The sequence below is a fragment of the Eubalaena glacialis genome, chromosome 15 (genome assembly GCF_028564815.1).
Source record: "Eubalaena glacialis isolate mEubGla1 chromosome 15, mEubGla1.1.hap2.+ XY, whole genome shotgun sequence".
Lineage (NCBI taxonomy): Eukaryota > Metazoa > Chordata > Mammalia > Artiodactyla > Balaenidae > Eubalaena > Eubalaena glacialis.
The window spans coordinates 93469920-93591815 of NC_083730.1; the positions used below are offsets into that span (position 1 = coordinate 93469920).

Sequence of the window (121896 nt, forward strand, 5' to 3'; positions counted from 1 at the left end):
CTCTATGTGCTTCAGTGTCCTCAGTGATAAAACGAGGATAAAAAAGGATTGGTCTCATTGGGTTGCTATGACAATTAAATGTCTAGGTAGAAAGATGCTACTCTGGCCATTGATGAGCACTCAGTAACTGCTAACTATTAGTGTCATTGTCATCACCCCCCTACTCACAGTGTTTGATCAAGGATCCCCACGTGAGTCCAGTCAGAGTGAACCCCGGGATTTTACTAGGACCGTCTCGCTGGGGTCACTGCCCTGGTAGAGTGTGATCAGGCAGCTTCAGTTCCGGGCCATTTTGCCCCAACCTGCACCCCAGGGTGTGAGCCTGGCCAAGAACAGGGCCAACATAGGGGACAGCAGAGCTGATGGAGAGAGACAGGGTCTTGGCAGATTATCTGAAACCGTAGGTCAAGCCGGGTCTGCCCTTTTCAACAACATGAATAAAGTCCTTTCATTCTACGTACGCCAGCTGAGTTGGGTTTAGGTTCTTCACAACAGAAGGGGCCCCAATGGATCCTTGTGAGCCTCTGCTGAGCCCTGAGGGCAGGTGGTAAGTGAAGGATGAGCCATGCAAGGTCTGAAGAGTGAGGGAAGGAGGGAGAAGAGGACCTGGCCATGGGCAGCAGCTTGAGCTTCCTCACACCATGGTGGCCAGGTTCCAGAATTGGCCCATCTCTCATTCCCCTCCAGACAAGGGTCGCCATGTACACCCACACAGGTTGTACACTGCACAACTTCAGGAGACACCAACCTTCAGCACTTAGGCTTTCCAGCCTGTATTTGGAGTGACAATTTTCAGCCCAAATCTCTAAAGGTCAGCTCAGGTCAGGTTAATCATCAATTCTCTGGAACCACCTGAAACAAGGCTTAAAGAGTAACCTGGACAAGCAGATAAGGAAATCCAGGGGCAACAGATATCTGCAGAGACAGGCGGGAACCAGATGAGCGAAGCGTATGGTAGAAGGGAATAGGGAGTGGTGAGGATTGTGGCAGGGAAGCACGGACTCTGCCTAAAGGTGTTCAAATGCCTTGACCTTCCACCTGCCAAAAAAGTGAGCCCACAGCAGAATTCAGATCAAGTTCGGAATCTTTGAAATAGAGACACTGTGCCTTAAGCAAGGATGGAGTCTTATGTGTCCCACAGAGAGCCCAGCAGAGCAGGTGCTCGGTAATAACACTGACCTGGGTTAACCTGAGACTCGAGACCTCGTGTGATCTCTGAAGGACCAGAAAATAGGGCTTCTGCGTACGAGTCCAGAGAGTTATAAGCACAACAGCTGGTGCGTATCGAGTCCTGTCTACACTCCAGGACTCGTAAACGCTGTTGGAGAGACATCTACTGCTTACAAATACCTGTGAGTTCCTCTCACTTCCCAGTCCTCTCGTGTTTTGGGGACCCATGTGGCTGCTCTGCCCTGTGTCACTTCAGGGCCACCGCACGACGAGTTGGGGCCTTCCCTCCCAGCCCCCTCTTACACGGCTCGGGCAACTGATACCGTTCCAGACGGTAGACCTTCCACCGGCCTGGGTCCCTGAATGACCACGTGGGGCAGGAATAGAACGATCCTGTGAGAAGCACTGCACTGCCAGCTCCACTCGCACCGTCAGCTAGCCTGTCACGACTAAGGCCTAGGTGTTTACAAACAGTTCAAGGCAATGGAGAGGGAAACAGCTCCAAGAGCAGCCGCCGCCCCTCGGAGCGCGCGTGGACGTGCGCCTGAGCCCCCATTCCGGTGGCTCCCGAGCACCCCCGCCCTGCCCTCCAGGGGTTATTTGCTCAACCTCCCTCCCGTGTCCTCCATACGCTCCTCCTGCCCGAGTCAGTGGAACCGGAACTTGGGTGTCTGCCATTTGCAAGAACAGCCAAAGAAAACCTGACACGTCCAACGTTGTCCTGCTCTTCTCTGGGTTCTCCATAACCGAAGGTAAGTTCTGGAGTTCCAAGGCGCTCAGGAAATGTTTGCTGGATAAACAAAGAAACCAAGCGTGGCATGAGAGCCTGAGAGCTGCCGGGGCCGGACCCCTCAGGGGCCACTTCCTGCCTGAGGAGGTGGTGGGTGGCATCAGCCCTGACTGAGGGGCAGCCAGGAGCCTGGGAGGGAGTATCAAGCTTCAAGGCACAGGGAACCAGAGAACCCGGGCCCCATTCCCTTTGCTGTGGTTTTCATGGGCTTTTGACAGGTAACGGGGTCGTTTCAGATGCACTCTTTCAGTAAGATGTGCTCGTGGCAGAAGACTCAAACTGGATTAAGCAAAAAGGGAATATACTGAATCATGTGTATGTGAAGTCCGTGCATAGAACTGGCTTCGGGTACAGCTGGATCCGAAGTTAAAAGTGTCGTCAGATCTCAGTCCCCTCAGTTTCCTTGCTCAGTTGTCCTACATGTGGGATCCAGTCTCTGGCAGGCACTCCCCTTGTGATGGCAAGACCCCAGCTGACACCTGCCTGCCCCCAAGACCTGAGGGAAAGAGGGAGCCTCCCTTCCATGGTCACCACCAAGGCCCTGGGTCATGTGCCCACCCCTGGACCAATCACTGGGCACATACATGAGATGTTCCAACTGGCAAGGCTGGAGTGACACACACCTGGAGCCAGAGATGACGTTAACACCTCCTTAATCTCATGGACTGAGTACAGGAGAGGAGGGATTCCCCAGAGGAAAATCAGGTGCCAGCACCAAAGACATCCCGCACAATGTATGATGGACGATGCTCACTGGCCAGCGAATAGCCATCCATGCGCCGCTTCCTGGCTCACAGAGCCCCATTTTGTTCCTTTAGAGGCAGGAACCCCAGGACCACAGGAAAGTCTGACCCCCAACCCCAGCCTTATGACAAATCATATTTGGTTGAAGACAGTCATTAGTAAATCCACCCCCCTTTGCCAGATTTTCACTTTCCCAGCCTCCTTTACAACAATTAATGGCCATGAGACACACTATTCTGGTGATGAGAACTCCTGGGACTTGGCACCACTGTTGCTTTCCTCTCCTCAAGGGGTGCTGGAGTGAGGACATGATGGCTGGAACTGCAGCAATCATGTCGTATCAATAAAACATCAAGTAAGATAAATAAAAGCCAATGCTGTAAGTAACGTTCTATTTCTTGATTGTTACATGGGTAACACGGAACACATAACATTTTATGAGAATGCGTTGAGCCCTGCACTTTTCCAGCTGGAGACAATTAAGAATTGCAATTAAGAATGGCAACCTGTAGGGCTTCCCTGGTGGCGCAGTGGTTTAGAATCCGCCTGCCAACGCAGGGGACACGGGTTCAAGCCCTGGTCCGGGAAGATCCCACATGCCGCGGAGCAACTAAGCCCGTGTGCCACAACTACTGAGCCTGTGCTCTAGAGCCCACGAGCCACAACTACTGAGCCCACATGCAACAAAGACTGAAGCCTGGGCACTTAGAGCCCATGCTCTGCAACAAGAGATGCCAACGCAATGAGAAGCCCGCACGCTGCAGGGAAGAGTAGCCCCCACTCGCCGCAACTAGAGAAAGCCTGCACACAGCAACGAAGACCCAATGCAGCCCAAAATAAATAAATAAAATTAAAAAAAAAAAAAAAAGAATGGCAACCTGTAATAAGAACACCTACAAAGAGTCTTGTGTTAGCTCAACTAAGAGATTAAATGAGTTAATGCAGGAAAAGGATTTGGAACCACATCTGATAGATAAGTTCTCAAAAAGCGATGGCTATCAGTGCCCTTGTCACCATCACCACTGCTGGCCACCACACGGTGCTCCCTCCATGGGGAGCTTCTCCCGGCCTTAACTTCCTCTCCAGGTACTGTCCCACACCACGTTCCCCTTCACTGTCACACTCATTGAAAGAGGCGCCTGTGCTTCCTAACCTCACACCCACAGCCAACCGGCCATGGCAGAACCTGGTAACTTCGAGTGTAATGACTTGCTAACTACCCACCTCCAGTGCTGACCGCAGGCCCCCGCGGGCCAGGTCTGTGCCCCTCGAGGTCACCACTGCCTCTGCTGCACACACAGATGTCCTGAAAGTCCCTGCAGAACCAACAGCTGGTTCCCACAGGCTGGCAGAGCAGAAAAGTTTCAGTCCCTGACCGCTGGGCTCATCACCCAGCTGTAGCTGAGGAGCTATGTGAGGTCTTTTCTGAGCCTGGCTGCACGTCCCCTCCACCCTCCTCATTCCCATCTGCCTCAGTCAGCTAGTCCACAACATGCTGAGTAACAAACAGCCCCAAGATCCCAGCTTCTTTGGACAATAAGTGTTTATGGTTCATGTGTTTGGATGTTGGCTGGACTGCTCATTTCAGCTGGACTCACTCTAGGATGGGCGTGCCCAGCACTGTAGCCAGAGCGCTCAGTCCTGGGTGTGTCTCACCCTCCCTATCCTCCTGGGTCCAGTGGGCTAGCCTGGGCACGGCCTCCTCATGGCCCTGGCAGAGGCGTAAGAGAGCAAGTGGAAACACACAGGGTCTCTTGAGTCTAGGCTCAGAATGGGCACATGGCCACTTCCATCCCTTCCTGGACCAAGGCGAGGTTGTAGGGGGCTCTAGGAGGGGGTGCTGGTAGGGGAAGCAACGCACCCCCCTCAGGGTAGCAGCCTGTCGTCATTTCTTGTGGCCACAAAATGGGCAGCTTAAAGCAACAGAAACTCACTCTCTCCGAGTTCTGGGGGCCAGAGGTCTTAGATCAAGGTGCCAGCAGAACTGTGTTCCCTCTGAAGGCTCTGAAGACTGCCTCTTTCCTGTTGACCTGAACTTAGCAGGATGAGGCTGCTGCACCCCTCACCTCCCCAGGTGAAGCCAGTCTGAGTCCAGCCCGACCTGAGGCCCAGGTGCACACCTGAAGCTCCACAGCAGAGGAAGCCAGGCTGGGTTTGGGTGTCTGTCCACTTCCAGTGGAAAAGCCCCAGGGGTCCCTGCGGCCCTGTCCTCCCTCCCACAGGCTGCCACCCCCAACCTGCTGTGCATACTGCTCAGGGCCATGTTGGGGACACAGGGACCGTGCAGACAGGACCTCCTTGCCTTGCAAACACCCTTTTCTTTCTTTCTTTTTTTTTTTTTATAAATTTATTTATTTATTTATTTTTAGCTGTGTTGGGTCTTCGTTGCTGCACGCGGGCTTTCTCTAGCTGCGGCGAGAGGGGGCTACTCTTCGTTGCAGTGTGCGTGCTTCTCATTGCAATGGCTTGTCTTGTTGTGGAGCACGGGCTCTAGGCACACGGGCTTCAGTAGTTGTGGCTCGCGGGCTCTAGAGCGCAAGCTCAGTGGTTGTGGCGCACGGGCTTAGTTGCTCTGCGGCATGTGGGATCTTCCCGGACCAGGGCTCGAACCCGTGTCCCCTGCATTGGCAGGCGGATTCTTAACCACTGCGCCACCAGAGAAGTCCCCAAACGCCCCTTTCTTGCATGAGCCTTCCACTCCTCCTCCAAGGCTGGACCTGCTGGAAGACACCCTCCAAGGAGAATCAGGAAGCCAGGACTCCTGGGGCGCCCCAGACAAAGGATACTCGGGGCCCCCTGTGTGTGCCAGCACGGAGTCAGGCCCACAGCTGCTCTTCTGGAGCTGACGCACCCACGAAGGAGAGGATACCAAGATGGTAGGAGGGAACCTGTGCCTGGAGAGACCTCGGGCCCAGGGAGGTGCACTGCCTGTGGGACTGGGCACCGAAGCCTGGCCTTCCACGATGGGCGGATAGGGGTGGCAAGGACAGCGCTACGGGGTGTTGCCTGTGTGTCTCTAGCATGGCCAGGAGGCCGGGCAGCAGCTGTCAAGATAGAGCCTGGACAAACCCGAGCTCCAGAGGGACCTCTCACAGCCGGCCCAGGGAGCCAAGCCCTTCCTCGGGGCTCCAGGAGGGGCAGGAGATGGAGGAAGCCCCCGGGGCTGCAGCCCAGAGCTGCCTGAGCCTCTCGGGGACGGGGGATGGTGGATCCTGACTCCGTGGGTGACGCTGGCAGGCCGGGCGCCTTGCAGGGCCCCCGGAGGTGAACTGACCGCTCTCGCTCTCACTTCTGCCTGCCAGAGCGCACGGACTTCTCACGTGGGCAGCCCTGACCGGCCACTGGGCGAGGGGAATTCTGAGAAATGTTCCCACTCAGCTGGGTCAACCCAGCACGAAGCGCCCAACTGCACTTCGGGGAGGAGTGACATCTGAGTTAGGCTGATGAAGAGGGAGGCTGTGGACAGGGCAGGGCAGTAGGCGGTCAGGACGGCTGGGCAGCCCCTGCGCAGCAGTGGGCTCAGAGCCCAAGCACAGAGCAGATCCTGAGGAGCAGGAATGAGTGGGAGGGGCACACTTGGATGAGCACCCCCCAAATTCCAACCCCTCGGATACCCTGCTCAAAACAGATTCTAGGGAATCCCCTGGCGGTCCAGTGGTTAGGACTCTGCACTTCCACTGCAAGGGGCACAGGTTCCATCCCTGGTGGGGGAACTAAGATCCCACAAGCCTTGCGCTGCGGCCAAACAAAAAAAGACAGAGTCTAATTTCAGGCAGAGGCCATTGGATCGGCGTAGCCTGGGCCCCTGTTGTGACAAATGGGAATATGGTCCCCAAATCTCTACTTCCTTCCTGTAGCAGGGCCACACACACATCCACCCCCAGCCATGAGAATACAGTGCCACCCTCCCCACCCACACTGGAGCGGCAGGCCTCAACTTCCTGCCCCATGGGTGGCAGTCTTGGCCGAGTGACTTGCTTTGGACGGGATGTGAGCAGACATGATGAGGCTTAAACATAGACTTTCAAAGTGCCTGTGCAGTGTGGCTTGGCTCCATGAGTTTTGCAAAGAAAATGCCTCAGGTAGCTCACCTCTTGCAGCCTGGGTCCCAGAGAGAGACCCTTGAAACAGACCTGAACTTGACCCACAGGCTGAAGCCGAGCCCCTCCAGGAACCTGCAGCCCCACAGGCAAGAAAGAAAGAGTTGATGTTCCCAGTCACAGAGATTCCAGGGGCTGTTTGTCACACAGCATTAATACGGCAGGAACTGGGACACCTGCCCATTCCTTGGCTAGGAGAGGGAGGAGCACGCAGTGAGCTGTCCGCCCCTCCCAGACTGCACCCATGGAAGCAGGCTAGGTGTCCAAGTACAGTGAGGCGCTCTTGCCAGAAGGAGGTGGAACGGATACTGGGAAGGTTGAAACCAGCATCATCTCTCACCGTGCTGGAGCAAACAGCTGTTCACAGACGGGGCAGCAGGGGCTGGCCTGTTAGCAGGACCTCATTTTCTGGCTGTCACCCTACAAGCGAAAAGTATGTTTGAACCCTAAAGGAGCAGCTGACTCTGATGATTTATAGGGCCTGAAGCGGCTCTGTGAGGGCAGACTGAATTCTGAATACAATGCCACACCAATTAACTTTGCTCAGAGCCTGACAGAAAAGCAGTGACTCTAAAGCAAAGCCAAACAGCGGAGACTGATGGGGCTGACAGGCCACCCTGGAAGCAAATAACTTTCAGCGATGCCTCTCGGAGCTGTGCTGGGGAGGGCGCTCTGCTGTGTGTGGTGACCAGGCGAGGGCCTGGCTCTGGGGATGGGACCAGGGGAAGGCTGGGCTTCTGGCCTCACAGCAATGGGCCAGCAGGCTGGGGGTGGGATGGGGGGCTTCTCTCTGGCAGCGTCCTGCCCTCGGGGAGGGTCCCCTTTCCCCTGTTGGACTGGGAGGGATGAGTCCTCAGGGATGGGATGAGGCAGGAGAGAACTGGCCTGGCTGCAGACCAGAAAGCTGAGCCCCAGGGGCCTGGAGGGAGCTCGTGGGAAGGCAGAGAAGAGGGAGGAAATCAAGGTCATCAAGAGCCAGGTCCTGAGGGGCGTATCTCTCGGGGGAAGCGGAGCAAGGGGCGAAGGAGCCCTTTCTCACGTGAACAAGAGGGGCGCACAACCTGTGGTCCCCAGACCCTCAGCCCAGCTTGTTGGAAAGGCAAATCTCCAGGACCGGATGAGTCTCTGGTACGTTAACAAGCCTCCTGCCCCTGTGTCACTCTAGGTGAAGTTCAGACCACCCACCACAGGGAGCATCGTCATCACGCCCCCACCCAGGGTTTATGGAAGGGATAGCTGATGCAGAGAAGTTAGACCATCTGCCCGCAGTCCGATGACAGAAGCTGAGGTTGGAGCCCAGGTCCTAGATCTGCCCTGCCCAGCAGAGTAGCCACCAGCCACAAGGGGCTATTTCATTTCAGATTAAAGTTAATAAATAAAATGTACAATTCAGTTCTTTAGTTGCATGAGCCACATCTCAAGGGCTCAAGAGCCTTGTATGGCTGGTGGCCACTGGACTGGACAGCATAGATCTAGAAAGTTCCCATCACTAGCATGATCTAGAAGCTATCCCTTAGCCACTGTTGGTGTCCGCACTCCAAAGCCCCCCATGTCTCTCCAGGAAGAACAGGGCAAATGTGTGTGCAAGCAAACAGGTCAAAACGAGAAGCACAGGGGCCCTGCCACCCATTACACCAGCAGGGAGTGGAGGCGTCAGTCGCTCAGCTCTGCAGGCCCGTGCAAACCCTGCGGAGCAGGTTTAGAGCCCTGGGAAGGATACCCAGTCATTCTGTTACGATGTGCATAGCTGGGAGAAAAGTGAGCATAAGGCAGGCAAGCAGGCTTCGGCCTCAGATCACCCCACCCTGCCCCTCTCCAGAGGGGAGGTTCCCTGGGCCCAGAATCCTGAGGAGATGGCGGCAGCTGGTCCCAAAGGCACTGGCCAGCCACCTGGAAATGAATCGAGGGAGGGAAACACCTGGGGGGGAGGGGGGTTGCTCCCCAGGAGAGCTAAGAAACTCAGAGAGGAGTTCCCACAGGGCATCTACAGAGACCCCATCCTTCACCCTGAACGCACATCCAAGCGTCTTCAAGAACAGATGAGCAGACACAGTCATTTCTACCCTTGAAAATTTCAACACTAGAACCTGGACCTTCCCAAGCATTGCTCTAGGAGGGTGGGGAAGGGGTGACTAGAAAGGGCCCATAGGAAGCCCCCTACAGTCCCCAAGGTCAGTTCAGCAGCCCAGGCTGCAGGTCTCTGAGGCCTCCGGAGCAGGTATGGGGCCTGGAGGCCCCTCTGGGGATGGGCAGGCAGGCCCAAGGGCCTAGATCCAAATGAAACCCGAAAGTATTTCCCCTGGGACCACCCCCCAACACAGATTTTCTGGCCTTCTGTCCTCAGAGGGGAATTAGGGGAGGACGAATGCAAAGAAAGTTTTCTGTCTTCCTAACAAGGCTCTTAAAAATCAAAAGGGATGCTGCTGGGGGAAGTCAGAGTTATAACAAAATCTGGAATGGGAAGAGGGGGAGGGGGACCCTGCGCCCACCCCAGGGAGGCTAGGAGAGGCTGGGGGGAGGGCCCAGAGCAGAGGAAGCCTGACAGGATGGGCCTGGGAGGACTGGAGGTTGGTCTGGAGGCCTGAGCTCCCCACCCCCTGTATCCAGAAGTTTGTAGAGCAGCCTTCCCAGCCGCCCCCAGGGACAACCCTGCCAACAGCCCGTGACAACCCAGACCACACAGCTCCCTGCCCTGCGCACGTTGGGGCCCTGGGCTGGCTGCTGGCTGGCTCCTTCTCATCTGATAGGTCTCAGCTCAAATTGCCACTCCTCCGAGGTCTTCCGGGACCACCCCATGCCCACTTCCTATGACACTTCCCTGTTCAGTTTTCTTCAAGTTACCCTTCCATATTACGTTATTTGGCTCTGTGTTCATGTTCTCTCTCACTTCTAAAAGGGCCATCTGTCTCATCGACTACTGCATCACAAACAGTGCTGGGATGTAGGGCATTTGGTAAATAAGTGTTAAATGAATTGATGACCTTAAGATTTGAGGAAGACAGCCGGCCCCTCCCCACCTGCAATGGGTCCTCACCACAGTCTCCATGGGTGAAAGAGGAAGGTCCTCCTATACCTAGCTTTCAACTCTCAGGCTGCCCTTTCTCATCCGTTCCTGCCATGATGCAGCCCTGGATGGGGAGCAGCCCCTGCACCCCAAATTGCTGTCTCTGTGCCAACCAGGCACGCCCGGGGCCTCCCACCCAGAGGGGTGAGGCGGGGAACTTGACCCAGGAGAAGGGAGAGGGGATGCACTTCGTGTAGAACTCCCCCTTCCCAGACTAGAACCCAGAGGTTGGGATGCCTGGGCAGTGGCCGGTGGAGAGCACGGGGAAGCCGTGGAGTGGCAAGACCAGCCTGCAGGAAGACCCCGGGGCAAGAGGGGCAGGAGACACGTGAAGAAGTCCTGGATTGGGGTGCAGGGTAGTGAGGGGCCGAGAAACTCTCACCCGACTTTCACACGCCCCCACTCGGGGCGGAGGTGGTCTGTGCCCCTCCAAGAGCGGAGTAAGACCCTTACCCGCCCCTGTATCAGGAGTGGCGGCGAGGACGCCCCACCCTCGGCCCTCGCATCAGGGCTGGGACGAGGACGCCTCATCAGTGCTCACCCTGCGGGGGCGGGGGGGGTGACGGTGAGCGTGGAGAGGCCCCCCACTTTTCTGCTCATGCGCTCCCATTTAAAGATTCTTCGGAACGCGGCTGCGCCTGGGGAGGCGCAAAGACGTCCCCCCCACCCCGCAACTGAAATAGCGGGCAGCGCTCCAACTCCCCACACCTCCCACTTTCAGGGACGCCTGCCCAGGTGCGAGCGGAGGGGCGGGAAGGGGGGGGGGGTGGCTTCCCAGCTCCCTCCCCCGAGGGGCGGGGTGAGGGCGGGGCGGAGCGCGGCTTGGGCGGGGCGGGGCCGGAGGCGGGGCGGTGGGGCAAGGCCGAGGGGCAGAACGCGGCCTGGGCGGGGCTAGGGGGCGGGGCCATGGCGGGGCGGGGCTTGCGTCGGCCCCGCTGAAGCGCCTACTTCCTCTGGCGCCGGCTGCCTGGCGGAAGTACGTCAGTTGTTATCCGCTCGGGGCGCCGCTGCCACCGCCGCCTCACGAGCCCGGGCGCCTCAGCCCCGGTCCGCGCCCCGCCCGCCCACCGGGCCTCCGCCCAGCCTTCGCCCGCCGCCAGCCGCCCGCCGCCAGTCGCGCATGGGGCGTGCCCCCGGGGCCGCGGCCGAGGGCCGCTGAGCGCCGGCCGCCCCGCCGATGCGCGCGGCCTCCCGCGCCGAGGCGCCCAGGCCGCGCCGGGCCCGGGGCTGAGGCCACCCGCGCGGCATGTCTGGCCCGGCCCGCCGCCCGCCGCCGCCCACGGCCGGAGTCCGCGCGGTCCGCACCGAGCCCGGCGGTGCCGCGTAGCGCAGCGGCAGCGGAGCGGGAGCCCGACGGCGCGGCCGCAAGGTCACCGCGCGCCATGGAGGCCAAGGTCCGCCAGAGCCGGCGCTCGCGCGCGCAGCGGGACCGCGGCCGGCGCCGGGAGGCGGCCCGCGACGCCCGCGACCAGAGCGCGTCGTCGGGGGACGAGCCCGAGCCCGGGCCCGGCAAGGAGAACACGGGCCTGCCCCGCGCGCCCCCGCCCCGCGCCGCCGCCGCGCGCCCCCCGCGCCGCCGCCGCCGCGAGTCCAGCTCGCAGGAGGAAGAGGTCATCGATGGCTTCGCCATCGCCAGCTTCAGCACGCTGGAGGCCTTGGAGGTAGGTGGGCCCCCGCGAGCGTGCTGCCGCGGGGTCGCGAGCGGGAAGCCCCTGGGGCATGGGCAAACCCACCCCTTAGGGCTCCCCGGGCTGCGTGGGCCCCGCGCGCCCGGCGGGTTGCTCCTGGAGGACCCGGCAACCTGCGTTGGGTGCAGGTGTGTTTGTGTCTTGAGGTGCTGGGGAGAAAAATCTCTAAATTACACTGTCCGAACTGGGGGCCGTTTAGCTACGCAGCCGGTCTTTTTTCAGTTGTGTTTCTGTTGCCAAAATATCACTTGATTCGGTTCAGGATGTGCTAGGGAGGTGGACACTGCTGGACTTGGTGGAGGCCGTGATAAAATGGATACATGGGGAATTCCTCCTGTTCCTCTCCTCCTCCTTGAGGTTTCTGTTCAGACGGGGAGAGGGAGGGTCATGTTTTATCCCCCTCTCTGCGACCGTTGTTTGCTGCGTGGTTAATAGGATGGCAAAAAAATATCGTTTGTCTGGTTGAGTTATCATGGACAGTATCTGTTGAGCAAATGCTTCCCTTCTCGCCTGGAACCAAGTGAGTGGAGAAGGAAATGGACGCTGTCAGAGTTGGCAAGTGGACCGGTTGGGAGCTGCTGTCTCCTAGAACTGGCCTGGGTAGGAATGCCGCCTGGCCGCGGAGTCCCGTGAGCCGCAGCCAGCTGGCCTGCCCCTCCACCCTCCAGGGGCCCCAGGCAGCACTTACTTTGGGGGACCGGCACCCGCTGGGTTTGGGGCCCCAGGGGCCGCTCAGTTAACAGCTCCCCTTTTCCTGGGGGTTGGGGGCCAGTGGCCTAGGACTCACCGGTCGCAGAGGCTGAGCTTTGGGGGAAGGGAAGCCCCCACAGTTCAGGTCTCTGCAATGAGCCCCCTCCCAGGGGTGCCCCGGGTCCGTAGAGAGCCTCAGGGTCGGGTGCTGGCAGCCAGGGAAAGGTGGCCCAGGGACAGGTTTGCCCCTTCTTGTCTGGGCACATGGATGCACAGAGGTGGGGCACCTGTGTCAGAGCTTGTGCTAACACAGAGCCCCAGGATCGTCTGTTGTGCACATCTGGGGGGCCTGAGATGGCTCCTGGGCCTAGGGGTCCTCAGCGAACGCGCTTTGGTGGGGTGTGGTGGCACGTGCCTTGGCTCCGTTCTGGGCAGGGGAGGTCCCAGGGCTGAGTTTTCTGCCTTTGTACAAGCCGAGTCCTGCCCTGCGGCCTCTGAGAGGGGATACACCACCCACCTTCCAGGTGTGTAACCGCTCTGCCCCGTGGGGAAAAGACAAAACCCCTACTGCGGCCTCCAAGGCCCTGCGTCCCATCAGCTGGCCTGTGCCACCTGACATCCTCTCACACCAGCATATCAGCCCCTTTCAGGTTTTGCCTCAGGGCCTCCGTACTTGCTGTTCCCTCTGCCTGGGTTGTTTGGCGCCTTCATGTCTCAGGCGCAAATGTCACTCTGAGAGGCCCTCTCCGGGCATGGCCTGAAGCAGCATGCCTTTCCCCCCAGCTGTCCATCTCCCCGTTTTATTTCACAGACTTTCTTTGCTGTCAGTTACCACTCTTTCCGAAGCTGTCTGCTCTGTTGTGACGCTCTCCCCGCCAGAACTTGTAGCTGAAAGAGAGCAGGCCCCATGTCTGTGTGTGTGTGTCCCCTGCGGGGTCCTAGTGCCCCATACGTGTTTGTGGAATGAACCAGTGAGAGGAGAAACTGAGGTTCAGGAAAGCTGTGCCCAGGGTCCCTCAGCGCACCTGCTGGGCCCACACGCTGCCTGCAGTGGCTCTGGCTGCACCCCTTCTGCATCGGGCCGGAAAGTGCGGCCTCGGCTCTAGGGGACTTCTGCAGGCTCAGACCAGCCCCGGCCGGGTCATAGTGAGACTGAGCTTGCTTTCTGCTTGGCATTCACGCGGCCGCATCACCGCGGGGCCACTCCATGCACCTTTCTCTGCCCTGCTGGGCCAGGGAGGAGTCTGCCTGCCTTGGAAAGTACGGGACTTCTGGACGAGTCATAACTCCTAGATCAGCCCCTCTTGTTTGGCCTCATTTCTTGCTAAAGTGTAGTGGTTTTCCCCCAGAGCTCAGATAGTTGATAACGAGACTGATAGTGACAGCTGGCACTCAGCAAATGAGTGCGCTCTACCAGGTGCTGTTCTGAGGCCTGCTTGTCCCCACGGCACAGATGGGGACACTGAGGCCCGGCACCGTGAGCGTAGAGGCCTCAGCCTGCCTGGTCTCAGAGCTCTGCCAAGCCCTTGGGAGTCCGTCTTGGCCTCCATGCGGACACAGGCTGCCACCCCTGGAGCATAACCTAATGTTAGGTGTAGCCCTGCTCCGGAGGTGGGACCTGTGCGCGGTGCCAGTGTCCCTCGAGTCCTCCTTGCCTTTGTCCTGGGGATGCAGGCCCCTCCCCCTCTCTGCCCGGCGAAGGCCTTCCCGCCCCCTGCGTCCCGGGCAGGTCCCAGGCACCCTCACCCTCTACCTTGTGTACCTGAGTGTGCCCCTGAGGGAGGACAAGACCGATCCCTGCCTCTGGGGCAGCCGAGAGGATCGCCGGCCGCCTCCGTCAGGTGCTGTGGACACAGCAGGAGCTCCACAACGTGGCAGTGATGTTGTCGGCTGAGGGCAGCACCTGCTTTGGCCTGGCTCAGGATGTGTCCACAGTCCTGGGGATAGAGTTGTCTCCTGGGATCCTGGGTCGGGCGGCTGGAGTCCAGCGTCTGCGCTGAGGGTGTGCAGAGGCCACAGTCTGGGCAGGGGGTCACACAGCTGAGCCCTGGTCCCCATCGGCTTTCTGAGTCTCCATCTATCCGTGTGGGGGCAGTGAGCAGGTAGCAGTGGGACAGCGGTCTTGTGGTTTGGGCAGGACAGGGGCTCTTTCTTCTGTTCTCACTGAGCAGGGACATTTGGGACAGACTGATGGACAGCCCTTGCTGTCCCTCTGGTTCCTGTGATGTCTCCACCTCCCGGTGTGTTGACCAGAGGTGATGGGAAGGCCCTTGGGGGCAGGCCAGAGCAGCACTGTGGTTCTCTCCCCAGGTCCTCTCAACCTTTCTTCCCTGTGGCAAATCTGCCCTCCGACCGCAGGGCAGGTTGTGCGGGCCCCGAGGTCTCCCGAGAGGTCGCCTCGCAGGCAGTCAGGACGTGCCCAGCAGACCTACTGTGCGCCTCCCGGGGCTTTCCCTCAGGGCCGCCAGCCCTTGCCCTCAGCTCCGTCTCTGCAGGTCTGGAGGGAAAGCATTTGCCGCTTTCCCTCAGGGCCGCCAGCCCTTGCCCTCAGCTCCGTCTCTGCAGGTCTGGAGAGAAAGCATTTGCCGCTAGAGCCACTCTTCTGGTTAGGCATCCATGTGATTCTTTGTTAATTTGCTTTTCGAACAGCAAAATACTTTTACGTGCTTCAGAAGTCAAGCTTTATGACAAGGTATATTTTGAAAAAAGTCAGCTCCAAACTCAGCCTCCTTCAGTGATCACTCTTGCCAGCCCCTGGCCTTTCCAGAGCATGTTGTGCAGCTGTAACCACGCTTTCAGTCTTGTGTCTCCTTTTTTGCAGCAGGAAAAGGTTATTTACCACATCTGTACACACGTCTGGGAGGTGTGTACCCGGGAATAGAGATGGAAAGGAAAAGACCCCACATTTTAGCTGTGGTCGCAGGTGACTTCCTTTCTCTAATTCTGTTTCCTACACGCTGACCAACACGTGTTACTCTCATGAGCACAAAGCAGACCCCGAGGCCGCACGTGAGCTGCTGCACGTGGAGTCGTGCCTGCTCCACACCACGCGGGGGCTGCCCAGGGGCTTGCTGTGCATTTCCCCTGAAAACAGCGGCGCTCTTCCAGCTTGGGATGCGAGCCTCACGCCCGCTGAGGGGTGGGTTCCGGTCTGGACCTGGCCCCGTGGCGGGTCGGGGAGTCGGTGAGGGGTGCCGAGGAGGCTCAGTGGTGGCAGTCTGTCTGCGAGCCGGGTTCAGCGGCCCACGGGGGCGGAGAGCACGTGGTCTGTGCCGGCTCTGGGTGCTCAGGGCCAGGAGTGTAGGGAGCTGGGGTGTAGTCCCCGCGGCCCATGGACGGAAGCCCATGCTGTTGGTGTGCCTGGGGGGCCACGTGTCCAGCCCAGCCCTCTGACGCGGAAGCAGGGCTGAGACCATGCAGATGATTGGGCTCTGTGAGGAGAGCCAGCAGCCAGAGAAGCCTTCAGCTTGGAGAGCGTCTGAGCCTCCAGGCCAGAGCACCTCCTCCAGGCTGCCTTGTAGTCTTCAGATGGGGAAACTGAGGCTGGGCCGGGGGACAAGTCCTCGCCCAGGATCTGCCCGCCACAGTCCCAGTCCGCAGATGGGAAGAGGCAGAGGGTGGTCCTGCGCGACATCGAAGGGGCAGCCTTTCCCGGGCTGCAGGAGCAACATTGTGGCCCGGGCCGGCTGTCCCACCTCTAGGGAAGGGCCGTCCCCTCTGAGCACCGTGGGGATCGACCAGACTGCGGAGCCTGAGGCTGCACCAGGCTGGGAGGGCTCAGCTGCGTCCCCCCCGTCACCACGTATCCATCGCGGGCAGTAGGATCACAGGGCAGACACTCAGAGGTGACACCCAGCGTGGAGGCAGCTGCAGTCCTGACGGACGGTCAGCTCATTGCCCTCGCCTGCCCCTGAGCACAGGTGAGGGTCTTGAGCCCCATGCGGGGGGCCAGGGCCATCTCCTGCGCTCCGGCACGCTGGCCCACTCCCCTGCTCCCATGGCTGGGGCTTGCGCGCACAGCACTTGTGGCCCCTGGGCCTTGGTTTCCCTGTGTGTCCCACCCACACTGTGAAGGCCGGCGGGGGGCTGACGACAGGAAAGGTGGCGGACGTCCGTCTCCCCACTGCCACCCTCTCCCGGGCGCCTGGAGGCTGTGCTGCGCCTGGGGCAGAGCGTCGTGGACCCCCGCGGCCTGCAGCCTCCCCTTCCCACAAGCTGAGTTTGCCCCAGTGGCGCGGCCCGGGAGCAGCTGTAGCCCGCTTTCCCTTTGCCCCGCCCTGGCTTCTGGGCAGTGTGCGCATGTCTGTGCCGCGGAGGGCTGGGGGGCCGGGTACGCGTGTCAGGCGGGCAGAGTCGGCCTTCTGTAGGAGCGACGCTGGCGCCTGGAAACCACCTCTACCGTGGGCGTGGGGTCACTGCGAGCTGGGGGCCGCCAGAGTGACAACAGTGGCACGCAGTGAGACACCCGCTGGGGGACACCACCGTCCTGGCCTTGACCCGTGTGGTTTCACGTGCTCTGCGCGGAGCCCTGGGAGCGGGGAGCCATGGTCACGGGGGCCCTGTGCAGATGGGGAGACTGAAGCATTGGTCTGGCCTGTGCCACTCACCTGGGGCAGGAGTCCAGAGCTGGTCAGGGGCAGGGCCCAGGTGCCTGTTGTGGTCTTGCTGCCCAGGCCGTGCTGCCCGCCGGCCCGCACTCCTCTGCCGAGAGCCCCTTTCTGCCTCCTTGGTGACCGGCGTACCTGCTGGCCCTGGTGCCCTGAGGACGCGTCCCCGGGTGCAGTCTCGTGAGGCCCCTGGGCAGCCGGGCCGCCTCCCAGTCTGAGGTTTTCAGCACCGTGGGTTGCGTAGCTGAGCCGTGGCCTCCCTCATCCAGCCCTGGCAGCCCTTCTCTCCTGGACTGCTGCTCGGAACGGTCTCTCGTCGCTCTCGCTCCTTGGGACCCAGGCAGTGGTGGCCCCGAGGCAGGCGAAGGCAGGCTCGCATGAGGCTGCCGGGCCTCTGGCAGCGACCGCTGGCCACCAGGGAGGGCTCTGACCCGTCCTTCTCTCCTGACTCATTGAGCATCGATAAGCAGTGGCCATGCCCCGAGCCGGCTGCGGGCTTGGCTCCAGGCAGATAGGTGACTAGACTCGCGGGAGGCTGGGGGGAGGTCACGGGCTGTCGTGACAGTGTCCGCTGTGCAGGCCAGGCGGCTGCTGGGCGGGAGCCGGCACGGGTGGGGCTCTCGGGTGGAGAGGCCTGGGGAAGGTGGGTGAGGCGCTCGGCGGCTGGGGTGAGTGTGGGGACGTGGGTGGTCGCTGGGGTCACCTGAGGTGCTTTCTCCCTCGGGAGCTGGAATCTGACGCCTGCACGGAGTCGAGTGCTTTGGGGACTTGGGGCAAATGTATTTGACTGCAATTGGGTGTGGAGAACCTTCCAGTGCCCTGGTTTCCCACGTTAGTCCTGGAAGGAAAACGCACTGCGCTACTCCCTTCGTTCAGCTCACCGGGACTCTGTGTGAGTGTGGCGGGAGAGCTGATGGGATCCTGGTGCGCGCGGAATGTGTGTGAGGGCAGGGACTGCCGGGCCACACCCTGTCCTGGGGAAGCGTCTCAGTGGCCCCGGCTCTGCTCCTTCCTTGGAGCAGCCGTCTGGGGCGGTCGCTGCCCTCTGGACGCTGCACAGAGCAGCACACGCTGACCGGCCGCAGGTGCCTGCAGGTCCCAGACAAGGGAGGGTTCTCTGGTGAGAGCTTAGCGTCAGCCGGTGGCTGTGGGGAGCAGAGGCACACGTGTGGCCCTGGCAGGGGGCCGCCACTCATACACCATTGGCAGGGAGGAGTGGGAGACCCGAGTCCGGCCCGATCCGTGGTGATGCCGAAAGTCACGGAAATAGGAGCGATGGCAGTCGGGGCCTCGGCTCACTTCATCCTCCTAGCAGCCCTTGCAGTGGGTGCTTGCTGTTCCATTGTATAGACGAGAAAACTGAGGCATGGGGGTTAAGTCACTTTTTGAGTCTACATGGCTGGCAAGTGGCAGAGCGGGATGGGAACCAGTCACAGGGTGTGGGTCTGTGCTGCACCTTGGGGGCTGGGGGTGGAGGCCATGTGACCAGAGAGCGGCAGGGCTCCCACGTGTCCAGCCTGGGCTTCACCTTTCTGGCGTAGGGCTGCGTGTCTGGCCACCCTGCCTTTCCTGTCCTTGGGAGGGAGGGTCCTCACAGTTTCACGCTGAGTCAAGAGTTGACCCTATGGGGATCAGGTTCCTGGTGGGTCCTCCAGACCAGCTTCCATGGGAGCTCCAGCCCTGCGTGGCCATCAGCCACGTCCTGAATCCTCTCCCCTGGCCCTGTCCCACTGGTCGCCCCCAATCTGACGTATTGTGCCACCTCGGGTGCCTGGCAGCTGCCACCCTCCCTGCAAGTACTCTGCAGCCTTGGGTGGGGTGTTCTTGTGGCCCCAGGGGTCCCGCCTCTCTGTATGAGCCAGTCCCCACAGGGACCGTGGGTCTGCCACGACCCCATCACTCAGCTGACCTCACACACCACAACTGTCCCTTCTGCCCCCCAGCCCTGGACCCACGTGCTGGTCCTCAGACCCTGGCAGGCCCCTGGCCAATGCTTTTCCCATGTGCTGCCTGGCCTGCCCTCAGCCCTGGCTCCGCCTGCGGCCCCAGTGAGGATTTGTCAGACAGGAATGCTCATAGACTCGTCTGGATACAGCCAGTGGCCCCTGGCTCCGGAGATCACATCTCTGCCTGGCCCAGATCCCCTAGGGGTCCCCTGTCTGTCATCTGTGGAATGAACCCATGTTCCCCTCGAGGCCTGGCCCTGCCCATCTCCTCACCACGGTCCCAGCACCCAGGAACGTCTGCCTTGGGGCCTTTGCCCACCTCTCGCCATCACCCAGGAGCAAGTTCAGGATGCTTCCTCCAAGGCCCTCCCCGCCAGCTGAGGTGGCCAGTGAAGCTAGTGAGTGTCTCCCTCTCCTCACGTGTGGCCCCTGGCAGCCCTGTGCCTGCTCCGGGTCTCAATTTCCTCGTCTAGGGAGTGACAAGGTGGAAGTACCTGCCACGTGGTCCTGCGCCCTCCCCATCTCCTCTTCGAGGCCCTTCTCTGAGCTTGTTTCTCTTCGTGCCCCACCCGGATGGAAGGCAGGCACGAGGTGCTTCAGCAGCAGCGGCCCCGGCCCCCGCAGCTTCCCCTGCCGGGCCAGGCAGGCCTCGGCAGCAGCTGTGCAGGTTCCGGGGCCGAGGGGGAGCTCCCAGGGCCACTAGCGTGAGAGCAGCTGTGGCAGTCGTGGGCGAGTGCGGGATGCGCTGTCTGGGCGTGGAGGGACCGGCGGTCATGCCGAGAGGGGCCTGGACAGACTGACCTCGCAACGTCACTGTCAGGACAGTGGCTGTGACCGTAAATCCCAGTCGAGTGCGGGGCAGAGGGTGGCCCAGGCCATCGGCCAGGGTCGCGGTGGGGGACCCACACATGGACGTGGTCTTGGGTGGCAGCTCAAGCGGATCCACAGGGCGCAGACCTGGGCAGGCAGCCGCCTTCTTCCACCAGGCGTCGTCTGGCTTGTCTTCAGCAATGGGGTAGGTCTGTGTTTGGTTTCCAGGTGACTCTTCTCTGTCCCGGCACACGGCGGGGGCTCACTGGATGTGTGAAGGGGTGGGTACAGGGCCTGGGAGGGGCGTCCCTCCCGGAGGCGCTCCCCACTGGCGTGCAGGGGGCTGGCGCTCGGGAAGCACTCCAGATGCCGTGGTCGTCCTGCTGGAGGCCCGGCTCCTGACTCCTGGCTCCCTGACCGTCTGCCATCCAGCCGTGCCGGCCTCACCAGGTGTTCAGTGCCTGGTGCCCACTGTGGGCGGGTGCTCGGGGCAGGGCACTGAGGAGGAGCGCAGCGGGCCAGCGGGAAACGGACCCAGAGGGACCAGGATGCAATGAGTCAGGTTTCGGAAGCTTCTGGAGCAGCTGAGGTGTCAGTGAGGCCTTCAGGAAATGGTCCTCAAGGGTCAGGTGACTCTCAGGCAGGATGACTTGCCTGGGGGGTTGGCGCACTGGGCGTGGGATTGAGGAGAAGATGGGCAGCGGTGCCTGTGCGGTGTGAGTGTGACTTAGGCGGTGGACGGGTCAGGGAGGACAGTTCTGTCCCAGCAGCGTAGCTGGAGGGGGTGACTGGACCTGGTCCCCACGCCAGAGTTGGGACAGCCGGGCCAGCTCCCAGTTCAGCGTTCAAGCCCGGAGAGAGGTCAGCGGCAGGTGCTGGAGGTGTCCCCGGCCTTCCTGCACCTGGAGCAGGGCCCGGGGTGGGGGTCAGGCCAGGCAGAGGGACCTTCCCACCCCTCCATCCTGGCCCCCAGCCCACTGTGTGGGCAGGGAGGGGCTCTGGCGAAGGCTGTCTAAATGATGGAAGATGCTGTCGTCGTGGTTCACAGGGCTTCCCCAGTTTCTCTAGGACTTCCCTGATTTTGGCACTGAAGTCCCATGTCGTCGCCAGAACCTTCTTAGTCCCAGGTAGGCATGGAGAGTTGGTCACTTGGGGGTGTCGGGCACCAGTTGCTGGTGGGTGGTGCAGAAGCTGCCTCCTGTCTGGCCAGGGGGAAGGGGAGGGGGTTCCCGCCTGGGGAGAGACCCTGCGCTAAGCCACGTGCTCCCCCGACCACAGGAAAGGAGCATCTGCACGTTGCGTTTCTGAGGAGTGGGGAGGTGGGGCGGGGCATGGGGGCTGCGGTTTTACCCTGGGTGGGGTAAGGGGAGTTTGAGCCAGAACTTGCAGGTGAGGGGGAGTGAGCCACGTGGGTGCCAGGGCAGAGGGAACAGCCGCGCCAAGGCCCTGAGGCAGACGTGCTCTGAAGGGCGTCCAGGTCGGGGGATGACAGCCTGCCCGGTGAGCCATGGGCGAGGCTCTGAAGGTAGAGTGGGTGGGGCCGCACTCAGACTGGACGTGGGTGGGATGTGGCGTGAGCTCCTGGAACCATGGAGAGCAGGTGCCTGAACCATGAGTCGGGAGGGCTGCTGGGGCCCTCAGGTCCAGAGGTTCTGGGAGAAGGCAACCTCTGCCACCCGCAGCCTCCTGGCACCTTACGGGGACGGGTCTCCAGGCCTGGCCCTGTCCCAGGGTGACATGGACATCCCACAAAGCCTCTCTCCGGGAAGTGGAGCGACAGGTGGGGTGGGGGGCAGTGGTGAGGGCTCAGGTGGGCCATCTGCCTTCTTGCCCCCGGGGGCGAGAGTTGCCCAAGTTTGGTGACGAGGGGTGAGCTCCATGGGCTGGAGCCCAGGTACTGGGGAGCAGACCCCAGCGTGGTTTGCAGAGTAGAGGGGCCCCCGCCTGGTCAGAGGGGTGTGGCCACGCTTTTGCCTGCAGGGTCTGGGGGCCTGAAAGGGCCTGATTCAGGTGGGAGCAGGCAGCCTCAGCCCCCGGTGAGGGGAATCGTTCCAAGTCTGTGTTTACTAGTTGTCATTGCTTTTATCTCTCCGCGGTCGGTTTACAGAAGCGAGTTAGAAATCGTATCGGTGCTGCATAGTAATCGTGTTTAGGGGAGCTACAGGTGGTCACGTAAAATCGCTGCAGGAACATCTAGTCTGATTTCACAGCAACATGCACACCGCCGCCCCCGTGGTCCGGGAGGGTCAGAGGGCCTGGCTACTGCGGGGGGCTTCGCTGCAGGGCCATTGCCTCAGGTCCCAGGGGTTGTCACCGCCGTGCCTGGCAGTGCCTGCTCTGGAGGGTCCCCTGCATGCGGGCGTGGGTGCTGGGGTCTGTGTGGCTGCATCTGCCCATCTGTCCCTGTGTGCTCACAGGTGTGACTGCACGGGCAGATCTGGAGGGGATGGTGCCCCGAGGCTCTGTGCTGATGAGGCCCTGCCTGGACACCCCCCTTGGGTTTCCCCGCTTGCAGCCGGACACCCTCTGGTGATGGCAAGAGCTGGCCACTTCCGGGGGACATGACCCCAGACCCTGGAGCACTGACGTTCGTCCTGGCTCACCCTGAATTGTCGCAGCCTTGGCGGTACCTCAGTTTCCCCATTTGTACTCGGGAGCACTCGTAGCACCAACTTTGTGGGCTCGCAGTGTGGCTCAGAAGTGTGGCTGTGGGTAAAACCCCCGCACGCCTCAGCTTCGCTCTTCCCTGCAGGCCTGGGCACAGCTGCCGCGCCAGTCTACAGATGAGGAAACTGAGGCCAGTGAGGGCAGAACTCTGGCACTGCGTGTGCCCAAGCATGGCTGAGCCTTCAAAACGGGCCCAGACGCACCCCCCCACGGGTCTGGCGTCACAGGTGAGGGCAGCCCCAGCCTTGGGCACCAAGCTCAGGCCTGGCTCGTGCTCACCAGCAGTGCGGTACAGAACAGAAGCCCAGGGAGCTCTGCGGTCGTTCTCATGGCAGTGACTCAGTGTAGGAGCGGCTGCATCTGGACCCTGGTAAGCCCTGATCCAGAGAAATCCTTCTGAGATGGCGATTTTCCTTCCAGGAGAGGAAACTGGCAGGGCCGTTGGCTTAGAGTTCATCCTCTCGAACCTTCAGGCGGGAAACACTATGGGCCTCTCTTGGAGCTGGGACGTGTGCAGCACGAGGCCTCCTGCCTGCGGAAGCCAGGAGAGAGCCCGTGGTCCTGCCGTCCCCTCCGTCTGCACAAGGCCCACGCCTGGTGCACCTCAGCCCAGCCAAGGCAGGTGGCTTTCCTGCTCCCCCAACTCTTCCAGATGCAGGAGGTCCTGCCCTGGGCCCCAACTGCCGCTGTGGGCTGTGGCCAGCATGGAGCTGGACTGAGTGCAGGCCAGGGGAGAGGCACTGGTGTTTCAAAGATTCTGACAATCTAGTTGTTTCTAACGAAAGACAACAATGCCAAAAACAGGTTTACAGATGTGACGAGTTAGAACAGTCTGTGGTTAACAGATGCGTCCTTTTTACCACATGAACGATGCGGTGGCCGGATGTGTCTGGAGAGATGACCTAGAATTTTCCTGAGGCCCTTCCAGAACCTGTGGAGGGGCCGAGGTGGGCCCCGGAGCGCGGCAGGGGCGGGTCTGTCTGAGGTGCTCACCACGTAAGTCAGCACCACGCTTGCTTCGCTGCACGTCTGCCCTTCCCTGTCCTTCTTCTTTGTTCACAAATGCTTGTTAGAAAGACAGGTCCCAGGTGACCCCTGGGGCAGGCTGCCCCTGGAGATTCATGGTTAGTAGTGGACACGTTCTCTGTGTTTGCTCAGACGCGCCACGGGCAGCCCTGTTCTGTTCCAGGGCTCAGACATGAGAGCTCAGAGGTTATCCCGCGGGCTAGAAGCAGTCTTTGTGACTTTAGCCAGGTAGGTCAAAAGTGGCCTCGGGCGGCCCTAGAAAGACCCTGAGGAGGGTTCTTGCTCCCTTCCTGCCCTGTAAAGGCGAGGCTCACCCCGCAGTGACGCGGGACATGCGCATCTCGGGACCAGGTCGCACGGGGGCAGGATGGTTAGTTAGTTACTCTTTCCGGAAGGAGGTGGCCCATGGGGAGAGATAACTTGCCACTTTCTGTGGCGATGAGAAGGTCAAGGTGGCCCACGGTAGGGGGGCTCCGAGGTGTGGGAGTCGAGAGGCCCGTTGTCAGGGCAGGCTTGGGCCCAGGGCCTGACCAGCACGGCCGCAGCCCAGAGACTCGCGTCCTGCCCGGGGCCCCAGGGTCTCCAGGGTCCCGGGTGTGCGGGGCGGGGCTGCATCAAAGCCCCGCCTCCCCGTGCCTGCGGGGCCCCTCAGGTGGCACCTGCCGGGCCAGCCGTGCCAGCCTGGCCCCAGACGGGAGGGCGTGTGGACGGGGCTGCGTTTCCACCACAGACTGAGTGCGGCAGGCGTCCTCTGCATGCGGGCGGGCCTCGTCCTGTCTGCTGAAGGCCGTGTGGAACCAAAAGGCCCGCCGTGCCCCGAGGAAGACGGGGCTCCTGCCTGACGGCCTTTCCTCCGCCTCCCGTGGCCCTCTGGGGTCACGAGGCCGCCCGCAGCGGGTCTCGGGACGTCGGCCTGCACGGTCGTGCCGCCGCCTCCTTCTAATCGAGCTTCGCCTGCGCACGCACGCCGGGGGTCTGTTTCTCTGGAGGGCCCTGACTGACGCACCCCTTACAGCGTGGTGCCTGGGGACTTGCCCTGTGTCTTCCCTGGGGCCTCTGACCGCAGCCTGCTGGGCCCACCCTCTGCACCACGATGGGGCTGGGGGGAGGTGGGCACCCACGGGTGGGCAGTGAGGCTCTGAGGCAACGGAGCTGCAGGCTGGCACCCCGTGGTCAGGAGGTGGCGTCCAGGCTGGACAGGTAGGGACTCTGGGGGCCTCGCTGCTCTCCAGGGCCTGTGTGGCAGCAGCCTGTTAGCAGGGAGACCCTTGTGCCCTGGGTGACCAGGAACATCGCTGGGCCTCTCTGGGCCTCGGCCTCTGTCTATGGGGGATGACATTCACGTGTCACGGGCGCACCAGGAGTCCATGCGTATTAAGTCCTTTGCGTGTGGAAAGCGAGCCGTCTTCACCAGTGCTTCCTTGCCGCCGGAGGGGCAGCCTCAGCGTTCTTCGCCAGGGAAGCCCTGGCCGTATGCTGGGCCGGCTGCTGACCAGTAGAGCCTCCCTCCTGGCATCACCGTCCTGAGGAGACGGGCACCAGAGAGGGAGCATGGAACTCCTCGTCACCTCAGGGACTTGGCACTGGCTGCTCCCTGAGGGAGGCTCCCTGGGCTCTGACCAAGGGTCCTCCCCGAGCATCTCTGAAGCGGCTCCTTCCTTTCCGCTTCCCTGCCCGTGTCACCCTCCTGCCTTTTTGGGTGTCATGACAACTCGCCTGTTGGGCCAGTTCCCTCCCGATTTGGTCCCAGGTGCCTGGTGCCAAGCTAGCGTAGAGTCGGCACTCACTGCCAGTTTAATGAGTTGGCCTGTGGGCAGGGCAGGCGCTGGGAAGTCCTGGGGTCAGCACGGGCTCTGTCGGCAGGGCGTGAGGGAGAGCGACCCCCTCGGGCTGAGATGAGCTGGTGCCCTTGGGGGTTCCGGCAGTGGCCCCGGAAGTGTAGATGACCTGTGGGTGTCCCTGGGGTCTGATAGCCCAGAGTGTGAGGAGGGGGAAGGGTCAGTCCTGCATCCAGGACGTTGGGGTCCCACCTGCTGCTCAGGCGGAAGCCTGTGGAACTTTGGGCAGATCCACGTGTGGTGGGAGCGCTTCTGCGTGGAAGGGTGTGTGACCTCACAGATGCACCAGGACGAGCGCCCTGCCTGCGGCCTCACGGTTCTGCTGACCTTTAGGAGCCCCCACTGGCACACCATCCCTCCCTCTCTTCCCGCTTGACGCTGAGTCAACCCCTGAGTTGACACTGGGGACAGGGCAGGGATGCAGGGCGTGCAGGAAGGTGAGTACGCCAGCCCTTGGTGTGGGGTCAGAGGTCAAGGGGTGCCACATGCCCCCTCTTGAGAGGCCATGGATGGCCCTTCCCTCCCCAGATCCTGCTTGAGCCGCAGGTCTTTGGGCCTGGGAGAGGGGAGGGAGCTGCTGCTGCCGCCTTGTGCAGCCACGACTGTGTGCAGCCGCCGCGGGGGGGTGGTCAGTCAGCCTGCGATTGGACGTGGCTGCTCCCAGGCCGGGCCACGGGCCACACCAGGCGGGGCAGCTGGGGGGCTTCCGTGCCTGGAGGGGCAGCTCCAGTCTGGCTGACCTCATTGGCACTCCTCTCGAATTCTGGGCGTTGTGGGCCCCCTTCACTGGACGGGAGGAGGGGCGTGGGGAGTCGCCTTCAGGTAGCTGCTGGCTCCAGGTCAGAGGACCCCGCGCGGCAAGCACAGCACATCCCTTTCCCTGCTGCCGGTCCAGAGGACATTTCCTGGGGGGCCGTGAGGGTGTCACCTGGGATAAGTCACCATTGCCCTCATTCAGGCTTTCCTCTTTCCCTCGTTCTTGGGCAGATGCTTTCGGAACCTTCTGGGTCCCTTGTTGGCATTTCCTTACCTCTCTCTTCAGCAGCCCAGTGGCGCTGGCGCTGCCCCTGGTTCCCCATGGACCCAAGCAAGAGGCCGGTGGGTGCCCCTTGCCTCTTCACCACCAGTGAATGCCAGCATCTCTGGGCACATTGGCAGAGCTGCAGGTGGGGGTGGGTCGAGGCCCCCTTTGCCCAGTAGGAACTGTGCAGGCAGTGCAGAGGCCCAGCCGCCCATGGGGAAGGGAGACCACGCTGCCGTTGTCGGCATCATTTTAGCACGTGCTTATTACACACCCACTGTGTGTCAGGCCCGGCTCCAGGCACTGGGCACAGCTGTGAGCAAGGCGGGCCCAGGTCCCTGCTCTAGGGATGACATCTGGGGTCGCTGAAGCTCTGCACACCTGGCTGACATGGAGACTGCTTTCCCAAGACAGGCTCCCATTGGGTCAGGATGCCAGTTGGGCATCCTGGAGTTGGGCTGATAAACCCACGGGTGGCTCAGGACCAGGGGATGGGGCAGCTGGAGTTGCAGCATCTTTGCCTATGGCCAGCTACTGCGGTGATGGCCCTCAGCCCAGGGCTCACCCTGGTCTCAGACCAGGGATCCAGAGGGCACCCCCGGGATGGGCCATGCCTCCTGAAGGCCAGCACAGCTGCCGGTCTCAGCAGCTGCTTCCTGCTGAGCTTGGGTGAGGCCTCGCGCTGGGCCAAGGATCAGGGCCCCACGTTACTGGCTGGGCTCCCCGGGAAACTCACCCCAGTCACCCTCCCCCAACCCCCAGTCCTGACAGGCCCACCCACGCTCATCAGACCCGTCTGCCCCCACCATTCATCCATCTCCCTTCATTCCCCCTCGTGCGGCCCTCCCAGGACGGGAGGCTCCTTCCCCAGGTGTGGCAGCCTGACAGCCCACTGTTGAGGGTGTGGCAGGGAGTGGCACCTCCAGGTAGGTGCTGTCACATGCCCAGGGCCCCACCTTTGGCACAACGTAGTCTCTCATGGTGTCACTGGTGGGATAACACTTGGAATCGTGTCACCGCCGATTAACTGGCTTTGTCCTTCCTCACCCCACAGAAGGACATGGCCCTGAAGCCACACGAGCGGAAGGAGAAGTGGGAACGTCGCCTTGTCAAGAAGCCCCGTGAGTCAGAAAACTGCCCGTCTGCAGAGCCTGGTGAGAACGGGCGGCCCCTGGAGGCAGGCAGCTCCGAGCAGGACCTGGAGCCCACCTGCGACCGAGGGGAGAAGAAGGCCCCGCTGCAGCCCGCCAAGCAGGTGAGCGCTGGGCCCTCCCACTCCGAATCAAGGGCTCCCGGGCGGCCTGGGGGCCACAGCAGCACCTGGACACCACCCATCGGCATCTGGGCCTGCCTGGCAACGTGCTCCATCATTGTCGGGTGTGGGATTAGGGGCACACGTGGATTGGGGCCGGGGGCAGCGGCCTGCTGGAAGTCTGAGGGTTCTGAGCGGAGGCAGGAGACACCCCGGGGCGGGGGGGGCAAACCAGGCCAGGAACCCAGGAACTGGGGGCAGGGGGTGCTTGGCTCGGGCAGGGCTGAAGGGCGCACCCGCGGATAGGCTGGCCCCGTTTCCCCATTGCGTCTGTCAGGCTCCGCCGACTGTGGGGTGTCCAGCGTGTCTGTAACGCGTGGGGACCAGGCTCATCGCTGGGTGCTCTCCACGTGCTAAACTTACGCGAAACGCGGTGGATCTGCGAGACAGGGAGGGAGTCACGTCAGTTGTGGTTGGTGGACCAGGTGCAAGGAGCAGCCCCGCTGGGAGCGGGCCCTCGGTGGGAGGAGCCATCCTTGCTGTCACCCAGAGCTCAGCTGGCATGGGGCAGGGAGACTGGGGCCAGGGGCTTTCTCCCAGAGTACAGGGTTCTGTCCTAGGTGTCGGCTCAGCACTACAGCTGTTTTCCTCTCCAGGGACTCACTGGTTTGCGCCTTCTTTTCAGAGAGGGGTTTTTCTTGGTGTTTCACACTCCACTTTCAACTCCCTTGGGGATTGGAATGCTGGTGAGGGGGCAGCATGTCTCAGGGGCCTGGGCTGGATGGGGGGTCTACAGGCACACCTGCCCAGGTGGACACGTGCTCTTTCTTCCATGCAGGTGTGCTCCCCAGAAGGGGGGCCGCTCCCAGCCAACCACTGGGACCAGAACGGCCCGGCCCAGCGCCAGCAGCAGCTCCAGCCCAGCCAGCCCCAGGGGTCACTCCCAGCCCCGTGTCAGCGCTGCCAGCCCCGTCGGGCTCTCCCGGACCCTGGGCAGCCCTTCCAGCCCCAGCGGCCACTCCCGGGTCAGCGCAGCTGGCCCCAGCGGTCACTTCTGGGCCCAAGACAGCCCAGCCAGCCCCGGCGGTCACTTCTGGGTCCAGGTCAGCCCTGCCGGCCCCAGCAGCTGCTTCCAGCCCCAGATCAGCCCTGCCGGCCCCAGCGGTCACTCCCGGCTCAGCCCCGCCAGCCGCGTTGGGCACTCCTAGCCCCCAGGCAGCGCTGCCGGCGCCTGCGCTCCCTCCTGGCCCCGTGGCAGCGCTGCCGGCCCCTGCGGTCCATCCTGGCCCCGTGTCACCTCTGTCGACCCCTGCGGTCCATCCTGGCCCCATGGCACCGCTGCCGGCCCCTGCGGTCTGTCCTGGCCCCATGCCACCTCTGTCGGTCCCTGCTGGCCCTCTGGCACCGCTGCTGGCCCACGCGGTCGTGGATGGGCCCGTGTGTCCGTGGCCAGCCCAGCAGGGCATCCTCAGGACAGCGGTGCCGGCCACTTCGGTCACTGCTAGCCCAGTGCCAGCGGTGCCAGCCCCCGCAGTCACTCCTCATGCTGCGTCCACGTCGCCGGCCCACCAGCTCACTCTCAAGCCAGTGCTGCTGCCCCCGGCGGGTGTCCCTAGCCCCGTGCCAGCCCCGAAGGTCCCTCCTGGGCCAGCCCAGCCGCCCCCGGCGGTCACTCCTGGGCCTCAGTCAGCCCCAGCAATTAGTCGAAACGCCAGAGCAGCCTGGCCCCCCCAAGCCTTCACTGTTGGGCCCTGGACAGCCGTGCCAGCAAAAGCGGCCACTCATGGACCCAGAACAGCCTCACCCGCCCAAGCGGCCACTCTTGGGCCCAGAACAGCCGTGCCGACGAAAGCGGCCACTTCTGGGCCCGAAACAGCCCTGCCAGCCCCTGCGGTCACTTCTGGGTCCGAGCCAGCCCTGCCAGCCCCAGCCATTACTCCCCATACCTGAGCGCCCGTCACTCCTGGGCCGGCCAGCCCCACCCCGTCGGCCTCTCCTGGGGCCCCCGAGCCAGCCACGGCAGTCCCTGCTGGACCTGGTCCGGGCCCATCAGCCCCAGCTCTCCCTCCTGGCCCCGGGCCAACCCTGCCGGCCCCTGAGGTCACGACGGACTCGATCCTCCACCCCTGCAGTGGCCCGCCAGGCCCCATCTGTGAGCCCTGGAGCCTGACGCCCGTTTTCCCAGACCACCCCAGGTGTGGCTATGCTGGGCCGGGCCAAGGCCCCCTCAGCCTGTGGCCCGAGATGTGTTGTCAGACTGGCCGGAGGCCTTCTCCGGACAGGCCGGGCCGTTTGCGGCTGGAGGCTGAGGCTCAGCAGAGACAGGAGCCCCTGCAGGGCCACCACCGAGCTGAGGCCCCCCACGCCGGGAAGAGAGGAGAGGACCACAGCGCCTTCCCACCTCCCACCAGGCTGGCCCCCGCCGTGCCCGCTGCTTTGTGACGTGCACGCCCCCGGGAGAGAGCACACAGCCACCCCCAAGGGCTCAGGCTTGTGGGGTGGGGGGGGTCCTTTAGCATCTGTCTGTGCCTCTAAAGTGCCCACAGGTCCTTGAATGTTGGACTTCCGTGCCCGGGTGTGCTGCCCAGCCAGTGTGTGAGTTTGTGTGTGCATATACGCGGCGTGTGGTCTGCAAGTGTCTGCGTGTGCGTGGAGTGTGTGCGTGTGTGATTTTGGGGGGCGTGCCGGCTGTAGGCCTTGCCCTCCTTGGGCCCCACCCCATCTGGCCAGTGTGCATTCCCGCCCCCCCCAGGCAGAATGTGGGCACAACCAGAGCCAGGCCTGAGGTCCTGCTGCTTCCCTCCGCAAAGGGTGATGTTTGTCCAGCTCTAGAGCCCTGTGCCTGTGGAGAGGGGACACGAGGGATGCTCAGGGCTGTCTGTGGTTGAGTAGCAGCTGCTGCTGAGACCAGAGGCTCCCCGTCAGGACTCCTCTTCCACCCCAGTGACAGCACTGAAGCCGGGGGCAGTCTCCTGTCCACCCCCCAGCTGTGGGCCAAGAAAGCCTGCGGGGCCCGAGGCCATTCCCACAGTGTCCCCTCCCAGCATCCCACTCGTCCCCTACAGCTTTCCGGTGCCTGGCCCCCTAGGACGTCCCCTATCAGGACCGACCTCACACTACAAAACTTTCTCTGCTGCCCCCCACTCCCACCCGACCCGCACCTGCGCTCAAGGGTCCCCACCCCTTGCCCCTGACCTCTGGCTCAGGGCAGCCCCACGCTAGTGCTCCTGGAGTCCTGGGCACAAGGTGGGAGAGCAGCGTCGGCCACCAGGGGTGCCCTGGCCAGGCTCCCACTCAGTGCTCTGTGCGCCCAGTCTCATCCGGCTGTGACAGCCACCTCTAATACCGACCCGGTTCATGGAGGCCACGGAGGTGCCCCCCGGTTTCCAGACCCGAGCCTTCCTCCTTGCTTGGTCATGAGGGCCCTGGCCCTCCGGGGGTCCTGACACCTAGAGCAGAGCCTACAGATACCTGGTCTCCCTCCCAGAAACATGGGGCTTATTTTTCTGATTAAAGAAAATAAAAAGTGCTGTGCCATTATTTTTATAACAGCATCAGTGTTTGTAATTTAACAAAGTATGTGTCGTGCGGGAAGTGATTTACTCCGACAAGTGGTTTTCTGCACATCTGGACTCGCCTGTCGTTCATTCCATTCCGGCTGAGCTGCGGGAGAGCAGCCAGGGGAGGGGGCGCCTGGCCTGGACCTGGCTCACTGCGTCACATGGTGTGGGCCTGGGGGGACTCAGCTGGCCATAATCACCCTCCAGGCCTCCCTGGCAGCCTCCTTGATGGACCGGCTCCACCTGTCCTGTTTTGGAGCCCCGGCTCTGGAAGGGGTCTTTTTCTAGATGCCACTGAAGGCGCTTCTGAGGTCTTGTCGTTGACCCTTCACGTTCGTTCCCACTGTTCCCTGTCGTCATGCACTGAGGGTGGCAAGGCTTCAGGCCACCCCCTCCCTCCCACTGCCCTGACCTCCCAACCCGAGGGGCAGCGTGGGCATCGCTGCACCGCCCACGCCCCCGGCCCCGTGCTCTTGTCTGGGCGTGGCACGGGCAGGCCAGGACTGGACGGGTGCAGCTGCTGCCTTTCTAGGCCTTTCTGCTCTGGGCATGTTGGCTGCAGTGCTTAGGTGCCACTTAGTGGGGGAGACAGGACTGTCAGGGCACCGTCTCTGATGGCAGAAGGGGGGTGGGGAAGAGGGCTGAGCCCACAGGGACACCATGGGTGGGGGCACCCTCCTTCTTCCCCTCCGGAAGGGCCCCGGCCGTGGGGGAGCTCTGTGGTGACTGGGGTGGGGCTGTTCCCTGCGTGATCGCTGCTGAGGAAGGGGCTTGGCTTCCGCCTGAACCTGCAGGGGCCCTCTAACCCCTACGGGGCTCCGCACGGCCGCGGCTGGCCTCAGGTTCAAAGTGCTGGGACCCTGAGGGGTGTGCACTTGGCGAGGCACCCGCTGGCCACGGAGGGGACTGGGCTGCGTGTGTCGTGTCCTGGGGGACCTGTGTTGCCATGAGAAAATATAGGTCCAGTGTGGCCAGATCTTTGTTTCTGCGAACAACTGGAAACCTGGGTTTTTCTGTGGATTCAGTGATTTTTGAAACTTTGGTGGCTAATTCTAATTTGATGACTCACTTTTTTGGCCAAAGGACACAGCTGTGTGGGCTCTGCATGGCCTGGTGGCAGAGATTGGGGCCCTGGCAATTGACCTGGCCCCGAGGTCAGGGGTGTGGGGTGTGGCCCACCCCGTCACAGGGAGAGTAGGGCAGCCCAGCCTGATGGGTGGGGCTGGAGTGAGTCTTTGGGGGTGTCGTGGGGCTCTGGGGGAGGCCCCATGCTGCCCCAGGGAGCCCTCGGACGGAGACCAGAGCCTGGGCACAGTGCTCTACTGGGACCTCTCCTCCGGCCCTGCAGCCCACCTCCCCTTCTGCAGACTGGGCCGTGGGGAGGGGACAGGCACCTTCTGGGCAGGAGCCCCTGACTCGGCGCCTGGTCCCTGTTAAACCTGTGATGGGCAAGGGCAGTGGTGGTTGTGATTTGCTGCCAGGTTGAAGAGGGAGGGGTGAGCAGGTGGTCCATCCAAAAGCGGCCAGAGATGGAGTGTACTGTGCAGGTGCTTACTAAGGAGACCCCTTGGGATCCACCCAGTGGGTGGCAGGGCAGCCCCGGGACGTGAGCGTGGGCGACCCCTGATGAGTCCCTGGCCCTCACAGGGGACCGCACGCCACTTCCAGCGCCCACCTGGGGCACCCAGTCCAGGCTGGCAGTTTCCTGGGGAAGATGGCTCGTCTGCTGCTGTGCGCAGGCCTTCCCCACGTGCGCGTGTGCACGCACCTCTTCTGAGCACGGAGGTGCTCCACACGTGAACGCCTGGTCGCTCCCAACACGGTCTGCTCCTTCACGTGGGAGACACTCTGGGGAGGACAGGCCCCTGGACCGGCCGCTCCCCGCACGAGGACTTCATCAGCACCTAAGGCTCCAACGCTGAGGATGCGTCCCGACTGAAGCAGATCACCCGCGCCCCGTGAAGCCTCTGTCCCAGCAGACACGGAACGTGACTCAGTCCCCCAGTACGTTAGGAGAGGCAAGTGTGCGTCTGGTGTGCACAGACGTCTGGCTGGCCCGCCTCCTCCCAGCCAGGGGCTGCATTGACCGCAAGACGCCCCTAGCAGCTCGTCAGAGCAGGGGTGGTGGTGTCTAAGGAAGATGGTGTCCATGCCCAGCCACCTGCCCTTGCCTGGGGGGCTTGGCAAGAAACCTATCCCAGGGGTGGGACTGGGGAGCCTGAGACAGAGGGGTGCACCGCCCAAACCCCTGGAGGGGTCCCAGGGGCCTTGTCAAAAGGCAGGTCCTGACCCTGCAGACGAAGCTTGGAGCAGCGCTCTTTGATAGGACTGTAATAGGACCCACATTGCAAGTGTGAAGAGAAGAGACAAAATTAACCCTAATATATTTTAAATCCATGTACCGTCAGCTCTGTGTATCCGCGGACGCAGGGGGCTGACTGGGCTACATCATTTTATATGAGGGACCTGAGCAACCGTGGATTTCGGTATCTGCAGGGGGCTCCTGGAACCAGTCCCCCACGGACACCGAGGGACAGCTACATTCTAAGTAGTATCGTTTCAATATGTAGTCAGTATGAAAACTACCAATGGGATATTCCAGTGTTTTTTTGTACCAAGTCTTGGAAAAGCAGCGTGTATCTTACTCTGCCCTTATGCAGCCCTTCTCAGTTGAGACTGGCCTCAGACTGGTCCAGTGTGTCTCAGAGCCGGCAGGCCGGGGAGGTGACCTTCCCAAGGTCACTTTCTCCCCACACTTGCTGCTCTTGTTGGTTTCCTCATTCCCTCGCTCAGCCAGCCTTGGTTTGACCCCTCACCACTGAACCGCAAAGCCGAGCGCGTGTCAGCCTAGAACCTCCCCTTGAGCACCAGGCCTGTGTATCCAGAGCCGAGACCCTCCACTCAGATGCCACAGCCCCCGCACTGAGCGAGAACAAGCCAGAACACAGCTCTAAAGCTTCCCCGCACTTCAGTGGGGAGCCTTGCGTCTGCCCCGGTGATCGGGCCAGAAACGGGGGGCCATCTTCCACTGCTCACTCCTACCCAGACCGGTCCTTTGCTTCTGCCTCCTAACTCTCCTTCTGAGCAGGGTTTCATTAGAAAATTCAAATGGAAACAAAAATTCACCGTATAGAATGTGTGGGGTGCAGCTAAAGTAGTGTTCGGAGTGAGACCTCCAGCTTCAGTGCTCGTGTTAGAAAAGAAGACGGGCTCGAGATCAGTGACCTGAAGAAGCTAGAAAGAGAAGAGGAAAGTATCCTAAAGCAGAAAGGGGCGAATACAAATGAGAGCGTAATTAGTGAACCAGAAAGCAAACAATAGAGAAAATAAAGCCAAAAATTGTTTCTTGGAAAACACCAACAAAATTGAGAACGCCCTAGTTAGACTGATCAAGCAAAAAAGAACACAGATTACCAATGTTAGGAACGAGAAAGGTAATACCACTGCAGGTGCTACAGACATGGAAAGGATGGCACAGAAACAATTTTATTCCAGTAATTGAACAACTTAGGTGAAATGAACAAATTTTTTGAAAAATACAACTTGCCAAAACCGACATAAGATGAAATAGGTGATCTGAATAGTCCTGTACCTGTTAAAGAAATTGACTTTGTCACCGGATGCCGTGCCTACCCGTCACGGCCAGCCCACCACCATCTCACCAGCAAAGAGAAGCTGACCTCGCAGTCGGCCCAGGGACTGTTGAGCGACCACGCCTGTGAGGCAGCGTGTGGCTAGTGCCATTTTCAGGTCAGGGCACTGAAGCAAAAAACAAGCAATAACAACACGAGGAAGCATCTCCGTAACTTGCGCAAGACAAGCAGGAAAAGTGGCTGAGCCAGAATTCAAACCAGGTGGCTCGGCTCCAGAGTCTCTGCCCTTGACCCTGACCTTTCCGTGGAAGACAGCAGCAGCTGGCCGGCCCCCGTCTCCCTGCCTGTCTGCGGGCAGTGAGGTTCCTCTAAGGAGCTCATTTGAGCATGCCCTTCCCTTGCTGAAAGCATTCTGGAAGGTCCCCTCCACCCTCGGGAAGTCCTGGCTCCTGGATATGGCCTGAGCTCCCCCCCTCCCCCCACAGCCTGCCTCCCAGCTCACTCACCCTGTGGCTCAGCTCCCGCACCGCCCACCCCTCTACGCACGCCCTCCCTCCCCTGTGCCCGTGCCCCTCTCCAGCTTTTTTTTTTTTTTTTTTTTTTTTAATTTTTATTTTGGCTTCGCTGGGCCTTCGTTGCAGCACGTGGACTTCTCTAGTTGCGGTGCGTGGGCTTAGTTGCCCCGCGGCCTGTGGGATCTTAGTTCCCTAAACAGGGATCCAGCCCGCATCCCCTGCATTGGAAGGCGGATTCTTAACCGCTGGACCACCAGGGAAGTCCCCCGTGCCCCTCTCTTCAGCTCACCCTTTTGCGGTGTGGTTATTTCTCATCTGCACCCCTCCACCAGGCCTGGTAACCCCGAGGCTGGCAGAGGGCTGGGCCCCTGGAGCCTCCATAAACGCCGAGAGAGTGAGACAGAGAGGGACAGAGTTCTGGGTGCACTCCACGTTGGCCCGTCCGTGCTCCTCACCATCACATCTGTCGGCTGGGCCCATATTTGTTTGCCAGTTTGTTTAGGGGTTTTCTAATCACTTACAAGACAGTTTCCAGACTGGGCCGGGTAGAGTCCTTCCAGAAGATTCACACTTGGCCTCTGGCAGATGAGCATCGTGGTGGGGAATAAGCTCTGACACCTACTAGCGGTGTGGCCTTGGGCAGGTGACTGCCCCCTCGGTGCCTCAGTTTTCTCATCTGTACAGTGGGGTAATGACACCCCTCCCTAAGGGTTTTCGGTGAGTCAATTTAAAGTCAGAACCATTCTGGGTCCTGGCTAGCTGCAGTAAATGCCTGGCTCCTTTAATGTGGATGGTTTCTCCCACCTCCACCTGTTCTGAGGCCTGGGCTGCAGCTTGTGGGGAGGGGCAGCCGCGGGGGGCTTTCCTGGGTCGCTCTTCATCCTCTCCCCCTCCCCCCCCATCATGCTGTCATCGTCATCGTCGGCTCTGCGCCAGCCTGGCTGGGACCACACACGCGGAGGTGCAGTTCCAGGGTTAGGGGCCCGGCCTCTGCAGTGGCCCCAGGCAAGGACTCCTCCTTTCAGATGGCCTGTTTCCTCATGTGTAAAGTGGGGCTGTCAATACGGCGTGCGCCTCAGGTTGCTGAGATGAAAAACTGAGTTGGCGTGCACGGTCCGTGCTAGATGCGCTTGTTTGCTGCTCTTATTGTGGTTACTGCTTTATCGTTATTCCTTGTAGAAGGGTTCCTCCCGCCTCCTGGGTGAGGCCTGGCGGGGTGAGGCTCAGCTTTGGCCTCCTTGGCAGGCTCACCTGGCCCCATCCTGCGGGGGGAATCCGGCGGCCTGGCAGGGCCTAAGGGCAGAGTGCTTGGCCTTTCCACGGCTTTGGCGCCTGTGCCCGGGGCCTGCAGCCTAGGGAGCCGCAGGCTGGGTGCCAAGGTGGCCTGCAACACGGGCCCCCACCCCAGACAGGACCCTCACGGGGACGGAGCATGGGGGACTTGCTGAGGGGCGCTGTTGGGAGGAGGGCGGGGGGGGGAGTGGACGCCTGGGGCGCGGCCGGCACCCACCCCACGTCCCCGGCCCGCCGTGCTGTCACAGCCCGTTCGGCGTGTACTTCTTTGGGCTCTGTTGTCAGTCCCTGTCTGGGCCTGGGAATGCCTCGGTGACTACGACACCCGTTGGAGTTCCAGACAGGCGTGACAGGAGTGGGGAGATTTGGGGGTGACAACAGGCCTGCCTGGAAACGGAAGGGGGCTGCTTTAGACCAGGGGATCGGGGCGGCCTCACCCAGGAGGTGACCCGAGCTGAGGCCCGAGTGACGAGAAGCCAGCTGGCCAGTACCCTGGGATGGGGGTGGCGCAGGGCCTGGGCAAGTGTGAATGCCACTCGCCCACAGAGGGCCACTGGGGGGTTTTAAGCTGCACAGTGACGTGAGCTGAGTTATGTGTTTCAAAATTCACACTGGAGGAGGGCTGGGCAGCTGCGGGGAGGTGCTTGTGGCTTGACTCAGCAGACAGATGGGGACAGCAATTGAGCAGGCTGAGTGGCTCAGCCAAAGAGTGGAGGTGAGATGGAGCCCAGGGGACCCTGCTCTGGTGGCACACACACCAGAATCCACTGGCACGACTGGGGGCAGGACACGGCACACCACCCCTGTCCCCCAGCAAGAGGGACCACACTCAGGCACAGGCAGGGTGTCGCGGACACTCACATGCACTTGCTTACATAGAGCTCCCAGAGCCTGCTGGCTCCCCGGGTTGTAGCCTCAACTCAGCCAGGGTTGTAGCCTCAACTCAGCCAGCATCCCGTATACAATCTGTTGTACGTCTCCATCCCCCATCTGTCCATCCATCCATCAATCACCCATCTGTCCATCTGTCCACCCGGCCGAGTCCCAGGGGAAGGATGTGGAGCAGCGGGAGGGGTGGCGAGCCTCAGAGGGCAGCAGCTCGCTCCCTGACCGTGTGCTGGCGTGGGACCCCTCCTCACTGTGCCGGGCCCCATGCCAGGTAGTGGGGACTTAGGACAGCCCCTGCCTATTGGGCACTCACGGTCCAGCGACCCTGCTTCACTCTCAGAGGGACACCTGGTGACGCAGGAGTGGAGGGAGCATCGGGAAGGATTCCTGGGAGAAGCAGGGCCCACGCCCAGAGCCGGGGCTCCTTAGGGCTGACTGCATGGTTCTGGAGCCTCCACCCCTTCGCAGCCCGGAGGACCACCCCCCTCCCTCCCCCTTCCCCGGGTCACCCGGCAGCTGCAGTACCACACTTCACCAGCAGGCGCTGCTGTCAGTCGCGGGCGCCAGCCTGCAGTGCTGCACTTGGGGTGACCTTCCTCCACGCGGAGCTGGGGGGTGTGCTGTGCGCATGCGGAGGAGAGGCCGTGCAGGCCGCCTTGTCGGGTGGGGCGGGGGCCCTGGCCTTCCTCGCCCACCCCAGCGTCTGACCCGCCCACCAGCCCCCTCGCGGGTGTGTTTGCCTGGTCTGCGAGAAGGGTCCCTCCCTGGGCCAGCCTTGCTCTATGGCCCTGCCCGAAGCCCGGGCTCCCCAGAGTGGGAGGTAGAGCACAGACCTGGAGCTCGGAGGGCGGGGACGGGGGGATGAACAGAGTAAAGTATGTGATGTCCTCACTGCTGTCACGTGCCAGGCGGGGCGGAGTGCAGGTTCAGTGGGGTCAGGCGGCCCCCTGAGCGACAGGGAACCGGGTACAGAGCAAGTAGTCGGGCGGCAAGGGGCTTCCTGGGCAGAGCTTTGGGTTTACAGCCCTGGGGCACTGATGTAGCGGGGGTGACAGAGGGGCTAGGGGGCGGGGCACCGGGGGGAAGGGGGCCCCATCCCCGGCACAACCTGGGCCTCGGACCCTGCTGCAGTCCAGGCTTCAGGTGGACACGACAGGCTGTCGCCCCCCACTTAGCTGTGCCGGGCACCTGCTCCGAGGGGTCACGGAAGGCTTCGGAGCCCCCAGAACGCACTGGACACTGGGGACCGGCTGGAACGAGCAGGGACCGCGAGGGGGGGCGAGAAGGCAGGTGGGTTCTCGTGGATGAACGCGGCGCGGCCTCCCCGTCCAGCCCGCGGGGGCCAGTCAGGGCCAGGGGCTTGACCTGTGGCTGCCCACTCGCCCTTGAGGTGCCCAGGGGAGTCACCTGGGGGGCCCAGCAGGGTCTCTGAGACCCAGACCCACGGTGTCCAATCCCTGAGGAGGCCCAGGAGCGCTTGGTTTGCACGGGGGGTGGTCCCTGAGAGGAAATTGGGGTGCTGGGAGGAGTGGGGAGTGAAGGAGGAGGGGCCTCCGCCGCAGGCCTGGGTTGCCATGTGGCCCCGGCACGGAGAGGCCGGGTGTGTGCACATGCGTGTTTGTGCGTGTTTGCTGAGTGGACACGGGATGGGATGCCTGGGCTGTCGGGAGCCTGTGCTCAGTTTCTGCAGGGGCGTCATGGAGTTGGCCACGGGGGCACTTTTCCCGACTCCCTTCTCGCTGGGATGTGCCTGACCCTTGCCCCATCCCCCAGAGCCTGTCCCCTGACTGGTTTGAAGGAGACTCTGGGTGGCCTCAGCCGCAGCCCCCTTCTCAGGGTTCCCCAGGGTCTGCACTAGGCCATCCTCCACCCCTTCCCCTCCCAGGCCTGCAGGTGTGGAGGCCAAGTGGGTCTCTCCTTATCCTGGAGGCCAGTGCAGACCAGCCGTGGGCCAGAGGGCACCTCCCAGCCCTGGGGGGCAGGGGGGAGAGGCATGGGGCAGAGCCCAGAGCCCCTGAGAACGTGTGTGTGCTCGCGTGCGCTCCTGAGAGCTCCACGGGCTGATGGTCGTCTGCGGGCAGAACCGTCCGGTGGGGCGCCAGCTCCTGCAGGGCCTGTCGCGTGTGCCTGTCCGGGTTGTGCACTGCACAGCTCCAGGGCCGCCACCCCACTGTCGCCAGAGGTGGCGTGTGCATCTGCACGCGCGCAGCCGTCGGGTGTGCGGAGGGAGGGCGCCTCTGTTCCGTCTGCGCGGCAGGGCTCTAGGGGTCGCGGGGGCCCTGTATGCGCCCTGCTTCAGCCAAGGGTCTCGGCAGGGTGGTGTGTGTGCGGGGCACTGGGCAGGTGTCAGGAGCAGGTGGGCGATGGTCGGGATGTGGGCAGGAGAGGCCGGGTTGGGTTCATGCCAGGGCGTCCAGGGGCTCTCAGTCTCCCTCGTATCTGTGCGCTCTGGTGGGTGCTGGTCTGTGAAGGGTCTGGAGTACCTGTGAGCCTGCTCACTGCTGGAGAGAGGGGTGCCGGGTGCCCCCAGCCAGCCCCAGGGCATCCCAGGCCCAGGGCGTTTCCTCTCCGCACCAGGGGGGAAGCCACCTGGTGTGCAGCTTGAGGGGCAGCCTGGGGACACCGCTGGGTCCCACCTCTTGAGCCCCTTCTCAGCCACACCCGCTGGACTGGCCGCTCGCCCCCCACACTCTGGGGGTCTGATCACCAAGTGGAACCACATGCTGCCTGTCTGCGGCCAAGTGCGCTTGGCGGCCGGCCCGGGAGACAGACGCTTCCTCCTGGGATGTGCCACAGAACCCAGGGCGGGGAGGGGAGCCCTCCTGGCCAGAAAGCCCAGGACCCCAGGTGCTCCTGGGGTGCCCCAGTCTGAGGGTGGTGTCCCTAACCCTGCTGGTCTGAGGGAAGTGTCCTCTCGCCACCCTTCTGAGGGCCGTGACCTGACCCTGCCAGCTGGAGAGCAATGCCCTGCTTCCACATATCCACCCGTCTAAAGGGGAGTCCTGGCCCCGCCAGCCTGAGGACACGTTCTGGTGGTGTGCCAGCTTGCACGAGCCGATTGTTACGTGCTCAGGAATTTTGCACACCTCGCGGAAGCCGCCAGTGCTCCCCGTTAGGGCTCTCCTCTCCCCAGGGAGCCTCATTGCTCCCAGCGGTGCCGTCCCCCTACCCTTCCCGATAGCCTCGTGACCCACCTCCTCACCTTTCAGAAGTGTCACCTTCTCAGTGAGGCCCGGCCTGGCGACCCTTCTTTGCTCTTCTCCGCTGTTGTCCTTCCAAAGCACCTGTGGCCATCTGCCGACCGTGTGCTGGCCTCTTTGTGGCTTCAGGAGCGCGGGGGCTTGTGTCTGTTTGTGTTCATTGCCCAGAATAGAGCCAGCTCATAGGCACGCAGTAAGCCTTGGGTGGGTGGATGGATGGATGGGTGGACGACGCGTGGGTGAATGGATAGATGGATAGATAGGTGAATGGATGGTGGATGGATGGATGAGTGGACAGGTAGATGGGTGGACGGGTGGCTGGATGGATGGGTGGATGGATGGATGGGTGGACGACGGGTGGGTGAATGGATAGATGGATAGATAGGTGAATGGATGGTGGATGGATGGATGAGTGGACAGGTAGATGGGTGGACGGGTGGATGGATGGATGGGTGGATGGATGGATGGGTGGACGACGGGTGGGTGAATGGATAGATGGATAGATAGGTGAATGGATGGTGGATGGATGGATGGTGGATGATAGGTGGATGGATGGATGGATGGATGAATGGGTAGGTGGGTGGATAGGTGGAAGGGTGAATGGATGGATGGATGGGTGGATGGATGGATGGGCAGATGGATAGACCGCAAGGCCCAGGGGTGGGCACAGGCACAGGGGCTCCCAGCTGCCCTCCCAGGACAATCAGTGCCCAGGGACCCTGATCTTATCTCTCCAGCTCCAGCTAGAAATGGAGACATGACATCCCTGGCCTTCTGGCATAGCTGGCTAGCAGCATTTCTGAGCCGCTAGGAAGCAGGCAGGGCTACAGGACAGCCAGACCCCAGGTTGGGCTGTTTGGGGTCCTGGCCTAGGAAGAGAAGGTGACCAGCCATCCCAGTCCAGGGTTGGCGTGGTTCCCAGGGCACAGGACTCAGTTTTACAGGATTTTCTGGGAAATGGGGCTTTCAGAGCTAAAACTGACTGCCTGAGGAAGGATGACAGACCCCAGCCTGCCCGCCTCTGCAGGGTACCACCGAGGAGTCAGGATAAGGCATCCTCTCTGAGGCCCAGCTTAGAGAGGAGACAACTTGTGTGAATGTATGAAGTGGAATGTGGCATCCTGCCTCCTCACATTTCAGCTGTGTGTGGGTGGTTCTTCAGCCTCTGCTACGCCTCCTGCTTTGTTGGGTGTCCTTGTGCAGTGAGCAACCTGCACAACTGTACACAGCGGCCCTGCGCCAGGCCTTTCCTGTCCTTGCAGCGTCTCTGGGTCCAGCCTTCTTCTTCTCAGGCAGGGACCCTGCTCCGAGCCCAACCCGTAACACTGTCCCCCAGCAGTGAGTTGGGGCTCATGGGGGTGATTACTAATGATCAGAGCTGTGAGTCTCAACTGGAGCCACAGCAGAATCCCCCAGAGGGCCGGATGGCACAGCAGGTCTGGGGCGGGGCCTGAAGGTGCGCGTTTGCATTGCTAACCAGCTCCTGGGTCCTCCTGCTGCTGGTCCGGGGACCCCACTTTGAAAACCACTGGACTAGGGCATTTGTTTTCTCGCAGAGGCTGCCTGCCAGCAAGGCGGTGAGGAAGGTCCCCCAGGCTCCCATATTCCCTCCTTTTGGTGAGACCTGTCTCGGGGTCCAGAGGCAAGAAAGGCCCATCCCTGCGGGGCAGTTAGAGCCCACTGGGGACAACAGGGACACCTGGTGGCTTCTCGGTGCTGGAGAAGGGTTCCGGCTCACAAACAGAACCTCTTACCCCCATAGTGCCTGTGAAGGGCTCTGTCGGCACCCCCATTTCACAGATGAGGAAACAGGCTCAAGCACAGTCAGAAGAGGCAGCGCTGGTCCAGGGGCTGCGCCTTCACCGTTTGGCTGAGCACGATGGAGCTAGTGAGGCTGGGGTGCCACGGGCTCACGATGGGGGTGCTCCTGCCTGGGGTAGGGCTGGAACCCCACCCTGGGCCCGCCGTGGGGAGCGAGGGTGGTATTGAGGCCTGGGCTCCCCCCGGGTGTGGCTGTTCCGGCTTCCCAAGAGGGGCTGCTCTCCCCCGGATCCTTGCACCCCGGGCCCGGGCTGTGGATGGACACTGGTTCTGTGTTTTGTCATTACACTCTGCTGGCCACACAGTGTAGGGGCCTGTGGCTTTGGGGAGTTGTACCCCATCTCAGGGCTTAGGTTGGCCCTGGGGAGCAGGGGCTCTGAGGGGCTGCCTCGAGAGAGACTTCTGGCTGAGCCCACCGTGGGGTCTGCAAGAAGAAGGGCTCAGGCCATAAGGGGGTTTCCTGGGGACTCGAGAATATTCCAGAGCATAGCTGGTGCACCTTGCTGACCCGTCCTGACCTTCCGCCCCGGCTGGGGTCTCTGGGGCTGAAGGATGCTTATGACAAAACGGCTGGGTGTGGAGGACTGGGCCTGCCTGACCCCGGTCGTGGCGCAGCTTCTGAGCACTCCTGAGCTCCGCGAGCTTATGCGCTGGGCTGGGAGGCCTGGGGGTGGAGAGTGGGGCAGGACGTCCGCACGCCCCGCACGCCCCCCACGCTGCCCCACAGGGATAGTGGCAGCCCCTGGAGCAGGGGTCATCGGGTGCTAGGCAGCGTGCCGGCCGAAAGCCACAGCCTCAGTCTGCCGCTAGGAGACGTCAGACACGCAGACGAAGGTGTGGGCCGTCAGTGCGTGTGCAGACGAAGCTGCGGGAACGTTCCAACACGGGGAAGCTGGAGAGACCAGGAGGTGGTGGGATGGCCGAGCTCAGTGGGTCCTGCCGGGAGGGCACCAGGAGCTGGCAAGACATGGGTGGAGGCTGGCCTGGTTCAGGGGTGGTGACTTCCTGGGCCTGGGAGGGTGGAGGTCTGGGGCTGTGATGGGCATCCCTGCCCCGCAGTTTTGTGAGGTTTGAAACTATTTCCGAGTAAAAAGAAAGATGCAGGCAGGCTTCTGGGTCCACTTTCCACACTGTCACTTCACCTCTCTAGGCCTTGGTTTCCTCCTCTGTAAAGTGGGCACAAAGCATCTAACAGGGCTTTTGTGTGAGGAGCACAGAGCTGAGGGCCCGCCAGGTCTACAGAAATTCTGGCAGATTTATGACATAGCAGCATCTGTCCTAGTGAGTACTACTTGCTTCGTTCTGCAGATGACAGAACTGAGGCACAGAGAGGTTGAGTAATGGCCCTAGGACACAGAGCGGGGAGTGGCTCTGCAGACCTTGCAGCCCTGACTGCCCACCATGGGTTGTGGTGAGGACTGAAGGGGCCCGGGAGTGGTGTGCATGCCGGGAGCGGGGGTGAGTTGCCACCGGCCTGTCTTGACGCCCCCTGACCGGCCCTGGTGGAGTGGAAGAGGGCAGGGCGGCCCATTGGCCCGCTCCCCATCCAGGCGTCTTTACAGTCGTCCACTGGGCCAGCGGGAGGAGAGGAGAGACCGAGCAGGCAGCAGTCCATGGTGCCAAGTGCTCACCCTTCGCTCTCTGAGGCGTTTCTTTCCCGTTCGGGGTAGGAATGGGCGGTACTGGGTTGTAAATGTTTGGCTCTGCCCCTGCCGCCCCCTCCCCAGGTTTCAGCCCAGAGGGACCGGGTCGCGGAGCGGGGAGGAGCCCGAGCCTGGCTGTGCCCCGGCCCCACCCTGCAGGGTGTTTGCTGAGCCCGTGTCTCCCGTTCCCCAGATGAAGGTCACAGTGTCCAGAGGGGGCGACCACAACAGTGACGGCGACAGCGTCCGAGAAGCCACCAGCTCCCGGAGGAGCAGTTCTCGGGACCAGCTCAGTGACGTGAGTAGCCCAGCCGCTCACCGGAGCGTTTCTGGGTCCCTGGCGTGACTGCCAGACCAGCCCCCAACCTTCAAACACTGCAAGCCGTTCGCTTAGGGGCCCAGAGTCTCACCTGAGGGTTTTGTGCTCACAATTAGCATCTGCCTTCATTAAAACATGATTTTTCACTAATTAGGGCTTCCCCGTTAGGAGGGATTTGAATGAGGCGCAACCATGAGGCACTGGCCGGGGCCCGTGGAGGCGACCGTGCTGGGGTGCAGGTCCTGTGTCCCGCTGGGGGCGGGCTCGGGGTTGGTGCCAGGCAGCCAGCCGGCAGGGATGTGGATGGGGAAGGACTCGCACAGATGTGTTTATTAAGAAGGGCAGGGGGAGCGTCTCTGGCCCGGTGAGCAGGTCTGGAACTGCAGGGAACAAGCTGGAAGCACTCCCAGCTGCCCAGGCGGACCAGCCTGTCAGCTCAGGCTGGCAGTGGCTTGCGTGTCCAGCAGTCCAGGTCTCTGCCTGGATGCTGAGGTGGCCACTGGGGACCACGCGGAGGGGAGGGTGCCCCGCCGAGGCACAAGCTGGCCTGGGTCAGGGGACACCCTTCGGTGTCCTGCCTAAAAGACAGGTCCCTGAGCTCAGGTCCCGGGGTGGGTGTTCTTGGGGCCCAGTGTGGGGATGACCCAGGCAGGCAACACACAGGAGCTGCCGCTGGGATTTGGCCCACAGTGGGGGTGCTGGGTAGCCCTCCAGGGCCCCTGGGTCTCCCTGGACCTTGGAGAAGGGGATGGGCAGGTGATGTAAGGGCTAGGGGTGGGGACAGAGGGGCCCCAGGGGGAGGGACGACTCAGGCAGAAGGGTCCCCAGGAGGAGGCATTGCTCCTGGAAGAGGCCTTTGTCTTCTTGACCCCCAGCTGCAGAAGTGGCCGCAGAGCAGAGATGGGTTTTCTGCAGGGCTAAATGGAACGAGTCGTCTCTCATTATCATTTAAATGGGGGCTGGGGGAGGGCGGGCACGGGAGGCCGGGAGGAGGGCCTAATTGCCCGGCTCCGATCTTGTTGCCACAAGATGGGAAAATAGGCTGGTAATTGTCTGGGGCCGCGGGGGCTGCCCTAGTTCGAACTCCTCTAATTGCCAGCCGCGGTAAATGAACGGAGACAGATTCTGAGCACAGCGCCAGCGGTGTGAGGGCGCAAGCTTGGGGGCAATTATGGCACCCTACCCACCCCCATCAGCAGGGCCTGGGGCTGGGCCACCCCTGGTGGTGAGGGACCCCCACTGCGGTGAGCTCGGCCTGGCAGACCCCCAGGGGCTGGCCCGGGCGGCCAGGGTCTGCCTGGGGCGGGGAGGGGTGGCCTGGCCTCAGCTGAGCAGAGCAGAGTGGTCCAGGCTGCAGTGGTCACCCCTCCCAGAAGAATCTTGGCATCTGGACCTCAGTGTGGTCTGGACCCTGGTCTGTGGGTCCCACACACCTCAGACAAGCCCGCCCTCGCTGACTGCGCCAATGTCCCCTGCACACACACCTGCCCGGTCACCATGTCCTGTCCGCCTGGACCTCAGGTCTCAGCCCTGGTGACCACCGCCAGCCCTGGGGAGCTGGTGAAATGCACTTGACTGGTCTCTCCCATCGGATCCGAAATGCCCTTTTGAACCAGAGGGAGCTCCATCAAGCATTGTTGGGGTCACCCTCACAGGACCTCTGGGGTGGCTGCCAGCCTCCAGGCCACAGCTGACCCCCACATCTTGACATCTGAGGCCCCAGTTGCCCAGCTCCTCCTCCAGGAAGGCCTCCTGAGGTTTCCCGCTGGACCCTGTGACCTGGGAGGCTGGTGGGTGGTGAGGGAAAGGTCGACCTGAGCACAGAGAGGGGGTCGACCCCTGGCCCAGAACCCTGTGTGGAAAGGTGGGGTTGGTCCTCTGGGAGGGGCTGAGATCTGGCCAAGGGCTGAGCCCATCCCCGAGGAACGTGGGGAGGCCCCGCTGGGCTGGACCACATCTCCAGGTCTGGGGGTGGAAGGCTCCTGGTGCGGGTCTTCAAGCCAGGCCCCAGGCTGATCTGGGCTCCATGGTGCTCGGCGTGGCCCCAGGCCAGAGTTCCAGCAAAGACCCCGGAGGGGGCTGCCGGGCTCTGCCTGCTCAGGTCCTCGGAGGAGAGGGTGGCCATCAGGGGCTGCCACCGGTTCCTGACTGTCCTTCTTCCTTCCCTGCAGAGCTCGGCACAGGCGGTCTCAGGCAGAGGTTACTCCGTAAGTCTCCCGCCCTGCTTCTGCTGTCTGCTCCCCGCACCCCGGCCCCCAGGAGCCCCGACTGTGCCAGGCGCTGCCCCCAGGCTGGAGGGGGGGTTGGTGCAGGTTGGGGATGGGGCCAGAGTGGGCAGAGGTTCCGAGGGAGCATCCCTCCTGGGGTCCTGCCCTGCAGCCCTGGCCTGCGAGGAGTGTGGGTGGGCCGGGCACTCTGCCTCTGGGTCCTGTGGGGCAGCGCTTGGTGTCAGGGGTCCCACCCGTGGAGCAGCTGCCCCCCAGTGCCCTGACACCATCTCCCGGACCATACTCGGCCGGGCCGGAGAGTCTGGACCAGGGTGTGAGGCCCCAGCCCCTTAGCTGTTGTCTGGGGCCCAGGGGCAGGAGGGGGACGGCCTGCTGCCGCCTGATACTCCAGCCAAAGGGGGGCCCCATCCCTGTCCCCCAGCCCCCTCCTCACGACTTTATTTCATTTCCTCTTAAGTATCAGGAGGACTGTTAATGACACCATGAAACCCAGAGCTCCATAAAAGCCATTTCTGCAGATTTACAGCCGTTTCGGCTCATTGGAGGGCAGGGTCCTGGGCTCCGCCCGCCTCATCCCCGCAGCCCCTGATTTACTGCGAGTTCCAGAGTTCCAGGGTTTGACAGGCAGCCTCTCTAAATCACAGGGGCTTTTTATAGGGTGTGTAATTAACCCATTAATTCCCCGGGTGGCAGGGACAGCCATGGATCCCTGGCCGTCCTCTCCCCCAGCTCCCCGACCCCCAGGGTCCGCTGGCCCAGGCAGCTCTGCCTTCTGCCTCTAACCCCGGGCCAGGCCATAGCGTCTTTGAGCCTTTGACCTGGGGGGCTGGACGCTTCTGGGTGGTGGTCCCGGGGCCGCCCGAGGGGTGTCTTCCTGGGGAGGCCTCTGCCCTCCTTGGGCAGCCTTGGTGCTCTCATCTGTGGTCACGGTCATGGTTGGTGCCCCGCTGCTCCTTCCTCCCGCGGGCCTGGGCGGTCCAGACACACCAGCCTCCCCTGGAGCTGACTGTGTTGGCAGTGGCATTCAGGCCAGGAGCTGGGCCAGGACCAGGGCTGTGGGAGATGGTTGGCAGTGTGGTGCAGGTCGGCACTGGGGCAAGCTGGCACGGTAACGGGGACAGTGGGGGCCAGAACGCCCACCGGCCTGCATCGGTCCCAGAGGCTCCAGGAGTCCCGAGAGGCTGGGCCCAGGGAGGCCCTGTGTGGAGCCTCCCGCTGTGTCTGAGATGCCCAGGGCAGCTGGGGTCTCCCTGCCCCAAGTCTCCTTGCCAGAGCTGCTGGGCGGCCCTTCTGCTTCCAAATCACCATGTGTCATTCATGGTTTCTCCCCAGAACGCTGCTTTGAATGTTTCCTGGAGAAGAACCTGTAATTAACATGCCAGCTGCTTGCAGCTTAGCTCCCTACCGCCGCTGCACGGGAGTGACAGATGGTGGCGGGCAGGGGCCCTGCCTGCTGCTCAGCCGTGGGGTTCCTGAACCATGTCTGCGGACGCCTGCGTGTGCGCACCAGGCCCCGGCGTGAGCAGACGTGTCCGCAGGTCCCTGACGTGTGCCGGCCAGTACTGCAGGGCATGCATGGTCAACCCGGCCCTGGTGGCCCTCTTGCCCAGTTGGCGTGGTAGCAGGTGGGGCTGCCCCTGGGGCTGGAGGAATGGAAACGGGCCCAGAGGACCCTTGCCCAGCAGGCAGCGGCTCGGGGCTGGGGGCAGGCAGGCGGCCCTGCCAGGAGCCAGGGGGCTGGGGTTTGGAGGCCAGCTGGGCCGAGCTCAGGGCGGCTGCAGTCCTGCCTCTAGATCCAGATTTCACTGTGGAGGCCTCAGACACACCTGAGGGTGCCACTCAGGTTGGGGGCCATGTCTGTGTGTGGCTCTCAGTGAAAGGGGAGTGTGTGTTGTGTACCCCTGTGTGTTGACATGTGTCGGTCACATGCACGTGCCTTGAGGCGGTGTCTCTGTGTGGCCGTGCGGCTGCACGCCTACGCGTAGAAGCGCAACGTGTTTCTCTCTGGCCATCTGTGTGTGTGTCTGGGTCTTGTCCTCTCGAATGTCTGTCTGGAGGTGCCCGGATGTGTCTGTGGATGTAGCAGGTGGGTGTGTGCCTGCCACACGTGTTATCTGCATGTAAGTGTCCATCTGAGAGCCTGTGTCTGGACGTGGCACGGGTGCATCTGTACATGTACAACTGTGATTCTGCAGTACGTGTGTGTGTGTGTGTGTCTGGCCACGTGGCATTGCATGTAGGTGTGTACCTTGGCCTGTGTGTCCCTTGCCGTCTGCGCATGTCTGCAGTTGGGGCCTCAGGCCCAGCAGGGGTTATGCTTGTCCTTGCCTCTCCCCGACAGCGTCCCTCCACCCGTACTAGGTGACGGGGGGGCGGGGGCATTTGTCATCTGACCTGGTTTATAGACCATACTTAAAAGAGTTTAATTTGCCGAGATTTATCCCCAGCAAATCCTCAATTATCGTTCATCCTCAACAGCGTCTGTCCCAAAAGCTCCGTGCAGCCTCCCCAGCCCGCCGTCAGAGGTTCGTTAGTGCCATAAAATTACTTAGAAAGTAATTTTCCTAATTTGGCTGCTTGCAACCAAGGACACGAGGATTCGTCTCCCGCCGAAGCTGGGGACTTGGGGCTTTCCTCTATTAAAGAGAAATGAGTATCTAGACTCCTGCCGAGGCGGGAGGCCGGCCCTGCCCCCACCCCAAGTGTGCTGCCCGGGGACGGGAGCGGAGGATGCCAAGCAGCAGTGACGCCGCAGTGACCCGGGCAGGTGTCCCACGGCCACCCTCCGGGGTGGACGTTGTTATCCTGGCGATGACTGCCCACCCTGTAGATGAGGATGCTGAGGCACGGGGGCAGAGACCCCGCTGCAGCGCCCACTGTCAGGAGGGGTCTCTGCTAAGGGACCCCCGGCACTGGCCACACCCCGGCGTCCCTGCCGTCCCCTCCCACCCAGCCCCGCCCCGCCCCGGCCCCTGGTTGTCACCAATGGGAGGAAGCCTGCCCTCCACCTCGCCCGCCTGAGCCCAAGGCACAGCACCTCTCCCACCCTCACTGGCCAGTCTCAGCTGAGCCGCGGTCCTCCCGCCCTCCCCTGGGCTTGGGTGCATTTGTTTCTTCCCTGCTCCCCTCAGCACGCCTGGGTTGAGTGTCTGCTCTGCACCGGTCACCGCCCACCGCCCGTCAGGGCGGCTGGAAAGGAATCAAACAGCCAACGCCCCTGCCCCGGGGATAAGTAGCGTCCCCCATGGAGGTGGTGAGCTCTGTGGAGGAGTTTGCGTGGCGTGGCGGGAAGGCCTCCCCACCTCGCCCTGACACCGGAGCGGCCCCGACACACACGCACACACCGGGAGCGAAGGCCCTGGGCCGGGGGGGGGGGGGCCCACGTGTGTCGGGAACAGTGCGGGGGCGGCCAGTGAGCCTCTAACTCTGGTTCCCAGTAGAGCGGCGGAGGGCTGGGAGGAAGGGGCACCTGCCTGCACCCTGGCCTCCAGGATGCCCAGGCTCACCTGGATCGGGCGGGGCCCCACCTGCCGAACCTGCTGGGGTGGCCCCCATACACACATACACACAAGGCATCGTTAGCTGATGGGTGTGACTGCCTCAAGGGGGTTTCTGGAAATGACCTCTGAGCTGTTGGCCGGGCTGCAGAGAGCCTGCCAATCTCACTTCACCTGCACTGCAGCACCAGCCCTGGGTCTCAGGGACCTCCACACCTCGCATTCCTGGCGCAAGTGGGTGAATAAGACGTGTCAAGGCCCAGCTGGCGCCCTGCCCCGGGGCCGCGGAGGGGGCTGCTGCGGCCTGTGGCGCGCCCCTGGCTGGTCCCTTCCCCTCGGAGCCTGGGCAGTAGGGCAGAGTTAAAACTAGCAGCTGGCGTGGCCCAGACAGAGCCGACACGAGGGCTGGCAGGGCCCAGGCTGGCGCTATGCCCAGCCAGCTGTTGCCGAGGACGTCTGTCTGGAGGGGCGGGGAGGGGTGCGGGGGCTCATTGTCGAGGAAACACCTCGACATCTGGGGGTCACGGGAGGCTCCTTTCCTCCCCCGTCTGGGGCTTGCTGCCAGCTCGTGGTTGGTGGCCTCAGTTCCTCTGACGTGGGCCTCGCCCGGCGGGCTGGTTGGGCTTCCTCGAGTGTGGTGGCTGTTTACCGGGGTCCCGAGAGCTAGGAGGAAGCAGTAGCGGTGGTGTGGCCTCAGCTCCGGGTGGCACGGCGTGGCTTCCTGAGGCTCTGTTGTCGTAAGCACCCCTTAGGCTCGTGGGGAGGGGCTGTGGACACCTCCCCTCTCTGGTAGGAGTGTCAGCACCTCATGAGAGGGGTGCAGGCACCTGGGCAGCCTGGGGACGCACAGGCCGCTCACTAACCGGAGCCCCTACCCACCCTGACAAGGCCTCTCACACTCGGGGGCGCAGCGGCTTCTGCTGGGGAAGTCCGCCGTGCACGCGTGTGTGACAGCTAGCATCAGCCCGCGCACAGCCCTGGGAGGTGCGGCAGTGGACGAGGCCAGCTGAGCTCCAGCCACGGCGGCAGGGCCGTGTCCCATGACCCGCGTGTGCACGCGCCCGCACCCTGCGGCTCTTGCCAGCCCTCCTCCCGGGCGTGCTCGTCGTGGCTCCCGGCTCCACGCTCGGGTTTCTGCCCCGTCACCCTCTCTGGCAGGAGCGAGCGGCACAGCCCTGCCTGCTGGGAGCCCCGGTCTGGGGCTCGGGAGGGCAGAGCAGGTGGCCCCCCGGGGACGGGGTACCTGGTTGGCCGCCTGCAGGTCACTTGCCAGCTTTACCCGTAAGCCAGGGGCGATCGTGGCTGAAGATGAGGTGCAGCACATGGCAGGGGATTCGGCTCCCGTGAGCCTTCAGGGCCGGGAGGGCTGGTGGACGCGGGCGGCGGAGTCCTGCAGGCTGGCAGAGGCGCCCGCGGGGCCCCTGGGCCGTCCTGAGGCCTGCCTGCCCCCGTGCCCACCGCGGCCGCGACTCAGCGCCCTCAGCCCCTGCAGCGGCCCCTGCTCGCTCTGGCGGCCGGGCCTCCTCTGACCCGCCCCGCTGCCCCGCGCGCAGCCCTGCGGCAGGCTCCGTCTTTACGAGGCGGGTTTACGACACCCGTTACCCTGCTCCTCGGGCCTCTTCGAGCAGCCGCCATTTGTACAAAAGCAGTGAAAGCCCGTCAGGCTCTCCCTGGAGCCGGGAACTGCACCCTCCTCCCACCTCTGAGCACAGGACCGTCCTCAGCCGGGAAGGGGCCGCTGGGAAGGGGTCGCCAGGGACGGCGGGTGTGCGGTGGGCAGTGTCCTCACCTGTGATGCAACCCCAGCCCGTGCCCAGCCAGCCTTCTGTCAGGAGGCACCGTCTGCCCACACATCCATCCGTCTGTTCGTCCGTTCTTCCATCGTCTGTCCTTCACTTGGCCCACCTCTCCGGGTCCTGGGGTACAGCCATGCCCCACATCTGACCAGGTGGAGGACCCGGAAGTCCTTCCCTGTGGGCTGATAGAGAGCCTGCGTCCCGCTGCCCCTGTCATCCGGCACCTCTCCTGGCCTGGCCTGGGGCAGGGGGGTCAGCACCGCCTCCTTGGCCAGTTGTGAGGGATTCTGAACGTGGCATGTGGGTACATCCGCAGTTGTTATTCCCAGGGAAGCAGACCGTGATGTGTTCGCCTTGGGGGCCTTCGCCGCTGGGAGGAGGGCGAGGAGGGGAGAGTGCCCAGGACAGCCGGACCGTTCTTCATCGCTGACCTGGGTCGGTGGATGTGGCACCAGGAAGGGCGTGGCCCTCAGGGCCTCTGCTCGGCTTCCTGTGAGCGGGCACTGGGTGGGGGGCCTCTCCAGGCAGGGGGCAGCAGGTTCTTCCTAAAAGGGGTCTAAGCCCCAGATAGAGCAGGGACAGAGTAAGTGATAAATAAGAGAAGCAGGTGACCTGCACGGTGCTGTAGGCGTAGGTGGTGCAGGCAGAGGGGTGCTGGTATGGGGGGTGGGTGCTAGCTTTAGAGGGGGTGCTGGTGTAGAGGGAGGAGTGGTCAAGGACTTGGGATTTCACCGACCCGAGCGGCCCTGAGTGGAGCCGTGCGCGGCTGACAGGTCTGCCTGCCGGGGCTTCCTGTGGGCACACTGTGAGCCCCTCTGTCTGTGGCCATCCTCTGCAGGCCGCCGGGTCCTTGGCCCCTGACTCTGCTGTCCCGCATAGAGGTCAACCTGCCAGGGCGGGCTGTGCAGCAGGCAAGCCAGGGCAGCACGCCCTCCCCCTGAGGGCTCCAGCATCTGGGCCCCTCCGGGGTCCTGGGGACCCGCCCTCCCGGCCAGGAAACTTCCTGTGGCCACCCTCTGTCCGGCCAGACGCTGGGGTGGGAGAAGGAGGCGTCCTGTGCTCCCCGGGGGTCCCTGGCCCAACCTCTTGGCCCTGAGCCCGCATCACTCCCTCCGCCCCACTGCTGTATCCTGCTCGCCCTCTCATGAAGCAGCGCCCCAGCGTGTGCTGGGGGGAGGCCGTCTCAGAGCCCCCACGGGTCACAGTCAGGTTGGGGTGGCACAGACCTGGACAGCCACCTGCCTCTGGGAGCCCTGGGCCCGCAGGCCCCTTGGCCTTTGGGCACTTGACCCAGCAGGACGGCTTGGCCCTCCGGGTCGGTGAATATTCTGGCTCCTAGCTCTGCTCTATCAGGAACACGCTGGAGCCACCTCCGGGAAGGTCATGTGTGGCCCCCAGGTGTCGAGCAGGGGAGGAGCAGGGATGGCAGAGCCAGAGGCCACTAGCCCCTGCCCGCCTGGAGGCTGCACTGCCAGTCCGAGGTCCTGCGAAGCCTGAGGGGGTGAGCGGCCCGCTGGGCAGGGCCTAGCAGGGTCTCAGGTCGGGAGAGGAGGTGAAGCCGCCGGGCCGGGTGCCACCCGGTGCCCCAGTCTTCTCATCTGTAAGACAGTGGAGCCCCGGGACCCGCCCCACAGGGCTGCGGGGAGAATCCGCGAGCCTGCCAGACACCTGCTGTTACTCTCTGCGCTGTGCGGCAGGTTGCTGTCACACTTCACGTGTCTGCCTAGGCCTGTGGCCTCTGCGCCGCCCGCCCTTGGGGCCGTGCTCCACTGGGGGCACAGCAGAGCGAGTCTTGAGGGCCCTGCCCTGGTGGGGAGGTGGTGGGAGAAAGCAGACGCATCAGCGGCAGGTGCTTTGAGAGAGTGCTGGCTGCTGCGGAGGGCATCTGGGGGCAACTGTGCCAGCGGTCAGGGGCAGCGTCCCAGGAAGAGCCAGCAGGGAGGTCGAGCCAAGGGCAAATGCAAGCTGGGGTGCAGGTGCGCCAGGGGCCCGAAGGGAGGAAGGGAGGGGCCCGCCAGCCCATGGCTTCAGCAAGGCTCGTCCCAGCTGCCCACACACATCAGGCATTGGCGCTCCTCTGGGTGGGTGGCTCCATGGGAGCTCTGGGGAGTGGTCAGCAAGGCAGCCTGGAAGCTGGGTGGCCCTCTGCTCGCTGGGGGCCTGAAGCTTCAGGCTGGGTTGTCCGGGCCTCGGGGGTGACATGGGTGTGTCACCCGTGTGTATCTTGTGCTGTCCTCTGAGCAAGGGTCGGGTTTAGTGGCAAGAGAGCATTCATTCGTGAGAAAACCTCAAGTCTCCATGGCATTTTGCAACCATCTTTAAAAGGCTCCCCCCCACCCCCCATTATTTTATTTCAAACCAGCAGCAGACCCATGAAGAGGCATCAGCCCGCTGCAGAGGTAGGAGCTGCGGCGCACGCACCAGCCCGCCTAGCGTTACGGAGCCGCTGACGGGAGAACACCCGCAGCCGGCGCTTGCGGGGTCAGGCCTTCAGTGGGCCTTGGATTTGGGCCCCCCTTGGGCACTTTGCAGGCACTACCAGGAGAAACCACCCCGGACACCCTACCTCGCCCCTGCCCTACAAGCTCCTCCATCCCGATGCCGAGCCCCTGGCCTCTGTACGGGGTCCCTCCCCTCCCCTGCTCTCCATATGGAAGGCTCTGGGACATTCTAGAAACCACTGGCCCCCAGAGCTGCATGTGTTCTAGCTGTCTTGTCGTATCCCACTGCTTTGTGCACTCAGCTCTGGGCGTTCTGCCCCCGTAGCTGGGCGGCAGGCCGCAAGGTGGCCTCACTCACACCCTTGGCTCCTGGGTGGGCACGGACCCACCCTCTCCATGGCAGCTCGAGGCCCTCCACGGGGGTCTCCCTGTGGGATAGTGGGGCAGCTCGGGGCTCTCAGAGGGCAAGGCAGCCCTGGGGCTGGCCTGGTGGCACGTGTGCCACTTTCCATTGGTCAGCTCAGCCACACCAGCGCGGGTCCAAGGGGAGGGGATGAGCCTCGGCCCTCAATGGGAGGGTGACCAAGAACATGCCTGCTGCGGTGTGGCCCTGCCACCTCAGGACCCCCCTCGCCAGGCCAGCGAGCTTCTTCTCACTCGTGTGTTTGTCATCGGTTGCTAAGTAACCAGTTGCCCTGACTTAGTTGCTTAGGGCAGCAGCGTTCACCATGACCGTTTCTGAGGGCGGGCATTCAGGGGCGCTTGGCTACGGACCTCTCCAGAGCACAGCCTGCGGGGGGCGGGGGGGGGTGTGAGGCCGAGCTCTGGACAGCATGGTCACTCTGCAGTGGGCTCTGGGAGGGCTCATGGGGGCCACCACAGCCCCCTTCCCAGGTTCCTCCCCTGCCCCTCCGGGCAGGCGGCAGCTTCTGCCCCCCGGCCGCACCCCTCCCGCCCCTCTCGGCCTGCTCCCACCCCGCGGCTGCTGCAGAGGCGGAGATGCGGGGGCGCCCTCCCCTCCTGGCCCAGCCTGGGGTGCGGGCAGACCCTGGCCCCTCAGGTTAGCCCAGAGCAATTCAGGCCCCTGGAGGCCCCGCCCCCCTCACACCTTCAGGCAGCACGAGCCAAGGACTCTCGTCCAGTCGGGTCCTGTCCCTAGAGGCTGGACGCCAACGCTCTAGGGAATCCCTCAAGGCCACGGCCACGTGTGCCAGGAGCCACGGCTGGAGGGACGGTCATTCTGGGGAGCGGGTGGGTGGCGGGCAGGCCGCTGGGAGTGAAATTCAATTATGTGGAACAGGCGGGGCTGCCGGGACCCAGAAGGTTAGGAATTAATGTTAACACCATTCTGGTTAAGACTTTTTGTGTTGATAAATAATTCATAAGGCAGTTAGCGCTTTGAGTCTGACAACAGGAGAATATATTAATACAGTCGACTCCAAAAAGGTCAGCGGCGGGCAGCAGGGCCAGGGGCCATCTTTTATTCATTCCTGACATGGGATCGTTCATTATTCCAGCCCAGCGAGGGCTGCGGGGAGAGCCGCTGATGAGAAAAGGGAGAGCGGGTTTGGTGTGACCCACCGTCCTAGGTGTGGACCCAGGCCCCAGCAAGGCCCCTGAGACGGGAGCTGAAAGCGGCGGGGTCTGCAGCTCAGGCGGGGCCGGGGGTGGGCGGGAAGTGGGTCCTAAAGCGGCGACTGCTGGCCGTCCCCAAGTATTTGTGGCACCCTCTCTGTGGGCCAGGTGCCACTCCAGGCCCCAAGGTCAGAGGATTGAAGAGAACCCAGAAATCCCCGCTCTCGTGGAGGCCATGGAGGGAGGGGCAGATGGGAAAGAGGGGAAGCGAGTCAGAGGGGTGTCGTGTCAGCAAAAGTGCACAGAGCGGATGTGGAGGGCGCCCTGAGGCTCCGGGTCCAAGGGTGCCATCCGAGGAGAGACTCGGAGGAGGGGCCCAGCCTCTCGGGGTACCTGCGGCATGGGCGTTCCTAAGGGGAACAGAGTGCATGGGACCCTAGCCATCACGTGAGCATTTGTGTGTCAGTGTGTGTGTGCTGGGGCATGTGTGCAAGTAAGTGTACAGGTGTGCGCGTGTACACGACAACGTGAGTACACGTGCGTGCATGCAGGTGTAATTACAGTCACAACGTGGCCGGCCAGTGGCGGGGGGATGTCAGGTGAGCTGGTGGCCCATGAGGCCTGTGGAGATTCGGGGACGTCACGTTTGCCCCGGGCATGAGGCGATGTCACCCTTGGCACTGAGCAGTGACGTGGCCGCCGCTCTGTTGCCAGGAGCTGCTGGTGGGGACCGATGAGGCACAGAGCGGAGGAGGGGGGCTGCAGGGACAGACACATTTGGCCCATCTGGGGGCAGCAGATTTGCCAGTCGGCTGGCGGAGCCTGTGTGGAGGGCTCAGGGAGGGCTCCCCGGAAGGACGGGGCTGCTCTCCGCGTCCAGTGTCACAGCATCCTGCATCGCCCCTCACGGTGGGACCACGTAACCCCAGCACAGAATTAGAAAGCAGAGAGTTCGGCCCTTGGTGAAACTGATGGGAAGAGAAGTTGCTGGGGGAAAAGGACTCGTTCATGATGTGAGTGCCAGGCCTGAGTCCCGGCATGGGTGCGCAGAGCAGAGGCCGCGGGGCGCTCGAGTGCATCCTCATGGCTCTTGGAAAAGTTACCCACAGGGAGGTGCCCCAGTTCTCCTTGGTATCTGTGGGAACTGCACCCGGAGAAAATGAAAAGTAACTTTGTGTTTTTCATAACAGGGTCAAGGCTCTGGTGATACTGAGCAGGTTGTCGGCTTCGTGAACTTTGTCTGACAGAACATTCCAGAATTATGTGAGGTGCTAGGCAATGCTGTGGGGACGGCCCCCAGCACAGGCAGAACCCCACTCTGTGTGACACCCAAAGCACCCTCTGGATGCCGACCCTCGAGACCCCGTGAGGGGAGGAGGGTGGGACCGGTCAGTTGTCAGGGCCTAAGTCACCCATCTGCTGCTTCATTCATTCCCTGCCTGTGCTGTCTGGGGTCTCTGTGTACACCCACGAGTCATTCATTCATTCCTTCCCTACCCCCTGCTGTCCGGGGTCTCTGTGTACACCCACAAGTCATTCATTCATTCCTTCCCTGCCTGTGCTGTCCGGGGTCTCTGTGTACACCCACGAGTCATTCATTCATTCATTCCCTACCCCCTGCTGTCCGGGGTCTCTGTGTACACCCACGAGTCATTCATTCATTCATTCCCTACCCCTTGCTGTCTGGGGTCTGTGTACACCCACGAGTCATTCATTCATTCGTTCCCTACCCTCTGCTGTCCGGGGTCTCTTTGTACACCCACGAGTCATTCATTCATTCCTTCCCTGCCTGTGCTGTCCGGGGTCTCTGTGTACACCCACGAGTCATTCATTCATTCGTTCCCTACCCCCTGCTGTCTGGGGTCTCTGTGTACACCCACGAGTCATTCATTCATTCATTCCCTACCCCTTGCTGTCTGGGGTCTGTGTACACCCACGAGTCATTCATTCATTCGTTCCCTACCCCCTGCTGTCCGGGGTCTCTGTGTACACCCACGAGTCATTCATTCATTCGTTCCCTACCCCTTGCTGTCTGGGATCTCTGTGTACACCCACGAGTCATTCATTCATTCCTTCCCTGCTTGTGCTGTCCGGGGTCTCTGTGTACACCCACGAGTCATTCATTCGTTCGTTCCCTACCCCCTTGCTGTCTGGGGTCTGTGTACACCCACGAGTCATTCATTCATTCGTTCCCTACCCCTTGCTGTCTGGGGTCTCTGTGTACACCCACGAGTCATTCATTCATTCATTCCCTACCCCTTGCTGTCTGGGGTCTCTGTGTACACCCACGAGTCATTCATTCATTCGTTCCCTACCCCCTTGCTGTCTGGGGTCTGTGTACACCCACGAGTCATTCATTCATTCGTTCCCTACCCTCTGCTGTCTGGGGTCTCTGTGTACACCCACGAGTCATTCATTCATTCGTTCCCTACCCGCTGCTGTCTGGGGTCTCTGTGTACACCCACGAGTCATTCATTCATTCGTTCCCTACCCCCTGCTGTCTGGGGTCTCTGTGTACACCCACGAGTCATTCATTCATTCGTTCCCTACCCCTTGCTGCCTGGGGTCTGTGTACACCCACGAGTCATTCATTCATTCGTTCCCTGCCTGTGCTGTCTGGGGTCTCTGTGTACACCCACGAGTCATTCATTCATTCGTTCCCTACCCCCTGCTGTCCGGGGTCTGTGTACACCCACGAGTCATTCATTCGTTCCCTACCCCTTGCTGTCCGGGGTCTGTGTACACCCACGAGTCATTCATTCATTCCTTCCCTGCCTGTGCTGTCTGGGGTCTGTGTACACCCACGAGTCCTTCATTCATTCGTTCCCTACCCCTTGCTGTCTGGGGTCTGTGTACACCCACGAGTCATTCATTCATTCGTTCCCTACCCGCTGCTGTCTGGGGTCTCTGTGTACACCCACGAGTCATTCATTCATTCCCTGCCTGTGCTGTCTGGGGTCTGTGTACACCCATGAGTCATTCATTCATTCGTTCCCTACCCCCTGCTGTCTGGGGTCTCTCTGTACACCCACGAGTCATTCATTCGTTCGTTCCCTACCCTTTGCTGTCTGGGGTCTGTGTGTATCCCCCTTGAGTCATTCATTCATTCACTCCCTACCCCCTGCTGTCCAGGGTCTGTGTGTACCCCCCCAGTCATTCATTCAGTCACTCATTCCCTGCCCGCGCTGGACTGCAGGAATGAGATCTTTGTACTTTTTTTTTTTTTTGGCCTTGCTGCGTGGCATGTGGGGTCTTATTTCCCCGCCCAGGGATTGAACCCGCACCCCCTGCATTGGGAGCACGGTGTCTTAACCACTGGACCGCCAGGGAAGTCCCAGAATGAGATCTTTGTTCTCAGGGAACTTGGGTTTCACTGGAAGGAGGCTGATGATAAACAAATTAGCAACTAACTGAAGATGGCTGCAGGGCGAGGTCAGGACTGCATAGGCGGCTGTGGAGGGCTTCGCCCAAGCTCAGCTCAGGGAAGGGCGGGGAAGGCCAGCCTGGCAGGGTTATGGGGGGCGGGGCAGCAGGCCAGTCGCACAGGCCAGACGTGGGAAGGCCTGGAATTCTGTTCCAGGTCCTCTTGAGGTTGGCGGGTTGGGAGGGGTGGCTTTTGCTGTGCCGGCCTCCCCTCTCACTGGGCACCGGCTCCACCCCAGACTCTCCCCACTGAAGACAGACCATGCACTGGCCGCTCGTAAGCCGCGGCGTCCACAGCGACAGCTCAGGCTTGGGGCCTGGGATGACGCCGGGCTGCCAGCAAGCCCCGCACCGTGTCCCCGGTGGCTTCCCTCAGAGGCAGCTCTCACCCGCGTCTGAAAGTGCAGGAGGGGCCCCCGCCCCCCCCCCCCCCCCCCCGTCTCTCAGGCCCCGCGAAACCCGCGGCCCGGCTGCAGGGCCGTCTCTTCTCAGCCAGGCTTGGCGGCCGCTGTGGCCCCCAGAGCTCCACCCACTGCCACCGCCGGCGGGGAACGGGCTGCGGGGCTCAGCCCTCCTGGCCCGGAGCGGCCTGGGGCAGGCAGGTGGGCCGTGTGGGCTGAGCACCTGGCCCAGGTGACTCGGGCCCCTCTGTCCCCGCTGCGCCCACCCCGTGACGGGTGGCGTCCCCACAGCGCATCCCTGCTCGGTGGTCCCCTCCCCACAGAGGCAGTCCGCGCCCGGCTATTAGGATGCAGTAACTTAATTGCTCGTTAATTGAGTAATTAGTGCTTTGTTTTGCTTTAAAGCCTAAACACTCACAAAAAGTGACTTAGCTGAGTAAACAAGAATGGGATTTTCAGGATCCACCATCCAGGTATCATGCCTAATTAATCAGGGCCGACTGTGACTTCCTGGGCCGAGGGGGCCAGGGGCTCTTTGAGGGGCAGTACGGGGACCTCAGTGCAGTCTTGGCCACCACGAGGGAGTCGCTGGCGTGGGACCCTGACCACATGGGCAGGTTAGGACTGTGGGTTCCGGAGCCTGCTCACCCACCCTCCAGCCATGCCCTGGGAGGACTCCCAACCGCTCTGCCTCAGTTTCCCTGTCCATAAGCAGGTAGATCTGTGGTGGGGACTAGTGAAGTGTGTGGAAGCAAGCCCAGTGAGCAAACACAGCATCAGCCCCGTGCCCTGTGGTTTTCTGGGCCTCTGCCTCTCTTCTGCCCCCACTCCTGCCAGCCCTACGGTCCCAGGGCTTGCCTGGGGTTCTAGGGCAGGTGGACAGTGGCACAGGGCCATTTGGGGCCTGGACCCAGCTCACGGCCCCTGCTCAGTGGCCGTGTGGCCGCAAATAAATCCCTTTACCCTTTGAGCCTCTGCTTTCTCATCTGTGAAGTGGGCTTGTGCCACGGTGAGCACTGGTGGCTGCAGCCACCCTTGAAAGGATGGTGGTGCCAGCCTTCTCCAGCCGTGTGCCCAACTCCCAGCACTTCAGACCCGGTCACCCGACAAGCCCACGGGCACCCCATTCCGCAGATGAGACAGCGGAGGCCCCAGCACTGCCCTCGTGGCACTCCCGCCCCCGAGGGCCCCCAGGGTCTACTTCTGACGGGGAGGGGGTGCCTGGCTGAAACCCTCAGCCGCGGTGCTCATTTACATGCTGGAGGCGCGCATACAAGGATGAGAAGTGGCCTTCCCACTGCAGAGCGTAACCAGACAGCGCTGCCTCTTCCCAGGCTGCTCCCTGCCCAGCTGGGGTTCACAGCTCATTTGGCTCTGTATTTTAGCCGAATCGCTTAATTGGCATGTGTTCTACATCCCCATAGAGCGTTTGCAGCAGAAACGAAGGTGACATTTCCGCCCGGGCTGGGGTCCCTCTGCCCCCCAGACAGCGACGCCCCTCTCTTCTCCCCCAGTTCTTCCAAAGCGGCTCCAAAAGCAGAGTGTTTAATGAGCTGGAGCTGATGTGCGGGCCAAGGGCGGGAGCCCCGAGCGCAGACACGGACTGTCCACACAGCCGCCGCTCCTGGGCCCACGTGGCCCCATGGCAGGTCGCCTGACTGTTCAGGTGCCGCACGCTCGTGGGACATCTGGCAGGACACGCTAGGGTAGAGCGCCCCCGGACAGGGTGCCCAGGTGCTCATGTGTGAGATGCCTCGGAGCACGACTCCCATGTCTTGGCGCTCAGGCGTGCACGAGGCACACATGAGCCACGAGAACACGCCCAGCGAGCGCTGCCCACACCGAGGACTGGTGCCACCTGGGCTTCCCCGGGCGTCCCCTGGCACACCTCCGGCCGCATGGCTACGACCCAGGGCGGGGGTCAGCAGCGGCTGCCCAGCAGCTCAGGCCTTCCTCGCCGCCACGCCCAGGTAGCCTGAACAGAACGTCCTGTCACCTTCCGCTCACACACAGCCCGCGGATCCCGCCTGCTCTTTCGGTTCGCAGCTGCTCAGGCCTTTGCAGGTGACGGTGCCCACTGGGAGCCCGGCCCAGACCGGGGGGAGGGGCCGGCCCTCCTTGGCCCCCAGCAGCTCTGCGGTCAGGGCCTCCGCGGGCCCTTGTGCAGCTCAGGCCCTGCTGCCGGGCAGGGGCCCGGCCCACTCCCGCCTCCAGGCGCCAGGCCACGCTGGCCCTGAGCCTGCTGGACCCCTGGATGGAGGTGGGGCCGCCTGAGTGAGAAGAAGGGCCGGGGCGGTTTCACACCCTCCTTCCAGCAGCCCCCCGGCAGCCCCTCGACCTGTGTCACCGTCGCACAGTGGAGACTCCGCAGCAATCAGGAGGGACACCCCCGCCCCCAAGGGTGACTTGGCCCAGCCCTGGGTCCTGGAACGCCTGCTGGGGGCACGGGCTCAGCAGCAGGGCGCCCTGCCCATGAATCTTTCATGCCTTTGTTTGAGGAGTGGGAGCGGCAGCCTTGCTCAGCGCTGCTGTGACGCAGCGGTAATTAGCGTTCGCTCTGAGCGAAGAACAAGGCCCGTCTCTGCGGCTGCTGAACAACGGTGTCGATTTGTGGAGGCCGATGAGCAGCCCTCGCCCCAAGCAAGTAGCTGCCCAGGTTTCTGGAAGGGTCTCGGTGACGGAGGCCAAGCTCTCCAGACCTGCTGTGCAGGTGCCCCCGGGGAAGCAGGACTGTCGGGCGACAGTGTCTGTGCCCAGGCCCGTGGATGACTCAGGTGCCTCCAAGGGCTGGTCGGGTGATAGGGGAGAAGGGGCTGGGGCAGATCACGGTGACGGCGAAGGTGACAGTGGTGATGGTGAAGGTGACGGTGATGCTGAAGGTGACGATGATGAGGGGGGTGACATTGAGGAAGGTGGAGATGACAACGACAGCGGCTCACACGTATGCAGCCCAGATTGCCAACCAGCTGCTGCTCTGAGCACTCCACCCACACTGACTAATGTAACCCCAAGCCACCGCAGCACGGAGGCCCCCCGTCTCGGCAGACGAGGAACTGAGGCCCAGAGAGGTGAAACGAGCAGCCGCCGTTACCGAGAGTGAAGGCAGGACGGAGCCCCGGGCTCCGGGACCCACCATGGGGCTATGTCCCCAGCATGCGACAAGGGCCAGCACTCGGGCCCTGGACGTCAGGAGAGGCGGGGAGGGGGCCCAGCGGAGCCCTGCCTGGCACTGGGCAGGGCTGTCACGTGGGCATGTGGCTCCCCATTCTCAGTAAGACGCAGGATCTCATGAGAAATCTCCAGATTTTTAAATGTTGGCAGAGAATTTTTTTAAAAAATTAGGCCAGTTAGGCCAAACAAAGCCTCATCCAGCTTATGGCTTCTCACGCTGTGTCTCAAGGCCATGTCCACCCATGGATGGGTCCCTCGTCATGTCACGTCCGTGAACGTGGGCGACACGCAGCTACCCTTGGGCATCCTCACGTCACATCTATTTGCGTGAGTGACACGGTGGCCTGGGACGTGGAAGAGCTGAGCTTTGGGGCTTTGGGATGCGGGACCCTGAGCTCACATCTGCCTCTGACCTACAGTGGGTGGTCTTGAGCTCCCAGCGGGGCGCCTCTCCCCAGCCCCTCATTAGAGTCACCTGGCCCAGGCTTCAGGCTGACGGGGTCTGAGGCCCCTCGGGTGAGCTGAGGTGCACTCAGGACTGTAAGCCTCTGGGCTGGCTGAAGGATGGGCAGAGGGGCTGGTCCTGGATGAGTGGGCCTGCTGGTTCATTGTTTGCTGGCTCGACCAGGCTGGGAGGAACTGGTAGGCAAGTAGAGGGGTGTGCTACCTCCTGAGTGGGATTGGAGCTGGGGGCAGGCAGGGAAGGATAGAGTTGATGCTGGGCTCTCATCTGAGCCAAGGAGTGCTCCCTTTCTGGCCACCAGCCATCAGGGTCAGGGGCAAGAGCCGGCACTTCCAGGGCTGGGAGACACCTCCCTGAAACTCTCAGGTTTGGGCCTTCAGCCATTCCAAAGGGGAACCCCTCCGTCTCGGCCTAGTTGGAAGACAGTAATAATTAATACTGAGTGATGATGGTGGTGGTTATGGTGATGGTGATGACGGTGGTGGTGATGACGGTGATGGTGATGATGGTGGTGGTGATGACGGTGATGGTGGTGGTGGTGGTGATGGTGGTGATGGTGATGATGGTAATGATGGTGGTGACAGTGGTGGTGGTGATAGTGGTGATGATGGTGATGGTGTTGGTGGTGGTTATGGTGACGGTGATGATGGTGGTGGTGGTAGTGGTAGTGGCGGTGGTGGTGAAAATACAACCACACGGTAATCATGATGAGTACACACCCAGTGCTGTCCTAGTGCTTTGCATGTATTCACTCATATAAGCTGTACAGCAATCCTGTAGGTGGGCTGTTGGCTCCGTTTTACAGAAGCATAACTGAGGCACAGAGAGGTCATGGCACTTGCCCAGGGCTGCACAGCGTAGGTGGCAGCACAGCGTCAGAGCAGGCGTCTGCTCCAGAGCCCATGTCTTGGGCTCCCACCATACCCAGCACATCCCTTGGGGCCTAGGGTCTGTCCCCTGCTCTGTCGACTCCCCGCCTGGACCCCCACCCATACCAGGATGACGCTCTCCAAGACCGCCCAGCCCAGCCCAACCCCGTGAAGGTCGCCTCACTCAGGCAGCTCCCACGAGACAGATGTGGCTCTTTTTCCCTTTTTGTCCTGATTAATTGCCTCATTCAATTCCGACTCTATTGCAGTTAAACATTAATTCAGTAGGACTCAGTAACGTGAATTCATTTGCAGCGCAGCCTGTGCTGGCTGAAAACGGTGAGTTGTTTGGTTAATGATAGGCTCCGTGGACTCGCTGGAAAGCACCCTCACCCCCTCCTCGATGTCAGATCGTTTAGCTGTCACCAGTGGCACCGTCCGAAAGCGCGGAAGGGATGAAACCGGGCCTGGGGTGGAGCAGGGCCAGGCCTAGGGGTGCTTCCAGGCTGCCCAAGGGACAGTGTGCTGCGCCCGAGGCCCGGCCCCCTGATGGTTTGATGGGATTGCAGTTTCCACCTCAAGGGCTTGTTAGGCATAAAGAGGCCTGATTGGGGGTGTCTGGCAGCTCGGCTAATTCTGCAGCATCAGAGGGGTTCCTGTCCCCCACAGCCCCCCTCCAGGCCGCACTCCCACAGGCCACAACCCCCCGGTTCCCCCCACCCCTCCCTCCTGGCACAGAGAACGTCCGGAAGTGCCGGTCATGTGGCCGCACGACAAAGCTCAGTCCAAGCTCGCTGTGCAGTGAAGCTTTGCATGTTCTGGCCACTCACCTTTCCAGCCTCATCTCCCACCTCTCCTCCTCGCCTTCCTGCTCTGCCTCTGGGTTTCAGCCACCCTGCTAGAGCCAGCCAGCCATGAGGGGTGGACCTGGCCTCTCACCGTGGCTGTACGGCCAGGAGACTGGGCCCGTGGTCCTTCCGCCATTTGTGAAGGGACACCCGCCCTGGAGGTCTTGGGCCAGGCCCTGCAGGGTGCAGTGCGAGGTTGGGGGGCAGAGGGTCCACGGGGTTGCTGTCAGCCTCAGGAAGATCCCCCCAAATGCCCATCCCCCCTGTCCCCAGGGACACTCTCCGCCTGCGGTGAGTGGCTGATAAAGCACAAGGCAGGTCGCCACAACTCCGTGAACTCTGTCATTGAACCCAGCCCGGCCCTGGGGCGCGGAGGGCGTGTGCCCGATCGCAGAATGGGTCTGGTGGAGGACCCCACAGAAACAGCACGTGTCTGTGGAGCCCCTCCACGTGTCTGCCTGGGGCCCGTCACCCTCCTGTGCGTCCCGGGGAGACTTATTTTCAGCAATATAATTCACTTGACATAAACGTGTCACAATTACAGTTGCTGGGAAGAGATTCTTTATGGTTTATATTCTTTTAGGGGGAAAATTGCTGTGGTTTCTAGAGCAGGCTTTCTTTTTAAAGCTCTGCTCACTGCAAATGGAAAGCGAGGATTTGTTTGCACGGTTTGCACAATCTTCCCTTCACCAGCTGCGCTAACGCGTGGAGCGGTTTCCGCTGGGGCGTCTGCAGGGCGGGCGGGGGGAGCGGGCGGCCCCCACCCCGGCAGGCAGCACCTGCAGCACAGGCTGTCCTGACTGCTTGTCCTCCACGGGTCCCAGCCCTCACTGCCCCCCGCCCTCCCTGCGGCCCCTTCAGGCCACCCGAGGCTGGGCCTCTCTGTCTCCCTGCCCAGGCGGTGCCCAGAGTCCCTCCCCTGAGCCCTGGTCCGTCGGCCTCGTAACCAGCCAAGGGCCCCTCACATCTCACCGCGGCCCCCCCACTGCCTGGAGAGCTCAGCACCTGGGAGGGAGCCTGAGGGGGGCGGGGGGCTGCTCCACGTGTGTCCTGGGGTTACCGGGTAGCTCAGGCCTGCTTGGGCGTGCCGGTGCTGGTCTGTATCTGCCTGGTCACGTGCGCTCCTCTGTCTCACCTCTGCCTCGCCTACCCCTACGACCAGCCCCATGCCCAGGTCCTCGATGGAGCTCCCACCCAGGGCTTGCCTAGGCCCCCAGATCCCTCCCAGCTCCTGGCGCCTGGGCCCCTGGTCCTGCTGGCTGGGGACACCCCCATCCCAGACCTGAGGCCCCAAGTCGGGGCGTGGGGCGGCCAGAGCCGCCTCCTCTGGCCCTGCCCCCCAGCCCAGGCCCCTCCCACACCCTCACCTTCTCACCCCCTAGCCCCCGACCCGCCTGTGGGGCGCTGACTCACCTCTCTCTCTCTCTTCCCCCCACTGCAGTGCGACAGCGAGAGCGATGGGGATGACAAGGTAAGCCTTCCACCCCCTCCCCCGCCCCTCCTGCTGACCTGGACCCCGGCAGGCTGGGCCCTGGACACCAGGCAGAAAGGTCGTGGTTCTCCTGTGGGGTGTGCGGGTGGCTGTCGCCTCCCCGACCTGGCTGAGGGCCAGATGCGGTAGACGTCCACGCTGGGACCTGGGACGCTGCCCGGGCCCCTTGGGGCTGCAGGACCGGGCCTCAGCTCCTGGCCTGTCAGCAGCTGTCTGAGTCCAGGGTTCCCTGGGATGGGAGAGCCATGGGCAGAGCGGGGGCCACACTCTGTTGCGTTTCCATGCTGGGGGCCGTAAACATCACCCCAAAACAGAGACTTCCGCTAATAGCAACAGCACCTGGCCCCTCGCAATTCCCTCCTACCCCCCGCTTTTCAGGAGCAATGAAGTTTCTACTAACTCGGGATTTATGCAGTGAGAGAGTTAGCACAGGGACAGCCGAGGGGCCTTCCGGCGGTGCCGTCATCCTTCTGCGTTCCTTTCCGCAGCTCCTGCCTTGGCCCTTGGGGTTCGGGAGTCCTTGGTCCTGGCCATCTGCCGGGCCCTGTGTGTCCTGGGGGAAGGGGAAGAGCTCTTGGCTCAGCAGGTATTTGCAGAGCACCTACTGTGTGCTGAGCTCTGTGTGGGCAGGGATACAGCTGGGGGCGCCGCTCGGGACTGCCTCTCGGGGGCAGCGACCAGAAGCAGCAGCAACAGGCGTGAGGCCCAGCGGGCGCAGGCGCCTGACACTCGCAGTCCCAAAGCCCTGTGGGGCAGGGACTGTTGCTTCCTGATGTAGAAGTGGAGACAAGGCACAGAGAGGGTAAGGAACCTGCCCAAGGTCACACAGCTGGAAGCCAGGCAGGCTGGGTGCACCGTCCTTGGGGAATGAGCTAGCAGCCCACCTGAAGAGTCTTAGGTGGTGAGACGGGCAGGAGGTGGCCGCGCCGACGTGATGGAGCCCCTTGTCCTCGGGGTGGGCCCCCCCCCGGGGGTGGCACTGGGCACCAAGGAGGACAAGCATCCAGGCAGTGGGGCCAGTGTGCATGAGGGCTCTTCGTGTGAGGCGGATGGAAGGGCAGCTGAATACCGACTGGTGTCTAGGCACGTTTCTGTGAACTGGAACGTGGTCCCGTCGGGAGGTCTGTGCGGTGTGAGAGCCTCGGTTGCTGCCTCTCTGGTGTGTCCTGGCCTGCGTGGGCAGGAGCTGTGGACGGACAGACGGCCAGCCCCCCTCGTACAGGCTTCACACTCAAGCACAGAGCCGCCTATAAGCACGTGAGCAAGTGTGGAAAGAACCCAAAGGCCGGCTAGCAGGGTGCTCAGGGTCAGGGCAGGCCTGCAGAGGATGCCTGGGGTCCGGATGACCAGCCTCATGAGGTAGGGTACTGGTCTGGGCTGGGCGAGCATTTATCCCAAGGGCCGGGAGGGGGACAGGAGTCGCGTGGTGAATGGAGGAGGGGCAGGTGTGGACGGGTGAGGTTGAGGATGTGCCGTCCGAGGTGAGTTGGCCCAGAAGCCCTGTGTGGAGTCGTTCCTGTGGTCGAGACCGTCCTGGGAAGGTGGCCAGAGGGCAGGGCAGCTAGGAAGTGTCTGTGGTCCCGAGTGCTCCCCCCTCAGCTGTCCTGTGAGTGGACAAGGTGTCGGGCCGCCGGAGGGCACTGGGACAGGTGCCGCGTTTCCGCAGGAGCTGTCGCTCCTGATGTCTTTTTTTAATATAAATTTATGTATTTATTTTTGGCTGCGTTGGGTCTTCGTTGTTGTGCACGGGCTTTCTCTAGTTGCGGCGAGTGGGGGCTATTTTTCGTTGCTGTGCGTGGGCTTCTCATTGTGGTGGCTTCTCTTGTTGTGGAGCACGGGCTCTAGGTGCACAGGCTTCAGTAGTTGTGGCTCGCGGGCTCAGTACTTGTGGCTCGTGGGCTCTAGAGCGCAGGCCTCAGTAGTTGTGGCTCGCGGGCTTAGTTGCTCCGCGGCATGTGGGATCTTCCCGGGCCAGGGCTCGAACCCATGTCCCCTGCATTGGCAGGCAGATTCTTAACCACTGCGCCACCAGGGAAGCCCCACTCCTGATGTCTTTAATGTATTAGATCGCAGCACCTGGGAAAGTGCTGCGCTGGGCCATCACCTTCAGCACCTCCTTTAATTGAAAAGCTGCAGGAAACGCTCTCTGAGGCCACGGGCTGCTCTGAGGGGGGTGTGGGGAGAGGCTTCTGAGACCCTGAGGCTGCTGACTGCTCTGTCCAGGGGCCCCTTGGTCAGCGCTGGTCCTGGCATGTTTCTCCCTCCACCCCTCGGTCCACCCCTCCTGCCGGAGCGAGGACCCTGGAGTGGAGACCAGGCGCCGGAAGGGGCCGAGCCAGGGCACAGCCCCACATGGCAGCTCCAACCAGGCACGCCGAGAACTTCTGCCCAGGGCCGTCAACCCCGGGCACCGAGGCCGGCAGGCTGTGACCGAGGGCTAGCCGGAGGCCGTGGCTTTGGCCTCCTCTGCATTCACGCCCACCCGCGCACTGGCGGTGGCCCCGAGCTCAGCCTGGCCAAGGACTGACGGCACAGCAGGTGCGGTCGCCAGGGGTGGCCCGGGAGCTCGCTCTGGTCGAGTCTGGGGTGGGGTCTGGAACCAGCAGTTCCTTCTGGCGATTCCCTGTGCAGCGTGCGGGAAGACCCCCACTCTGAGGGTCTTTGGGAAGGCCAGGGTCTGAGTTCCAGAGGCCTCTGCTGGGAGAGACTGGGTTCTGCGCTGGGGCTGACCCCGTGGCACTTCACCGGGCCTCGGCGGCCGGGGGTCCTCAGGAGGAGGGGCAGAACCCAGTCTTCCCCATGGTGACTGGGCCCCGGCGTGGCCATGGCGGTGGGCCCCCAGTGGGCTGCACAGGCGATACGGGCGTGTGACCGCCCCTGGCTCCGGCACGGGCAGGCCTTGGTGGGGCCCAGGCAGGGGGAGGGAGAGAGAAGCCTCCCACTGTCGCCACCTGCTCCGTGAGTGATGGGGTGCCTCTCCTGGGCTATGGTGAGCTCTGAGTGAGCTAGCACAGGGTGACTGAGCCTGCCATTTGTTTGTGGGGCGGTGGGCCCCCTGAAGTGGGCAGAGCCGGGCCATGCTGCAGAAAGCCTCTTGGCTGATGAGCCAGGGAAAGGTACAGGATTCCTCCCCGGTCACCCAAGTTTGCCTTCTCCATGAGCACATGGGGCTTCTGGGACACTAGGGTGTGTTCCAGACAGCTTGAGAGGCAGGCCAGAGGCCAGGGCCAAGATTCCATGCAGCTGACCATGGTGCCGCTCGGAGAAGGGGGCCTGGACGGAGCCCAAGAGCTGCCTGGTGGTGGGGAGGTCTTGGGGCTTCCTAGAGCAGCCCCCTGGGATAGGGGCCCCCTCTAGGGCCCCAGGGCTATTCACCAACCAGCATGGACAAATCTTGGTATTTCTGCCGCCGGGACGGGGATGTGTGTGGTCAGCACTGGCTGGGCTATTGTGACTCGCCAGGCCCTGCGTGGCTGCCTGGCTGTAGGTCTGGAGGCTGCAGCTGCCCTCACCCTGCCCTCACCAGCTCTCCTCTGGGCGTGGCACAGTTTCCTTGCTCACCAGCTCACATCTCTGCCCTTACCAGAAAGATGCAGAGACCTCTGTTGCCTACATGATAAAGTCCCTACCTCTGTCTTGGCTTTCAAGGTGCAGACACCAACTGTCTACCACATGGCCCCATGTCAGGGAGGAAGCTGTAATGGAACTGGACTAAAGAAGGAGTTTGCATTTCTCACCTAAAGGCCTGGATGTGGACACTCCCGGCTGGCATGGCCTGTCTGTGGTCATCAGTCTCCTCTGTCTTTCTGCTTGGCCATTCTTGGCATATGGCTTCCTTCCTCATAGTCACCTCTTAATCCACAGAAGCAGCTGTAGCACCAGCCATCTTATCTGCATTCCCCTTTCCCACATCATTGATCTTACAACCTGACTGATCACCTCCTGCGTGGTGAGGCAGGGACGATGTTGATGTAAAATGTCCAGTGGGGCCGAAGCAGGAGGGAGGGAGTGGATGAGCTCAGAGAGGCCACATTGTAAAAAGTCATGGCAAGAAATTCAGCTTTTGATCCAAGTGCGGTGGGGGGCCACCATCCTGGGAGGTCCCTGACACACAGCCTCACCCTGGCAGTGCTCCCCAGGGACACTAATTATGCACCAAGGGTATCACCTGCGGTCCAGACCTCTCTGTTTCCTCCATGGCAGGGACACCCGGTTACTCGAGGCTGTTTGGGTCTGAGTTGGGGTGGTGGGTATGGAGAGACCTTTGGAGTTCCTTCTGTCCTTTACCCGAGCTGGGTTTCTGGGCAATGAGTAACTTCCTCTGGGCCCATCCAAAAGCAGGCACAGGTCAGAGGGCCAGGGTGGACACTTGCCTGGGGCCTCGGCCAAAGTTACCATCCCCCGCCTTCCCCACCCCATAGGGCGGGGAGAGCAGAGAGAGGCGTCCGTCCTCTGCGGCGCTCCGGGGCAGAGCCCTGCCTTTCCGAGGCTGTGAGAGCACAGGTGGCAGGGAGAACACCGTCCACTGACAGCAGTGCCCTGGCCTCCCCTGGAGCCTGGCCGCGAACAGGCTGAACGAAGCTGGGACAAGCTTGACTTGTCACACTCCTCGGTGCACAGCAGACTGAAGCAGCGGTCAGAAGGCACCCGGGCTGCTCGGGTCGGCGAAGGAGACGCAGCTGGGTGTGCAGGTGGGGCGGGAGAGTGAGGGCGGAGCCCCGTGCCCTGGGTCTGTTGGCGCTGACTCCACACCCGTGCCGGGCGCTGGGGATGGCGTGCCAGGCAGGCAGCCCCAAGGAGGCCTCCTCCTGGGCAGGGTGGCGGGAAGACCAGCGCTCCGTCTCTCCTGGCCAGTTTGCTCCTCCCGCGCCTGCCAGCGTCTGAGGTCAGACGCGCCTGCACCTCCAGGGCCCACTGCTGCCCCTCCTGCCCCGCTTGCCTCCCCGGCCCCGGGCTCCTGCCGGCCCACCCGCCCCTTGCCCGCCGGCCTCGGGCTCTGCCTCTTGGCTCGAGGTACAGACACGCTGAGGACAGTGTGCCTCCCAGACACGGACAGACAGTTGGAAACCAGCGAGGCCTCTCCAACCAGCCCAGCCCCGGAGGCTGACACGCAGACAGACAGACAGACAGACAGACAGATGGAAAACCTCTCCGCCGCCTCCCCTTCTGCGGGACCAGGCCCTGCCCCAGGGGCAGCCCATGCCCGGGATGCAGGCCCCCCACCCCCCTGAGACGCTCCCCTCGCCACAGAACCCCTACATGCTTCCCCACGCCCCACCCCGGCCCTGCCCTGGGTGCTCAGTGCTGGCGGGGAAGGCGGCCTGAGCTGCCAGGAGGCTCCGGAGCCGGGTGGCCAGATGGCTGCGGTTGGTGTCTAACTGCTTTTTTATTGGAAAAATATGGGGTGAAAAATTGTGTGGGGCTCGTCAGGCAGCCTGCTGGTCCGGGCCGGCTGCCGTCTGCCTGAGCGGCCCGGCCAGCACCCAGCCCTCTCTTGAGGGATGTCTGTCTGGCCTGCCTGCCAGGCTCGCCCCCGCCACCCCGCCAGGACGTGCTCCCCGCACTGGGCTGCAGGAACGGGCAGGGGTAGGGGTGGGGCTGTCAGGCGGCTGGCTGGAGGGCCGGGGGTCCTCTGAGGGCCAGCCCTCCCGCCCCGAGCCTCGGTTTCCTCTTTGCTGAGCGTTGCGAACGGGGGGTCGTGGTGGTGCCTGCGGCCCGGGGTGGAGGCCGGGGTTCGGGGGGTCGGCGCTGGCTGCTGAGATGGCCGGGCAGGCGTCCGCCGCCTCAGGCCCCGGGTCAGCCTCGCTCCTCGGGGCCCTCAGCCTGCAGTGAGCACAGAGCCCGGTCCAGGCTCCTCCGCCTGACGCCTGACGGGGGCCTCCTCTGAGTCCCCGCCTTCTCACCTCTGGCACGAGGCTCGCCGGGCCCACCCCTTAGGTCCCTGTGGCAGCAAGGAAAGGGCACGGCAGCCCGACAGCAGCTCAGAGCAGCGCCCGGCGTGCGTCCCTGCCGCCCGTCTCGGGGCAGCTCCCCTCTGCATCCCGGGCCCGCTGGCACTTGCCTCCCACGCCACCGCCGCCGCCCCCACTTCCCGCGGGACGCCCCTGCTTGCCCTCGGAGTGTCCCTGCTCACAGAGGTTTCCTCTGTGTGCCGGCCCAGCCCCACTCCTGAGAACACCTTCCTGGAGTCTGTAGGAGGCTCACCCGTCCTCCTCTCTCCCAGCCGCAGGCCCCCCCTCCAAGGCCGGGTGCTGGGGGGACAGAGGTGCAGGGAGCTGGTGCTCCCCGGTGCAGGGGGCCCTGCACAGGCAACCTCACCGGGGTGTCCTCACGAGGGCTCAGGGCTGTGCACCGTGACCTAGGGCTGCTCCACCCAGAGTGTGTCTTCCCACGGGTCTGCCCGAGGAAGAGGAAGGGCCTTTGGCAGTTTGCTCACTGAGGGTCCCAGGCAGGCACTGGGGCGGCACATAGGTCCCAGCAAGGACCACGATGTGATGACTGAAATGTAGCCCACGCCTCCTGGCCCCTGCACGCGTCAGCTCATTCAGCCCCAGATAACCCTCTGAAGTGGCATCTGTCCTGCAGCCCCACCCTCAGCGAGGAACCCAAGGGACAGAGTGAGCATCTGCTAGGACCGGAGGCCTTAGGGGAGTCAGGCGCCGTCAGGCTACTACAAGGGTCCCAGCAGGCGAGGGCAGAGGCCTGGGCTGTGGATGCAGGGGTGGGAGAGGCACTTGTGTCCTACAGCTGCTGTAACAAATTACCACAGACTGGGTGGCCTAAAATAGCTCAAGTTTATAGTTCAGGAGGTCAGAAGTCCAAAATGGGTCTCCCTAAGCCAAAACCAAGGTGTCAGCAGGGGTGGTCCCTTCCGGAGGCTCCAGGGAGAACGTGGTTCCTTGCCTGGCCGGCTTCTGGAGGCTGCCGTGTTCCTGGGCTCGTAGCCTCCTCCCGTCGTCACTCTGACCTCTGCTTCTGAGGTCACGTCTTCTTCTCTGACTCTCCTGCCTCCCTCTTGTGAGGACCCTTGTGATCACGTTGGGTCCATCCAGGCCCATTAGGGCCTGTGGGCTGGGATGCTAGAGCCCGCTGATGCCTTCAGGAGCCCCCTGCTCACCTGGGACGGCCCTGGGTGCGTGGGGGGCCCCAGGACGCCACGGGATAGAGGTAGGGGAGGGTCTCAGTCTGGGAGGTGTTGGGTCTGAGGAACCTGAGGGGTGTCCCAGCATAGGTGAGACAGAGTTGATGGCCGCCAGGGACAGAGAATGGGGGGTGGGCACTGACGCCAGGGGCCTCGTCCACGAGCGCCATGTAGCGTGAGGCCCAGCACAGCAGCGAGGGTGGGAGTGCCCGCTGTGCTCAGCGGAAAGCTGGGTGCGGAGAGTTTAACTTCCTGCTGGGGTCACACAGACCTAAGTGCCAGGCGGGACCTGAACCTGCACCTTCCAGCTGAATGGGAACGCTGAGGCTGAGGAGAAGCCGGGAGGCTGGAAGAGAAGGCAGGAAGACCTCCACGGTGGGGGTCATCTGCCCCTCCCCCCTCCCCTGCCCCGGTCTTTCCAGAACTAGCTGAGCAGGACCCCGGGCAGCTCCCACATCCACCTCCAGGTCTCCCCGGGCTCCCCCAGGGATGCACCAGGCTGCCTGGGCGCTTACAGGGAGGTTGTCCTCTGGCCCTGGGGTGTCCATACCCCTCTGTGCCCGGAGGGGTCGTAGCGCCTTCAGACCACACCTGCCCTGCTAGCCTCGGAGGGGGCCTCACTGGGCGGGGGCGCCAGGGGCCTGGTGCAGGCTTGCGAGGTGGGTGGTCCTCACCTGGGGGCAGGTGGGAACCATGGGATCGGTCAGGGCACAGGCAGAGGCCAAGCACGCAAAACAAGCAGATGCTTTCCGAAATGGTCAGAGCTTGAGGACCAGTCAGGTGGCTGGGGCAGGGGTTAGAGGGCGGCCGAGACACCCCACCCCGTCCCTGCACGCCCCGGCCCTGCCACAGCGGAGAGCTGGATTGGCGCCACAACAGCGCTGTGCCCCCGGGTCCCCAGCAGGCCCAGAGGCGCCGCCCCGAGAGAAAGGGCTTTGCCGTTGTTCTGGCTGAAGAAAGCCAGGCCTCCGTGGCCTTCGTGCAGACGCAGACGCGGCTGGGGACAGGGAGCCGCCGCACGTCCCTGCCCTGCGTCGCACGCACGCGTGCTCCCACGCTCGCACACGCATGCCTTCACACCCACACACATGCGCGTGTTCGCCCACAGAGTGTCGCACACACGTGCATTCAGCGGGCACTCACGTGTGCACATACACGGGTGCGCTCAATGCCCACGCGCCCCTCCTGATACCTGGAGCTCATGGCTTCTGCTTTAGACACCGGCAGAGAACCCACTCCCCTCAGGGATGGGCTGGTCAGGGTGCCCACCGCACACTCAGTGGACCCCAGTACCACACACTGGGCAGCTTAAACCACAGGAAGTTATTCTCCTATGTCCCAGAGACCGGGAGCCTGGCATCAAGGTGTGGGCAGGGCCGCGCTCCCCTGGAGGAGGCTTCCTGCCTCTGATGGCTTCAGGCTTCCCTAGCTCGTGGAATCGCTCCCATCTCCGCCTCCGTGGTCACGTGGCCTCCCTCCCCCTCCCCCGTGTCTGTGCCTCCTCCGTGCAGAAGGATGCAGTCATAGGACTTGGGCCCCCAATCCAGGGTGCACTCACCCCGAGATCCTGAATCACAGCTGCAAAGACCCTAATTGCAAGTACGGTCACATCCTGAGGTTCTGGGTGTGCGTGTCTTTGGGGGCCACACTCAGCCGCTGCAGCAGGCTGCCCTGTCCTCCTGCTCACAGCCACCTCACGGACAGCACAAACCACAGAGGGTTGTCATGGCCGCAGCGCTGAGGACTGCGGAGGGCCCGGGGCCTCCTGCGCCCTAGAAGCCCCGCTCAGCCTCACTCAGCATCTATGCGGCTGTTCTCCCAAGCCCATCAGGAGCCCATCAGCCTCCTCCAAGGCTTTCCAGAGCGTCTTCTCAGTTGCACGAACTCTCACATCTTTGGCACAATCTGCAGTTACCCCTCTGCTGTTTTGCACTGAATTTGCGTTTTCTGGTCAGTAAGGAGGGTGAGCCAGCGTTGAGCAGGGTCTGAGTTCACCCTTGGTCGGCCCATTAGTGAGCATTTGTAGATTTTTCTGGCCTTTGCTTCTTTCCCAACACTGGACACCAATGATGGACATGCCCAGCTAGCGAGGACCCTCTGGACTCCGCGCCGCACCCCATGCCCTCCCCTCCGTTGAGCCCGCCAGCCTGGCCGAGAGGGTCTGCGCTCCGGTCCACAGCCACGGGGTCGCTCTGTGTGAGGCCACAGTCGCAGCTCGGCAAGGATGAACCGAGGCTGGGGAGCCCAGCCCAGGAAGCCTGTCCCCCATCCCCCCAGTGACTCCCCCAGCCACACTGGCCTTCTCACACGCATGGGGCCCTGTCTCGGCACGTGTCCTTGTCACACGGCCCACGGGCCTTCGTCTGCAGCCCCTGCATCCACTTGCCTCCCAGAGAGGCAGCCATGAGGGAGCAGGCCAGCTGTCAGCGCCTTAGCCCAGCCGAGGGGAGCCCAGCGATTGACGTGGCTGATTGGCAGCGGGGTGGGCACTCCCAGTGCCCCCCGGCTGTGGGTGGAGCCCCCTCCATGGCCCCTGTGACGGTACCTCCCCCTTGCTCTGCGTAACGACGACAGATGTGGTTCTAAGATGGGTTGTCGGCCCCTGCCCACCACGTGCAGGCCCTGAGTAGATTACCTCTGTTTGGCCTGGGACGTCCCTGCGCTCTCTGACGGCGGCCTTCATTCCTCCCAGTAATCTAGGCCTGCTCCATTTCCTTCTAGATTTCCAACCTCATTAAATCTTTCATATCACAGCCACTTTCCTCTCTAAACAGAATTAAAGCCAGTCCTGCCCAAAGTCTGATTTTACTCCCAAACCAGAGGGCAGGGCCATGGCTCAGAGGTGGCATGGCAAGGACTGTGGCCTTTTCAAGGACCATGAGTGCCCAAGGTGGTCTTGAGAATGATGTTTGAAGTGAAGCCATGTCATTACAGGAAGACAGGCTCCTCCAGGGTCAGGCTGTGGTGGGAGAGGAGCCGGGGGGCACATTGAGACCTTGACCATGACCTGATGGTCAGACTCAGGGGCTTGTTCCGGACCTGGGTGACAAGGCCGGGCTGGGGCTGGAGAAGCTCCTAGCTGCTCCCGCTGGTTCCCGGCGCTGGCCCAGCCCTCAATTGCCACCCGCTCTCCCCACTGCCACTGGCTCCAGGAACCTTTTACTCCCAGGGGTGGGGTCTCCAGGTAGCTGGGAGAGACTGGGTGCAGCCCGGCTGCTCATCTGGAGGAGACATGATGATGGAACGTACCTTTGGGGCCCCGAGGATTCAGCAGCTCGACTGGGGGAGGTTGCCTGACCTGGTGCACCAGGGTCACTGACCCCCAGAGCTCCAAGCTCCGTAACCAGCTGCCAGCTGACATCTCCAACGGGACGGTCCCTGTCCCCACCTCTGGAGGGGCCCCACCACCTACCCCCTTTCATCCCCACGCCTGCTTGTCGCTGCAGCTCCTAGCCCAGCTCCTTGCGCCCCACCCAGCCCTGTGGCGGATCCTACAGAGGGGTCTTTTTAAAGACCTCATCATCCCTCTCCTCCTCAGATCTCACACACATCTCTTCCTGTTGCTCAACACAAATGCCCAAGCTCCCTCATGGCCCTCAAGGCCCTGTGCCCCACCCCACCTCCTTGGCTGGCCCTGCCAGGTTGTTCCTGCCTCAGGGCCTTTGCACTGGCTGTGGCCACCCCAGAAGACTCTTCCCTAGAGCTCCCCTCAGCTTAGCCTGGTCCTTCTCATCTTTCAGGTCTCAGCTCAGACGCCCCTCATGGGAAGGCTCCCCCAGCTGCCATTCAGATCAGTGCCCGTCACTGCTTTTCACATTGCCCTTTACTGTCTGTCCACCCCATCTGTACTCGTATTACCTGTCTCCCTGTGTGTGGCCCTTCTCTCCCACTAGGCTGTGAGCTTGACTCAGGCCTGCCAATGGGGCGGCTTGTTCTTCTGCATTCCATCCCCTGATCAGGGTCCTGGCTGTGAGTGTAAGTTGAGTGTGGCTGCGGTGACAAGTTGTCACCAACTCGGCGGCTGAGTACTACACTATTATCTCTCAGTCTGGAGGCCAGAAGTCCCACAGGAGTGTCCCCGTGGGAGTCAAGCTGTGGGCTGGGCCGGCCCCTCTGCAGCTCCAGGGAGAATCCCTTCCCGGCCTTTCTGAGCTTGTAGAGTCGCCCACATGCCTGGGTTCCCGGCCCCTTCCTCCATCTTCACAGCCAGAGGGCAGCGTCTTCCCGTCTCTCCTCCCACTAGTAAGGACCCTGAGATTAAGCTGTGCCCATGGCATCGTCTCTCCATCTCCAGGTCAACTGACCAACCTTAATTCCACTTTGCTGTGTAAGGTTCACAGACTTCTGGGCTTAGGGCACTTTTGCTGCTGACCCCAGAGGGGTAGATCAGGACACCCCACTGCATGAACACCTTTCCCCTTTGCTGCCAGAGGCCTTGGAGCTGGGCCAAGTGCAAGAGCTCACGCCCTGCTGGGGCACAGTGCAGTGGGCACAGGGGCACGTGGGCCCGCAGACACCCACCCCTGAGGTAAAGCCACCCCCAGCCTGGGAGTCAGGGCTCTCCCGCCAGAATCCACGTCCCAGGACCTGTCTCTGCTGCTCTCCTAGAGGAAGAGCACGTCTTGGCTAAGCCCACGGACCCCAGGGTCAGACTGCCAGGTTTCCAATCCCAGCCCTGCCACATACCAGCTCCGTGGCCTCCAGCATGTCACCTCACTTCTCTGTCTCAGTTTCCTCATCAACAAAATGGAGATGACAATAGTGTGTCCTCAAAGGATAGGCGTGAGGGCCCAGTGATTTCATGGTTAAAAGCCATTCAGCACGGTGCCACATACGTGCTGTTTTTATGGCAGGAAACGGTTTCGTGGTATGACGTTTATGGGGGCGGGGTAAGGGGAATACATGTAACTGGTAAATAATTCAAACAGAACAAAAGGACTTAAAAGCCCCACCTAGAGGCTGGCACCGTTGGCTATTTCTTCTTTACGGTTGGAGATTAACTGGGGGCTGTGTAAGTGCATGTGTCTGCCTGTGTTTTGCCGCCTTTTGAAAAGGGAGCGCTGGCCCCGTGCCCACGGTTCTGGAGCTGTGTCCCAGGGTCCTGTTTGAATGGCTGTGCGCTTCCCCGCTGAATGGACCCGCCTTTGATCGCCCAGCTTAGGGCAGGCGTATGCAGGCCCTAAACCTGGGCTCTAAGCTGTGGGTCCCTGGATGCCTCAGGAGAGCTGACCTCCTGGTGCCCCTAGCCCCACAGCAGCTTAGAGGTGGGCTCTCAAACTCCTTCCAGGAGCCCCTCGGCCCCCTTACCCTCCGTGGATTTTTTTACAGCAAGTTTCATGATTGGGAGTTGTGCCGCTGGTGTCCTGGTGTTGCACCTGCGCGCTCTGGAATGTTAGGTGCCACCCCGTGGGCCTGGATCGGTGTGGGGCATATACTCGGCCTTCTCAAGGGGCGGTTGTTCCCCCTGGATCTGAAGTCGGTTTGGGCCCACGGAGCGGCCAGGTGGCTCCGGAGTAGTGGTCAGGGTTGGCGTGTACTGCGCAATTCGCAATTACAGTAACTACTTGGACCCTTTCTCCCACTTTGCATCCCCATTTCGCAGATGGTGAAACTGAGGGCGGAGCTTACATCGGACAGATGTGGGGGTTCTGTTGTCCTTCCTTCAAGTCCCAGCTCCTCGACCTCGCCGCTCCGTGACTCAGTTCCCCCCTCTGTAAACTGGGCGTAGGAGCCATGCATATTCGTTGCTGTGAGCGTCGGAGGAGCTGGCCCATACAGCGTTCGGTACAGCTGGCATCGCGCGCCCTGACCTGGTGACGGGGATGGGACGGCGAACGCTTGAACCCAAGTCCGCGGCCCCGTGCGGGCAGATCCGCGCCTCGGGGCTGGATTAATCGGGCCTGCCCGCGCCCCGCCCCCGCCCCGCCCCGCCGCGCTCCCTGGCCGCCGCCTGCGCGCCAGCCAGCAGTGCGCCCGCCGCCGCCGTCCCCGCCGCCTGTGGGACACGCGCCGCGCCCGACGGCGTCCGGGAGCCCAGTGCGCACCGAGAGCCGCCCGGAGCGCGCCGAGTCGGCGCTGCGGACATGCGTGCCCCGCGCGCCCCCGGCCTGGGTTCCGGCTAGGCAGGGCGCCACGGGAGAGGGGCCACCTCGACGGGCCGAGGCTGGCGGGGGCCCGCGTCCATGCCGCCCAGCTTCGACTCCGGCTCCGGTACGAGGACTAGCGGCGGTCGCCTGCAGAGCGCGCCGGACCCGGGGCGCTCGCGCGGTGAGTGAGCGCTGGTGGCTCCGGGGAGGAACTCGGGACTTTGGAGGCCGGGGTTGAGAGAGCAGCCGCCCCCTCTAGAGGAACGGGGAGCGGGAGAGGCCCCCGGCGCTCTGCTCACTCCGTCTCTCACGGGAGCCGGGCGCGCGGACACCCCACGTACCTCCGCCTGCGACCCTGGGGCGCACGTGGCGGCAGACCCGCAGAGAGAATTGGGCCTCGGCCAGGGCGCTGGGGGGCCCGCGGCGGAGGCGGGGCAGGGCGCTGGGGGACGCGCGCCTTTGTCTGCGCCCTGGCGCGGGCTCGGCCGCCCGGGTTCCCGGCGCCCGCCGCGCTCACCTGCCCGGAGTTGGAGCTCTTTGTCTGGGGCGGGGCGCGGCCGGCGGAGTCTGTGCCGCGTGTCTGGGCCGAGGCTGCCCCGCAGGTCGGGTCCTCGCAAACAAAGCGCGCCTTGACCTCCGCCCGCGGCCGGGATTGCGTATCTCCGGGGAAAGAGTGCTGACCCTGACACTCTCCGTACGGAGCGGGCCCCTTCCACGGGGACCCTGAACTTGCAGCCCGGGGACTTCCAACCTGGACTTTGGCCTGAAGTGACCCTTTCCTTTCACACCCACACCGGCTCAGTGCCAGGATTGGAGGGTGCCGGCGCTGCCTGGGTCAAGTCCCAGTGGATAATCCTCGGGAAGTTATTAGCACAGATCTGGTGGTTGTGCTAGGGCTGCCCACCCGCCTTGGGTCAGCTGGCCGGCTCCGGACCCCTTGTCCTGGAAGGGAAAGAACCGAGGGACCTCGACCTGCGCCAAGTCCCAGCAGGGGTGGCTTTGTGCCTGTGCTGGGAAGGGGGCTGGAACCTGAGCCACGGCCCCAGAGGTCCTGGGAGCTAAGGGTGCCTGTGGGTGTTTGTTGAGAGCCTTCTCCAGTGGGCCTGGCCGTGCCTGGCCCGGTGTCCCGGCCCTTGCCGTGCGGTGGAAGCCTGCCAGGTCCCTGCCCACGACTCCTGTGGGGACTTGGATCCCTCAGCTTCCCTGAGAAAACTTTAATTTGGGCAGTGTGGCTGTGAGGACCGGACGGACAGGGGACAGTGGCCTTCCCACCTGCCTCCCGCCTTTGCCCGGGCGGCATCCCAGGGGTCGGCAGGGCCAGGGAAGACACTCCTCGTCGCTGCTCCTCGCCCCCCTCCCCTCCCCTTCCCTCCCTCCTCTGCTCCCCTTTCACTTTCCCAGTGTCTGGGGCGCCACCTCCTGGCTCTGGGGTCCGGTGCTCCAGCCTGGGGCCTTGAAGCAAACCGGAACTGGCCTGGCTGGGCCTCCCGGGCAGGGCAGGGGCGCCTGCAGCCTTAACTGGACTTGCTGCTTTTCCCTCCACCCCCAGTCTAGGACCGAGGGCAGTCCTGCCCCACAGGAGCAAATGCATTTTCTCAGAGTGACGCCTCTACCACGTTCCTTTGCGACACCAGCCTTGGTGGGACGGGCGCCCTGCTGTATCAGAGGAGGGCTCCGGTGAGGGCTGGCACACACGGTGCAGCTGAGGCAGGTGCTCGAGGCCGACCTGCCATGGAGTAGCCCCCTCCCCCTCCCAGTGGCCCAGCGACCACACCCCTGGGAGCTAATGACAGCTTGCAGGCTGAGCTCATTCACTGCACCTGCTGATGGCATGCGATAAGGCACTGGGGTGGGCTGCTTGCACGGTCAGCACCACCCCCAGGCCCAGAGGGGCTGTCGGTGCCTCAGGTAGTGGAGACCTTAAGGGGGCGGCCTCCGGAGAGCAGAGTGGCTGCCGCTGCTCTGGTCCATCTCATTTGGGGGGCGCCGGCCCTGCCCACTCATGCCCTTCTCCCGCTGGTGCAGGGCAGCAGGCGAAGAGGATTTAAACGTGCGCCAGTGGGGGCGGGGCACCCTCAGGCTGACGGGGTCTGGGAAGGCCTGGGGGGACTTGGCCGAAGCCACCGGGTCAAGGGCCCAGACAGGCCGGCCGGCCACACCCTTTTGGGGGCTGGGGGAGAAGCTCACACTGTAGTTTGGGGCAGTGGGAAGGCACTGGAGTGTTTTCAGTCCAGGGTGACTTGTTCTGGTTTGGCTTTTAAAGATACTCTTGGCTGCTGTGTGGAGAATTAATTTGTGAGAGTGTTAACGAGACCAGCTAGTAATTAAGCAGCTGTCACTCGAGCTGTGTGGCTTCAAGTGGAAGTGTCAACAGGATCCCCTCCTGGGGTCGTGGCGAGGGTCCAGTCCTGTTAGGCCTGGGGGTCTTTGGGTGGGAGGATAGGTGACTCATGGGCCTTTGCGGGAGGATACAGGGCTCTGGGGGCACCTGGCCTCACGCCTGGACACATGGCCGTAGCTCCCAGCAGAGCTGGGGCCGTGCCTGGTGGAGAGTGAGCTGGCGTGAGGTGTCCCTATTCTGGCCCTGAGGGGTGGGCGGGCTGGCACTGCTGACTCTGCCATCCGCGGACCCCCAGCTCAGGTGGACCCCTCACCCACCCATCCCCCCACCCCCACCCCGGGGTCTCCTCGGGTGAGGCCACGATCCAGGCTGCTCACCACGCAGGATGCCTCGGGAATACCCTCAGGAAGAGGTCAAGGCACAGCCTCCCTGCAGAGGGCACCCCGGCCTCAGCTCCCTGCTCCCCTGGCGCCCCGGTTAGCAGACTCCCCTCTGGTGCGGGTCCGAGTCCAGCCCGGGGAGCGTGGGCCTGTGTTCGGGCTGCGTTTGCCACCTGTTTTCTTCCCAGTGCGGGGTTTCGGGGCGTGGTTAGGCAGGTGGCCCCACCCCAGCACGAGTGTAAGGGACACAGCGGTCTGTTCACGGTTCGCTCTGCACGTTGCCGTCAGCAGGCCTGGAGTGACACGGGCCCGGGGAGCCTCCGTCCGAGCAGCTCCTGCCCTTTCCCACAGACCCGGGCCCTGCCTGTGCTGGGCCTCCCGTGGGCGTCAGTGTCTGGGACTCTCGTTTCTGTTCTGTTCACCTGTCAGTGTGTTCTCGCCTCGGTCCCCATCTCATGATCGACTTTCTTGCACCACAATTTACGCGCAACAATATGCGCCTGTTCTAAGTGTACAGTTGGGTGCGTTTCGACAGATACATACCACTACATACCCCCACCGGAGTCCGACAGAGAATGTCTTCATCACCCCAGAGAGCTCTTTCATGCTTTTTTCTTTAAGTTTTTTATTTATCATGGTGAGATACACATAACAAAATTACCATCTTAACCATTTTAAGTGTACAGCTCGGGGCATTAAATACATTCATATCGTTGTGCAACCATCACCACCATCCAACTCCAGAATTTCTTCATCTTGCCAAACTGAAACTCTGTCCCCATTAAACGCTAATGCCCCCTCCCCTCCCCCTCCCCCTCCCCCAGCACCCACCAGCCTGCTTTCTGTCTCCATGGATTTGCCTGCTCTAGGGACCTCATATAGTGGAACTGCACAGGATTTGTCCTTTTGTGACTGGCTTACTTCACTGAGCATAGTGTACGCAAGGTCATCCACGTTGCAGCACATGTCAAAGTTTCCTCCCTTTTTAAGGCTGAATAATATTTCATTGTGTGCATACACCACATTTTGTTTATCCAGCCATCTGTTTATGGACACTTGGGTTGCTTCCACGTTTGTTGTTTTTTTTTAGTTTTGGGGGTTTTAAAAATATTTATTTATTTATTTGGCCCGCGCCGGGTCTTAGTTGCGGCACTCGGGATCTTCGTTGCCACGTGTGGGATCTTTTTAGTTGCGGCGGGCGGGCTCTTAGTTGCTGGCATGTGGAATCTAGTTCCCTGACCAGGGGTCGAACCCAGGGCCTCTGCATTGGGAGCGCGGAGTCTTAGCCACTAGACCACCAGGGAAGTCCCTGCTTCCACGTTTTGGCTATTGTAAATAATGCTGCTGTGAACACGGGTGGACAGATACATGTTTGAGTTTCTGCTTTCAGTTCTCTGGACATATGCTCACAAGTGGGATTGCCGCATCATACGGTAGTTCTATGATTGATTTTTTGAGGAACCTCCGTACCATTTTCCACAGCGGCTGCGCCGTTTTCCATTCCCACCAGCAACGCACAAGGGTTCCAATTTCTCCACATTGTCCTCGCCAGCCCCGGCTGTTTTCTGTCTTTCTTGACAGTGGCCGTCCTGGGGGGAGGCCTCATGCCCTTTGGTACTCAGTCACCCCACGCCAACAGCAACCACTGTCTGCTTTCTCCCCGAGGAAGTCCACGATGGGGGCATCGGGAGACGCTGGGAGCAGAGTAGTGGTGCCCAGGGCGGGGGGAGATGCGAGGATTGGGGCAATAGCTGAAGGGCATGTGGTTTCTTTCCGGGGTGCTGAGAATGTTCTACAACAGGTGGAGGTGATGGTTGCCCACAGCTGTGTGCCTTCAGTGGGCATGTTGTATGGTACGTGAATCATATCTCAGCGAAACTGTTTTAAAACAACACCAGCTAGGGAGAAAAGGTCTGCTCAGAACAGCCTTACGGGCTTGCGGCTGTGAACCGGTGGGTGGGCCACATCCTCATCCTGACTGTCCTCACCAAGGCCCGGCGCACACGGGGGCGTCTCCCCAGGAGGGGAGAGGCCGAGCGGCCCAGGGGCCCATCAGAAACTGCCACGTTCCCTCCTGAAGTGGGTTGACCCCACTCCACCCTGGACACTCAGTGCATCATGGTGGCCGGGGTTCCCAGACCTGTGACTCAGCATGTCTGGGGCATGGCACATGGTGTCCTGCAGCCTGGGGCTGGGGGGCGCAGGCATCCCAACTCTGCTTCCCCCACCCTGCCACCTCCAGTGCCAGGCCCAGCAGAGCCCTCGGGTTCCTGGTGCCGGCTCCGCGGGTTGGCGCCCCGATTCCCAAGTCCTAGCTCCCCACCCAGCAGGGCCAGGCTGAGCCCCTGCATCGCTGCTGAGTGGGGCATCCTTGGTTCCCTGGTCACAGGCCGAATGACCTGTGTCCGAGCACTTGCAGCTGGGCCTGGGCGTGGTCACCCTCCTCCACGGGGGCTGTGGGCCCAGAAGGATGTGTTCTGCCAGGCTGGGCGGCCCTTGTGTGCGCAGAACCTGCCCAGACTTGTTTCCTGGGTGCCGGGGGCAGGGGGTGAGGGCCAGGTTCACCCCAGCCCTGTAGGTCTCTCTGGCCTCTGACCCTTCTCTCTTTCTTCCAGGCGTCTGTGGGCTCCGAGAAGCTCTTTGCCCCGGCAGCCGATAAAGGTAAGTGTGTCCCTGGGCTCCTGGCCTCTAGGAAGGGACAGGACACATTCCTGAAGTCCGTGGCAGCCCCCAAGTTAGGCTCTGTCTTGGGTTTCAGGTGCAGAGCCCCAGGCAGGAGTTGGGTGCTGTCATTTACTGAGGGATGCAGCCCGTCCCCCCGCCAACCCCCCAGGAAAACCACAAGGAAACAAGGGAAGCTGGGAACGGGGCCAGTGTCTCGGCCAGAGCTGGGCAGTTCTGGAGCGGCGGTTCCCAAAGTGGGGTCCCTGCACCGCTGGGGACCGTGAGGAGCGCACTTTCCCGGGCCCTCCCCGGGCTCACGGGCTCAGGTGCTCTGGGATGGCCAGCAGCTCCTGGCTCGGGATGCGGCCCCGCCAGCACACCCAGGCCCTGGCCAGTGACCCCCGAGTGGCATGGCGCAGGTACCCAGCATTTCACTGTCCCACAAAGCTCTTCTGGCCGACACTGCTCTGGAGGGTGGATGCCTGGCCACGGTCCCATCAAGGCCAGGATAGGCCTTTGTGACCCAGCCTGTCGGCTGTGGGCTGTGGCCGGGAAGGGGGTTTCACTGGACCCAGCACAGAGAAGGGGCCCTTTTGCTTGGAGGGCTCCCTCAGGATGTGAGCACACAGGACAGGTCTTGGGGCACCCGCAGCACCGTGGGTCCTGCTGGCCTGGTAGCTGGGCACGGCCTCTACGTGCCTTGAACTCAAGAAGCCCCTTCCTCAAGTCAGAGCATTGCAGCCGAGCAGACACCTGCTGGGGAGTCTGGGTAAGGCGGCCCACCAGAGGCTCCGAGGAGCCAGGCATGCTCAGCTGGCATTTCAGACGGAATTAACGTAGGGTGTATCAGTTTCAACAAATGACCACAAACCGCGTGGCTTGAAACAACAGACATTCACCTGCTCACGGTTCTGGAGATCAGAAATCTGGAGTCAAGTGTGCGCAGGGCTGCGCTCCCTCCAGAGGCTCCAGGGGAGGGGTGCCTCCGGCCTCTTCCAGCTCCTGGTATTGCCTGCAAACCTGGGCATCCCTGGGCTTCTGGCTGCATCCTTCCCATCTCTGCCTCCGCCTTCATGAGGCCTCTTCCTCTTCTGTCCCTTACAAGGACACCGTCACTGGATTTAGGGCCCACCCGATTCCAAGCTGATCTCATCTTGAGATTCTTAGCTTGATTACGGCTGCAAAGACCCTTTTTCCAAATAAGGTCACAGTCACAGTCACAGGTTTGGAGGTTATGATTCAGCAGAGTTCAGGGAACTCTGGGCTTTGAGGTATCCAGAGAGGTGGCGGGGGGGCGGGGGAGGGGTGATGAGTAGCAGTGCTTTTCCAGTGGCAGGAGGCTCTAGAAGGTTCCAGGTGTCTCCAGAAGGGCTGGGGCACTGGTGGCACACGTGGGGTCACGTCCAGGTCTGCATGGCCCATGCCTGCCTCTTTCCATCCTGATGGCTGCTCTTACTTTGTGAGGGCCTCGTGTGGAGATGTGAGAGAGACAGGAGGGGAGAAAGGGCTAGCGTCCCTGGGCAGCTGTGAGCAGCAAGTGGGCTGAAGCCAGTGGCCCTCTGTTCCTGTCCTTGTTGCAGGAGTGGTGGCAGTGGCCTCCTCTGTAGGTGCGTCCCTAAGCAAACAGACCCAAGGCAGAGGGAGGTGTCGCCCTAGGGAAGGAGACTTCCCAGAGGCTCCAGACCTCTCACCTCTCTGCCAGCCTGGGTCACACTGCCCTGCAGCCGCAGGGGAGTCTGTGGCCAGCTCTTCACTCAGCGTGGCAGCCACGGGGTCAGCCCGCAGCCCAGCGACCTGAATTGCCACTCCTCCTGGGGACTGGGGTGCTGTCCTCTGCCTGGCCGCTGGGTGTGTGACCTGAGGCCTCCCTTGTAGCAGTTTCAGAAGGAGGGTCTCAAGTGAGCAGGCGGCTGGCTGGAGCTCATGGCCCAAGGGCAGGCCCGCAGCTCCGAGGGGAGCAGAGGCTCTGGGCGGTGAAGAGGGGGGCAGTGTTGGCCCGCAGCAGCTTCCTCCCGACAGACCAGGCAAGGCTTGTCATCCGGAAGTCTGCCCCAGGGCAAGGGCCCACAGAGGGCTTAGGCCAGGGGTCACCCGGGTGGGTCCAGAAGGAGCAGCCGCTAGCACAAGTGAAGCTCCTGCCGGAGGAAGGAAGGGCGACAGAATGAGCTGGGAGCCCAGAGCCCTGCCTGGCCCGGCTCCCTCGTGCACCTCGGTCTCCTTCTGTAAAATGGGGCCGGGACAGTCCCTGCGCTGGGATCTCCGTGGGCAGGAGGTGCAGGACACTCCCTGCGGGTCGGCCCTCGGGGCAGGTAGCCCGGGGGACGGGGGTACCGAGGTGTTGTGGGCAGGAGCTCCGCGCCGCGTGTCTCCCCGTCGGAAACAGCCCTGGATGGCATTCAGTGAGCCAGGACCCCGGCTCACTCCGGCCCCTCTCTCCGCAGGACCCACGCTGGGCGAGAAGTCCGAGGCCAAGGCCGGGGCGGCGCTCAAAGTCTCGGGCCTGGAGCGCAGCCGCGAGCTGAGCACCGAGCCGCCCTTCCTACCCCCTGTGCGCAGCCCCGCGCCGGTCCTGCCCTCCGCCGGCCCCGCGCCCGGCGCCCCGTCCAGCCCACCCGTCAAGAAGGAAGCCCCGGCCCTGCCCCGCCTCACGCCGCAGCCGCCGCCCGCGCCCCTGCAGACCCGGGCTCCGCTCCCGACGCACGTGCCTCTCCCCCCGGGCGCCTTCCCGGGCCCCGGCGCCGCAGCGCACAACGGCCTGCACAGCCTCAGGTGGGCACGCGGCGGGGCCCGCGCAGCCGCAGGGGGGTGCGGGGCGGGGCCTGCGCAGGCGCAGGGGGGCGCGGGGCGCGCGGCCGGCCGGGCACTGAGCGCCCCTCCCTGCAGCAGGAGCAGCAGCGCCAGCAGCGGCGCCAGCCTGGGGCTCGCGAAGCACGCGTCCCTGTCGCCTCACGGGCCGGGCCCCCACCTCTCTACCTCACACTTGGCGCTCCGCTCGCAGGCCCAGCACCAGCACCACGCGGCGGCCATGTTCGCCGCGCCCCCGACACTGCCCCCGCCCCCGGCGCTGCCGGCCAACAGCCTGGTCATCCCAGGACACCCCGCCGGTAGGTCCGGGCGCCGTTGGTGGGGCAGCGGGGTCACTGTTCTCCTGCACTCTCGGACCCTAACCCTCGGGGGGAGGGACGCGGCCCCTGGGGAGGGGGCCAGCCCCCGAGGTCTGTATCCTTAGTGATCACCTGGCCCTCCAGACCCCACCCAGCTGGATGGCAGCCCCCCGGCAGCCCATAGCGCTAGCAGGCCACCTTGCCCAGGGCAGAGGAAGCTTCCTGTTAGGGCCTCGGTTGTGTGTGCGCACACACGCACACACACACACAGAGGTACAGGTGCTCACACATGCGTACACGGACACACACATCCCTTGCTCCATTCTGAGTCCTTGCTAGGCCTGGTCAGGCAGTCTGGGGCAGGGAGTTGGTGAAACCTGGAGCTGCTCCGTGGTCATGGCAGTGAGGGCTCCCAGGGCCTGCCGTGGCTCTTCCCATCCACCGTCCCTGGGCTGCTGGGGGGGCGGGGGAGGGGGGAGGGTTGAATTGTGGAGGAGAGGGGCCCCAGGTGAACAGCAGCTGGCCTTGCCCAGCCTGGCCTCTCCCTCCCTGCCTGATTCCAGCAGGGGCCCCCTCACGGCCAAATCTTAGGCCACTAAGGATTTCTCTGTGGGTCTCCAATTTTTTTCTAAAATCTTGTCGGCCTAGCTTGGGTTGGGGGCAGCTCAGTGCCCCAGGATGGGACCAGGACACTGGTCTGGGGGTGCTGGGACGGGCAGGGCTCCCCTTCAGGGCTGTCTCCGGGGGCTCCCAGGGTGGCTCACGGTGTTCTCTCTTGCCTTTAGATGCCAGCCTGTTGATCTCATTCAGCCAGCCAATCATGTATTGCCAGCCTCATTCGGGGATTCTGATTGGTACTTGGTCACAGGCACCTCTCTTACCTCCACCCTGGGGCCCGCACGTAGCGAGCGGCCACCACGGCTTGGCCTGCCGAAACCGGGAGTGCCAGCAGGTGACTATCCGCCTCGCCCCGCCGGGAGCCCGCGGCCGACGTGCCTCTCTGTCTCTCTCTTTTTCTCTTGTAGATCACGAGCTGCTCAGGCAAGAGCTGAACGCGCGTTTTCTGGTCCAGAGCGCCCCCCTGGGCCCGGGAGCTCTGCTGCGGGCGGAGTTCCACCAGCACCAACACACACACCAGCACACACACCAGCACCAACACACATTCGCCCCCTTCCCTGCCGGGCCGCCCCCGACGCCGCTCCTGCCGCCCGCCGCACCCCCGCCGGTGCGTAGGCTGCGTGCCGGCGGGCGGGCGGGCGGGGGCGGCCCGGGCGCGGGACACGCAGCAGGCACACGCAGACGCTCTCTGCACGCATGCAGGCTGACACCATCCCCTTCCGTCTGGCTGTCCGTCCAGCGCCTCCTCTCGTCCCCCCCCCCCCCGCCCCGCCCCGCCCCGGGTCACGCCATGAGGTTCCCCATCCTGAGCCATTCTTTCGGGCTTGGGGAGCACCGCGTGTCCACACGGCCGTGGGGCCAGTTGCACCCACGTGGGGTCCTCAGTGTCTCCGCTGGCAGCAGGGCGGCAGGTCCGGAGGCCCGACAGGACTGAGGGGCCACGGGAGCCAGGACTCTTCCCATGTTCCTGGTCCTCGAGGTCTCATCCCCTGAGCCAGCTGTTGTGGGGCAGAGTCCCCTCTGCTCCCACCTAGCTTTGCTTTGTCACTGACTAGTCTGCCAGTGGCCTAGGTGTGTCCTGCAGCCTAACCACCAGCCTTGGGCTCCATGCTCTCCCCCCCCCGCCCCCCCAGTCATGGCCACAGACACCAGATGGGCGAGTCTGCGCTTCCCGTGCAGGGACCACTAGAACAGGGAAGGCCAAAGGGCAGCACCCTCGGGGAGCCTAGGGGACAGCTGGCTGAAGGCCACCAGCCTCACTCTGGCCACTGCCTGGCCCGAGGGCGTGGGTGGGTGCTTGGCCAGCGGAGGGTGTCCACGTGGACGGAGGCCTCACTCTCTGCCTCCTTCCCTTCCAGTTTGACAAGTACACGCCCAAGCTGGACAGTCCCTACTTCCGACATTCCAACGTGAGTGTCCCTGCGCGCTCTGGGCTCTCCAGGCAGGGTGAGGGGTGTGGAGGGTGGCGGGGCTGTGCAGTCTCCGTGTAGCCTCCCACCCAGCGCAGGGGTGACGGAGTGGGGACCAGAGGGCTGGGCCCAGCGTCCCTGCCCTGGACGTCCAAGCATCCGGCGAGGCCCCTGGAATGCTCCTCCCGCCTTCTTTTGCAGTTTTTCCCGCCCTTCCCTCCAGCCGTCCCAGGACTGCCCGCCCTGCTCCCACACCCAGGTCCCTTTGGATCCCTGCAGGGTGCTTTTCAGCCCAAGGTACCAGCTGCTCCCAGGAGGGGGGTGGGCACTGTGGGTGGGGTCTGCAGGACCGCCGCCGCCCCCCCCCCCCACAGCCAGCCCTTCCCTTCCCGGGGCAGCTCCAGCCGCCTCGCACGTGGTTGTGTGTGTCGGGATCCCGGGTGGCCCCCAAGGGGTCTTCACCTCAGTGCAGAACATCCTGACCCTTGGTGGGGCCCTCTGTGCCCCACGGGGCCGGGAGAGCCTGGCTTCACTCGTTCTCACCTCTCCCGCTGGCAGCGCTTGGGGTTGGGGGTGGGAGGCGCAGCACAGCAGCGGGGTCTGGCTGGCAGCAGCACGGGGCCATCCTCGCTGCAGGAGGCCCGGGCAGGAAGCACCCCCTGAGGCCCCAGGACCAGGGACGGGGCTTGCTCTGCTCACCTTCCCTGAAGCGGGGCTGCCTTGACCCTTGGGGAAGACCCTGGCCCAGGCACGTCGGTCAAGAGCCTTTTCAGAGACCTCTGGGCAGGATATGGTGGGAGGCCAGGCCGCCCCTGGGTGGCGCCTGGGGGGTCTCGTGCCGCCTGGGCGTGCGGCCTGCAAAGTCGTCTCGTGCCCTGTCCCTCTCTCCCCTCAGACTTCAAACCCACTCGAGCTAACAGGCCAGGCCAGTGCTGTTCACACCCTCCTACAGAAAGCCCCCGGGGTAGGTGGCAGCGGTGCCCGTGCCTCCCTCCTTCCCTGGCGGGCATTCCCGCCAGAGTGGCCCCTCGTGGAGGCCCACATAGTGCTCTCCCCCCGACCCCCCGGGGCTGGGCTGCTTGCAGAGCCTGGGTCTAATGTTTCTTCCTGTGTCGATGGCAGGTGTCAGACCCGTACCGGACAGCAGTCAGGGTGAGTGTGTGTATGCCTGCTTGCCTCACCTTGGGAGGAAGGGGTCTGGCGGGACCTCAGGGGAGGTCCAAGGCCAGGGAGGACTCTGGGTGCCTCTTGAGTGGCCACAGGGGTGCGCTGTGACAGCAGGAATCTGGCGGGGGGTGGGGGGAGCAAGGGGGTCCTGGCCTCAAAGCTGAGCCCGTCACCCGCCCTGTCGCAGAAGCCCGGGAAGTGGTGTGCCGTGCACGTGCAGATCGCCTGGCAGATCTACCACCATCAGCAGAAGATAAAGGTGAGCCTGACTGCTCATCCTGCGGCCAGGCCCGCGGCTCAGAGGGTGCCCCTCGCCCAGGCGCTGTGCCGGGCTGTGAGGGGTCGGAGCTGGGGAGGGGACAGGACAGCAGTGTGTGGGGAACTCAAGGCCACTTCCCACCTGGTCACCCAGGGTGACACAGGCAGGGGTTTGGGAGGCGCTGACCCTGCGGGCCTCCCCACCATCAGTCGAGTCCTCCTAGCGGGCCTTCGGCCCTGCCCCCTTCTTCCCCCCCAGGTGTCTATTAGCACTTGGGCCTGCTGTGTGCCTGGGTTTTTAGCCAGGGGCAAAGACAACCAAAAGTGCTCACGGAGCCTGCGTGCTCCTGGGGGGGGGACAGGTGGTGAACAGGAACCCAGCTCGAGGCCGTCCCCCTCCCGGCAGGTGGTGCCAGGCGCCCTGGCCGAGCGACGCAGGGAAGTGGGAGACCTGGGGACCCACGGCTGGGGCAATGGGCCGGGGCGCTGAGGGGGCCAGGACGGGACCCTGCCCTCATATCGCAGAAGGGTCTCCGTGCTCTCATCTGCCATCTCAGATAACACATTACCCCACACACAATATCTTTAACTCATCACGTCCTAAATATGCTACAAAGGACCAGTCACAGAAAGGGATTTATGACAGATTATTGTGCGTTTCAACATGCAGATGCTCGGACAGGGCCACCTAGAAGGCACAGTGAAGGAGGTGGGCAGGGCCCCCAGCTAGGACCCAAGCACCCGCTCTGTCGCTGCCATCTCGGCAGGTAGAACTCACCTAGCCCCATGCCTCCTGCGGCCCTTGTGACCCAGGGACTGGCTTCATAGTTTTGTTTAACTTTAATAAATTTGAATTTAATACTGAAGCTAAATTTAGTCATTGGAAAACTGGAACGACTTGCGTATGGGAATGCTTTTCCAGCCTAATTTTACAAAATGTAGAAGTATTTCCGGTGAAAATGTAGCATCCAAATTGAGATGTGTTTTAAATGTAAACACACCAGCTTTCAAAAAGCGCATGAAAAGGAGTGAAACACCTCAATCAGGAACTTATGTCATCACACATGGCGTTCAGTTATCCTGCGTCCGCTGAAACGTCGTCAGGATAAATCTTACCTGTCTCTCCGCCCGCTGGGCAAGGCCAGCGGAGCAGGTGGCGTCCCACCTTGCTGTCAGCTCACTGGCAGCCCCTGCGCACACTCTGTCCTGCAGATGCAGCTGGGCCCTCACAAACTGGACGCGGGCGCCAAGCTGGACTTGTTCAGCAGACCCCCCGCCCCGGGTGTGTTCGCCGGATTCCACTACCCGCAGGACCTGGCCCGGCCCCTCCTCTCCAGCTCAGGTAAGGCGGCCCGGCCCGTGGGCGCTGGGGGCTCAGCCACCATGCAGGCCAGGGGGCGGCCGGGCGGAGGCGTTCTCGCCTTTTCCCTCCGGCTGCTCGGGCAGCGTTCTTGTTTCTCTGGCCGTAGCCGGAGGGGTCTGGCAGCCCTGCCCTCCTCGAGCTTCTCCCCCCGCGGAGACTTCCCCCCCGCTGACCTGAGCCCCGCATTGACTCTGGCCAGGATGCCCTCCTCTCTGGGGCGTCCTTCCCGATGTCCCTCCCAGGAAGGGTCTGGCTTTTCTCCGAAAGGTGGGAAACGGTTCCCAGAACCCCTGTGCTCGCCCCCGCCAGCAGCCGCGCCACAGCCTTGCTGTGTCAGGGTCCCTGGGACTACCCCCAGGCTCGCAGTGCTCCCAGGACTCAGCACAAGTCACACTCCAGCCCTGGCTGTATGCACTGCAGCCGAGGGACACACAGCAGTCGGCAAGGAGGGGGGGGGCTGGAAATGGGCGGGTGCCTCCTGAGCACTGCCCCGAGGGGCCCCAGGACGCCGTTCATTCCCCAGCGCGGAGCCGTGACAGCAGGGCGAGGTGCTGTCTCCCAGGGAAGCTCGTGGAGACCCAGCGCCCAGGGTTCTTACTGGGGGCCGTTCACGGAGGCAGCTCTGCCTGCATGGACCAAAACCCGGACTCCCAGAAGGAAAGCAGGTGCTCGGCACAGACCACCTTGTTTGCACAAGCAACCTGAGTGCCCGTGAGGCCTTCCTATCAGAGGGAGGCGAGAAACCTCCTGGCACCCGAGTTCCCAGACGCCGGCCGAGGGCAGCCGAGCAGCAGGCCTTTCTGAGGTCAGCGGCCTTGAGCCCTCGCGCCGGGGCTGCTGCTGCTTCCTCCCCAGCTGCCAGGCCCTCAAAGGACGTCACCTCCTCAGAGAGCCCTCCCTGACTGTTGCTCGGACACCTCCCCCCGCCCTCCTCCGAGCTCATGTATGCTCACCCCCACCCGCTGCCCCTTGCACGTGGACACGTGGTCCATGCGGGCAGCCCGTCGGCACACTGGCGTGATGGGTGTGGATGGGGTCATGCTGGCTGGCCTGGTGAGCATGGCGCCTCTTCCCAGCCCCGGCTCCACTGCCCTGATGGCTTCCAGACCCCAGCCAGGCGTCAGGGCCCCTCAGAAAGCAGAGGGCCTCCCATCTGGGCCAGAGCTCACAGGCTGTGGCCTGGGCCCCTGTGCTCCGCACCCACCCATGGCCTCATCGATACACCATCCTCTTTAGCTCTGGGGCCAGCTGTTTTCCTAACTTCTTTGACTCAGGGTCACTTGGAGGTGAGGTCAAGTTTCTAGTTGGGAGCTCTCTGGGAGCTAGAACCTGCGTGTGTCTGGGTGGAGGAGCCCACCGGTGATGCACACAGGAGCGCACCACTGTTGGGGTCCCCACAGGTGCAGGGAGCTGGAGGGACACGAGGGGGCGCCCATGTCACTGGTCTCGCCAGGCACTCACCTCTAGGCTACGGGGCGGGGCACCCTAAGGAGCAGAGTTGGCCCCTGACTCAACAGCCCCGTCTCCAGACTGGGCCCACCGTCTGCCCTCCAGGTTCGGTCCTGGGGGGCGTCCAGGGAGCCAGGGCTGTTGCCACCGTGACGCTTGTGAGCTGTGGCCTGCAGCCAGGGGACGCCGCAGGAGGAGCTGCGGCCTCTGGCAGCTGTGACTCGGGCCAGTGTCCGTCAGCACCCAGGCCGCACCTAACCGCACCCACTGTTAGGTGACCGGGGCTGTAGCTCTGGTTGGAAACTCCAGGGCCGCTGGCTTCGGGAGAGCCTCCTGAAGGCTCAATCGCAGGCCGTTCCTCTGCCCTTTTTCCTCTGGGGGCTCTACTGCTGTCAGCACCTGCCTCCCTGCTCCGCCCCCTCGGGGTCTTCCAGGCTCCAGGGAGGTGAAGGCCCACCTCCTACCTGGTCACGTGCTTGGAGTGGGAGGAGCAGCCATCCAGGGGGCACCCACCCTTGGAAGGAGCCACAGCCGAGGCCCCAGGTGCCCTCCGGCCTCCATCAACCTGTCCCCCTCCCCAGGTGCTGCCCATCCCACCACCAACCCGTTCGGACCCTCAGCCCACCCTGGCAGCTTCCTGCCCACTGGTCACTTGACAGGTAGGTGTCCCTTGAGGTCCGTGCCGTCTGGCTGGCCTGTGCTGACCTCAGGGCTGGGGGGATGCAGGTGGGTGGGGAGATGACCTCAAGAACCCAGGTACCCCTCAGATTGTAGAGGTGGCACCTGCCAGGTTCGGGAGCCACGGGGTGGGGGGGAGGGTCCGGTGCGCACGTGGAGGCCCCTGAGCCCTCGTTGCCCCCACAGACCCTTTCAGCAGATCAAGCACCTTCGCGGGCTTGGGGAGCCTGGGCAGCCTGGGCAGCAACGCCTTCGGAGGCCTGGGCAGCCACGCGCTGAGTGAGTGACCGCGCCCCCTGCTCTCCCCGCGCATGCGCCCTCACTTCGCGCATGGGCACGCACCTTGTTCTCCGCGCGCGCCTGCGCGGGCCCGGGCCGCCCTGACGCCGGCCGCGCGGACCCCCTTCGCCGCCTCCCTGGGGCACGTGTGGGTCTGAGGTCGGGAATCTCCGTGCGTGTGCGCCTCCCTGGCAACCCGGCCTCACGCTCCCACTGCCACCCATCCCCCCAGCTCCCGGTGGCGGCCTCTTTGCCCCCAAGGAGGGCCCCACGTTGCACGGCCTGCCCAGCCCCCGCGAGGCCTGGAATCGGCTGCACCGGGCGCCGCCCTCCTTCCCCACACCACCCCCGTGGCCTAAGCCTGTAGACGCCGAGCGGGTCTCAGCCCTGACCAACCACGACAGAGAGCTGGACAAGAGCAGGGAGGAGCGGTGAGTGGGGCCCCCTCCGCTCCCCCATCCTGCCGGCTTCCCGCCCCCACATACCCTAGGCAGCTCCGCCGAGCCCCGGGTACCCGCCCGCGGGGCACGCTGAGCTCTGCCTTCAGTCTCCTTGGTTGGGAGGGTGTGAAGTCTGCACCCTCAGGGCCGGGAAAGACTAGGGGAAGGGGGCCCCCATACCCAAGCACCTTCCATTCTGCCCGCACGGAGGGCTCTTGTTGGCGTAGAGTCTGGGCAAGCACCATGCAGGGCGGGGGTGCACTCCCTCCGAGGCCCTGGCGGGGACCGTGGGCTTGTGGACCACAGCGGGGCCTCGAGGAAGCTCAGATCAGCAGGGCAGAGAATGCCGTTGCACGCTGCAGGGGGCTGCTGAGCCACCAGGGGGACCGAGTCTGGGAGGTACACCTGTGGGCAGGTGGAGGGAGGCTGAACTTGTGCGTGCTCCCCTGCCCCCAGCTCCATGGGCCGCAGAGCTAGGCCAGGGCAGGGGAGGTGGGAGCCACCTTCTCAGGTCAGCGGCAGAGGCTGGGACTTGAGTGTTCTTGAGGAGCCGTGGCCCGCCACGTGGATAGGAGCAGAGGAGGGCTCTCTATCCGGCCCTTCCACCCAGGTCCTGAATTTGGGGCACTTCACTCATGGGCACTGCTGCGTGCCAGGCACTGGGTGCACAGGGTGGAGGTTGAGAGCGAGGAGGCGACCTAGAATCAGCCTAGAAGGCGGTGGGGATGTGTGTCGCCGGACCCAGGAAGGGTGCCAGGGAGCAGCCCAGGGCCTGCCCGCATCCTACAGCCAGCACTGTCACCACAGAGGATCAGGAGCCCGGGGAGTTGCAGGTCCCCCATGGGGACCTCAGGGTCGAGTGGGTGGGGCTCAAGTAGGGTGATGGTGGCCAGGTGCAGCACTGAGGGTTGGGCAGGGGGCTGGGGGACCTGGGGACTCCCAAGGGGAAAAGGAGCCTCGGATCTGACCTACTGAAGCCCAGCTGCCCTCGCAGCCCCTCATCAAGGTGGGGGCCGTGCCCACTGTGCTCCCAGCTCAGAGGCAAAGGACTGTATAAAGTACAGGGTGGCGCCTCGGGTGAGAACCAGCCTGCGATGGGGCGGGCGGAACTGTGGTGACCGCAGCCAGGCCACACACTGCCCACGAGGAAGGAGTTGCAGGACCCTGTCCCTGCAGCGGATCTGGGGCCTGGGTGGAACTGCCCTACGTTCCTCACTGAAGGACTTGTCCTGGCTCAGGGGCTCAGCAGTCTGGGTCCCCGTGGAGCATTCTGCGGTTCTGCTGCAAAGTCCGTCTCCGTGGTGCTTGTGGAGGGGAGACGGTCGTGGGGTAACCCGCATGGGGATGTGGGTTGTGGTCGCCGCGTGTGTACGGGGTGCCACTAGCAGTGATTCCACGGGAGCCCGGGGTGCTAAGCGTACCCCACACGCATGCACGCAAGGACCCTGAGGTCACTACGGTGGGCAGTGGCCTCGCCGCGTTGAGGTGGGAGCTTGGTGTCAGGGAAGCTCGCTGCACGGTGTCCCGCCAGGCTGAGGAGGGCTCTCTGTCTTGTTGCTCCCAGGGATCTCCTGGAGAAGACACGCCTGCTGAGCCGGACCTCGCCCGCGGCCGCTGTGGGCCACCCGGGCAGCGGCCTCCTGCTCCGCGGCCAGGGCGAGCCGGGCCGGCCCGGGGTTCCTGCCGAGCGCGAGGCCGAGCCCCGCGTCAAGGAGAGCCGCTCCCCGGCCCGGGAGGACAGCGCCAAGCCCAGCAAGGCGGCCCTGGGGGACGGCCTGCGCCTGGCTGGCCTCCTGGGCCGTGAGCCGGCGAAGCCGCTCGAGGCGGCGGCCGAGCGGCCCCAGAGCGACGTGAAGGTCAAGGAGGAGCGCGGGGAGGACGGCGACGCGCCCCCGCAGCCTGGCCCGGGCCCCGCGGGCCGCGACCGCCCAGCTTTCGCCTGGGAGCCGCTGCGGGAGGCCTACCGCGGCCCGGAGCCGCCCCGCCGCGCCCCGCTCGCCCCGGGCCCCGCCGCCCTCCTCGAGCCGCCCGAGCGCCCCTACCGCGACCGCGAGCCGCACGACTACAGCCCCGAGCGCTTGCGGGAGGCGCGCCGCGACGAGCTGGAGCGCACCCGGGCCGCGCACTTGGACGGCACGGCGCTGCTGCCCGCGCTGGGCGCCCTGCACTACCCACGCCTCGCGCCCGCCGCCGCCGCCACGCTGCACAACGGGCTCCTGGCGCGGACCCCGCCGGCCGCCGCTGCCTCGCTCGGCGCGCCGCCCCCGCTGGTGGCCGCGGCCGGGCCCCCCACGCCCCCGGGGCCGCCGCGGAGCAGGACTACGCCGCTCGGGGCCCGCGCGCCCGGCGAGGCCCGCGACTACTCCCCGTCGCGCAACCCCCAGGAGGTGGAGGCGCGGTAGTGGCCGCGGTGCCGCGCCCGCCGCGTGTGCGGAGGCTCCTCCACGAACGAACGCACTGCTGTCGACTAACCTAAACGTCTGTTTCTAGAACTTAAGCACAGTTCCATCGGCCCTGGGGCGATGCTCGCTCTTCCACTCGCAGCCCGTGGAGTCGGGGGTGTCATACACAGCTTTTCTGGGGGTGATCTTTAGTTTTCCGAGCTTGAGATAAGGCTACTGGAAAAAAAATTCAAGTTTGTACCTTTTTTCCCACAGGTGAGAAGCGTTTTTAATAGATTTGTATTTTTTTCAACTTTGTGCTCTTTAGACATTTAAATGAAACAAAAAAGAGACTTTTGCTTTATAACTTTTAGTTTGGTTTTGCGATTTAATGGCCTCAGAGCCCCAGGGGGTTTTTTTGTCTTATTTATGGAGAAGAAAACGGTCATTTTGTCCAGCGCACTGTGAGGTCCCCACTCAGGCCCGGCCCTGGCCCTCCCTTGGTACTTGGAACCGAAGTTACAGATATATATTAGGATAATTAATAATGTACAAAACTTTATTTGCCTTATTATGCAGAAGTGTAAAAGGGTTTCTTTTTCGGTTTGTTTTTTTTAAAAAAAAACACAAACTGTAAATAGTCTGTTAATATAAATATATGATGTTATTAAATTCTTAACCTAGGTAGACTTTATAAAAACAGTTTCTAGAAACTCCTCTGGTTATCTGTTTAACATGGTCACAAAAACCCACCCGCTGTCAGTTGGAAATGCCCTCAGACATTTAACTGCAGCAGCGTCCTTCAACTATGCAAGCGGTCAGGGCGGCCGGGCCGCCGGGGGGACCACGGAGCGGCCCTGGGACGTGTGTGCGCCTTGTGCTGACTGCGGTGTCCTCGGGATCCACCCCAGACAAGTAGGGTTTGGGAGGTGAAAAGGCTAAAGGCACAAAAGAAATAACTTCTGTCTCTTCTCACGGAGGACATCAGCAGACGTTTGTCTCATGTTTTCCCACCGGCCAAGGCCTTGGCATGATTTCCTTTTGGTTTCAGTCTTACTTTCATAACCCCGTGAATGTCACCATGCCCTGTCGTTAGCGTACCTTGTTTCCTGGCATCCACACCTGTGTCCTTGGCGTGTGAGCCTTGGTTCGGCCATCTGTAGCTGTTTGCTTTGTTCGATTCTGTATCTTCAACCCCATGTTTCCACTGTAGACTCCGGTTATTTTAAACATTCTGTTCTCACATCAACCAATGAAGGTAAATACAGCCTTGATTTTGGATGGACAGGTGGTTGAGTGTTTTGTGGGGCTTTGTGACAGCTGGGGGTCGCGCACCCACCCTCAGTTCCTTCCCGCACCCTGGCTGCTACCACCACCAGGGCTGCCCAGTGGAGCGCCGTCCTCATCCTCGTCACCAGCCTCACCTCACCCCACTCCCCCAGGCCGTTCCGTTCCCCCTGGGCCGTTCAGGCTCCTCCCTCTGACCTTTGCCTGGCACCTCTAGCTTGGCCTTCAACTCTGCTCTGGTCACGTGGTCCCCACCCTGTCATCTGCCACATCGCCCCTGTATGGAACTTGTCCGCTGGGTTGGTCTTCTCTGTGCATTGGCTGTCGGGGTGCACGTCCTGGGCGGGGCGGGCCTTGCCCCCCGCTGCCCCAGCAGAGCACGTGGCGGCTGTTGGAGAGGGGAGAGCTCAGGAAGGAGGGGAGCAGGGGCACAGCTGGCTGCCGCCACCTGCTGGAGGATAAGGACGAGGGGGCGCCTGCCCTGCAGTGGGGACCGCAGCTACTTGCGCTGAGCACTGGGCCCTTACCCCTGCCCTGGCCGTGGTTTAGAAATGGGGCCCTGGCACTGTACCCCAAGTAGATTGGCCTCCTTGGGTGAGCAGCCAGGGCCTAAGCAGGGCCTCTGAGCCCATGACGGTCCCCATGGAGAGTTGGGGGTGCCCTTCATCCCCAGGGACAAGCTGGTCACCGTTGCGCCCTGGAGCACCAGCCAGGGGCTTCTCCAAAGGGGTTTGGTTCCCGGGGACCAGCCCCACCAGGCCGCAGTGCCTTCCTCTCGCACTCCTTGGTTTTCCCTTGTCTCAGTTGTAGCCTACACAGCAGAGCTTCAGGAGCAACCCGTCACCAAGTTCTCCTGTGATGGACTGGGGAGGCTCATGACCACGCCCACCCTGGGCCGGTCCACCCAGTGGCCTGGGCTACACCCCACCCCACTGCAGGGTCCCTGCGGAGCAGACAGAAGCAGAGGCCCAGCCGGCCGGCACCCAGGGCTCTGGGACCCCACCCATAGATGTAGTTGCAGGGTGGATGCAATTCAGGGTCTGCCCTTGACCGAGACCACTTGGGAGTCCAGGGATATCACGTGAAGGAATAAAATACTTGAGTTAAAGCCAAAGGACACAGCCTGCATTGAACCGTAGGGACCAGGAGAGTAGGCCTGTGCTGCTTGCCTTTTCCCAGACAAGGGCCCCTAGCGGCATGTCACCTGCAGGGTAATGTTGGTATCTGCCCTGGGGCAGGCCATCCCTAAGGGACATCCTTTTCAAGGGGTCGTGTTCTCTAATGGAGTGTCATCCAGAAGGGCATGATTTTTGGTGGAGCAAAATCAATAACGGAATTCTGCCCACTGGGGAGCGCCCTCCGTGCTGGCACATCACCCAACAATGACCGTAGTCTACGCAAGTGGCCCATAGGGACTGTTGTCTGTAAGGCAGCACCAACCTCCAGGGACCCACAGTCCGTGCTGGAGTGCCACCCCCTAGGAAGCGTCTGTGAAGTTAAATGATTGTCAAATACAATTTTTCAATAGAAGGATTAAAAGATAGAAATTATAGTTTATAAAATCCCCTAGAAGGTAAAACAAAAAGACAGTGAGTTGAAAATGTGAGAAAAGGTGAACGACTTAGACGGCCTTTCCAGGATGTCCATCATCCAACTAATAGAATTTTGGGGGGCGCGGGGGGGAAGAAAGCTAAGTGCAGTGGGACATTTTAAAGAAGCGATTTTAAAACATCCTGGCCAAATACCAGTCAAGAAAAAGACGTATCAGACACGCAAGGATTCAGACATACATTCATTCCCTGCGTCTTTTCTTTGCAAGCCACTGGAGGAAATATTCCAGTAAAATAAGGATGTAAACCAAGTGAAAGAGAAAGAGAGGGGCCCAGGAGGACGCCCTCCTGACCCAGGAAGGAGGTGGGAGGCCTTGAGGGAGGCTGTGAGCATGAAGTTTGCTGCTGTTCTTGCAGACAATTTCTCTATCTGAACTTTAGGGTTAGCTTGTCAAATTTTGTTAGTTTTTTCCTGTCACTTTTATATTGGGATAGCATTGGATTTATAGACAAATTTGGGAGGAATTGACACTTTTACAATGTTGATCCTTCCTGATCCATCACAGGACTCTCACTAATGTATTTAAGTTTCCTTTTCTGTCTTTTGGTAAAGGTTTTAATTCTCTTCAGCTGTCTCGCAGCTTCTCGTGTGTACTCCTAGGTGTTTCGTGCTTTCGGTAAAGCTGCGTGTCGCGCTGGTCATTACGACGGTGCAGAGTAGCTCCTGGTTCGCGTGTCTGCCGTGGGTCTCGCTCCCTTCCTGTGGCATCGATGCTGCTTGCCGAGCACCCCCCAGCCTCCAAGTGCACAGGAGGGCCGTACCACTGGCCCCCGTGGGTGGACGGAGCTGTGGGACTCACCCTGGTCATCGTCACCTGTGGAAAGGCATAAGCTGCTTCTGAGCAGGGGCGCTCGATGGCTGGTGTGGCATCCCCCAGGGCCTCAGCGCCCAGGACTGTTCCCAAGGGGGCTGCTCTGTGGGGCTCGTGGTGGGAAAGCACAGAGCAGAGCCCTGAGACGTGGGGCTGTTCATCAAGGCAACACAACCGGACCTCTCCCAACCGAGGTGCTGACCAAACCTCCTACCAGTTCCACCGGCCTTTCTGTTGGTTCTCTTACGTTCCAGGTAGACTGGGAGGTCATCTTCAGGCGAGAACAGTAGCTGTCCTCCAGCGTCTTCGCGCTGTCCCCTTGCGCCGCCCCGGGGCAGGCACTTCCGTGCTGTACATATACAGTGGGTCGTTTGATGTTCAGTCAACAAGTTTTCTTCTTTGTTAGCTCCCTTTTTAATTTTTAAATCAGACACAGGTGTTTTATATCTATTAGCTGGCTGTGTGGGTTTTCTCCTTGAGTCGGTAACGTCATACATCGCACAAACAGCTGTCCTGACACTGAACCGCCTTTGTGCTTACGCACTCAAGTTCTTGTGAAATGGCCAAGTCTGACCAAGCAAACCCTGTGCTCTCCTGCATGACCATCGCTGCCTTGAGCCAGGCACTCAATTTTAAAATGGTTCTGTGGGCTTCCCTGGTGGCGCAGTGGTTGAGAATCTGCCTGCCGATGCAGGGGACACGGGTTCGAGCCCTGGTCTGGGAAGATCCCACATGCCGCGGAGCAACTAAGCCCGTGCGCCACAGCTACTGAGCCTGCGCGTCTGGAGCCTGTGCTCCGCAACAAGAGAGGCCGCGATAGTGAGAGACCCGCGCACCACGATGAAGAGTGGCCCCCGCTTGCCGCAACTAGAGAAAGCCCTCGCACAGAAACAAAGACCCAACACAGCCATAAATAAATAAATAATTTTTTTTTTTAAAAATGGTTTTGTAAGTTGCACACTTGACCGCTTTAACCCAACAGGTCTTTTTTTTTTTTTGGCTGCGTTGGGTCTTCATTGCGGTGTGTGGGCTTCTCATTGCGGTGGCTTCTCTTGTTGCGGAGCACGGGCTCTAGGTGCCCGGGCTTCAGTAGTTGTGGCATGTGGGCTCAGTAGTTGTGGCATGTGGGCTCAGTAGTTGTGGCGCACGGGCTTAGTTGCTCCGCAGCATGTGGGATCTTCCCGGACCAGGGCTCGAACCCGTGTCCCCTGCATTGGCAGGCGGATTCTTAACCACTGCACCACCAGGGAAGTCCCGCAACAGATCTTTGGTGACCAAATTTTATTCTGCTTCTCCGAGTCCTGAGGGGGAAGTTGAGACTTAGTTTCCTGTGCCTCCGTGGCTGTTTAGTGCGTTGCCTGGCAACCTTGCCGACATCTTTCTGAGGATGTCGCGTTCATCTGTGACCACATCTGTCCCCCAAGGAGGTCCCGGCGAGCCTGCCCCCGGCCAGGCAGGGGCACTGACCGTTTCTGATTTTAGGGGGTAACCAGTCTCTTCAGCATTACTACCTGGTTTTAGAGACAGTTTGGGCAGTTTTTATCTTCCTGGGAATGGGTCTGCTCTCTGAGGAATGTGGGCGCATCAAGCGAATGGGTCCACACAGCACGCTTCTTACAGTTTTTAAAACTGTCTTTCCTCTGAGACTGTCGTCTTTCACGTTCCTCGGGCTCACCGGTGTCTCCTCTTTCGTCAGTCAGACTCTCAGAGGTTTGTCTATTCTATTATATTTTGCAAAAACCAAACCTTCGGGTCTTCCCTCCCTCCCGTGCCCCTCACGGCCGCAGGACGCAGCGCCCCCGCCCTCCTGCTCCCCAGCAAACCTCCCAGCGCTCGGGGCTCCCTGCCCACGGGTCCTGCAGGGCCCACGCCGCCCCGAGGCTCTAGCCGCCGGCGTTCGCCGCTCGCCGCCTCGGTACCACAAAGCGCCCGTTTTCTCTCCAGCCACGTTACCGAAGCCACAAAGCACTTCCAGGGGCGTGCTTGCCCTCAGCCCGCGGCACCTCGGGGATTAGCAGCCTAGAGACTTAATCTAAAACCCTACCCGGGTAGCCGACACCTCTTGTCACTTCTCATCAGAGTTTTGGGGGAGACCACGCGGAGTAAGTCTCTCCAGTGACGGCCACTTGTCCCGAGCGCGAAGCTCCCCTCCCCTGACCGTCTCCCCATCGTGGCCCTGCGTCCCGGGGAATTATCGATAGTTTCGTGACCCACTGGGCTTTAAACCAGAGCTTCTTAGCGCAGGGAGAGGCCGCGCTGAGCAGTGACCGCCAGGCAGAGCCCACAGCAGGGAGGTGGCTTCATCCCTCCCCACGTGGATGGAGAGACGGCGCCGACCGCTCACAGGCAGGGCGGCCACGGGCTGCGGGCCCGGCCTTTCTCGGCGCTGGAAGCCTGCCAAAGTGTCAGGGGTCTGAGGGGGCAGCTTCCGTTTGGGGAGATGAGAATTTGTGGAGATGGTGGTGGACGGTCGCTCAGTGCGAATGTACTCAATGCCCCTGAGCTGTGCGCTTCAAATGGCTGAGAGGGTAAATCTTATGTCGTGTGTATTTTACCACAATTTTTCAAAAATTGGCATTCCATGACTACAGAATAAAAAGTTTGGGGGAAGAAAAAAAGCCAGGAAAAATGTAGACCCCCTTCCTCCCCATGGTGGGCAGGCGTCTGCGACATTTTGCGTGTGAACTTGGGGGCGAGGACGCCTGGGGGGCACCCGTGGAGACCGCTTTCTTGCCTGCAGAGGAGGTCGTCCCGTCCTCCCCATGACGTGGGAGACGTGCGACTTGCTCTGGACGAAGAATCACCCAAGTCCCTTCCGCAGGGTGGTGCCCGGGACCGTGTCCCCCGGCCCTCAGCACCGCGGCAAAGTCCCCGCGGCCACCCAGCCACCAGGCCTCAGAGACGGGGCCGTGAGCGGGGCCACCACCATCAGGTGACCCCCGTGAGCCCCTGTGGAAAGCGGTGCTCGGATCATCTGTCGCCAGCTCCCTTGCAGACCCCCTCCTCCCACTCTGCCCGGCCCTGGACCCAAGGTGGATCCCAGGGTCCCTCCTCCGAGGAGCTCTCGGTCTGCCATCAAATCAGGGCCACCCAGGATGGCGAGGAGGCCAGCGCGGGGGACCCGGAGGACCTTCAAAGTGACAGACGAGAACCCCACCCGGGGCCCCTCCGTGAACCGCCCCTTCCTCTCCCTCCCTTCCCAGGGCCTGGGGCCCAGCAGCAATTCCTGCCCATCTACGGTCTTGGAGGGTGTCACGGGCTGAACTGTGTCCCCCAGATTCACAGGTTGAAGCCCGACCCCAGGACCTCAGGATGTGACTCTGCGTGGAGACGGGGCCTTTAAATGGGTGACTGAGGTAGAACGAGGTCATTAGGGTAGGGCCGAATCCCACAGGACGGGCGTCCTGAGAACAGACACAGGGAGGACCACGTGGGGACACGGGGAGGACGCGGCGTCCGCGTCGCCCCGAGGCTCTGTCAGCCGTGCGCGCGGGGCCAGCTCACGCCCCGGACATCACGTTCTCCGAGGAGTGCCCGGCCTCGAGGGGACCAGGCTCTCCTGGAGGGGGAGGAGCGGGGGCTCCGGCCGATCCCCGCGGAGGGATCCCCCCCCCCACCGGCCAGGAATCCCCTCGCGTGCGGCGCTCACCCGGGCTAACCTGCGCGAGGCCGGCAGCCAGTGGGCAAACTGCTGTTTTCCTGCTGCAAAGGGGAAATTTCGGGGTCTGTCCGCATCCCCGGAGGAGCGAGCCGCTGGGGCTCCCCGGGGCCTGGCCGGCTGCCGACCCCCAGCGCCACCTGGCGGCCGCGGGCGGAACTTCCCTGTGCCCGCGGGGTGCCGGCGGGTGGGGCCGCTGTGGGTGCATCAAAGAACAGAACAGGCAAGACGCCCGCGCGGCGGGCCCAGCGCCCCAGGAGCTGAGGCACCATGAAGCAGGCGGAGCGTCCGCAGCATCGGAAGGCCCCGCACCTGAGGACACACGGAGGGGCCGGCACTAGGGTGGCCGGGGTCCTGCTGAGAACCAGGCGTCTGAGTACGGACTCGGCTGCAGGCGCCGCGTGGCTCTGCGGGCCGATCCCGGGAGGCCCTGCGGCGCGAGACCGGCTCCCGGAGAGGGAGGGGTCGGTGGGCAGAACCTCAGGGAACGAGGCGGGGACAAGGTCGGACACTGCTGGCCGTACGGGGGACCCTGCGCCACAGCGAAGGTCCCGCCTCTACCCCAGAGTCTCCAGAATATTTTGAGCTAAGGAGAGCGATCCTTCTGGTTTTGCTGTTTTTATTTTATTTATTTATTTTTGGCCTTGCCGGGAGCGGGGCCGGGCGGGCATGCGGGATCTTAGTTCCCCAACCGGGGATCGATCCCGTGTCCCCTGCAGGGGAAGTGCCGAGTCCTGACCACTGGACCGCCAGGGAAGTCCTGGTTTTGTTGTTGTTGTTGTTTTTAATTAATTAATTTATTTATTTATTTATTTTTGGCTGCATTGGGTCTTCGTTGCTGCGCGCGGGCTTTCTCTAGTTGCAGTGAGCTGGGGCTACTCTTCATTGCGGTGCGCGGGCTTCTCATTGCGGTGGCTTCTCTTGTTGCGGAGCACGGGCTCTAGGCGCGTGGGCTTCAGTAGTTGTAGCACGCGGGCTCAGTAGTTGTTGCTCGTGGGCTCTAGAGCACAGGCTCAGTAGTTGTGGCGCACGGGCTTAGTTGCTCTGCGGCATGTGGGATCTTCCCGGACCAGGGCTCGAACCTGTGTCCCCTGCAGGCGGATTCTTAACCACTGCACCACCAGGGAAGTCCTGTTTTGTTGTTTTTAAAGAATGAGCTGCAGTCGCTCTGGGATCCACTTCCCGCCCACCGGGATGGCCAGGACCAAGAAGACAGGCCATAAGCAGCGTCGTCCAGGGTGTGGGCAGGTTGGGAGCCTCGCAAAGCGCCCGTGGGAGTGTGACAGGGCGCGGGCGCTTTGGAGAGCAATCTGGCAGTTTCCTAAAAGGTGAGACGTGGAGTAACTGTATGAGCCAGAGTCCCGCTCCTGATACAGGCCCAGAGAATTAAAACCCTGTGTCCACAGAGAACGTGTATAGGAATGTGCACAGCAGCTTTACTCAGAAGAGTCAAAAATGGAAAGAACCCGAGTGTCCCACCACGGATGCTGGTAAACGGCATGTAGTTGCAGCCACTCAGTGGAATGTTATTCAGCCACAAAAAGGAGCACAGTTCTGCCTCACTTGACAATGTGGATGAGCCTTGAGAGCATCGTGATCCGTGAAGGAAGCCACAGCGGCCCCGGATCGTGTGAGTCCGTCTCCGTGGAGCGTCCAGAGCAGGCAAATCCGCAGAGACAGAAAGTGGGCTAGTGGTGCCCTGGCGGGGAGAGGGTGGCGTGGCGGACGCTGGACGGAGCCCGAAGGCCTGCCTGGCCTCCTGCAGACTCGCCCGCCCGGAGGACCCTCGGGGGGAGGAGGGCGCCCTGCAGTGAACCTCGACCCACGACCCACGGGCGACCCCGTCCCCCCAGGGCTGGTCCAAGCGTCCTCTCCTTGCCCATCTCCCCGAGAGCCCCGCATGCCAGGCGGCCAGCCGCGGGGGGGCCTCAGCTCGTGGTGGCTGCCTGTTTCCTCACATCCGTCCTGCTTCCCTGCCGCACAAGCTCAAACACACCAGCGTCCCCAGGGCTCCACCAGATTCGTTTCACATGGGGCTCATGAGCAACAGTAAAGTCTCCCCGAGTCGGGCGAGCCGTGACGAAAGCCACAGACTGACGCACCCCTCACAACCGGGGCCTCGCCTCTCGTCGCCCCCGGAAGCCCTGCTGCGGCCAGTCCTGCCGCCCCCAGCCTGCAGCCACTCAGCTGTCTGGGCCCAGTTGGGTCTCTTCTGGAGAATCACGTGGATGGGACCTCGCGGGCATGGCCTCTGAGGCCGCTCCTCCTCGGGCGGCTGGGCCTCCCGTCCGGGGATGCACCACGTTTGTCTGTCCACTCACGCAGCAGCCTTAGGAGCGAGGATGAAGAGGTTGAGCAGGTCGCTGTGGGACACAGGTGTTCAGCGCACCTGGTGAGTGTGTGCGCGGCTGCCCCCCGCCGCTCGCGAGGCCGCTCGCGAGGCCGCCAGGTTCCATCCGCCGCGGGTGCCCCAGGCTCTGCAGCCTCGCAGCCCTTGGTCCATCTAATCACAGGCTGGACCTCAGCCTGCTCTGCGTTTCCCTCGGGGCTAACGATGGTGGACGAGCTTTCTCGTGCGTCTGTGCCGTCTGTATGTTGTCTTGGTGAAATGTCTGTTCACGTTTTTTGTCTTGTTTTTAATTGGGTTGTGTTTTTTTTTTAATTTATTTTATTTATTTATTTTTGGCTGTGTTGGGTCTTCATTGCTGCCTGCAGGCTTTCTCTAGTTGCAGCGAGCGGGGGCTTCTCTTATTGCGGAGCACGGGCTCTAGGCACACGGGCTCAGTAGCTGTGGCTCGCGGGCTCTAGAGTACAGGCTCAGTGGTTGTGGCTCACGGGCCTAGTTGCTCCGCGGCATGTGGGATCTTCCCGGACCAGGGCTCGAACCTGTGTCCCCTGAATTGGCAGTCAGATTCTTAGCCACTGTGCCACCAGGGAAGTCCCTTAATTGGGTTGTTTTCACTTAAGTTTTGAGAGTTTTTTGTATAGTCTGCATCCAAGTCCTTGGTCAGATGTGTCATTTCTTCTCGTCTGTGGCTTGTCTTTTCATTCTCTTAACAGTGTCTATCACAGAACAAAAGTTTTTAATTTTTATGAAATCCAATTTATCTAATTTTTCTGTTATGTGTGGTGTTTGGTCATGACTAAGACCTCTTTGTCTAATCCAAGATCATGAAAATATTCTCCTCTTTTTCTTCTAAATACTTTACAGTTTTATGTTTTACATTTAAATCTATTCTTTTTTTTTTTTTTTTAAACTATCCTTTGTGGCTTATGGCTTGTTCTCATTATTAGGGTGGGAGCAACGGCTTCTCATGACTTACTCTGCAAGGACCGTCATAGTCAGCTCCAGCCCAGGAGGAGCGGGGAGAAGGGGAGGAGGGAGGGGGAGGAGAATTTTTTTTAACAGAGCCCAGAAAAGCAGCCTGGTGTCTGCAGGGTGGGTGCTGGGCACAGAGGAAGGTGACAGTTAAATTTCTGGCACTCTGGGCGCAGAGCCGGCTCTGGTGTTTGCCCCGAGAAGCCACCAGAGGGAACAGTTTCTGGATCAGCCAGGACTTCTGCTCCAGGGGAAGGTGGGGGACCTGGGGGCCGAGGGGGCAGGAGGAGGGACCAGTGGGAGGCCCCCTCCCCCCAGGGGTCTTCAGCGGGCTCCAATGTCCTCACTGCGCCATCCGCAAGGTCAGGGGAGCCTTTCCAGTTGGAATAGCCAACTGATGACTTTTACCTGCAGTGACCTGTGTGCGCCTGGGGGGGAGGGACGTGTCTGCACCTGCCCTTTCCTCTGGGGAGACTTGGTCTCTGGTTAAGGGGGCTCCTTAGGATGGCGCTGAGCTGAGACCCGGTGTCTCCACGTCCACAGAAACACTCGCTCAGTCGGGAGGTTTACTGATGCTAAGTTGTCACCTCGAGGTTCCAGTAGGTGCCACCCGGATACGGGTGGTCTCAGGAGTTCACAGCTAGACATCTAATACCTACAGGTTTTCATTGTCCCAGGAAGAGCAGCCTGAACACATGCGGGGCTCGGGGTCCAGGGAGGTCTCCAGGGCACAGACCGGGTCCAGGTCACTAGAAGACACAGCAGAATTGGGAAACGCACAGGGAGACGCATCCTGCAAGGCAGGAGCAGGAGGGGCTGGCCTTCGGGCCGGCTGGATCGTAAGGGCCACACCCTCCTCAGGACCGGCAGTCAGCACCTCTGGGCGAGGCCGCCGGCGGGGCGGCCTTGTTGTCTCCGACACCCTCGGGACACCCGTGGACTCACTGTCGTGGCACCCGCGGCGCCCACTGCTGCTCCGGGTGCGGATGGGCCAGGTGGGCGTGCTCAGAAAGCTCTGGTTCTCAACCTCGGGGCTCAGACACACCTTTACGGTCAGACTGAAGTCACGGGTCCCGGCGTCCGAGCTCAGGCACCAGAGTGTCGTCTCCCAGCCGCTCGCCGTGACCCTCCGGTCACCGTGCCCCACCTCCCTCTGCCGCCCCCCCCCCCCCCCCCCCGTTCTCCGTGCTGTCTTCAGGTTCTGCGTCCTGGGGGGCCGCCTCACTGAACTCCTTCCTCTGGGGAAGGCGATGGGAGGGGAGGAGGGGGGAGGAGGAGGCTCCTGAGACGGTCCTTCCCTTCGTCCAGCCCGGGGTGCAGCCCCACAGGAGTCAGTCCCGGTGCCGCCCCGTCCCGTGGGTCCGCCACCCGCCGCTGTGCTGGCCCTCCACCGGGCGTCCAGCGCCGTGTCCTGCTGCGACCCAGGTGGACCTGAGAACCCACCACCCATGACCCGTGTCCTTTTCTGACGCCTCATCCGGGCTCTGCTTCAGGAAACGGGAACGGAGGCCGATCTGCAGAGGCAGTTGGCGGCCTCTCCTGGGAGGGGACACACCACTTCCAGGTCACTGCCCACCCGCCCTCAGGCCAGTCACTGGAGTTAGCCCCACAGGCGGGCCGGACCCGGTTCCAGGACTCACCCAGGGCAGGCACTGGACCAGGACGCCGCTCCGGCGGACGCAGCGGTGGGGGCCAACCTCGTTCAGCTGGATGCAGCACTTACTGCGGCACTCGCTGTGGTCCGTGCAGTAGTCCCCGTTGGGCTGGGGACAGCGGTCAGAGGTCAGAGCCAGCAGGCGCCACCCTCCGGCCCCGCAGCCCTTGGCCTCACCTTGCGCCACGGCACGCACTGCAGGAAGACGGTCTTGGCCGTGCAGTACGTCTGCGGCCCGTAGCTGCTGGTGACGCAGCAGCCGCTCCGGCACTCCGTGTGGTTCAGGCAGGTGTGCCCGTTCGGCTGCGGGAGAAGGAGACCTGGTCCCTTCCGCCAGGCCCCTGGCCCTCCTTCCCAGGGTCCGCCCTCCCCGGCCCCTCGCCCCTCGCCGGCCCGGGCAGGGCACACCTTCTGCCAGGACAGGCACTGCTGGAAGACGGTCTGGGGGCTGCAGAACTTCTGGGGACTCAGGCTGTTGGTGACACAGCAGTCGCTCTGGCACTCCAAATGCTCCTTGCAGGCCTCCCCGATGCCCTGCCAAGTCAAGGCTCACCCACCTGTGCCCGCCGCAGCCCCACGTCCTCCCTCACCCTTCAAACTTAGCTCGCCCGCCTGACACTGTTCTGGAACATCCACAGACAGCGGGGGTCCAGAAGACGGAGAGCCAGGGGAGGGAGGCAGAGGGTAAACTGAGGCACAGAGGATGAAAGAGGCGGCTGTGCGGCCGAGCAGCGGGCAGGGAGGAGTGCCACGAATGAAGCTTCCAGGCCCCCTCCCCACGCTCTCACGTTTTACAGGTGAGACGCTGCGGCTCAGAGAGGGTAGGTGACTTGCCCGGGATCACAGAGCCAACAAGGAGTTGGACTGAAGCCCAGGCCTGCCGCCCGCCCACCACCTGTGAGGGGCCCTCCACTCGGCTCTCAGAAACCTCCTTCACAAACTCAAAATTACTGAAGGTCCCAAAGAGCCGTTGTTCCGCGTTTACTGTTCTGGGTAAGTCACTTCTGTGCTCAAGGGCTGAGAATAAAGCCGTCTGGGCTCAGGGTCGGGGCGGCCCAGCGGGTGAGACCCGAGGACAGAGGAGGAGCAGCTTCTGAGCCGCCCGGAGACAAAGCAGACAGGAGGGCCCCAGGGAGGGGGCTACACAGTGCGGAGTCCTCCCTGCTACATCCTGCGCAGGGGCCACCGCGGACCAGGCAGGACGCGGGGATCAGGGAGGTGACACACAGCCCCCAGGACAAACAGATCGCGTTGTCTCTGCTGTCACAGCACGATGCACACGAGCTGACCGCTGTCACCCCGGCACCTGCTGCCCCCTCCTCCCCCCCTCCTCTGGGCCCGCCCCCTGCCATTCCACCCCGCGCTGCCGGGGCCCTGGAGCAGCTTCTGTCCCAGGTAGCAGGGGCCACTGGACTTGGGACTTGGCGACGGGCCTGGGTGTGAGTCAGGAGTCAGCTGTCCTGGGGGCCTGAGAGCCTTGGGAGGCGGATGTGCTCACAGGCTGGGCGCGGGAGTGGGGACGGAAGAAGGAGCACAGAGCCCGGGGCAGGAAGGCGGGCTGGGAGCCAGGGAGCCCCTGTGGGCCTGGACTGTGCGGCGACGGGGGCAGGGACGTGTAGCTCACCTTGTGGGACTGTGGCAGGTGCTTCCCCCGCGTCGTCACCAGGGTCGTGGGCAGCAACCAGAGCAGCGGCAGACGCCCAGCGCTGGCCATCGCTCCTGGCCTGTTGGCCCCAGAGGGTGTGGAGTCCCTGCCCGCAGGGCTCCTGCCCCTCCCCTTCCCAGTCTTTCTCCAACCAGATGGATTTTTAAACATGAGTAGACATTGTTTTCTTAGAGGGTTTTTTTTCTTAGAGGGGTTTTGTTTACAAGATGGGGCAGGAAGTGCAGAGAGTTCCCATACGTGCCCCTGCCCCGCCGCCGTTTCCATTATCAATATCTTAGTCGGTGTCATGCATTTGCTGCAATCCATCAAGCGATTTTGATACATTATTATAAACCAAAGCCCGCCGTTTCATGAGGGTTCGGTCTTGGTGTTGTCCATGCGATGGGCTTGGACACATGTATGAAGTGTACCTACGCCTGAGAATCACACGGGGTTGTTTCACTGCCCAGAAACTCCTCTGTGCTCTGCCTGTTCATCCCCCAGCCCTGGCACCGCCCGCCCCGACCCCTTCACGTCCCCATGGCTGTGCCTTTTCCAGACCGTCCCAGGGTTGCAGTTTTGCAGTGTGTCACCTTTCAGGTGGCTTTTCCCACTTCCTAATACGCACCTGAGGGTCCTCCGTGTCACTTTAGGGCTTGGTAGCAAATTTCTCTTTATCACTGAGTGGAAAATATATTTTCAACAGCCTTTCTCTGGGGAACGATCGAGCCCTTTATTGGTTTAGACAAGAGCGTCTCTGAGGTTAGCGCGCCCAGAATCTCTCCTCGCTTCTCTTTTGGGCCCACCTTGGCAGCGGCCCCCTCTGGTCTCCAGCTCTGGACCCTGCGATGTGACAGGACGAGTGTCCTCAGGGCCCATGGGCCTCACCCTCAGACTGTCCCAGGTCACTCTATTTGTTGTGGGGCTCTGGGGAGACCGCTGGGCCTTTCTGGGCCCTAGTTCCCCTCCCTGTGAAGTGAGGGGTGGACCCCCTTTGAACTGTCGGTTTTCAGATGATTCCGTGAAGCATGGGGTCATCTGCCTCACAAAGCACTGTGGAAATCTGCTTTTTAAATTCCTGCAACTGTTCAGGAGCACGCCCAGCCCTCCAGGATGAGTCCTCCCACCCTCAGCTTCCCAGTCCTCGGCTGGCTGCCCTGGCTGCCCATGCTGGGAATTTGGGAATTCAGAGCCTTCCGGAGAACAGAGCTGGGTTGAGCACAGACAGGGAGGCGGGGTGGCCTGGGGGGTGGTGCCCCCCCCCAACCCGCCCGATTGGGACAGATTCTCAGACCAGGAAAGTCGTCGTGGGCAGGGGCCTGGTGGGGCAGCGGTGTTGGGTACCTGGAGGTGGGCGGGCAGGGCTCTGGTTTGTCTCCTGCTCATTGCACCTCACGCAGAGCACCCGACCCAAACAACCAGGGCTGGTATTTGCTCCAGAGCCATTCCTGTCTGTCAGCACAGACTCTTTGGGCCCCATGCAAATATCCAGAAGTTACCCTGTGCCTTCAGTAAGGACAGAATTGAGCAGCACAGAACATCTCAGAGCGGCTTCGTTTATACTTTTGTTAATGAAAATGGCAAGTCACAGGACACATCAATCACTTCTCTGAGTTTTGGTTTTCTGTAATTTTAGATTTAAATTTATCTACAGTAAACCATAGCTCATGAGCCACAAAAGCATTTCATTCAGAAGTTTTGCTGTTTCAAAAGAGACACAATAGCATGCACTCAGAGCCCTGTTTGGATCTGCGGATGCCGAAAAGTGATAAAGATGCAGAGAAAAGAGAGCAGAGGATGCCGGTCTTAGTGACAACAATACCATTTCTCTTTTAAATTTTACCTTTGAAAAAGCACCTCAAAGTCTATTTCAATGTGTGTACGACGACAGTGTTTTAAACTTTTCCCCTCAAAAAAAAAGCACCTGCAAAGCTGGGATGCACCTTTCCCACACGTGCGTCCTACGTGCCGGCAGAGGTCCAAGTGTGTCTGCAGGTCTCCCCGCAACCCCATCGCAGGTCGGCAGATGTGAGCGGGCCGTTCTGGGTTCTGGGGCCTCACCGGGCGCCGCTGCCCGCACATCCCAGGCCCCGGCCCCGCCCAGGCTCCTGTCCCTCCACTCAGAATCGACCCTTGGGAGGAGGACAAGTGTTTCCACAGTGGAACCCAAGACACACTCTCTGGTCCTGGGAGACTAAACCTACAGACAGACCCACAGCCTGGAGTAGCCAACCTGGGGAGCTGGCCAAACCTCTCAGTGACCCCAGATGCCAGCCCCGGGTCAGTGACCCCAGCTTCCCTGGCTTTGCCCCTCCTTCAACTCAGGACCAGCCTGAGAAGCCAAATGTGCCCCCTAACCCATCACACGGGACGCCCGTATCAGTCTGCCAGGCTGCATAACAAACCCCACAGACAAGGATGGCCTTGGATCCTGGAGCCTGGCAGGCCTAGGTCAAGGTGTGGGCAAGGCTGGTTCCCTCTGAAGCCTCTCTCTTTGGCCGTCTCCTCCCCGTGTCCCCACGTGGCCGCCCCTGTGTGCCTGCCTGTGTCCTGATCTCCGCTTATAAGGACACCAGTCCTATGGGATCAGGGTCCACCCTAAAGACCTCATTCTACCTCAGTCACCTCTTTAAAGGCCCCATCTCCGCATAGTCACATCCTGAGGTCCTGGGGTCAGGACTTCAACATATGGATTTGGGGGGACACAGTTCAGCCCATAACAACACCCCACGTCTAGTCAGCTGCCTCACTTTCCCCACCAACAACCGGCCCTCGGTGTGCTGGAGCCGACCCTTTCAGCTGTCAGCGTCCCGTCCCACCGCCCGCCTGCGGGTCTGGTGCGGGGTGGACCAGCCCCCATGCTGGGCAAGCTCTGGACAAGCACCCTTGTGCTGACCACTGCCCTCTGCCTTCCTGCTGATCTGTAAGGGCCACCGGCCACAGGCTCCAGGGACGGTGCAGGAACTCATTTGGTTTCCTTCATAGCAGGTCAAAGGTCTTGGATGCCTCAAATCACATGATTCAAGGAAAATGACACCAGACAGTTGAGTCATATAAGCAGTTTCCAAGATAAATGGCAACCCCACAGCCATTGTAGGAACTTTGTAAACCCTGTTCCCACATCATATCAAACCTATCAATCAAATATAATCATTATGTCACAACTACGTAAGAGCTAAATTTCAATCACACCTTGAACACCTTTAACTTTCAAACCTGCAGTGTTCTTTTTGTACTTTAAACCAGGAAAAAAATATTTTCTGGTCTCAAACCTTTTCTTAGGCCCTTGAAAAGTTCGCAGACCCAGTTTACGCAATTGGGTACGATGTGCCTGATCAATCAAACAGCCCACACGGCACAGGAACACTGTGCCCCTTGGAGAAAGTCCAGTTCATGGAAGGTCACAGCCCACCTGTGCTCACAGCCCATCACTCACAACAGCCGAGGGGGGAGCAGCCCGAGGGTCCATCGATGGATGATAGACAAACAAAATGTTTGTCCACATAATAGAATATTATTCTCCTTAAAAAGGAAGGACACTCTGGCACCTGCTACAACACAGAAGAACCTGGAGGACATGATGCTCAGTGAAATAAGCCAGACACCAAAGGACAGATTCTGTGTGGTTGGTTCCACTATATGATCCTCCCTGGAGGAGTGAAATCCACAGAGACGGGAAGCAGGATGCTGGTTTCCAGGGTCTGGTGGGGGGGGGGGCTGTTATTTTATGGGGACAGAGTTTCCGTTTGGAAAGATGAAAGAGTCCTTGAGATGAGGGTGGTGAAGGTTGCACAACAGTGAAAATGAGCTTAATGCCCCTGAGCTGTACACCTAAAAATGGTTAAGATGGTAAATTCTGTATAGTACACATTTTACCAGAATTAAACTCAGGGCCCTGGAGGCGTAGCTGGTCCTGAGCTTGAAGAACAACGCATTCGCAGCCCCTAGTTATTCTGAAATATCCTTCTATGTATAGAATCTCTTTTCTTGGATATTTGTTTATATATTTGTCTCTCGGCTCAGGCATCTTTCCACAGTTTTGCCCTCCAACATCAACGTCAGGTGTGGTTCCACAGTGTCTCAATCTGACAAAAGCCCGATGCCAAATCTTGTGAAAAACTTTACACATCCTGATAAATTAGATTATACAACCACAGGTACCATATTTAGAGCATAAACCCCTCGTGTTGGTCCCATACCCACCCGGCCTCATTTATTCTCCGAGCGGGGAGGCCGGCTGAGCCTCTGGTGCCCATGAGGAAAGGTGACCCGAAGGTGCAGCCCTGACGAGTGCTCGCGTGCAGGCCGCCCAGCGCCCTCACACGCAGAAGAATAAGACGTGCCAGCGATCGTGTGAGAGTGGACATTCCCTGCGTAAAAACGCCCTCTGGTAGCTGATAATGGCTTAAATCCTCAGCGGCCCTACCTTTGAATCTTGGGTCCCACCGGCTCCTCTGTGTAGAAGTGAGACTGGCCAGGCTGTGGCTTCCGGAAAAGACTCCCAGCCCCCAAACAGAGATTCACACAGGAGCCAGGCTCCAGGGAGCCTGGGGCAAAGCTGCCGCAGAATCGCCAGAGCAGCTCCCAGCCCCGCCTCTGTTCCCGAAGTCTCCCTCCTCAGGAGAGACCAGACGCACAGTGGGCGGTGGCCGGGCCACACAGGACGGCGGGACGCTGGCCCACGTGGGAACCCCAGGAACCAGCCGCAGCCTCTGCAGCCGTGGGCCCAGACGGCCGGCCCCGGGCCAGTGACCGCAGCTCCCCTGGGTCTGCCCGCCCCGACTCAGGACCAGCCCCTGACCCATCCCATGGGACGTCCCACTGCAGGTCAGCCACCCTGCCCTCCCCACCAGCACCCCTCAGGGCCCCTGGAGCCGACCTCCTGCACTCTCAGGGTCCCCACCCGCCTGCCTGGGGGGCTGCTGATTCCCAGCCCTGTTTGTCCTCATGGGGGTGGTCTGAACACAGTGTTCATTCAGTTACATTTCCTGACTTACTTACTTATTATTGACGACAAGCCAGGCTCTGCCGAAGAGGACTGTGTGTCCCCAGCCACCTTATCACCTAGGAGGGGGTTCTTGGCCTCGTGTGGGAAATGGACCTGTCGACAGGTTACGTAACGTGTGGAAGATGCCTCTAGGGGAGCAGTGGGGATGCTGGGAGGGAGGACCGGGGTTCCCCAAGTGGGGATCCCCAGGTGGTGGGATGCAGGACAGAGGTCCAGGCAGAGGAGCGTGTGGGCCGGGAGGAGGCTCAGCCTGGGAGTTGGGGACGGATGGGAGGGTCGGGCCTGGAGGGCTGGCACAAGAACCTTCACAGGACCAGAGGGTGTGTCAGAAAGCTCTGGGCACCACACAGGACAGGACGAGAGGCTGGCACTGCTGGACCACTGCAGTGGGTGCTGCCTGGGTGTGTGGGGCGAGGGCACCAGGGACCCAGGATGACTCTGGGCTCTGGGGATGGAGGTGTGAAGGGCTCAGTTCCACACAGCGTTTCAGGGGTCCACCACTGCCTAGCGGGCCCCCAAAACTCAGTGGCCCAAAGGGCAATTTGTGACTGCCTCTTGGGTCCTGTGGGCTGAGTGGGCTCAGCAGGGCGGTTCTCGCTTGGACTCACGCGGCAAAGGGCAGTCAGATGGCACCGGGCTGGCGAAGTGACCTGAAGCCGCGACTTCTCCGCCCGCTTGTCCACGGTGGCTGGATGGCAGGGGCACCTCCCCAATGTGGCTGCCTCACATCACTGAGTCCCAGGGGGACCAGCCCAGGAGCCAGCATTACCCCAGGGACGCCCGGGTCAGTGTGGGAGGAGGAGTGACCAGAGCCAGGGCTGAACCCAGGAGTGGGCATGACACCCAGGAGTGGACACGACCCCACAGGAGTGGACACGACCCCCCAGGAGCGGACACGAACCCCCAGGAGTGGACACGACCCCCAGGAGCGGACACGAACCTCCAGGAGCGGACACGAACCACGCAGGAGCGGACACGACCCCCAGGAGCGGACACGAACCTCCCCAGGAGCAGACACGAACCCCCCAGGGGCGGACACGAACCACCCAGGAGTGGACACGACCCCCAGGAGCGGACACGAACCACCCAGGAGCGGACACGAACCTCCCCAGGAGCGGACACGAACCTCCCCAGGAGCAGACACGAAACCCCCAGGAGCGGACACGACCCCCCAGGAGCGGACACGAACCACCCAGGAGCGGACACGAACCTCCCCAGGAGCAGACATGAATCCCCCAGGAGCAGACATGAACCTCCCCAGGAGCAGACACGACCCCCAGAAGCAGACACAACCCCCAGGAGCGGACACGACCCCCAGAAGTGGACACGAACCACCCAGGAGTAGATATGACCCCCAGGAGTGGACACGAACCTCCCCAGGAGTGGGCACGACCCCCAGGAGCAGACACGACCCCCAGGAGCAGACACGACCCCCAGGAGTGGACACGACCCCCAGGAGTGGACATGACCCCCAGGGAGATGGCAGAGGGTGAGGAGGGGCAGCTGGTGACAGGATATGGTTTCTTACAGGGGTGATGTCTGTACAACTCTGTAAATATACTAAAACAATGAATTATACACTCTAAATGGGTGAATTGTATAGCATGTGAATTTTATCTCAATAAAGCTATTTAGAAAAGGAAATCTATTTGAACTTTTACTTATAACTTCATTGTTTTTGCATTGTTATTTATACGTTTTTAAAATTCTATCCTTGTCAGAGAGTAACATTTCCTTTTAACCGAAGAATTAGAATTCAATTGAATAACTTGCTTTTTTCACTTGTAAAATGCCTTTTTAAGTAAAAAAAGAAAAAAATCAGTCCTCCTAAAACTAATTTCTTTAACTTATTATTTTTTTTAACCATTTTTTAAATTGAAGTATAGTTGATTTACAATGTTGTGTTTGTTTCTGGTGTACAGCAGTGATTCAATTTTATATATATATATGAACTTCCCTGGCAGTCCAGTGGTTAAGATTACACGCTTCCACTGCAGGGGGCACGGGTTCAATCCGTGGTCAGGGAACTAAGATCCCACATGCTGTGCCCCGTGGCCAAAAAAAATTATATATATTCTTTTTTAGATTATCTTCCATTATAGGTTATTACAAGATATTGAATACAGTTCCCTGTGCTATACAGTAGGACCTTGTTGTTTACCTGTTTTATATATAGTAGAGTGTATCTGTTAATCCCAAACTCCTAACTTATCCCTCCCCCACTTTCCCCTTTGGTAACCGTAAGTTTGTTCTCTATGTCTGTGAGTCTGTTTCTGTTTTGTAAATAAGTTCATTTGTATCATTTTTTTAGATTCCATATATAAGTGATATCACATGATATTTGTCTTTCTCTGTCTGACTTACTTCACTTAGTATGATAATCTCTAGGTCCATCCATGTTGCTGCAAATGGCATTATTTTATTCTTTTTTATGGCTGAGTAATATTCCATTGTATATATGTACCACATCTTCTTTATCCATTCATCTGCTGATGGACACTTAGGTTGCTTCCATGTCTTGGCTACTGTAAATAGTGCTGCAATGAACATAATCTTTTCGAATTATGGTTTACTCTGGTTACATGCCCAGGAGTGGGATTGCTGGATCATATGGTAGCTCTATTTTTAGTTTTTTAAGGAACCTCCATAGTGTCCTCCATAGTGGTTGTACCAATTTACATTCCCACCAACAGTGTAGGACGGTTCTCTTTTCTCCACACCCTCTCCAGCATTTATTGTTTGTAGACTTTTTGATGATGGCCATTCTGACTGGTGTGAGGTGATATCCCACTGTAGTTTTGATTTGCATTTCTCTAATAATTAGTGATGTTGAGCATCTTTTCATGTGCCTGTTGGCCATCTGTATGTCTTCTTTGGAGAAATGTCTATTTATGTCTTCTGTCCATTTTTTGATTGGGTTGTTTTGATATTGAGCTGTATGAGATGTTTGTATATTTTGGAGATTAATCCCTTGTCGACTGAATCATTTGCAAATATTTTCTCCCATTCTGCAGGTTGTCTTTTCATTTTGTTTATGGTTTCCTTTGCTGTGCAAAAGCTTTTAAGTTTAATTAGGTCCCATTTGTTTAGTTTTGGTTTTATTTCCATTACTCTAGGAGATGGATCCAAAAAGATCTTGCTGTGATTTATGTCAAAGAGTGACCTGCCTATGTCTTCCTCTAGGAGTTTTATAATATCTGGTCTTACATCTAAGTCTTTAATCTGAGTTTATTTTTGTGTATGGTGTTAGAGAATGTTCTAATTTCATTCTTTTACATGTAGCTGTCCAGTTTTCCCAGCTCCACTATTGAAGAGAATGTCTTTTCTCCATTGTATATTTTTGCCTCCTTTGTCATAGATTAATTGGCCATAAGTGCATGGGTTTATTTCTGGGCTCTCTATTCTGTTCTGTTGATCTATGTGTCTGTTTTTGTGCCAGTACCATACTGTTTTGATGACTGTAGCTTTGTAGTATAGTCTGAAGTCAGGGAGCCTGATTTCTCCAGCTCTGTTCTTCTTTCTCTAGATTGCTTTGGCTATTTGGGGTCTTTCATGTTTCCATACAAACTTTAAAATTTTTTGTTCTAGTTCTGCGAAAAATGCCATTGGTAATTTGATAGAGATTGCATTGAATCTATAGATTGCCTTGGGTAGTATAGTCATTTTGACAATATTGATTCTTCCAATCCAAGAACATGGTATATCTTTCTATCTGTTTGTGTCATCTTTGATTTCTTTCATCAGCATCTTATAGTTTTTAGAGTGCAGGTCTGTGTCTCCTTAGATAGGTTTATTCCTAAGTATTTTATTCTCTTTGATGTGATGGTAAATTGGGATTGTTTCCTTAATTTCCCTTTCTGATATTTCATTGTTCGTGTATAGAAATGCAACAGATTTGTGTGTATTAATTTTTTATCCTGCAACTTTACCAAATTCATTGATGAGCTCTAGTAGTTTTCTAGTAACATCTTTAGGATTTTCTATGTATAGTGTCATGTCATCTGCAGTGACAGTTTTACTTCTTCTTTTCCAGTGTGGAACCCTTTTATTCCTTTTTCTTCTCTTACTGCTATGTCTTGGACTTCCAAAACTGCATTGAATAAAACTGGTGAGAGTGGGCATCCTTGTCTTGTTCCTGATCTTAGAGGAAATGCTTTCAACTTTTCACCATTGATGTTAGCTACGGGCTTGTCACATATGGCTTTTATTATGTTGAAGTATGTTCCCTCTGTGCCCACTTTCTGAAGAGTTTTTGTCATAAATGGATGTTGAATTTTATGATATTTATAGAGATTTCCATCTGAAAGCAGTAGAATACATGTTCTTCTCAAGAGCACATGCAACATTCTCCAGGATAGATCAAATGCTGGGCCACAAAGCAAACCTTGGTAAATTTAAGAAAATTGAAATCATGTCAAGCATCTTTTCCGACCACAATGCTATGTGGCTAGAAATCAACTACAAGATAAAAAATTGCAAAAAACACAAATATGTGTCCAGGCTAAACAATATGCTACTAAACAACCAATGGCTCACTGAAGAAATCAAAGAGGAAATCAAAAAATACCTAGACAAATAAAAATGAAAACACAGATAGAGCTGGTCGTGGGGCCCGAACTCCAACACGCCGGAAGGCTCTGAGGTCGGGCCGGGCCGGAGGCGTCCCTAGCGACAGCCAGAGAGGGGATTTGGGCGC

General features: G+C 61.5%; 1 protein-coding gene across 9 annotated transcripts; it reads left to right on the plus strand.

The window, feature by feature from the left end:
• The first annotated feature begins 11119 nt into the window (after positions 1-11119).
• On the plus strand, positions 11120-99471 carry FBRSL1 (fibrosin like 1). Of its 9 annotated transcripts, XM_061168939.1 has the most exons (20): positions 11120-11529; positions 27216-27416; positions 44120-44224; positions 46417-46452; positions 66399-66428; positions 85013-85058; positions 87503-87830; positions 87945-88165; positions 88951-89019; positions 89191-89390; positions 90142-90192; positions 90394-90489; positions 91088-91156; positions 91315-91344; positions 91547-91618; positions 92830-92959; positions 95011-95088; positions 95294-95386; positions 95619-95817; positions 97391-99471. In XM_061168939.1, exons 1-20 carry the CDS (start codon positions 11251-11253, stop codon positions 98226-98228), a joined length of 3171 nt encoding a protein of 1056 aa, XP_061024922.1. In that variant the 5' UTR covers positions 11120-11250; the 3' UTR covers positions 98229-99471. The 9 variants fall into 9 exon arrangements, with proteins under 9 accessions (XP_061024922.1, XP_061024921.1, XP_061024927.1 ...); XM_061168938.1 differs by having other exon boundaries at positions 88951-89390; XM_061168944.1 differs by lacking the exon at positions 89191-89390 and having other exon boundaries at positions 88951-89117.
• The last annotated feature ends 22425 nt before the right edge of the window (positions 99472-121896 follow it).

Bases quoted from the DNA above. Each gene is read 5' to 3' on its own strand.
- FBRSL1 (XM_061168938.1), top strand. From the start codon at position 11,251: ATGGAGGCCAAGGTCCGCCAGAGCCGGCGCTCGCGCGCGCAGCGGGAC. The intron at 11,530-27,215 runs GTAGGTGGGCCC...CTCACCCCACAG, and splicing joins GCACGCTGGAGGCCTTGGAG to AAGGACATGGCCCTGAAGCC. The intron at 95,818-97,390 runs GTGAGTGGGGCC...TGTTGCTCCCAG, and splicing joins GACAAGAGCAGGGAGGAGCG to GGATCTCCTGGAGAAGACAC.